The sequence below is a fragment of the Taurulus bubalis genome (genome assembly GCF_910589615.1).
Source record: "Taurulus bubalis genome assembly, chromosome: 11".
In the NCBI taxonomy this organism is placed as follows: Eukaryota; Metazoa; Chordata; class Actinopteri; order Perciformes; family Cottidae; genus Taurulus; species Taurulus bubalis.
Window position 1 is genome coordinate 11825560 of NC_136599.1, and position 144179 is coordinate 11969738.

At 39.6% G+C, this 144179-nt stretch overlaps 1 protein-coding gene across 1 annotated transcript; it reads right to left on the reverse strand.

Moving 5' to 3' along the window:
* Window positions 1-14654: 14654 nt before the first annotated feature.
* Window positions 14655-81913, reverse strand: oprl1 (opiate receptor-like 1; the record flags this gene model as incomplete). Its single annotated transcript, XM_079226111.1, is given in 6 exon segments — window positions 14655-14693; window positions 14695-15203; window positions 29927-30017; window positions 31320-31502; window positions 32135-32222; window positions 81798-81913. Coding segments are annotated over 6 exon segments (969 nt in total). The 5' UTR covers window positions 81857-81913.
* Between the last annotated feature and the right edge of the window lie 62266 nt (window positions 81914-144179).

Here is a 144179-nt window from a genome sequence, read left to right on the forward strand (position 1 = left end):
TTACATATGTTTGCAACTGATGTCACAGGAGGTGGTAAGGCTGTGTGCACCAATGAAATATGTATTACAATTCTTTTCCCCTTTATTATTAGCCAAAATGATAATAATAAAGTGGTTTAAAAAAATTCAGTTAACAGACCTTTTTCAATATTTTTAATGATATATGACTTTCACTCGAATAGTTAAAATACAACATAACAATTAGATTACAAATATTAATATTATCTTAACCAAAAAGGCCAGAGTAAGAATATTTAGCTCTTTTTTTTACTTACACATTTCGCTCCAGAGCCATTTTCTTTACTTTTTCTTTACAGTGGAGCAGGAGATGATCAGACATTCAACATGCATCTCATTTGATTCATGTGAATTTGTCCAACTGGATGCTGTCAAAAGAATCAGCATTCACAAATAAGACTGCAGCAAAGGTCAGTGGACAACACGAACAATTGTAGCAACAGAAAGAGCAAGGAGATGTCCTGAAACATAGCTGAAGAGGGTTCATCAGGACTCTCACTGTCGTTTGTCAGAAGGGGACAAATATATACCCTCCAAATGGACAAATGCTTTCTATATGTAGACTGGAGGGATGTTAAGTGTGTATAGTGTGGATGGAAATTGGTGTGGGGTGGGCAGAGAAAAAGAGTCCCATCCATCAATCCAGTTTACACCGCTTATCTGATTCTGGATCGTGGTGGTAGGAGGCTAGCAAGGTAGCCAGACGCATGTGTCAAACCCTGGCTGCTCTTCCCTCCTACACACGCAATATATTTGCAGCTCTTACTGAGGAGCGAACAATTACATTGTATGACTGGTTTTGCTGCTTCCGGGCAGAGGAAGGTCTCTGAGGCTGTTAGACAGACCTCTGCCATTTACATCCACCTCTCTCTGTCCTTGTGTTTGCCTGCCATATCTACCACTCACTGCCTCTCTGTCGTTTACTCTGCTCCTTCTCTGTCTGTGCTAGAGTAAAGCTTAACAAAGATAGTGTTTACCTGTAGGAAGGGGTATCAAAGGGAATAAAGTCATGCAAAACCATTTTAGAACCACACACTGGAAGTCATGTGTAGGTTTTGCTGCTGGCCTAGAACCATCATTCAAGGACAGTTACCACACTGATAGCATTAATCTGAGTCAGACAGAATTCAAGGAATTTAATCATTTCGAGGAAGTTATTTTTCAATTAGATTTATCAGAAAAGGCTCTGCTCTTTGATGAAGCTCCCAAAGAATTTGAATTTCCTGCAACAAGGATTTCCCCCATCATATTAAATCATATGGAATCATATTAAGCACATGTGCTTCAGTATTTTATATTGTTTAGTATTTTATAAATAGCAAAGGCTAAGCTGAGGCAGCAAACGAAGTGGGCACGAGAGTATCAGCAGAAAAAAAGGACTTTACACACCGGGGTTTTGACAAATGCTAAATTATCGCCTGCGAATATTTAGCATCCAAACTAATTATACAGCGATGTGAATTGGCAACAGTTGCAGCTCTTTATCGATTAAAGGTTCAAACAGATTTGCGCAGGCAGAGGACCAACTACTGGGATCCTATTAACCCAGAGCAGCGTTTGGCTTTGTCTGTCTGAGGTTAATTGTTGGATAGCCTCAGCCTCTGTCAGATCATTTATTGAGATTTCCGTGTAGCAAAATGCTCTGAGTGAATTTGCCGATTGTATGTCTCAGACTTTCATTGTGAAAGGCAAGAACGGAAGGAGTGGCGCTACCTTCTTCTGTGTTACAATAAATAATACAGTTACTGTTCGGACCATGTTCGGACTTCTCCGTGTAGTTAAACACTATAATATTGAACACTCATTCCTGAAAAACATGTAATCCTTGTTTTGCTGCGTTATGTGTGAAAATATTCATGATAAAAAAAATTATAATAATAAAAAAAATATATATATGAAAAGACGCATTCAAAAATAAGGTCCCCAGTGTGTAAAGGCCCTAAGAGAGAAAAGGTCAGGGTATAAAGCTCCGTATACACCTGTATGAATAGGAATATAATCAGCTTTAACAAGCAGGACTTCAGTGCTCACCAGAACTGAATGGACATGGATGTTATGCTACAGGATTAAATTGTGGTCATTTTGACCAGAGACACCTTTGGACCAAATATTTGGACAGTGAGACCTCCATTAACATCCTCAGGGATCAATGTCTAATATGCTTAAAAATCTGCACATTGTTTCATTCATTATTATTGGTGTTAAAGGGAGAGGAATTGTTTCACCATAAAGAAATGTTTTTATGAATGGGTCCCTTATTTTGCTGGAATCTGCAGGCTTTGTGACATATCATAATGTGTCTGGCTACACAATATTCTGCCGATCAAAAGTGAAGAAGACGACTAGCATGTTAATCTTGCATGTAAATCAAGAACTTGGACACCTTAAGTCTTGGGTGATAATTCCAACAGTGTTAACAGCTGTTCTGAATGGTCACACTCAAATATATAATATATACGGCAAATGTTGTATCATTTGAACACACACAACTTAAACATTTTCACCTTCACACACCTGGCCGCATACTTGTCAGTTTTATGAAGGCACACAATTGTTGAATGCTTTATATTATAATTACACTTACTGTTTTTGTTTTTGCTAATGGCTGTTCTGCTTGAGGCTACTCTGTTAATATGGCAAAAGTATTCCCTGGACAAATGCTATTTTAATAAAACAATAGTGATATTGAGACAACACAGTCTTCCTCTCCGTCTGTCTCTCTGCCTCCTCCCATTTTGTTTTCCATCATTAATTCTATCTCTTCTCCCTTCTGCCACTAATCATTGTTCATTAGTTATAGCAGCTTCTATTCCTAGGTCTGCTAATTGCATGGTTACTAATTAGTTACAAAAACATATGGAGATGTTTTTGACTGCATGTGAGTCAGATGTTTGCATCAGTTACCGTCATGCAAAACTCTGGTAATGATTTCTGTTTAAATGTAAAGGTTTGTGCGTGCTCCATAATGGTGATGATAGTGTTTGTGTATGCCTGTGCAGGGTTAGATGAATGAGTGCCCCTCCCCCTCTGCTGCCTGGAAATGATTTTGGTGTAATTGTATTGCTGTAATTGTGTCATGGCGTCAACTTGGATTTATCATTACCGTTCTCAAACAGAGCCAAGATCATGTGACGTAGGCAGTGATACATGTACACTCTTGCTGTGTTTGCTCTGTGGAAGCCAACATGCACAAAGAGAGTGAAAGCGGCCATCCTGCAGAGGATAAAACAGTCTCTGTAGTGCGAACACGTAGGTATAAAGACGTATCACTGTCTTGTCATAAAGATATAATGGCAAACTTTTCCCTGATACTATATATTGCTGTCACACTATGGCTGTGAAAGGATATCCTGCTGTGGTAATTGAATAACTGTATCATAAAGAGGACCCCGATATAATAGATCACATGTGGAGAAGAGAGAGTTGCTGTTGCTGCCTGTAAACAGCTGCTTCACCTTCTGTACTTCACTTGTGTCAGGTGGACAATATATGATGTTAACTCTTTAGGCCCAAGCCCTATTTTTTGCACACAAAAAAAATAAATAAATAACGTAACCTTAATTATATCCGCAACCACATGGTTGTTTAAAAAAAAAGAAAGTAACCGCTAAGTTGAACTAAGTTGAAGTACTTACGTAAACTCCGTAACTCGCCATGGCGACCGTGATGTTTCCCTAAACCCTTAATATGTACCCCTTACATCATCGGATTTCACTAACAGACACATCCCCGTAACTGTACGGGTTTGTGGGATTCTAACAAAGCAATAGAAAACATTAATTGTACCTGTAAAGTCACAAAACAGACAGAGTTTTTTATTTTATTTTTCCGGCGAACGTTTTGAGTCCTGAAGCCTTCCTCGTCCGCCCACATTTCTAAAACCACGTCATACAGCACATGCGGAAGCTGCTGAACATTTCGATACCCAGCATGCCTGAATTGGACACTGTTTTGGCATAAGTATTTTTACAACACAGTTTATTGACTGAATGTCCTTCCTAACATGCCAATACTTTGTTGGATTGTGATTGTTGCAGAACCATACAGTTTGAAAAACTCGAGGATCGCTCAAGGAGGCATTTTTGGGGAATGTTGCTCATATCATACTGGATGTTCATAGTATGATCAAAATATGGTATAAAAGTGATCTTTTTGAAAATAAGCATTTTTTTCGCAAAGAATTTCTGAAAAAAATCATATAAAATAACACAAGTATTATAATTCATTTGAGATTCATACGACTACTTGAACACAGGGAACAAGGCAAATACATTATCTGCAATTTTTCAAAAGGTGGAAATAGATCTATTTCATAGGTTAAAGCCAGAGTTGCGACAGTTAATGGCCCAAGTTTATAATTGCCCTTCGAAACTTACTTTCCAGCCCTCATACAAAAACAAATTGAATTGAATAACCTCAGCCAAAACGTCAATGGAATGATAACAAAGCTCAAATGTCATCCAAATTCATTTAAATAAATGCAGCAAAAGAGAAGTGACAGGAAAAAATCAAAAGGACAGATAGACAAAAGATATACATTTGTATTAACACATAACTGCTGTAAGTTATTTTGAAGGAATTGTTAGTAACAATGACATTTTGAAAATAAGTGATACTGGAAAGTATTGAGAGAAAGACTAACTGTTTTAATGGGCTTTGTTGACGATGCCAAAATATACTGTAGAATATCACCAGCCTGATGCTTTAATTAACATAATGAACTGAATTAATTAATGTCTTGCATGAAACCCCTTTTAGAACTGACTATGCGATACATCTGAGGCGTACATTCAGGTCATGTGACCTAGCTCCTGGGTTTAAGATTGGACAATCTTTGTCTCAATTAAGTGAGTTTATTTGGTAATTTCTGCAACACAATTCTGTATGATTCTGGGGTTGTACAGAATATGTATAGAAAACCGCAGTGGACTGGAGAGAATAGCAAAACAACACATGGGCTTTCTTTTATTCAGTAGATTTTTGTAGAAGTGAGACTTGAGAACAAAGCGATGACATGTACTCAACCAGCTGAAACCTTCCTTTGTACTGCTTTGCTGGCGAAGGTCCTTCTGCTGCTCTTGAGCCTCCTCGAGCACTTTGTTATGCTGTCTAAAGCCGATGATTAAAATAATCAATTAGAGAGCACTAAGTCATATCTAGCTCTCAGGCTGCATAGCAGGAATTGTCTGCAGTGAACTGGCCTGGACTCTTTTCTCTAAATGTCCCAGAATGTGCTTGACATGACTGAGCAGCGTTTGAGGATGTTTGGGTGAAAATCTTCTGCCAAATGGCAAGCCAAGAAAGTGTTCTTATTTTCAGAAGAATACAATATTCATAAAGTATAACCTCCAAATAGGCCCATTGGATGAAAGTGGCTGCTGAATGCACAGGTACAGGTAGATGAAAAGCAGAGTGGAAAGTTAAAATCGGGCTCTAGAGAGCCAAGAGTGCACACAAATGTGTTGTCATTTAATGAAAGAGTAAAAAAAAGGAGACGAAAGCTCTTCCAAGTGAGAGAAGGAGCAGATAAAACAAACAAAGAAAAGAGAACGAAATGGAAAGGGAAGAAGTTTGTGGGAGTTGTGAGGGCAGGTTGCTGGGTGGAGAGAGGTTAAAAAGGACAGAGCAGCAGTATTATGTAATAAAAGGGGAGGAGAGGACACAAAATCAGAGATAGATGCTGAGAAAGATAAAAGGGGAGATTAATAGATGCAAATCCTTTTACTGCTAAATTAAGAAAGCCCTTGTCTTCACATGACACTTCAGAGAGCTATTGTACTTATTTGTCGTCCAAATTCATTTCAATAAGGGCAACTTACGATAAATGAAGAGGGCCACAATGAATCAAAGGACAATCAGACAAGAGGTAAGTTTGTATTAAAACATATCTGTCATAAGATCCGTGCTTGAAATATAATTTATTTTCCATTGTTCATGTTGTATGATGAACAATGTCATTTGTCGACCTGTCCTAATGCAAATTAATTTCATAGCAATCAGCCATTTGGGTTTGATATCTCTCAATTACAAATGGGACATTTTTACTAACGGTGATGTCAGAGGAAATATCCCCTCACTAGGATCAGCCTGTGGGGAGCATTAGGATCCAAATGTAGTACAAATCTGACCAATTTTTTCAGGGTATTGTAAAAGACCAAAGTGTTTGTCAAGGAGTTGTCCTTTCAGAACCATACATATATAATACAAATCTTATGTCGATCTTGTACTTCTTTGACCAGTGTTCGGTAGATTGACAAAGCAACCAATTGACAATGACCTTTTTAGAATGCAAGTCAAAAACATTGGACATGAGAAACTCACTACACAAGAAGCAGCCGTCTATAGTATCCACTGTGCCACACATACAGGACACATCTAAAGCCTGAGAACAGATGACCCTCAGTGTTGAAAGGGCGACAATGGGAAATTGCTTTAACCTTTTTCCTCTCAGAACTACTTTGAAACCCGTGATCAGGAGCTTTGAAAAACAATTTCAAAAGGTCAACTGGTTGTTTATGAAAAACTCTCAATTGGCAATTGTTCATATTCTCCTTCTAGAGATGCTTCTCCCGCTTGCCCTTGAGTGTCCTAATAATGTGTCTTGGTGTGTTCCTTTTATATGATCAATCGTGTTTGCCTGATCAGTTTACATTGTAACTTTCCATAATGGCAGCTCAGCATCACTTGCCCTGCGTGTTGCTCACTGTAATATGTCACCTGCTCTTACACAATGCAAAAATATCACATACAAAAATAAAATCCGTGGTTTGCAGAAATGTAAAAGGCCAACACATTTGCCTGTTAGCTGGGCTGACTTTATTTAGTTAGATTCATGGAAGGCCAAATCCCCCATCTTTTTTTGTTTGAATTCAGTTGACGTCAGTTGTCATATTTTGACATGTTGGGCTGCCAAATGCGTGACACCAAGGGTCCTGACTAGATGTCAGTATGTGACGTGTTGGGATGAGAATGTGTTGAGTACATTGTTTAATCACTAAACAATGTCATTGTTAAAGTTACATATTAAAGACGGGATCATTTGTGGATTATTACATAAATCTTCCTCTGAACCTGCACATTAGGAAGATGATTAACTATGAGTTATGAGAGTGAGGAAGCAAACTAGTTTAGCTTGTGTTTGTGGCTAAATAAGATGCAGAATGTTGTCAATCAAGCTCTTTACACATATGATCTCTTATTAATTATTAATTAAGCTTTTTCTTCTTCAAAATAATTGTATATAAATTTTGTAAAAGTAGTTGATCAGAGAGGCTGTTTCTAACAACAAAAACTATACAAAATATATCTGTCATTATTGAGTGCATTGATTGTGATCCGTACTGAATGAGCTGACTGACCCCATTTGGACTCAGTCAGTCAAACAGTTAAAAGAATGAGTCATGCATGGCCATCATTTATTTATTCATTTCATATGCAGAGAAAAATATACAATTTAAAATTCAAGCTTCAGCAAAAAGTCTATGCTTTAACGACAAGCCAGCTAGCATGGTAGTTCAGTCTGCCATCTGCAGAACAGGAACGTTAAGTTTATGTCGCTACAGCCAGAGTGATGTGATATAAACAGCTCTGTCACCTGACTCCAACCAATCACAACCAATACCCAAATCCCACTAATAGCAAATTGTGACCGGATAGCATCAGCCAATATTTAAACCAATATAATGATATCACATTTTAGCATTTGGCTGATGCTCTGACCTAGTCCCAACCCTAGAATGAGATAAGAACTGTAAAAACGACTTAAACTTTTGTGATCAAAGTCAAATTGTGTGAGCAGATTTGTGGTTGAAAAAAGGTGAGGAGTGGGGCCTTGACAGCAACAACAGCCCTACAAACTGTTTAATTTCATAACTCAGGCAGTGAGCGAAATGCAGTCCACAAGTAATACATAGATACATACTGGACAGTCTCCCGCACAGCAAAAAAACACTAAGGCGACACTGTTTTTCTCTTTTGATAGCAATAATAGTAATAACAACAACATCAACATTGTATGTTTTTGTCTTCCTCGATTTGGATTTTCAACAGTTTTTTTAATTTGACATTCATGTGGTCTGTAAAATGTAAACAAATGAAAGGAATCTCCCTGCGTTCAAATGCACGGAGGTAACAATACGTTCCATTACGGTTAGCAAGAAATAGTTTGTATTTATACACCAATAATAACAAGGGAAAGAGGTCAGACGTTAAACCATTTTCATATTTTTACACAAGTGTAATATTAAAACAGAATTTTTATACAGAGCTAACATAGAGTATAATTATGCTCACTCTGCATTGCTAAGCGGAAGGATTTTGCCCTCTTTGAAGCCTTTTTATGTAATTTTGTGCTACAAAAAAACACCAAACAGTATTACAAAATATTGTAGCGTCTTCCGTTTGAACATAAACAGTTAAGCACAAAGAGCCTAACAGCTAGGTTATAGCTTCGCCTTGATAAAGGTGATTCATGTCGAAGCGAGTGTCATTGATGCTCTGGACATTTTTACTACACAAAGTCTGCTAGGTTGTACAAAAGATGACCAGTATTCATAAAACTATCTTAAGAAAAGAAGAGACAGACTTGATCATCAAGGATACCAGAGGTGTGGAAACACTGTAGAGCTTCCCTTTTGTCTTTCAACAGTGAGGCTTAGTATATGATAATGTGTGGTGAATTTGGATATCAGAAAATGGTACAATGTAGAGTCAAAGCTGGGTCCATTATTTTCTATATCCGAACATTTTGGAGTGTATTACCGTGCTTATGGCAGGTTAACTTAAATATAGTAAAAAGGAACTTTTTAAAGTCATAAAAGAATTTTCAAAGTTTGTTGCTGGGCAGTGGTTACACCTTGAGCACAGACTTAGAATGATGCTTAAACTGTTGACTCAAACTCCATGAACCAAATGTCGGAAAAGCAAAAACACTGTCTTAGGCCATATACAAAATAAGTTATCAGGGATATGTTGAATTTACTGAACACGGGAATATAATAATGAAGCAATGTTGTCTTTTTATATGGCCTATTTTAGATTTTTCTTTTCAGAAAGGGATTTATATGGATATTTTAGGAAATTTGACAACCAACAATAGTGAGTGGTGTTGATCAAATCAGTCATCTAATGAGGCATCTATTTGAAATAATGGCATAAAATTAACATTTTACTAGTTTTGTGTCACTAGAAAAAGAAAAGGCTTGCATTTGCAGTCATTGTGGAGTTTAATATGTATGTTACCTCTACATGATGAAGTGAGACCAATACTATGCAATTCGGTAGGAAGTAATTCATGGTATAATGAAATATATATAGCAATATATGCAGTATCTATAACATTCTGAGCTGGAGCCAAACCATATCATCATATTCTACAGAAGCCACCAAGGGCTCCCAAATGTTAAGCTACTCGCTGCAGTGAAGCCAATGCGAGGGGCTCGTCAGAGAATTACGTAATCATGACCTTGTCATGTGTGAAGGGATCTTGACTTGGCCGTGCACCTCGAAATTGTTGCTGCAAGCACAATCAAAGCTTCTCAGACATGAGACTGATAAAAGCACTATTTACTTGTCTAAGGATTTTACAAAAAACGGCAATTTGTTTTAAAATGCCATAGAAGCCCAAAGTCTGAACAATATTTATGTGAGTATATAAAGTATTTTATGAATATGAGAAATGTGTTTAAAGTTAAGTACAATTTCTTTCTCATCATTGAGGAGGTTGGTTTATGGTGTTTTGCCTGTTACACTCATACATAGTATTTTGTTCGTACACCCTCTGGAGTTTTACAGAATACTGCAACAAACAACGCACTGAGCACAAACGACATATGTTCAAATTGTTGGTGTGCGCTACCTTCACACACATGAACCGAAAGTGACAGCATGCAGTTCTATTTTTTAAAGTTCAAGGAAGAAGAACAAAAAAAATAATATACTCTCCTCAAATGCCAAAAGGGTCAATGACACTACATTTACCACTGATATTTTAGCAGTTGGAAATAAAGTAGTTAGTGTTAGGGTGTAAATGTATGGGTACCCATGTATGGGTAAAAACAGATATTCTAAGAAATACAAACTCAAAATTTAATTGTTCTCTGGCTTGATGGCTCTTGTCTTCAGAGGCTTTATGAATACAGGTCCTGACTAGTATAAACTAACAGCGAAGCACCAGTAAAAACTAGAACACATTGGATCCAGCCAGAGAGCAGGCTTCAGTTTGCAGACTTCACTTGATATTTAAGGCAATGTAAGTTCATAGAATGGTTCCTCTCAAATACTATTTAAGATGTATATATTCTGCAAAGAGTAACTGCAGAAAATAAATTGGTTGCACAGACATAACTTAAACAATACAATTGACAGCGAAATCCACAACCCTTCATGACAGCAAATGGTGTCAACTTGCCATCCTGAAATTCATCAGAATATTTCAATGTTTTGAAATCAAAGTAAGGACATTTTAATAACCAATTCAAAATTACCAAATTATATAAAGAGATACACATTTAAAATGAAAGTGGACACCAACCCTAAAACAGAATCCACATGTTAATTCTTAAGGTCTGGGCAGTTTAACCGCGATCTGGCTCACTAAAACTGCAGCCAGAAATTTGAATATCCAAAAGTGTGTAACTCCAAAAATGTGAAATAAAAAATCCATTTGTTTAACTCTTTAAAGCAAACATTAAGCTTAACAAACACAGAATTCAAATGAATACCAAAATTGGCCACAGACATTGATTCAGACATTGAAAAATAACCAGTTTCTGGATTGGAACTAATGACTGCTCATGATCATCTGATTTTATTTAAGGACTGATAACAAAAACTGATTTATAAATGTTGAGATTAAGCTATGAATAAAAAAATGCAACAACATTTTAAATTGGTTTTAATCTAAATGTAAGTGTCTAAGGGTGAGATAATTTGCTTCATTAACAGGAAAATGTGAAAAGACTTTGTCCTAACATTTTGCAAACATTTAGTAAAAAATGTAATGTACATGTTTTTGTTCATCACAATAGGGCTCATATAAAAACTGCTCCAAATAGAACTACGAAAAAGCATTGAAATTGTCACAGTTAGATCTATGTGAGAAACACATTTCCAGTAAAGAACAGATAAAGGTAAATCAAAATATATTCATCATTCCATCAGAATGGTTCATATTTTTCATAATTGTCTATTTCTGTCAGTCAATTAAGTGTCCCGGAAGATGTCCAACAGTCGGAATACTGCATCTAGTCTAATGCGGTCAGTATTATTTCCAAAACTGCACAGGAAAATAAAAATACCTGATGTGGTTTCTGTTTCAGAGTGGATTTCCACTTTAAGTCACGAAGAAGAGAGAGAGCCCCTTTGTCCCTTGGAGTGGGGTCAAAGCACTGTGACCCCGATGGTCTGCTTTGCGACTGTGGTGCTGGGAGTCAAAATGACTAACTCATAGCACTCCTTCCCAACCCCGCCCAATGTAATTGTCCCCATCTCGAAATATCTCAAACCCAGAGTTCGCCACCAACACTCCCGATCCCTACCTTGACTCGGAACCCCATCAGTTTCACCTCTGATTCCCCAAACCCGACAGCAGCTACAGACCTGGGGGAAAAATAGCATACCCATATTTATGATTTTCTAAGCAAAGATGATTATATCCCCTTTATATGTTCAGTTTGCTTTTCTCCAAATGCTGAAATAACATGGTCGGTGTCATGGGAAATTAAAATGTGAGCTGCGAGCATGCTTATAGTATTTAAAAGGATGTTTCAAATTGTATCATAACAGTTTTTACAGAAATAAAGACATTTTCTTTCTACAGTGGGTCAGATTACCAAATAAGTCCCTAATAGATCATAAGGGCTGGATATCAACATATGGTTTGGAATTTGAACTATGCACACATTTAAAAGAACCAACTCATTCCTATAACAATAACCCAACAATTCCTGCTTCCTAAAAGCAAACTTTGGTTTCTTTATGCTAATAAACTTCTATATCACCAGTTTTGAATGCATTAATGCTTATGTATAGTTAATACAGTATGGCAGGTCAGAGGTAGTGCTAAAAAGTGTGACTAAGCTTTGCAGAAGACAGTTATGATACAGACAAATAAAATCAAGTGGTATTTTTCTGCAACAGATACAAGAATATAAGAATACAATGGTTTTTCATGAACACATCCACGGTCCTAATGCTTCAGAATCAGCTAATGTTACAGTTGGAAGTTCAGCTCAGAGAATTTTTTTTTCTGAAATCACAAACATTCAACTTGGTTATTTCAGCTATTAATCAGATACAAATAATATAATTCTCAAAAACAACCTCATAATTCATGAAAACGCACTCTTTAAGGAAGCCAAAATTGTGAAAAAGTGTATATTTTCATCTTTAGCAATATATATTAATAGTTCATTAGATGAAAGAGCTGTAGGCAATAGGTTGCAGAGTGAGGTAACCAACTACTTTCACTTTTTCGGTTCACAGAATCATGCCGTGTGCACCATACAATCTGATCATGGTTACTCACAGAACAATGGAACAGATCAATTATTGCCTGACTTCTTTTTTAAAACGACAATGGTTTGTTTTGCAGCCTCCAATCTTCTGGGATTGTTGTATGAACAGCATTTGCTGTTGCCTCCAGTACGCAGTGTGCCGCCAAAGCACCCAGCAATGAAATCTTAATGATTGCAACATTACGTTGGTTTCTGTTTGTGTTTAAACTAAATACAAAGATTCAAAATTAAGATATAATAAGAGCTATAATCGGTAAGCAGAATCCAAACATATCAAGTATAAATGATAGACAGATCTACTCATCATCATTAATTTTTGTTTAACTAATTGTGTCAATGTTAGCTCAACTGGCCAACTGCAGTGTAGTGTATGACTCAGGTAGTGTGCTTTCAGGTAATGTTGATTTCCTTGTATTCATTTTTAAATGTATTGCCTAGAAAAGTTTCACAAGAGATATTTGGTTCAATTGTAAATATCATCTTGTAAGCGTATTTCAAAAATATGAGGATTGTTTTTCAATTATCATTACAATTAAGAAACCAGGACCACGAATCACTTAATTGTTATTTGAAAACTTCTGCATTTCAGATGTGCTTTAAACAAATATTTAAAACTACTTTTCTGAATACATTTTTTGCCCAGGTCATGTAGCTAAATTAAGAAAGGTGATGTTTGTGGTGAGAAATTCTCAAGTTCTAGGTGCAAAATTGATTGACAGGCTAATTGACCTTTCATGTGTGGACACACCACAAAGAGGCACTGTCATTCATCTTGTGGAGAAAGAACAAGAAGAATAATTAATACCCAGGCCCAGCTTGTCCCAAACACAGATTATGTCATTCACTTTTTGCTGTTTTTTTCAGATTACAATACCACCAGTTTTCCCTCGGCCCCAAACTCCTAAATTCCCCCCACCCCCCAGTTGATCATAGAACTTTACAAAAAACACAACAACTCTCAAACACTTGTTTGACAGGGTTTCCCAGGCTTAATTTTCTTCAGAACACATTGAGAAATGTTGCCCTGAAAAGAAATAACATTCATGTGACCCATTCAGGGTCCATACACAGTTTAAGAAATATTGTTCAAGAGCAGCTTGCAGCACATTGTTATTTTCCTTATGCCAGCTATTGTTTTACATCCAACTTCATGTCTAAAGGCTGAAATATCACATTATACTTTGATTGCCCAGTCCTTACAAGGGCTCATATTACAGCAGCATATTACCGTTATGTCCACCTTTAGAGACGCCAATATAGACCCCATACTGGGGTGAGTGTGGGACACAGGAAGTCATTAATTCGGAAACATCAACTGATAAAGATACAATAAATTGTAATAAAAGTGCTTATTCTCTATTTCACACTTCCAGAAAGCTTAACTATTCATTGGCTGGTCTTCAGTACGTGGTCCTTACCGCCAGAAAGCCACCGTCCGTGCTTCCAATATTGTTTATATTATTTCTACAAGCACCTAGTAGTGCATGGTATTTTTTTTTATTTTGGTATATGTACCCACTCTATTAAATCTATTATATGATCTGTACAAATGTCTCTCTCCAACCCCTGCCTTCTCATACTCAAGTACAGAGCTAGGCATCTTTCTAGAGATGTAGCATCTGATACCAGACTCAGTTGATACATGCCGTTTCTGTGAGGCTTTTGTTTTGGGACCTGAAGTGTCAAATAATGACGCTACCTCTTTTGTGTTTACGTCCACCAAGATAGTTGGATGAAAGTTTTACATTCCAAAATATCTGACTGCCTCAGTGGAGTTAGGAACTCCAGGATCAAGGAATGACTCCCATATCTGGCACCCTCTTCTTCCTAGCTGTCCACACCCATCCCATTCAAGCTTTTAACATATTCCATTTCCCTCCATCCATACACTGTAAGTACCCTTTGTTTGCCATCATTCTCCGTGTTCCTAAATTCTTTTTGTTTCAACCCCATCCTCCTCATCTCCCTCCCCCCCACCCCAAGCCAGTCTTCTAGTTGGAGGGCGGGGGGGCTCGTGCCGCTAGAGAGCTGTAATCTGAGTCAATTCTGTATTGGAGTTCCCTGTCCCCTGGTTCTCTTCCCTCTGTTTGGGGTCTATCCCCACCAAGGGGAGCTCCACGCCTAGTCATGCTGGATTCGGTGTCCCTCCTCCTGACCCCCTGCCATCAGCCTTGTAGCTGTAAGCAGCCGCCACCTCCCTAGCAATGCTCCTCATCCTGCCCGACTGCTGGGTGTCGAGGCGGAATGGCGAGGGTTTGCAGAACTCCCGGAAGCAGCGCTTGAAGTTCTCATCCAGGAAGGCATAGAGCACAGGATTCAAGCTGCTGTTGACATAGCCCAGCGCAATACAGAAGTGCATCAGGCCCAGCGTGAAGAAACCGGTCAGGATGAAGCCTAGAAACTGAGCCAGGACCATTATCTGGATGGGTGTCCAACAGACGACAAATGCTGCTACCACAACCAGGACCATCCTGGTGATGCGCCGCAGGTTGCGGTCCTTTTCCTTGGAGCCGGACAAGATGCGAACGTTGCGCAGGCGCTTGACCATCAGGCTGTAGCAGATGCTGATGATAGCAACGGGGATGAGAAAGGAGAAGAGGAAGGTACAGGTACCGAAGACAGAATCCCAGCGATTCTTTGATCCAGGTAAAACCATCATGCAATCAACGGCTAGATGCATTGGAGAAGAGGAAGAGAAGAGGAAGAGAAGAAAAGAGATTAAAGACAAAAGTTGAATAAGTGGCGAGACATTTTTTTTAAATTGCAGACAGAGTAAGTCCAGGATGTCTTTACACTAAGTCGGCATGAAGACTGGAAGAAGGGAGAGACTGATCGTATTGCTCTCTAAAAAGTTAAACAAATACTTTAAATTATATAATCAGTTCCAATGGAGCTATTTCTTGAGCAGCCACTATTCAATAAAGCTGTGGTGACTCCTGGATTGTCTGGTGACTTGCTAGTTATCAAAACAGCTGTAACAAATCCGTTCCCCAGGCTTCTTGTCTTTGTGCTAAGCTAGACAAAGTCTTAAATGCATACAGAGACAAAATTAATATCTGTTTTCTAATGTGATTGACGAGTATTTCCAAAAATAAACAATTATTCACACACTATGCAATTAAACCAGGATTAAAGCCTGCTTTGTTTTTAGGAACAATGTGGATGACGTCTGAATAATAATTGTTCATTCAAAATACAAATTACTAACGTAGAGATTAGGCAGTGATACTAATAATAGAAGACAGGCACGCATAATTGAGGAAAGAACAAAAACAAATCTGCATCTATCGTAGGTTATGATTATATAGGTACATAGAAGCAAATGTGTGGCAGTATAATTTAACTATGATAGGAGAGTCAGTTTTCACAAAGTTTAATCAGTTTACTCACCATCATCATCATCCTCAATAATTCAGTTAATGATGATGGGAGAATATATTTGACAACATTTGTAGAAAAATACATCTGTGCTTTCAGCCTAAATCACAACAGAGAACAGCGTCCCAGTCCTCCTGATAAGACTGAATAAATGCACCTCATTTACCCAGATTAAACTCAGCTGTTGGGTTTGGACACTGCAGGAAGCAATGGATCCCAAATTTAAGAGAAAATATAAAAGTTGGCTCAGCAGTGAGCGAAAACCAAAAAATTAACAGTAAGCCCTTTTCATTTTCAACTAATAAGAAGAGATTTGCTGCAGATCCAAGGGAGGCAGTGTTTACAAATTAGCTCATTAGCTCTCTGGGATATGATGAACCTGAAAAATACACGTATGTTCACAACTGGAAATTCTGACCAGATGATGGTGCTAGATAGACAGTTAAGGTTTCACCATAGGAGTTCATCCCATGGAGAGCATGAATGTAACAAATATGATGGCAATCCATTGAAAAACAGACAATGCCATCTCTCGAGGGATCTTGCATTGCTTCTTTCATGGGAAAATGTTTCACATTGGTTACATTTTACATTATTCAAATTTAAGTATTAAACTGGCATTGCTGAATAAAATTCTGTAAAACATATTTGACGCTCTGAGACTGGCAAAGAAAAATGTCCATACTTTTATTTTAACAATCCATTTGTCAAAAAAAACAAATAGTCCAAACAACTATTTATTACATAGAAGCATTTTGTGTTTCAATCACAACAATTTGTTTTAATCCTGAGGCTGTTTGCAAGGCCAAGAAATCACCCACCAAAAGCATTTAAGCAATTAGGCTTTAAGCGTAAGTGGATGTTGGAGAACTGTTCAACCACTCTCTGTGTGACTCCTAGTTACTATCATTATAATAATTATCTGACACGAACAAGTGTTTTTTTTACATGAATTAGGGGAATTTAAAAATCCCTCATGAGCAAAACTTGCAATAAATCATTGTCCCACTGGAAGCGACGCCACTTGAATATAAAAGCTTTAATGTTTTAAACTTCATGGTTAATGTTTTAAGCTTTAAACCTCTCTTCTACTATAACTACAATTGACAGTGATGGTTTCCATTTTTTGAAGTATCAAAGCTGCAAAATTCCAAAGTTAGAGCACATCTAACCAATGATAGCATTGAAGGATTGCCTCCACAAGGCTCTCAACATGGTGACAGCTGAGCCGACAGCTAGCAGTTAATTGTGCTAACAGCGCTAACAGTGTAAACATCGGCAACAGTGCTGACAGAGCCAACAGTGTGAGGGGGAAACAGAGGGTCGCTGTTATGCTTCTGCTAGAAGAGCTACGTCAACAAAGTATGGAGAAGTTTGATTTACAACACACACACACACAGGGAAAGGGACTTCATTGTCTGCTCAGGATGCAATTATTATATCTTAAATATTTGTTTGCTGCTTTATTAATGCTCTGAATTGACCGGAATTTAGCATATTTAATAAACCAATGAATCAATACGTTAAGTGCTATTTTTGTCTTATTTTTCCTCCACCAAAGTCACAAGTAACTTCTCATACTTATGATGTAGTGATTCTGGCAATAAAATAAAAATAAAAGTATGTTTTGAGTTAATTCCTTAAACTGTGTTTGCACCGGTAAGATAACACGGTACCTACACAATAGAATACAAGAATAGACTGCATAAATACTCGAGGGAGCTAGATTAAACAAATAGGAATAGGAACTGTTGAAAGAAAAAGTTGATATATTATTCCAATTGGTGGATGCTTTTATCCACTGCATCTCGCGGGGCCATGAGTGTGCATGATTTATAGTGTGTGGGTGTTCCCAGCCGTAGCCTCCACTCCATTACTGCCACGTTCCAGCCATTGATCAAAAGCACAGTAAAAGTCTGTGTGAAAGGACAGGAATAGTAATAACTTGCTTGGCGGTGAAGTTTGTGTGTTTAAAAAATGCTGCAAATGGCTATCTCATCTAAAACCTAAAAGAAAGCAGCACCAACAAATGTAATAACAGTAATGATCCCTGTGGGTAAATAATTCTTCCTCATGAAAGGTCAGAGGGCATGTCGACATGTTAGAATATAAGAAAAGAAAAGCATTTTTTTTTAATCCCTTCAACAGTTTTTTTTTCTGGTGTGTAATACACATGGGTCTTCTAATGTGACCAGATCATCTTCTTATTTCTACCTTAATTTCATCTTCTCCTTCTCACCTGTCTTGATCTTCAGGAAACTGCTTCCTCTTTAAGTATATCCCCCTCCATTCTACAGACTTTGCTAGTATTTCTGACAGCGAACCTTTGCGGACATTTTGATTTATTTTCTATAATTCCATTCTCATTCTGCTGCAAAGACAGGCTGACAGCTTGTCAGTACACTGATACACACAACAACATGAAGACCTAAATAACTACAGATTCCCATAAGATCTACATCATAATCATAAAACAAGTTGCAAGGGACTTTTAAATCTCTGTGGAGGTTTTAGGCACAGAAAAGGGCTCAGGATTAACCTTGACCAATCCAGGCATATTTCTCTCAGGCTTTCTACTTGTATTGGTTACCCAGTCTGCCCAATGTGTTAAGCACACTTAAAACCACACATAAACATGTTATTTCATGAAAATATGTTGATAAATCCACAGCAAATACGTGCAGTTTTAAGTAGTTTGAGACATCCAATATCTCAGCTCTCATGTCTCTCGGGAGCTGGTACAGTAAAAATAAATCTCATGGATTTATTGCTGTCCCATTAAAGCTTCTCTGCAGCGCTAGGCACTTTTAACAGTAGTCACTCAACGGCTGTTTGGGAATATCATGGTTGATGGTTAGTAGTCATGTGACTACAGAGTGACTTATGTGACTGACTTGACAAAATCTGTGATTTTTCATCAACTAATGATAAGATAAAATCTTATATGAAATAACTATTAGAAAATACCTTCAGTTTAGCCGTACAAAAGATGATTTTACAGACAGTTTGCACCTCAATGAAACTTAAAATCCCAGCCAACCAGAGGGAGTTGCTAATTCTGCATAAAAAGGACATGATCCCTCACTGGCTTCCCACGTAGGAGTCGATTGGATTGCTTGACCAAGCCGGAAGTACCACTCCCAGGAACCAAACATCTCTTTGGAGCGGTTTGTAGGTACTCTTTTGATAGACATTCAGTTTCAAGGTTATGAACAGATTTTGGCTATGGTTTATCAAAAAGCAAACCCAACAGGTCAATGACAGGTTGCAAACTTCGGTCTCCAGCTTGGAGGTCAGGCATTCTACATTCCTATCCATCACGCATATTTCCATACCCATATCAAGGACCCACCACATCCTTAATGTTGTCTCTGGACACACATAATGTGTTGTAGATGAATTCCTCGGATACTGGGCTGTGCTAAAAGAATGTGCATTGCATTTGGTGTGTTAGAAACATCTCTGAAAATACTTTTTGGTTGCTGATTCCACCAACTGCTAGTACACCCAATGCCATAATTTCTTATGAAGAAATCAACGCATTAGGACATACTATATTGTAACCGGCCACATGACTTTAACAGCTAACTGTAGGCCTGCTTTGTCTCCAGAGAATAACAGACATATTGGAGAATTACAAAAAAAGATTCATATCAAAACCCCAAACTTTCAATGAAAACATTAGTCTTCTGTCTTTTTTCATATATAACCATGGATGTGTGTCCCATCCTGATTTCACAGTTGGTGATTCTCCACCTCTGCTTTCGTTATTCTCATTTATACCTTCTTTTCTCTCTTTTGCGTTTAGTCTTCCTTTTCTTTTCCTCCATCTTGGATGGTCTGTCTTTTTCTCTCGCTGCTCTTCTCATCTATTTCTTTGTAATTGTGTCTTGCTTTTGTCACGTCCTGTTATATTTCTCGTTTAGTTAATTTTGCTTAAATCTCTTGCTGCAACAGTTTTTTATTTGGCCTTGTATTTCCCCTTGCACACCTGCTCCATGTATTCTCTTTTTTTATATGTTCCTTTCATCTTTTGGACTTCCTTTCTTGCCTTCTCTTCTCTTTATTGATTTCTCTTCCTTTCTTTACCTTTATTCTCTTTAGAAAATATCTTCATCCAATTCTCTGATCTCTGGCTTTTTTATTATCCCTCTCTCTTTTTGCGAATCCCTTCTGTCCTTTCCCTCTTTCATTTTTAATCAGAGTTTAACAGCATAATGCTATCTTTTTCCCTTCATACTTTAATTTTTTCTCACTTTCTCCCTCATCATTCTTCCTTTCCTTTCCTCTACTCCCCCTTTATCTTCCATTTTCTATCTGAGGACAATAGCTTTGGTCTGGTGGGCGTCTTGTGATTGGATCCTGCTGCCCTCCCACCTGAATACACGGACGCCTGCTACCTCAATGAAGCAGCTGCCTCAGTAACTCAGTCCTTCTGATATTCTGATGCAATTTTTGATATTTTACCACAAGGAAATATCAAGGTCTTCATAACTCAGTTTCCACACGGAAACAAACTTTCAGCATGAGAAATTATGAAGAAAATACAGTGGTCATGATTATACAATCTTACTGCCAATCAACTGCAAGCTAAGCCTTTACAAAAGTTAAACCAAAAATAGCAACCATATAAAACTTCTTAAATCTGCTTTCTTGTTGAGATATTTTTCTCAGAAACAAAAATGTTAATTTAGTTGCAGTGTATTAAGAGTCAGGGGATTATCATTATAACTGGTAATCCCTATTGGAAGCGAGACGTAGCCGAGACATGAGGGCCGTGTACATTTGTGTGATTCAAATAGATTTGTGCAGAAAAACGCAATTAAAATAGACTTGAAGCATTACAGCATGGGGTTTAGTATAGATTGAAAAATGTATCAAAATATGTACGTAATTGTTCCATGAGACGCGAATGTGAGGACCTCTAAAATGCTTCCAAAAGCGCCTCATTTAAGGATTGGCTAAAAGTAATTAGTATTCATCCTCTGAGGACCATGAATATCTGAATGAGATGCACAAACAAGGCATCAATTTAGGCTCTGGAAATATGTGATGCGCATTAGTGATACCAGTTTTCCATTGCTCAAAAGTGCAACCACTATCAGCTACTTTCCTGGGTTACATAGCGCTGTGGCCCTGTTCTCAGACAGGTATTTGGAGTCAACTATTCATATTTCCTCCTCTTGCTTCTCCCCTCCCCCTGCTCTTTAAAGAGATGGACATATTATGTTGCCATGAGTTATGACGAGAGCAATGGTGAATGAAGCTGCTGTTTTTCAGACAAGAGATAAAAGACAAAGATTTCAGGGCCACATCTTTTGTTGTTGAGATAAATAGAAAGAACATTCATATAAGCTGTGTTCATAAGTCTCAGGCATGTTCACAATACAGCTTGAAGCCAGTTATATGTGAACCTATCCACATATGAAGTGTATCTCTGAGGCTTCCAGCTGTGTCCGCTCCTTAAGCTCCTGCCTGACAAATGGCACTGACAGTTGCTGAGCTGGGTTTACAGTATATATGAGCCATGTTGGCTCTTGTTGACCTGCTCTTGCATGCAAACCTTACAGCTCGAGATGGATCTTTACAGGCACTGCCCTGTTGAATAGGGTCCCCATTCAAGGATGATCCATACAACCACATCTTTCTAGTTAACCACAGGTTTCATAAAGATACATTGAAAACATGGTCATGTCACCTGGACTTGAATTTGCCCCACAGCATCAGCTCTCTCTCACAGTTCTAAATATGTTTGTGAGAAGAAGAACAGTGTTGATTGGCTGTTACTATATGTACTTTGACACTGATCCAAATAAAAATAAAAAAATTCTATGATTTCTCATGTAGAGGTTTATGCAGCCTTGCTTTTCCCCCCTTTGATTTCTAGTTCACTCATAAGTTGAACAGCTCTGGGCTTGACAATCAATGACAATCTTGATCAACAATTCGTAAAAGCAGAGCCTTGACGGTATTATAACCAAAGTTAATGAGACAATTGGAAAATATAAGCTGTGTTGATGTGGTCTGGCCTTAACCTGTTAATGCGTGTATGGGAGGAGTATATTATCATGTGTTGTCCTGTGCACGACATTTGCATGTTTACAGGTCATCACACCGTAGTTTCAGGCAAAACATATGGGTCTGATGTATGCCTGTCAGAAAGCTGTGTGTGTGTGTGTGTGTGTGTGTGTGTGTGTGTGTGTGTGTGTGTGTGTGTGTGTGTGTGTGTGTGTAATAGAGTTATGTGCCCCCTCCACTGCTGACGCAACCTGATAAAACTTTTATGACAAGTTCTGTATCGCCCAACGATGGAAAAAAACCTACACACCAACTTGTAGAAGTGTCTGAAACAAACTCACACACACAGAGACACACACACACACACACACACACACAGACACATACACACACACACACACACACACACACACACACACACACACACACACACACACACACACATGCATGCACAGTATTTTTCAATTACTCTTTTGTTACAGTTCTCTTCCATCACACTTTATTGCTGGATTTTCTATTTCGACAATTTAACTTCCATGTCTCATCCCCCTTCACACAGAACTATGAGACACAGAACTTTACTCTAGTTACTTTCCCCCTCTTATTCATAAAGGAAGGAAGGAACCAAATCTGGAGTCTTGTATTCAGACTTCTGATTGAATGATTCCTTTTCAATATCCAAACATCTGGAGCCGACCACAGCTGCCATTGGGTGAAGGCAGAGTTCACCCTGGACAGGTTGCCAGTTTATTGCAGGGCACATATAGAGACAGACAGCCAATCACACGGGCAATGCTAGAGTCTCCAATTAACCTGAGCTGCATGTCTTTGGACTGTCGGAGGAAGCTGGAGAGAACCCACACTGCCATGGAGAGAACGTGCAAACTCCACACAGAAAGACTGCTCGGGATCGGGGATCAAACCCGGCCCGTCTTGCTGTGAGGTGACGGTGCAGCCCAAATTTAATGATATTACATACATGGTTACAAAAACAGACGAAAGTTTGTTCGTGTTGAGAGTTGCTACTCCAACAAAATCGGTCAATTATTATTCCTTAATAGAATAATTTTTGTAAAGAAAAGCATTTCTCTGTTAATGTTGCTGATGCAGATGACACAACTCTAGTTCAATCAGAAGAGATTTGTTCCGAACAATACCTACAACGATACATTTATTACATGGTATAACAATGAATAGTGCAAAGTCTTTGGCGATCGGACTCGATCCTGAACCAGTATAAACAAGGGGCAGTGGCTCCGAGTTCTGATCCGGCAGAATGAATCACTGGGAGAAATAGACTGAGATGTGAGTGACCCGTAGTGTATGGTCTTCCTTCCTGAACTACCGCTTAAGCTCCATTTCTATCTCACTCACATTTCAATTCACTGATTATGGAAGCTAATGCTGGTTTAATTGCCTAAGGTACATGGTTCAGATTAAATAAACTTAAATAATAAATCAAATAACGAAGAAATAATACATCAATTAAATAAAAAAATACATATTTAAAAATAATATAATCCAATTTTATTATTTTCAGTGGCAAACAATTCATACTATATTGAAATGTAATCTGTTGAGATGCCTCAAATGGCATCTATTAAATTGTAGAGTAGAACTATAAATACATCTACTGGAATAATAAGGATGATTAGACACCTTGTCTCTGCAAACTGTCTCATTATTCTTGTATTGTAATGTATTTGTACTTTTCCTACAATTTTGCAAAAAATGTTGGTCCTCCATGGGTGCAGTGCACACTTTTATGAATATGACTGGATGAAACTGAATATCTGATAGTTAAACAACAACCTGTGATTGTGAAGCATGAATAAAACAGCTGATGCCAATCAGCTAGCTAGTAGAAGCTGCTCTGCTCCATGTGACGTCTACTATAAAGCAAGGAATATCTGTCAATCTGCATGGCCTTCTTATAGCAATCAACTTCTTATATAGCAATCAACTTCACACTTGGCAGGTATCTTGCTCAGGACCCAAGGGAGTTCAGTGACACATGTGGTGCAATTCATCCAGATGGTGGCGCTATAAGTGTTTGTCTGTAACAACGTCACTAGCTCTATGCGAGCACGTCAACATCAAACTTATCTGTCGTTTGCAGAAACGTACAATGCTAAACATGTTCCTGTTTGCAGGGCTGGAAAAAATAGAGATTACCACTTTAAAATGTAAACAAAACCGACCCCCCCTTTATGTTGGAGCAGAACCAAGACTTTGTAAACCAAGTTTTATATAGACACTTGATAATAATACTTTACATAGAATTTATACAGCGCTTTTCTGAATACTCAAAGACACTTTACATAGGAATCATTCACCCACTGATGATAGGAGCTACCATGCAAGGTGCCACATCAGGACTATCTTACATTCATACACCGTAGGCGCAGCTACGGGAGCAATTTAGGGTTAAGTGTCTTGCTCAAGGACACATCGACATAGGCTAGCGGAGCCGGGGATCCAACCGCCGATCCTCTGATTGGAGGACGACCCTGCTCACCACAGTCACACTTAAACTGTGTAAGCGGCTCAAAACTACAGCACGGACTGACACTTCTGTGCTGCCAGGAAACACTTTGACACATACCCTACAAGTCTTTTGGATGGATTACTAAGAGCATCTATTAGTGACAGCAGGGCAGCTGCTGATTATAGCCTCCTTCCTGCCACCGTGTCCTTGGGCAAGGCTTTTGACCGCAATTACTGAGAGAGTCATGCAGTGACTTTTCCTGCAGCAGTCAGGTTATGAAGCTGCTTGCTTTGTTGAGAGGAGACAGCGAGATGAAGGGAGGATGGGTGAATGTTACTTATCCCTGAGTGTTTCCCCAAAATGTGTTGTTCCCTGAATAGCAGTAGCAGTCACAAAGCAATATAGATTATAAACAAACAGCTACAGGGCAAGATCAACAATGTGTCATATACATAGGAAGCAGAGGAGAGGAAAGGTGGGAGGGGAAAAGAAAGGAGATGATAGTGGTGATACATGGATGAGAAGAATGGTGAGAGTATGCAAGAGAGGTGTGGTAAAGAGATGAGGATAACTGAGAGAATAGAAAGGGAGAGGAGAATGAGATGTGAATGGAAAGAATGTAATGACAAATTAATAACAATTAAATAATAGTTATGAGATGAGGATGAGAATAAAGTAAAAGTAGTGACAGGAGAGATACGAGAGAGACTGATATGAGAATACAATTTAATGGATGGAATAAGATGAGAATAAAATGAGAAATAAATGCCAAGGATGAACGAAATTCAAATGAAATTGACTTGAGATTGGAATGAAGAAGACAAGACTGAAATGGATGAGGTGAAAATTAAATGAGGGAAATTCATAAAATGAGAATGGAATTGAGATGATAATGGCAGACATAACATCACAGAGATCAGAATGAGATGAGAATATCATGAATTGTATGACATTAAGATATACATTTAAAAAAAGGAGCAATACAATAAAAAGAACAAATGAGTGATGAATGAGCCTCAACAGGAGATGCATAAATTAAATAGGAGAGCAGAGATGTAGCTCACCTGTCGAGGAGACTAATAAGAATGATTATAGGATTAGGCTGTAGCTGCAGGCTTATGCTGGATCGATATCTAACCACTAGGCCTCCCATTCCCCTGCTAGCTGCAGCATATTACTTGATTTAACTGCAAAATAGCCCTGATTATAGCCGTGCAATGTGTAGGCATGTGGAAAATCACTGGCGTTTCAGTTAGTGATTTCTTTATGTTTAGTGATAACACATATTAATAGCAATATTGTTGTTTTTCCCCTCTTTGTACCAAACAGTCAGCACTTACTTTGTATGTGTAATGATTATCAAGAAACAGATTAACATTACACAGAACAGAAATTGTAAATTAGTATTAGAAAGCATTCCTTAAGTGTTAAAAGAGCTCACTAACTGGGGAATTCCGATAGTTCACACGTCGAGGTGTCCCTGAGTAAGACACCTAACTCCTAGCTGCTCCCCGGCGCCTCACAGGGCAGCCCACTGCTCCTTAACCAAGGGTGGGTCAAATGCAGAGAAGAACTTCACCAAGGGGATTAATAAAGGACAATTCCTTTCTTTCTCATTGAAAGTAGAGCGAAGAACAACATGGAGGCTTTTTTATTGCTCTTCTCCTGATTCGCTTCGGTAAAAGTTTGATTGACAGATGGTTCATCCAATCACCTGCGAGATATATATTTTTTGTTCCTGGTCGTTTTAAAATAGTTTCCAATGACCACTTCTTAATACATTTAAACTATGTTAGGTGAACTATATTTTGACATGAAGTTAACAATTGTACCTGCTCTACAATTCGGCACACTTGTGTATGCCCAGTCATTTATAAAAAGCTGTCAGATTGATGTTTAAACTTCAACAATTAAAAGTCATATATATTAGGATCTTTCTCTGGACTATTGACATATTTTGGCCATTGAAAGCAAACAATAAAATACATTTGTATTAATAAAATATAATGCTTTATGATATCCTAAGAATTACTCTTCATCTTATTCTCCATTCTAACTTTAACTAAACACGTTATAAACAGTTAGGTCCCACTGTCATAACACAAATGAGTAATCAAGCTAAACAAGTAGTGTGTTAAAACTGCAGTGGGCAGGATTTCCTTTGTTCCAAAACAGAATAGAGGCAAGAAATGTAGTTTTACAAGCCAAAAATCTCAGCAGCTGCTGAAGAGATGTCGATCAACCAGCAATCAATTAACAACCCTGTTTAACAACTGACAACATTTGTTCACTTTCTGCTTCTTTTTATAAACCCTATATATTGCCCCTTTGAGGTCATATGACATTCTTTGTGCACCTGTTACCATATAAACTGAGCAGAATAATTTGAATTGTTTGGCCTTTTTAGGAGAAGAGCTGCCATCTGTGAGCTGTAAACTCCAACAATAAGTGTGTCATGATATCCACGGCTGCCAGCACGATCAGATCACACACACACACACACACACACACACACACACACACACACACACACACACACACACACATACACACAAATGCTCATCATCACTCTCACACAACCCTATAAGGCAAATGCCCTGCTTTGAAACACACGCACACACACACACACACACACACACACACACAGAGAGAGAAAGAGAGAGAGAGAGAGAGAGAGAGACGCAGCATATCATGTGAATAGAAGAAGGACCCAGCTGGATGCACTCAGCAGAAACTGATAAGCAGCTATAGGAGGAGAAATGAAATAAGTCTATCTCAAACTGAGAATGAAACTACTGTTGTCCATCAGGTGTTAGGTATCAAAGAGAGTAAGGTACACAACCAAAACAAAGCATTTTGTGGCATATTTGTTCAAACCATAAATATAGATAACAACCACCCATACAAAACATTATTATATTACAATGAAAGCGTAAAGTCAAGGTTTTCTTTTGAATTTACACACGACAGCAATCGCAGCACTACATACCTTTCAATAACGCTTGCTCAAAATAGTCACGTGTTCTGCACTTTACTCGTTATAATACATTACTGGCTCTGACCGAATGCAGAAACATCCACATTCAACATATCAATGGTTTGCATAAATAATAACTTTCTTTTCTGGGCTAGTGATTATAAGTCAAACTTCCCAGCAGTTACAAACTAATTTAAACTTAAGTATTTGCAAAGAATGCAGCAGAAAGTTGCAGCAGCCTTTCTTTAGTTCAAAGGCAGTTGTAGCTTTTTTTTATGTATGAAATATGTATCAAATTCCAATATACAAATCTTTATTGTGCCTCTATTCAGACTTGGCCAGACATTTATAGAAGGAGCCTCAATGCTTGCAGAATACTTGGCATCTGGTGCAGAGGGAGGACAGTGAGTTGAATAGTATGAAAGCAGAATAACGTTCTCAGTTCTCTCACGGGTTTAAAAAAATATTTTGCAAATGAAACACTGACACTTAATTAATATTATGTGATTAATGCTATTTTTTTAATTTTTTTTAGATCTTATCACTTTTAAATTATTTTTCTGTGAGTGTTTTTGATGTTTTAGGCTTGTGTGAAACGTGTATGCTGCCATCTTAGCCAGGACCTCCTTGTTAGAGAGATTGTATATCTCAATGTGATTATTCTGGCGAAATAAAGGTTAAATAAAAGTAAATCAAATGTAAATGGATGACAGATTATCCACATGTCCATGCTCTCAAGCCTTTGAGGCCTTGTTTTTCCCCCTTCAACAATCAAAACAGGAAGGATGAACCAACGATGAAAGGCAGACTTCATAAAGGCTTTTTACAGTCATTAAATTGAGCGTACGGTTGATTTCCTTAAACAGTTGCTCCCAGCTCCTATTCATGTCAAGCATGGACAGATTTGGCGTTACCATGAGGGTTTGGTGTTAAGATGGCTGAAGAAGTGGTCGATTTAATACAATCTGTTCAATCATCAGTAACATTAAACCAACTTAAACGCTGCCTTAAATACACAATACAGTGGGACATTTAGACAAGAGCAGCAATAAGTCTTTCATTCTGCAGGAGCCCAGCATCCTTCTTTCTACTCTCAAAGGGTGGAAACAAAGACAGGCATAATGTACACATTAAAACCCAGAAGCCGGTTAGAGCAAATTATCTATAAGATAAGTAAATACCCAGTTAATGTTACTTCTTGTAAGTTTTGTAAGATCGCATGCTCTCTGGGATTTGTTTGGTACAATGGAAACATTGCGAGCAGTCTGAAGTCAGATAAATTACTAATCAAATTTGTGGCTCCGAAATTTACATTCAGAACAACAATATATTGCACAAGAGTTCAAATTACACATCGCATGCACATTATTGAAAGAGGCATGCATGTCTGAATTACCAAACCTGTCTCCTCCAAAATTATATTCCCATACAATTTTGAGGGAAAACTATTTCCTCTTGGATTATGGGTAGCAGATTTAAACCACATTATACATTAACACATTGTTAACATAAAATGAAACAAAACAAAAACGCAACAGGTCTAGTAAAAAAAAAACACATCATGGTCTGACTATAAATCTGCAACTCTGTAGGGAGACGTACAATGTCTCTGTTTCAAGCTGAATTCCCACTTTATTGCATTATGGTTCTTCTTTATTGGTATAATAATGTGGAAATGAGGATAGTTTTGGGTTTCTGCTGATTTCTGAATCCAGTTGTATTTTCCTCATTCAGTTTATCTCAGTCATGCATATGTATATGATGTAAATGATAATGTTACCACGTTGCACGTGTTTTTTTACTTTCACTAAATTTAGTCTCCAATCCGACCCACTCAAAGTCATCAAGTTTGTAATAATCAAAACACAAAAGCGAGTGAGTCATGTTGTTATCTCATTGGCCTGTCAACGTCACCTCTGCTGAATGTTTCAACAAAAGAGATCAAGAGCTGAAAATCTCTATATAGTTTTTGTAGACATAAATGTGCACCTGCTGTGTGAAAGTTCATAACAGGAAGCACCATGTGGAGTATCATTTGTCACATCGCAGGGACACGGTTTGATATCTCTGTACGTGTTTGATAGGAAATGAAGAGGAAAAGACGCATCACGCAACAATGTGTGTTGAGCCTATTAGTCAGATACTGTGCGATTAAAAGCTATAAAAACTGGAATAGCAACCCTTGTAAATGGGTTCACTCACACTCAAAACTCTCTTGAAATACAGCTTGGATATATATGCAGAAACTGTCTTGCACTGTTCGACAGCTGTGCATGATTTTGCACATTGATTATACATTCAAATGTACACAATCGCAGAACAAATGCATGCAAGGTACAGCTTGTAAGGTGATATATGGCTGTTTGTTTCAAATGCACATGTGGTGAAGGTGCATGCATATGTATTTGCCCAGGTCAGTATGTGTTTGTGCGTGTGTGCGTGTGTGCGTGTGTGTGTGTGTGTGTGTGTGTGTGTGTGTGTGTGTGTGTGTGTAAAACTGTGTAACTGTATGTGTAACTGTGAATTACTTACCGTTGTGTTCTGGATCCTCCTCGACATTTCCCAGGATCATGGCCGGCACGCCAAAGGCTGAAGCCAACACCCACACACAGATATTCACCACCTTGGGACAAGATAACATGCTGGTAATGGTAAAACACATTTTGTACATTTGAGCTTAAACATTTTAGAAGTAGTATCTTTTGTTTTACTTTGCTGAGCAATTAAAATCACTGTTCAAATGCCCATCAGTGAGCCATCACAACACTATCATAGCAGGAAAAGCTCAGTGACAACTTAAACAATTTTTCTGTTACACTAAGATTTTCAAGTAAGTCAGAAGAGTTAGCCTCCATACACAATACCAGGACCCTATAACTGGTAAAAGCTAAATGGAATGATGCTATTTTTTTGTTTAATTACACACAATTATGACATTGTCAGACTCATGAGAAACAAAAACAACCTGGCTTACATTTTCCACAATGTTCCCCCGGCCTCTGACTGTGTAGTAGAGATGAGGAGCAGGCTATAGTGGTCTGGTAAGTGTACTCAAGTGTTTCCAGCTTATTTTCCGACCCTAATAGAAGTCACGTTATGCCATGCGACCCGAAAATACTTTTTCCCATACACCTACATTGGTAAAGTTAAAATAGTTTTTGAGGGTCAACAGCTTCCCAATATGAAACACTAAAATATCCCATATTTAAATCATTGGGTACTAAACGTTGTAAAATGCACTGATAGCCAAAACCATATATATTTCTTAAAATAAACTGCCATTCATGTGAGCATATGCAGTATTAATCCCCAACACTTAACAGACTTTGTTGTGTAAATACAATTGAGTTATCCCTTCTTTTATATGTTTACATCTGAAAGGATTAGATCTGCAATCTGCTGTTGTGTTTTAGTGTTTTCAAGTCTTCATCAGTACTTGAAAAGGCACAATTCTTGAGTTTGAAACTGCTGATATAGCTTACACTCTTTCTTTATATGCCATCATATACAGATATATCCATACAGAGTACAGTGAATGGCAATAGATAGATGTATAAATAGACCACAAACTTGAGGGTCATGTAACACAGTGCAACTCCAGATTTACCGTCTTCATTTACCGCAATTAATCAATTATTTGATGTGCAGTAATTGTATTAGACAATGCTATATTGAAAATCTGCTTATTGGTGATGTCTGAATGTGAAGACAGTGAATGTGCTAAAACACATGCAACATAAAAAATAAAAAAAACTGACAGGCTCTGTATCTGTTTATCTTTTTTCAGTTTCCCATCATGACATCAGCACACATAGTCAGGTTAAAGGACTGGTGAGCTGAAGTGACTGAAATCTGACTGGACATCAGCGGTCATTTCAGGGACAATAAAGGTAAATATCGCACTTTGAAATGAAAACGCTTTTACCTTGGCCTTGTGAGGAGTCCTCATGTCCAGCGCTTTGACAGGGTGGCAGACTGCCACATACCTGTCCATACTCATCACTGTCAGGGTGAAGGTGCTGGTGAACATGTTGTAGTAGTCGATAGATATCATCACCTTGCACAGAGCGTTCCCGAATGGCCAGAAGTCCAGGACCAAATCGGCACCCTGGAATTATCCGGATATCAAAGAATGAGCATATGGATACAGCTGGAAGCCAGAACAACTCCTCTGTCATATGACTTTGGACCGTCAGCAGTTTTTGATATATACATACATACACATATGTCTCCACAACCACATTTTGCCATGATGACTCAAATGTTGTGACTAGTAAAGGAGGGTCTTATGAACATGTTGATGCTCTGAAGTGATACATTACCAGACAATATACTGACCAGTATATTGCATGACAAGACAAAAAGCGATGAATCCCTCAAATGATGATAATGTAAACATAGAAGGATTTTAGAGGAGCACAGCATGCTAACCTAACCTCACTTGAGTTGGAAAGAAGTGTGCACGAACAGTTTTTTGTCTTGGAGTACAGAAAGTGTAGCTTCGTATTATCTCAAATGTATTCTATGTCATGGTTAAGGATTAAGCACCTCTTGAGATTGGAGAAAGAGACTTCTCTTTCAGCAAGACACACAATAACAAACAAGATCAAGCAATTTAAGACATCGCCTTTAATGCCATTTTAAGTTGAAGCAAAAATAATAGTTCAGGAAACAGTGTACAAAGTCAAGGGCGATCCTTTGGTCTCCTTGTGTTATATGTGTAACAGTAGTAAGTCATACCTGGAAAGGTAAAGTAGCCAGGAACAAAGAGTCCGCCAGAGCCAGGTTAAAGATGTAGATGTTAGTGGCCGTTTTCATCTTTGTGTATCTGAGGAGAGAGAAAGCACAACAACACAGAAGCTCAGTCAAATGATGAAGCTTGAACCATGCAGCTCATTTCACTGTAGGTCACACACACAAGTTGATAGACAGACAGTCTGTGGGGCAGCAGGCGCTGACTTCCATTAGATCGCACAGTGACTTTGTGAGGTGCTGCTGCTAAAATTGCCACTTTTCTGTGTGCAGGTTTTGAGACTAAATGAACAACATAGCCTTCAAAAAGGCGATGAGTGTGTTAGCTAGACATATTGGACTGATTTTGACAATGCTGGTTGATCTATGATCGCCCTCTCTTGAGCCCTCTGTGGCTTTTAATATTCATCAGTCTTTCCCCTCGGGGTGAGAGGGTCTTGCTCAGGTAGTTTGTGTTGCTACTTTGGGTGGTCTTGTTACTTTTTGCCTTTGTTTAGACAATGTTTTAATTATATAACTAACACAGTGGTAAGAGGTAATATCATTGAAAAATATCAGAATTCAGTCTCTGAAGCCAATGAATATCCTCATAACATTTTACGTGGATCTTAAATAATAGTATACATTAAAATTAAAATTGATTTATAGTCCACTGCAAAAAAAAAAACGTAATAAAAGAGTCACTCATTTTATGAATGTGTCTGTTGCTGTAAATCTGCTGATTTTTGCTTCTGCTCGCCTGGATAAAACTTTTACAAAAACGCATTGCAGTCAATGCGTTCATCTCCCCCTCCTCTGCCCTCCCCCTTCATTCAGTTTGGCCTCAAGCTCTTTTGCACTTTCCCTTTTCTCCTCAAAACATCTACGTTCTTTCATCCTTTCTCTCCGCCTCCTCTTCCTCGTTTTTTTCCTCCACATAACCTCACCCCTCTCCCAACATTTCCAATTTTAGATAACGCTGTACACAACACCCCACTCTTTATTTAGATCTTTCACTCATCTATTCCCTTGCATCTCAACATCTGTGTCTTTCAGTCTTCTATCCTTTCATCATTCTCATTACCTTCCTCTAACTTTCAGGTCTCTGTATCTTTCCTCCTCTTCACTTGTAATCCATCTCAAAGTCCTCGGCTCTTTCTGATTCCTTCCATCCATCCTGCATCGGTCTTTGTTGCATCTCAAGTTTCACAATGCTGAATTTAAGTTATCCTCAATACTTGTATGATACTGTAAGCCTAAAAATAAATATCGTTACTGTTGCATCTTCATGTTGATAATATTGTCATAGATTAATGCTTTGTCAGTGGTTTGTATGAATGAAAAGTATTAAAAAGAGTGTGTCACTAAATCTCAATTCTCCACCTCCTTCTTGGGTAAAATGCCGCTCAGAGTAGAGCTGAAAGTAAACAGTGACACGGTTATTTTGTATTTCCTTATATGGACACTAGCGTAGCTAGCTAGCTAACACAATGTGATGCACTTAGTACACCAAAAGCAGCTGTTTGATGAATGACAGACAAAACACGTTTAATGACATGCATTGGTCAAAAACCTTTTAACTCCATTTGAGCTTGATTTTTGTAAAATATTACTTATGCAATTATCTGTCCACATAAAAACAAAAGTGTTCAATATGTTTTTTTAAACAGGCTTTTCTCATTTTCTGAAAATGTACGATGGCGGCAATGGACAAAACAAATGGACTCAAAGGAATAGTCAAGAACAGCTGCAAATTTAACTCAAGTAATCAAAGTTGCAAAATGGGCAGCATAGAAAAAAGGACAAAAGGAAATCAGTTGCTGAAGGGCTGTCGAAAGCATTTTCCATAATATTAAACCAGATAATCTTAATATATACAGAGAAAAACATTTTATTAGAGTCTCTAGATTGAGTCTATTGTCTCTTCATGCATTTATCACTTTGTTGTATTCCTCCCTTTGTCTCCTTCTTTCTATGCATCTTTCCATCCTGTCTTCCAGACCCCTGCATCTGTTCTGTCATTCCTCCTCCTCCTCTCTCTCCATCCACCTTCCCACCACATTAAATCGTCCCATCCTTGCTCTTTGAATATATTTCATCTCCTTTCAGTCTCTCTGTTCATCTTGCATCCCGTTATTCCCCCTTTCTTACCCCTCTTTCCACACCTTTTCTCCCTACATCACCATCTTTATTCTCTCCTTTATCCATTCTGTTTCTCACCTCATCGCCTCTAATCCTACTCTTCTCTCTCTGCCTGTTTGTCCTCCTCCTTTACATTCTGTCTTTCTTCCATTCCTCCCCTACTTCTCTCTGCGTACTGAATACTTGCTGGCAGGCGAGTCTTCAGAGAGAATATTTCATGGCTGTTCAGCTTTCCTCTCCCCTCCTCACATCAGGGATCAAATCAACCCAGCCAAATTCTCCATATATGTCTGTTTCTCTTCTCCAGAACAACTTTTCTTCTCTCTCGCTCTAGGTTTCACTTGTCTTCTGGCCTTCTGTCTCTCTGGGTCGAGAACTATTCTCACTTTTTTTTATTTCGACATTAGCTGTCTCCTGATATTCAGCCCGGTTCCCGACACTATCTCATTTTCTCTTTCTCCCTTCCTTTCTCTCTCTCTCTCTCTCTCTCTCTCTCTCTGTCAGTCAGTAAAAGTATAATTGCATTCCAGTTATGAGTGAAAAGGCTCCTGGCAGCAACAGAGAAGAGAGAGAGTTGAATAAAGAGGACAAGACGAGAAAAGAAAGGTCAGCGAGGTGAGCCCATGAGCAAAGAGAAGCTACATTCTGTAACATACAGATTAACACAGATGTATTCACCGATATTCTTTTGATGATAGGAACATCCTGTTTTGTTCATGTACAAAAGAAGGAAGAAAAAGAAGTGTCCAAATATGAAGGTAATAGATTATTTATTCATACATAACAAACGTCTTCGGAATATAAGTCACTTTACAAAGAAGACCGTGTGGTTTGATCAAATATCATGCAAGGTTGTGTCCGTTCACTTCAGCTGTTCATATTGTGTACAATTACTATATTAGCCATCAGGACAGTTGTACAATGATGACATTTGCAGATTATGTTATCAGCCTTTTAACTGTTATAGAACTCGGATCAACCTCTTCTACAACTGGTGATAAGATAACTCATTGATTTTAAACATAACAAACACGACAGAAATTATCATTGATTTGAGGAGAAACTCCTCTCTGTCCCTGCACTTCTGAATGACATAACCATTGCAAGTGTATAGGAGTACAAGTATCTAGGCACTAGTATTAAGAGCAAACTGACTGAAATGCTTACAACAGGGGTCACTAGTAGGCGGACTGCGGTCCGGGTCCGGACACCGTGGTATCTGGACCCAGACTTAAAACCGATAGATAATTGAGAATTATAACATTTTGACATATTGACATATTGCTTATATTTTAACAGCTTGAGTTAGAAGTTATTTCTTATGTCGTTCTCCAAAAAGAGAAAAGTGGACAGCTTAACCAGAGCCTTTAACCAAGAATAGACTCTTATATGTTAATTCTTCCCAAAGGAAGTTCAAAACCAGTATGTTTCATATGTTCATGGGCCTTGGGGATTACTAAAAGCGGCGATGTGAAGCACCACTACGAGACAAAGCACACATCTCTTGAGCAAATGTACTCACTCACTTCTGAAATAAAAGCACAGAAAAATAAACCCACAAGCCCATTACGATCAGAATCCTAACACATTAATTCACTGCCCAGCAATAATGTTAATAGAGAGGAGAATGAAGCTGAAAAAAGTGGTTTTAATAACCACAGACAACTGCATACAAATTCCTCTTTTTAGAAGATGATAAGAATATAATATAGTGGCTTTTTTGGGTGACATCACTTCACACCTGACGTACTTTATTTTAAGATGCAATTTTTTTTAAAGCTTGCTGTTATTAGATACTTAAAATGAGATAAGATAATTTATTTCTTAATAGAGTGTATTATTTATAATTCATCCAGTTCAATTTGAAATCTGACAATAAATGTTGTTCAGATATTGTTCAATAACTGTTAAGCTACTTCAATAAATATAGGAATGAATCATAGCAAGGAGTCCCTGTGACAGGGCCATGACGTCACTGAGACTGTAAACATCAGCGCATACCCTGCGCCGTCCAAAAACAATATTCGTGCCCTAAAAGAGAATATAGTCAAACAACTTAGCGGTCGGTAAAACACACAATAACATGCTAATTAGTACAGTTAACCCAAAACAAAATAAACATGGATAAAAAACAAACTATGACTTATCTCTGCCCAGACAAAGCCTCTTTCTTGACATCGCTCAGTGGTAATTAATGCGTTCTTCTGACTTTTCGTCTGGCGGCGGAGGAAACAGCGAATGCCGACTTCGGGAATATCGTGATCTTCCTTCTTGCAGGTTAAAGTGGTGGAGCACGGGGCAAGTTATCTAGTCCCCTTCGGGATCCAAAAACAACACACGTCTATTGTTCGACCAGCGAAGTTAGGGCTGTCCCCTCACACCAACGTAGTTTCGACTTCCTTTCATACAAATCGAATTGTATGGGATGGCGCAGAGTGAAGGTATGAGCTGATGTATATCGTCTCAGTGACGTTCCTGAAAATGCAGTTGAAAGACACTATTCTGTTTGACAATTAAAGGTTAGAAAACCAAAATCACACTTAAAAAAAGTTGGATTGTGATGGGACAGTCTAGTCTCCCATATAAAAGTCAGACTTGATTGTGAAAACTTGTTTGTTAGTCCCCCAACCCCAACTCCGCAACAGCTCATGACAGGTTTGGAATGTTGTGATTATATCACAGATAAAGTGTGTTTTTGGGCCGTTACATGAAGTGGACAATTCTTCATTTTAAGAATCAAGAATTGCTTGATGTCACCCAATAAATCATGATGTGTAGCCTTTTTTGCTTTAAATACCACCCTAATAATACTGTCAATGAAAAATTGAATGAATGAAAATTTAATGAAAATAACGCTAGTGCTTTTTAATCAATCTCAGTGTGGTTGAAAAAATCACCATGTAAGCACAAATTTGCCAGGCGATCAGGGCAGTATCTTGGCAAAAGCCCCATAAAGGCTAAATAACAGCAACATAAACCTACTGTTTCAATATCAAAGAATACATTTTACTTTTGTTGACTCCCTTCACTTCCTTGTCTTGTCCCTTCTGTCTGTGGATCGCCTTTATGGGGGTAAATGGAAAGTTCTACCACAAAAAGCAAGCAGGCTAGAAACTGTCTAGTCTGTCCATCGCTGTCCATTATTCTGAAACAACAGCTAAGCATTAGTTGTATGTATCTCAGCCAATCATTAAGTTGTTTTTACTATTTTTTTATATAAAGCTTGAACAGAGAGAAAAGAAACATAATTCGACAATCGGTAAACAATTGGGAAGACTTGCCCAATCGGATATGACGCGACAAAAAAAAAGAAAAGTACCACAAATGACACAAGAAATAGTTGTTGGTCTTAAACTGGCTCTTTTGCCTGCAACAGACATACTCCAGTTAATGTAATTCCAGCTAAACATTAATTATACTTTTCTCTTTGCCATGATTTTTCTTTTAATGTGTTCTGTTCTCTTGATGAATTAATTCATATCCACATCTGGGTAAATCAACAGCTAGGCGGGGAGCAGAGAGCTCTTCTGCCAGTTTATGGAGGGACGCACACATTCCAAACATCTGAATGTCAGCATGTCCAACCTCGTATGCACATCGGGATAAACCCAACAGTGACCGCTATTAGAACACAATGTAATATAGAATGAACAAGGTCACTCACTCACTTATATTCATGGTCAGGCATATTATGGACCTAACACCGAACAGCACATTACTTATTACTAATACGCTGTCAGAAGTATACAGCCACATGCCATCACTCAAACATGCAATATTAATATTGATGATCACATTCAAGGCAATATCAGTGAGATTAGTTTATTTTTTGTGTTTTTTTAAATGCTGCTGCATATGACTCTTCACATTCAAATCTTTGTTTTGGCTCATTTCCTGCATTTTAATGGGTTTCCTTTGTTCACACAATAACAAAGGAACTAAAAAATCGCATTACCAGGCAAAACGAGTTCATCACTGCAGCCACCGGAGACAGATAGCTCAGTCAAACAAACCGAAACAAAGACGGAAACGCTCACTTCACTAATTCAGTTTCCAAAATGACTGACTTGAATCTTATAGCTCTCATGTACAGTAAAACAAACATATGCCTCTTTACTTAGAAAACAACAAAAAAGATATGAATAAAAATAAACCTTGCTATATTCGTCCTTTCTTTCTCTCGAGCAATAACAGCAGCTAGCTTTCTTCACGATATTAACATTGAGTTTGATGTCAAAGTGAAACCAATTCATTCTATTTCTCCCTCTTTTTTGCAGCTGTTTTTTTGCCACACAGCATCAGCTCTCTTTTCTCTGTGCCCTTTGATCCCATTTCTGTTTTTTCATCTCCGTCTTTCAACTTTATTTGCATGCGACTATGATTTTTTTGTTAATATATGCAGTTAATGGATTACGCCTGTGAACCTTTCAGGAAACACATTTGTAGCAGATAATGAAATTTGCTGAATTTGGTGGTGCATGATGAATAATTGAGAGCTATAAGGTCAACATTGCAATTAATCGAACAGTAATTCCATATTTTTATCTCAGGAAGGAGATTAACATTGAACATCTACGAGAAGGATCAGAAGCTGAGTGAAAAATACTAATTATGGTTGAAAATGATCAGTCATTGCTTGGGATGGACTTTAGTTGTACACAACTTCAAATGCAGATCAATCGTTGACTTGTAACTTTTTGTATTACTGGACTCAGACCTTAAGTTTCCTTGTTGACAAGCAAATGTCATGTTTCCATCCAGTGTTACTCAAAACTCAGGTGCTCATGGAATGTTAACATAATTACTTTTTGAGGGCCTTGCTTGTCAAGGTATTTCATTCACCGAATTACCTCATTTTAGTGTTTGGATGAATAATTCATGGTAGTTGTAATGATTTATTATGACTTACACGTGTGAATAAAGATTGTCTATGTGTAAATTGCAATGCATAAGAAGGATATAATAATGAATAAGGGATATTAATGAAGCCGTATGAAATGTGTATTAGTAACAGTAGAAAGTCACTGTTGTTTTTTGTCACTGGGAGGTGTTTCAGATGTGCATGGAATGTGTAAAACAAGAACGATGCTGCATGTTATAGGACTGTGTAACTGTTCCTTTAAGGGGTTGTCAACACATTTTTGCCTTTAGGGGGCACTATTTTGGCACCCTAAGTCGAGAATTGTATGCTCTATCACCATCAACTTTTTATTAAATTCGGTTTATTATAACTCATCAAATTTGGACCTCTTCTCTCCGGCCGCGACCACCCAAAGTTTTTTTTAACTTAACAAGAGGGAGGGAGGAGGAGGATGAAATGAATCTATGGGATGACTCTTTCATCTGCCATGCTGTTCCGTTTCAAATATTAATAATCGCTTTGAATTATTCACAAACAGTCTGCACTGTCGACTTCAATGAGCTATCCCACGCGCGTGCACCTGATCTTGACTTGGTATGGAATAGGCGCCTGTGTGTGTGTGTATTGTGTGTGTGCCTAATTCTAGTTAATAGATCGCTTAGTCATGGAACAAATGGATGAAAGTGTCGAACTACCACAGTGTAAATTACACAATTAAGTAATCATCCGTGACATTTGAAATAAAATAAGTGCTGTATGAATTTTCCTCAACGGCAAACATTCTGTTCATTCATTATTCTGTATCTCCTGTTTTAAACACTTGTGGTCCACAGACGTATGCTACATTTTTGGTTTGATGTTACCACTGGGTAGCGTTAGCTGACAACCAGTGACAAAACATGTTTGCAACCTGATGTAACTAATAACTGAAATTATGCTTTTTCTTTAATTCAAATGTTTTTTGTCAATTGTTGAGCACATTTAGATAACAAATAACTGACTATTTCCTTTTGAATTTAATCAAACCATTCAGAAGTACCTCGGTGACCCTCCAGTGGGCTCCAGCCCAGTGGCGGAGATTAGCTGGCCTAAAGCACAATCCCTGCGATCTAATCTTTCATACATCCTTTGTTTTGTGATTTTCCCGTATTCCGAACTGTTTTGCAACCAGCTGCCAAAACCTTATCTTCAAATAGAAAGGTGTATTCAGATAGAGAGCAGATTTCCACCAGGTGTGTCTGCAACTGGGTAACCCACCGTCAAGGCCACAAGAGTATCAGACGTGTTTTTCATTCTCACGCCTGACAAAACAGATCCACCCAGCTGTATGTGTGGTTATAGTTCTGTTAGCTGTTAGACAAACACACGGTGTTTGTTCCCCACTGTGAATCTGTTCGCAGAGCAGCAATTGGGGGTCGGCGACGCACAGAGGTGTTGAGGCAGTCAGTCACTCAACGACGTACACACACATGCAAGTATCACATCATTCTCCTGCCGGAGATAAAAATCATGCATCTTTGTAATTTTTTACTTAAAGTGCTTTTTGCTGGGAGACTAAGTGTATGCTTATCAGAAGCCATTTAGGATAATGACGTTTGCAAGGAGTCTGGCCTGTTTCTAAAAGGTAATGAAGGATGAAAGCTTCGGAGTCATTGTGTAAATTTGATGAAAACAAATGTGAGGATGTATTGATTTTTAGACATGCAACAATTTCTGATGAAAAATATGGAAATAGTGTGCAAAGGCTTTTAAAACCATAGATAATATATTTTTAAAATGAGAATCCAAAATATATTTTACATTAAGTGCAGCAGACGGGTCATATTTAGCCACAGTGGGCGACGTACACATTCTAAATATTGCTAAATTCAAGAGCAGCTGGAAAAGAGCTTGGCCCTATTTGCATCACACAAACAGGACTTCCTGTGTGCACACATATATTTTATTGAATGGTCTCCCAGGGACAACCAGGTAAGATTGAGAAGTTTGCTACCTTGACATGTCTTCAAAATGGAGGTGGACGGGGTTAGCACTCTTGCTTTCCATCAAGGCTCATCGAAAAAAATCAAAAGAAAAGCCCACTGCTTTTCACTGACGACAACTTAAATAAATGCTCACTGCATGACATCTTTAATGAAAGGGTATTGTTCATCCATTGTGCGGTGTTTCTTTGACGAAGACCAAAACTCTCCCCAGGTTTCATTGTCTTCATTTACTGCACAAATGTTTCCAAAGTTAAAACTATTTTTCTACTCTCAGAGCTCTGCAAGTCCGTAACCCTTTGCTGCCAGTATAAGCCTGTGGATCTAAAACCAAAGGATCACAATGAATCACTCTAAATGAATGTGTTACTCAACACAAGAACACACAAGTAAAACAAATGGAACATGCCCTTCAGTCTTTCAGGCTTTTCATTGCAGATGAATGCGTCTTCAAAGCAGGAATAACACTTAAGGCTGCAACTTACAGCATGAAGGCTGGTCATGTGTAGCAGACCTGACCTTACACACACAGCGATACAAAGATGGCATTAATGGGATCAGAGTGAAAGGAGTAAGCCCACACTTCTCTTCATAGATGGAGTAGCTTTTAGAATTACGTAAACACAGCTGTACATGTTTGTGATGTATTATTTAAACTGGGGTTTAATTAAGTTATGTATGTATGGATGATTCATGTATCAGATTTAGTAAGTAGACCTTGGTATTTTACACTGTTTGGACTGTTAGCACAGTTAGTTAGCTGCGAGCTGCTGGCTCAGCCGTCACCATGTTGTGAGCCGTTGAGAGGCAATCAAAATGCTCCCAGTCTTGTATTTAAAATCTCCAAGGGCAGTTGAAGTAGCACCAGGTAACACATTCTCCCAAAAGCATATTTAGATATCAGAACCTTCTGCCAAATTTACTAAATAAACAGCTCTTTGACAAAGATTTCTTTTCTTTCTCCTTTATCTCTTTTTTCTCATCCACTGCTTCAATGGCACAGATGTATGAGGAACCTTTGTATCTGTATCCTTGTTCAGTATGTGTGTCTTCAGAGAGAAGAGCTCCTGGAGGAAATCCTTTCTCGATGACACACAATCCAATGCCCAGCCGCCAGCTGCTGCAGAGATGCTGAAACTGTGTTATTATCACAGCTCTTCTCTGGCGACATCAGCTCTATTCTTTAAGGTCTATACACGTCTCTATCAGCAACTCAACAAATGTATGATTATCTCTGCCTTGCCGAGAGATTATTCAAGTGAGCAGCAAGGGGGAATATGAAACATGTATGCCGATGTTTAAAAGTAGAGTCAGGTGTTGGTATGTATTGTGAGGATTACAATTATTACAGTATAAACACTTTAGGAATTGATTCATGAACACTTACAGAGCCGCTATGTCGTATAAAGCATCCCTGTTGTCACATAAAAGCACTCCACTCACACAGTCGCGTGCATAAAACCTGTTCATGTTTCTTCATGGTCGGTGTTGTATGGATGGCGTGCATTGTCCTCACGCGTGAAGAAGCATGAAACTTGTTTAATGTAGATAATAAGCAGTTACTTCAGCTCGCCTCTTTCAGGTGAGTAAACACTGACTGAAAAAAACAAAAACTCCAATGATTATATTTGTTTGAACAGAGAGAGACAAAACAAATGTTCAATCTGACCACACCATACATGTACATACATTTAGTATTGCACATACAATTGTGTGAAAAATAATTGTCAAAGCAAATGTAACAGCAGCCGGAGTGAGATATTTACGTGAGACCTTCCTTCAACCAGTAATATCAAGGTATCCAAGTAGAGTGTTCTCAGGGTTGACAACAGTGGCAGAGCCACAGAAGCCAGTATGCAACTGTTTAAAAGCTGAACAGCACTCATCATGACGAGTAAATTGACAAAGCACAATTTCCTGAGAATCTCCGGGAAATGACTTTCTTTCTAAGGTACAACTTCAGCGAAAGTGAAAACGCATCGAGCATATTTAAGGCAACACTAAATGCCACAATGAGAAATATAAACCTAAGGCGAAATAGCACTATTTATGTTCGTCATCCAGGCGTTCAACCAAGTGACTCTTTTTCTGTGAAATACTCTGGTAATAATGCATACATTTTACGGAGGAAACAGAACCACATCATTTAAAATAATCAATGCAGTTACAGCTTCTCTCAGCTGCAGTTCTGCAGCTTGCTCTCTGCTTTGTTCACATTTGAGAGAATGTCCCGTAATTCATATATTTCCTCATTAAAAATGTATTTCCGAGGTGTTTATTCCATATTCTGTTGAGAGGATATCATGTTCAGAGGAGTCCTGGTAACCTGAACCTTTCTGACCTTTGTTATTGTGTGTCAAGCAGGTGGAGATTTTGGCTTAAGTCCTTCACACTACACAAAAGAATACCCTTCCATCAACATGCGCAACAATCAACAGATGCACAGGTGTACCTTGTCTTAATCCCAGTATGACAAGTATATACTTGTAAAGACGCTGACGAACAACAAAACCCTTCAATAAATGGCAACAAATACCCAATAGACTTTGCAGTTTCAAAATGCTCGATGAAGAAGTGAAATAAGAGCTGAATAGTCGAGGAAAGAAAGATTTATTTTTCATCTTCGGGACAAGAGCACAAGTGGAGGGAGTCGATATTGAACAGTAGAATGTCAGAGAGATGAGGATTCGGGCTTTTCAAGCTATTCACTCCTGAAATAACACTTACAAGTACTGATCCAGGTGGGTCTTGTAGTGCCTGTAAAGCACTTTGGAAATCCAAACAAAGACTCGGAAGACCAGGTGTGTGAAATGGGCTTGAAAACCGTTACCCTCTCTCTCATTTACAACGGTGCTGCATGTCTTGACACAGGAGAGGTTCTTTCATATCCTGACTGAACACTGATGCAAGATCACATCAAGAAGAGCCTTCAGAATATCAATCATGTCCTTAGTGTGAGCTACATTTTGATTTAAAGTTAAAGTTATTTAACGTTAAAAGAAAAAACACAGAAATGGGAGACAGTGTTCACAAAAAAATGGAAGTACCAATCACAATCAGAAAGGAGGCTTTAATTCATCTGTAATTGTTATAGTCCATATTCTGCCAATAAAATGTCAGCAACAACAATAGGCATATTAAAATGTAATCAAACCCCATGATAATTAATTTCCACAATTATCTTTGACAATGCAAACATCCATCTACCTTCCACTTTGAATCCCAAAGAGCCTGATTTCTGAATGGTCTAACTGGCTAAAAACCATTGAGATGTATTTTTAATTAATGACCAAAACGGTAAAGTTGCTCAGTGAGCGTCAACTCCCATACTTTGCTTATTATTCCCACTCACTGCAGTCTCACTGAAAATGAACATACACACACATGTGCTTTTTATTCAGATGCCAAATTCAAAGTCCACTTCATTAAGACAATAGTAAATCAATCTGGAGAAAAATATACTTGAGATAACTGACAAATTATTAAAGGACTAGCCAGGTTTCTTTTTAAATTACAACCAATTTTGGTAATTTCATTGTTATCATGATACGTTTTTCCACCTCAACCAAGTGTACAAAAAATGTAAACCTGTACATAAATACAGGTTTACCGCAACACGTTTCGCACAAAACGGCTGGTGCCCTAATTGGCGGTGATCGAAAACAAGACCTTTTTTTTCATAACGAAATATTCTCTCTTTTCTTCATGACACAAACAACAATTAGGAAAAATGTATATTGATGTGCAAATTAGGCGAGGTTAATCTTGACACAACCAAATACTTTTTTCATGATTGTTGTTAAACCAACTAAACTGAACTACTACTTTGAAATACTTGAATGGATATTGTGTTTGTGACAAACGTTCAAACTGCTAAACCTGAGAGAAGGCTGTTGCTGTGAGTGATCAAGGTTGGCCCCACCAAGCAGCGAGAGACCTGTTTTTAAAAATATGTATTAGCAATTGCTCTGTTACTGTAATTCTGCTTTTCTCATACGACTATCCTACTAATCCTACAATTTCTACTAAAATTATCTTTTGGTCCTGGACACTGGATGTAGATATACAAAAAAAAGTTGTTTCTCACTGAGCACAGGAAAACACGTCTGCTATACGTAAGGTCAACAGTTACTTATGTTTTTGTCTCGGTTTATCTGTTCATTTGTTTGTACATGCATTACCTTACTTTCATTTACATTACAAAATTGGGCATTTGTGCTGCATTAATGTAGTTTCAGAATAAAATCAAGCAAAAAAAAAATCACATTTTAAACGCTCACACTAATAGCTCCAGGATCTGTCAGAGACCGGCCTGCAGCCAACAGGCCTGGTAAATCAACAACTATTTGTACCTGACACATTAACACAACAAATGTAATGCCACATCAAAAACACAACAAAATGTGCAGATGTTTTTAATGCATACTTTTTAATCCATACCACAGATACATGTCTTTAGGTGTATGTTACACTTTTTGTATTTTTGTATAGATTGGTGCTGAAGATTACCACAACGTTTCTCCTCAAACATACAATAGCTTTTTGGCTTGTTTTAATTTTTTGTATGTGCATTTTCTGCCTGGCAATTGACTCATTGATTGTAAAAATCCCCGCCCAAAAAGCCTTTTGTGTACCAACAATTCCAAAAGGATTCTTTCTGCCAATATTCCATGGTACAATGTCAGGTTGGACAGTACTGATTTCCTTTGTATTTATTTCTTTAATACACACACAGACATTACATATCAACTGGTAACTGGTAATAATAAACTGACAGCGAGAGAGACATATTCTTCTCCGAGTACATTCTATAAAAGCAGCTGCTGAAAGTAATTTCCCCTGATGCTGTTAGCTAAGGCTGCGAGAGGAGATCTGAGAGCAGGGGGAAAGAAGACTGATTCTTTCTACTGCTGGACATAAAGCAAGACATTTTTTAAATACTGAAAAATGTCTTTTCATTCCTGAGGTTTGATACAATCTCACATTATAATTAAAATCAGGGTCACAGGATAGCGAACACTCACTGCTATGCACATGGACTTTCACAAATAGCACATACACACACACAACACACACACACACACACACACACACACACACACACACACACACACACACACACACACACACACACACACACACACACGATAAGAGCAAACTAAAAGGAATATGCCAACTATAGTAAAAGATGCACTGAATGGAATTTACCAAAATATATCAAATCTTGTTTGTTTGCTCTTACTGGAACTTTTCCTGGATTTCGGCCTTGGAATTTTTTCTCAAACTGATGGATTTGGCTGCAGCTCCACAGAGGCTATGAGCTGAGCAGACAGTCATTAAAAGCAGCTTGTACTCAGATTCTGCTACCGGCTTCAGTAATACCTTGCCACCAACATTTGAAGTACTTAAACTATAAAATCAAGCTGCTTAAAACCTTGATTCGTGGTGCCTTTTATTTTTGTCTTTTGTTCTGAAGTGAACATCGCTGGAGAGAAAGCCATAGCTGCAAAAAGTAACACTTTGGATCTTATCTATTTCAATCACCAAGGATGGCTGTGAGGAGAGGAGCTTACTCTCATCCTCACAGGCTGAGATGTGGAAGATTAGCCCGGCTGGTTACACTATTTTGATGTCGGGTAAGGACGCAGATGAGACATTTTCTTTCCAAGCAGAAGGTGAAACTCGAAGGACAACCGGACTGGACTTGCCAGTGTTAGATCTTTTCCCGCTCTTCTTTCTTTGATGTAAAAGATCACACACTGGCAGATTGAAAACACACTGACATTGATTTACAGTTGTCCTAGATTTTGAAGACCTTTTATGAAGTTTCCCTTTCTACAGTTTATATAGTGACTTGTGCTGTTTTTAGTTGAGTTGAACTGCAAATATGTTCAGATTTTCAGAACAACATTACGATTGAGATTTAGGTGTGGGGCATATTCACTTAGCAAATCAGAAAGATGGGCTGCAATTAAGAAGTCTGGAAATAGGCTACATGAGAGTCAGGTAATAACCAGCTAGTTATCCATCAAAATAAATGTCTAAAATATGCTAACATGTTTAGTAAGAATTATGTAACTATTATGGAGTATATTGGCCATATGTTTGTAGAGCAAAGCATGAATTATGCCAGAGAAGGGCGTCATATAAAACTATAGGTCCTGTAGACTCAAATAATAACAAGGTGTTAACACAACATTGATTTATCATCACCAGTTCAGCAAGTGTATCATCACCTTGCAAACTTGTTAGCAATTAGTTGTTTGAGAGTAAGAGTAGGGTTGGGTTTGGGGGGGCGGTAGATCATTTAAATGACATGGGGTTTAGGGCCTGAGAGTTTTAATGTCAGCTGTTCAAATAAGGATGGAGTTTGGATGGTAGTCAGGCTGTTTTTTATGTGTTGGCGGTAAAGTGTGGAGACTGAGGACTCTGTTGAACCGCTGCGATCCACGGCCGAATGTGGGGGTTGGACCACTGATGGAAACAGAGAGTCCACAGCTGTTTAAGACGTGTAGAAAATCAATCTTGGTCAGCTCAGACTGTTAGAGGGCGGTGTCGTTGATTCCCACATGAACAATAATTCACTGAACAGTGGTTGGGAGTGCATGCAGCAGGCGTGGTAGTTTCAGAAGGATGTTGAGGACCAATCGTTCCAGGTGTGTGGCTGCGTTGAAGAAACTGATATTTCTGATTATGGAGTCTCCAACTATCAGTGGGGACAAGGAGGTAGCACTGTGCGCTTAGATGGAACGTGTGGATGGATGAGGCGAAGATTTGGCCAGTGATGGCGGAGAGGACAGAGGAGAACTATATATATATATATATATATATATATATATATATATATATATATATATATATATATATATATATATATATATATATTTATATTTATATATATATATATATATATATATATATATATATATAGTATTAATGCCATAACATGTAAACAAAATAATTGTTCACATGCCACACTGGTTGGGCATCATTGCGTTAAGACGTAGTGAAAATGAATCCCTTTATAGTTGGAATTTTTAATTGAAAAAAAAATTATATTCTTATATTTTTATGAGCCCTTGAAGAAAATATATTCACCAGTATAAAAATCAACTGATTGTTTAAACTGCAAAAATAAAAAGGTGACAATTAAATTCATTCTCATGCTTGTTAACCTTCAGAATCACAGCTGTCAATGTGTGTCTTGTTTGAGACATTAGTCTCTTTTGCTACATCCTAGGGCTGGGCGATATGGACCAAAAGTCATATCCCGATATATTTAGGCTGAATATCGATATACGATATATATCCCGATATTTATTCTGCAAAGTGAGAGCAAATATTCAGTCAAAGTCAAAGCCAAATATGACATGTCACAAGTAGTTTTATTGAAACCGGCTATTTCAGTGAACAGTTGCAAAATCAAATGAATAAATAATAAACAGGTTTCTTCATCTGGTACATGAATAAATGCTCAGCTGTTCAAATAACATTAAAATGTAAACATAAACACTGTATAACAACAGGAGTACCATGTTTTAAATCAAAGCTCCGTAAGGTGCACATTTAAATAAAAAAATATCTTAAATAAAAATAGCCTATAAAATAAAATAGGCCAATCTTTTTCTGAAATAAATATATTTATTATTTAAACATCAGCTTGAGATTACCTTTTCGTTAACTCAATTTCTTATCTGAACAGTCTCAACCAGTTGCACAAAAAACAGACTATCTATAGGCTCACACGTCCTGCTCGACCACATATCACTGGTCAATGCAAAATGGGTCACGTTAGCGAGCCGGTCAGCAAGGCTCTGCCTGACTTCGGTATACATTTGTGGCAGTGCTTCTCGTGCAAAGTAGTTGCGACTGGGAAGCTCATATCTCGGGTCCATAGTTTTCAGTAGCTTTCTGAATCCGACTTGTTCCACAGTTGCAACAGGGACCATATCTTTAGCAATGTGATAGGACACCTCTTTAGTTATAGTACACCACTTGCCACTTTTCTTTTCATAAGGCACACTGCGGGAAAATGAAGCTTGCAGTGAGCTTTGTTTCGGGGCTGGAGCTTTTTCGGGTTGTGGATGGCTCGCGGCTGGGGCTTGTGCAGCGCGCAGTTTCACACTCTCTTCGTACTGCAGTTTGTGCCACTGTTTTAGGTGGTGAAAAAGATTTGTAGTGCTTCCACCCCTGGCTGTAACTTCTTTATGGCACTCCCTACATATAACGTGATTCTGTTGGTCATCTGATACTTTGTATCCGAACCATCTCCAAATTACTGAGCCACTGCTTTTTCTTTTGCTAACCAATTCCTCCTTCGCACGCTCCGCAGACGTTGTTGCTTCCTCCATGTTTGTTGAAGAGTGCCGGAGTGTCTGTTCCTGTTCCTGCCCTTCCCCCCTCTGTGATGAAAGAGGAGGGGCGGGGGCGCAGGGAGCAGTGCAGAGAGCTCTGGGTCAGCAGCTTGCCTGGAGCAAGGATCACAGCGCAAATTTGAACTATATCGATATATGCAATATGGTCTAATTCCATATCACATTTAAAAATATATCGATATATTTTTTATATCGATATATCGCCCAGCCCTACTACATGCTTTCTCTTGTCTCAAAACATTGACACAAACATTCTCTTGTCTATTCTCTTTGCTAGGAAATCCTCTTCTATGTGAATAAACCATGGAACAGGAGGAGGAAGCTATGAAAGGCGGACACTCAAGTGTTAGTCACTTTCAGCAGATATGAACGAAGTGTCCTTCATTACTTTAAGATGTTAACTGTACACTTTGTGAGAAGAAAATAAATAAATAAATAAACAAACCTATCTGGAACATTGGAAAATGTCCAACATATTTTATTGTGATGATATCAGCATTACGCCACCAGCCTTGATTTATTCAAACCACAGACCATATCTCACTGTTGCTAATTGATAACTTTACATAATGACAAAATGATCAATCAATAAACGAGTGCTCTACAGCTGCGTCATTGAAGTTGGCCTTCTCCAAATGTGAACAGCTGCTTTGAAGGTCTTGTTCACAGTAAAACAACCTCTTAGCTGAATTTAGTTTTATGACAGAGTGACTAAGCCACCATAAGGGGGTTTGGGATACTTGCTTTGGAATCCATGTTAAGTCTTCCAAAGAAAAGCTTCACGACCCTGTGTTGAAAAATAATCAAATATGTTCAACCTTCAAATTAAATCACAAAATATTTGAGCTAATCTCAGTTCATCTTACAATGCTAAATGGATATTACTTGGAAATATTTATAACATTTGCTGTCTGACCTTACTTACTCAGGAGTACAATGTTTCAAAGCCAATAATGAGAACAGGTGCTTTCCTCAGTATGGACATGTAAACACATTGGAATGGATGAACCTGCTTTTGTAAAGGTTGTTTATCTGCAATCATCAGCTAAGTAATTCAGCAACCCATTAGCCACACAGCTTTTCAAATAGTTTGCTTTAAAGAAGCTTGGCATCTTTTGATCTTTAAATTCATCCTATGCTCATATGAATGTCATTTTGTGAATTGCGGCAGCACTTCATTTCATTGCTGCCCTTTATCCACAATCCATGCCTCCTTAATGCAAGTTTCCACCGAGCTACACAGTAAATAAAACTCTGATCCTTCACATTGTTCAGCAACCTTGAGGATTGTGTTTAGGAAGTGTTTTACAGCTCATCACGACCAAATACATTCTTACTCAATTAATAATCATATCATTTTGCCGACTAATCGATCAGTTAATTCAATTGACATATCTGTAAAACTGAGTTTACCTACAAAGAGTCACACAAAATCACATTCAATCTTGTGATGTTCACATACATTTTTGGGAAATAAATAATTTTTAATGAAAAATGCAGAAAGGGAAGGCTCAACAGACCAACTATCCATCTGAGTTACCCTTCAATTGAACAGTTTCTCATCCAAGAAATATGTATAGCATATCATCATATGCCTGTGTCAATCAAATACAGGAGAAAATAGCTTGTGAGTGTTGAAATTGCACACACTTTTGCGTCAGTAGAAATACTTCACAGGGAGGTCTGTGGATTATCAAGTAGCAGTGAAATTGTTTCTTGAAAGGCAAATTTGTTTTGAGTACTCATATTGATTATATGAATTCATTGAAAACAATAAATCAAACGTCACTCTGCAATGTTTTGTGGGATTGTGGGAGATCAAATGAACCCATAACCAGTACCACTACATGCCTAAACCACAACCCCTAATGCTGACACATTCATATATCACATATTCCTATATCATAAATTGATCCAAAAACAAAAATTCAACAACAAAAACAACGGGTATCCCATAGGAAACAGACTTAGGTCCCCACATGGGACATGAGTCCCCATGATGTAACTCTGTGAACAGGTTTTTCTTTAGTCTGCACCAGAATATGATTACAACTGCCCAAACAAACCGTAGAGCAAGAACACCAATACTGGCAGCAGTTGGATGCGCCACCCCTTAACCAGCAGTTGTGGTCTTAAAGAGTACCAAAATACTGAATGTCCTTTTTCTTGCCTTTGACAGTTCACACTCACCATCTCTTGTGATGTTTAAGAGCTGCTAATTCACTTGGATTTACTAAACTACGAAAAGCAGCAACACACAAAGACCTGATTATAATTTGAACCCTCAGTAAATAGAAACTGAGAGGGCCTGTGTAGACATTTACACTGATACATGAAGAATGTCTTCGAACACACACACACACACACACACACACACGCACACACACACACACACACACCACCCTGCATAGAGAAGGTACAACACTGCCCTTATCAACTTGAAAAGAGAGTCACAAACTGAGATCTGAGGAGGTGAAAGGCAGAAGAAGAAGACTGTACCCTGGGATAAGATGTTCATTAGAGCCACATTTTCTGCCACTGTCAGCATCTGCATGTGTGTGAATGTCATGCAACACCTCCCTCCCACACACCGGTGCAGCGTGCATAAAGCGGCAGTGGCAGCCCTTAGCAACTGGTAAATAATGAATGATTTTTCTATGAATCCTGATGCGGGTTGTGGAAGCACTGAGCATGCTTGGTCAGCCGGCATATCCTCATTTGACAGCCTTTCGTTGCTGCTGCCAGCCGGCCAGCTTTGCTCACTTCTCTGCCAAAAGCATTAGAATGCCGGCTTCATGATGGCTGACGGCTGTCTCCTGGCAAATATTATGCATTATCACAAAACCTTTCAACTCCTGTGAACCTCACAGCCGAGACTTTTGTAAGCCCAGAAAAGGGAAAGGGCCTCATCGGGGTTGTTGATGGAGACCCGGCAGAAGCAGGGAGAAAAACCTATAACCTTTTTGTTTCAGGATCGAATATGGAGCCACTAACACCCTCTCACCTCATGCCTTCCCTTTCAGCTACACACATTTTGTTCTTCATCTGCGTTGTCTCAGCTCTAGCGGATCACTGTGGCTGAGCTGAGCAAGCTATTAAACATGTTTATGAAGTCAAAAGTATCTGTCAAAAAAAATCTGTCAAAGCAATTCAGTCAATTAATCCACCAACAAGTGATACATGTTTATTTTCTAAGCTTGTTTTTATTAAAATTGTGCCGGTGGAAGTGAGATAATTGACCTGACCATCTATATTATGTTTTATTAGTAATCTTTCTATTTGCAACACTCATCTAGAATTTTATTCGAACGAGGTAAGCTGGAAACAACTCGAACCATCCCCTCCATGTAAAATGGCGACTGTGGCTCAGTGGTTACCATGCCCGTCTTTCAATCAGAGGATCGGTGGTTTGACCCCCGCCTCTGCTGGTCGATGTGTCCTTGAGCAAGACACTTAACTCCTAATTGCTCCTGTTGCTGTGTCTACGGTGTGTAGAGCAAAAATGTAAGTTGCTTTGGATAAAAGCATCCTCTAAATGTAATGTAAAATGACTGCTGTGCACCACACAGCTGTTGAGTTGTGACATAAAGTATTTGTTTCAACTTAAATGCATTGGAAAGCATATTGGTCCTCTTGGATGGGAGACGTGCAGCAGCAGGAAATAAATCAATTTGCCTTATAAAAAACATTTCATAGTTAATTAGCATCGGACAACAAAAGGTTGTAAATACTACTTTATGGTATTTTGATAATTTCTCATTATTTCTAGTAATTTCACCATGCTCGATGTGCTTGTAAATTGCAAGGTCTGGTAGACTTTTGCAACGGGGGTGCTACAATCCTGGCATAATAAATGCATATAGAGGAGAAAGTATAGTAGCCACTAAATGCTTCTTCTCGTCTCAGCTGGAGAGGCATGTCGCAGAGTGGCATTATATGTCAATCGGATATTGATTGTACAAATCCTCTCTCCAGAAAACAGCTCACAGAAACGTAATACAGGCACTGTGAAAAGCATTAACATATCTGGAAAAAGGGTTTTACAGCTAATCAGTTTATGCAAGTTCAGTACCTTTAATTTATTTATATGTTTGACACTATAAGTGTGGGTTGTTTTTTTTGGAGCGCAGGGTAAAATAAGGATTTTTGCTGTTTTTCTAAAAGGTTTGGGGGGCAAAAGTCGGGAACGGTTTTAAAGTTTTCCTCAGATGTTTTCACAAGAGTTTAATGGTAGCTATTTTATTTATTTATACATGTATTCATGATGACACCAGGTAAAGTAAGGTAATGAAGGGGATGTGATAACTACCAGGCTGGGCTTGATGCTCCTAATTTCACACTGTGGAGGTTGATTTACCGAGTCAGACGAGTGAAGCAGGTCAGAAAGCATTTGTGATCATTTACTATGGGACCTCACTGAAGTTTAAGGCTTACACAGTGAGATGTGGGTTAATGCATTTTAGGGTATAATGAAAGACTACAAAAGATGGATGAAGGAAATGGAAATGTATACACTTGAGACCTGAAAGTAATTCTCATTGCAGACTGAGAACCACAGCAGAAGGAGTTGCATCAGTGATTAAGGATCTGGGACAGGCAGGTGAAAACATTTGCAGCACCGTTGTCAGCATGGTGGATGAATCGTTAATTTCCGAAGGTATTGTTTGTCTGGCAGAGAACTTTTGACAAAAAAAGAGAGGAAGAAAAATGTCATTGAGCAAGATTTTAATTCATGCAATACATCCATTTTTTCTTATTCTTATTTCTAGTCACTGAACTATTTGTAGAGCTCACAGCATTCCTTTAAGATCTGAAATGTGCGTCAGTGTTTCACCGATCATTGCTTTGGGGAAACAAAGACAGAAAGAAAATATTTGATATAGCTAGTTTATGTGCACTTTGTTTAATTTCAGCTCAGTGTAAACATCTTTGTGGGTTTGTGCTGCATTCACAGGGTGTCGAAATTATCAAAATAAATCAGTTCCCAACTGAGAAAATGACAACCACTCATGTCAGAACAACTAAACATTTATCCATCAGCTAATTTATTGTATACTCTATGGGCTGGATTTTGCTGTACATGTACAGTGGGCTGTACAACCATGAATGCAAACAAAACAAAAAGCAATTGATTCTACTCTGATCTTCTTTGTTTGTTTTTGTGCAACAAGCTGACCTGTCTTTGAGCAAATATTTAAAGAAGCCAGTACAAACTGAAATATCCCCAGTTATCTCCTCTTTGAGTCCTCATTCCCTCTAAACCATAATTGTTCTAAGGGCACAGGTGTATTTATGTGTGAGATAAGTCTGGATAGGTTTTGGTGGTGGTCTGTGTCTTCATGGATAAATGCAAAGGCCATCTAATTACATCCTGGAGAAGCAGGGGGAGAGACCAACAATGCAGGAAAAGTGTGACTTTCATCAGTAAGTGGCACCGTATATTGGAACTTCAGGTTTACGGCTGTTCACAGGAATTCATAAGCAGCACAGAAAACTCCCGGCAACTGCCGGGAATTGACACAGAGTTTCAATTTCAAGCAATTTTACAAGCATGAGAAGCTACACAATTACCAATCATGATTGTAGAAGTTACACATTTTATTACTGTTGCACTAATTGATCAGGTTTTATATCAGAATAAGAATCTGAACCATTTATTCCCATGCATGTTTTCACATAAAAGGAATTTGTCCTGGCGAGAGATGCTTGACATTTAACAATGGGATGTGCAGGGGAGTGACCAGTAGGAAATTGTCTGGGGGTGACAGGGTCAGTCAGTGGGGGACCCGGGCTCTGTTGATGAGCCCGACTGCCAACGGGAAAAAACTGTTAGTGTGGCGTGAGGTCTTGGTCCTGATGGACCGCAGCCTCCTGCCACAGGGAAGGGACTTGAACAAGTTATGTATAAAAACTCGCAAGCATTGCATGGCCCATAAAGACAAATCCCCAATCAGGTATTTGGTGAGGACCCAGATTTTACATCCCAGATACCAGCTGTCAGTGAAAAGAGCGGTGCATGTTTGTAAATAATGACTGAAAATCCCAGAGGCAGAGGAAGAACATAGCTGAATTCTTAAATGAGTAAAATACCACACATTTTGTTAACTGAAACAACTGCAAGAAGATGGTTCATTATTAATACCATACCTTTATGAAAGGAAAATGTAACAATATAGCTGATATATGTAGGAACTATTATGACTAAATAAAGTATATATTAATTACGAGTAATATATGCTATAACCGTTCTCACCAAAATAAAGTAGATATTATTAGTGACCTACTATATTTCTGAAACGTTTAAAGCCTTTTAAACAATTCATGTAAGTTGATGGTGTATTTTTGTCAGAAATGGTAATGTTGTACTGGTACCATTAGCCATCGTTAACTGTAATAAATATGCTAGCCTTTCTGACAGAAATACAACATTAGTTAAGATTACTTCGTGAAAAACAACATTCAACCCCAACAAGTATCCACTTAGTGAGTATGCCCCTTCACTCATAAGTCCCCTAATGTGTTCTCTCCATCTCATCTCTTTGTTCTCTGCCTGGTCTTTCCTTCCTCACCTCTTCAGTTTTCCATCCTACAGCTTGTTGTTCCACCTGTCTCCACTCACCCACCTCCTCCTCCTGCTTCAACAATACATTCATGCCCCTTCGCCTGCTCTTTCTCCTTCTTAGTTATGTTTTTTTTCTACACAGGAAGTGTATGTTTTGCAACTCTCCTTAACACAAAGATTATTAAATTAGTTCAAGCTTTTTAAAGTTTTTTTTTGGTGTAGCACTTTCTAATAAGGTCTTTACTTAAATTGAATCTGCTGATTTACTTTTTTGTGATTCAGAACAATAATATGCGGAAGTGTTTTTTTTTTGCTTCTAATTTGATAGTGTAGACAATATTCACAACAAAGTAGTATCTCTATTCGTTTAAAATCTGTGGAGGATCTCGCGTGGGGCTGGTAATACACATTTGTTAATAGATATAAGGCAGGTTGCTGTCTGATCTGCCTATGACAGACTGCAGAAATTACTGTTTTAAGCTTGATTTAATTTGGCTGTATCAAAATAAGGTCTCCTCACAGACTGAACTCAGCTTACTGTCGGCACTGAATGCAAGAAAAGATTGAGTAAATCTAGCCACAGGTGTCTAATAGCGCTTTGAAATCATCTTTTTCTTTACCAATTAATTTGTTTTTTTGGTCTCTTTTCTTTTCCTACATTGCTCTTTTTTATGATATAGGTTTTAAAAGTGTTTACATTTATAGTGGCAGCTGATGGGTTTCTTGGGGAACCCAATGACTTCACCAATTTGTTTCCCAGCCTATGGCTACTACTTCAAGTCGTACTACTGCTTTTTCAAATACGACTTTTACCGCTTCAACATTATCTGCCATATATCTTTAAAGTAACATTCCGAGGTAGCCAAATTTGGCAGAAGCGGCAGCGGTACCAGCAGCGGTACCAGCAGCGGTACCAGCAGCGGTACCAGCAGCGGTACCAGCAGCGGTACCAGCAGCGGTACCAGCAGCGGTAGCGAACAGCTTACAGCTCACATGCACATTTTCTTTTGAAGAAGCCTCCTCTACATAACCCTGTTGCCTTTCTGTTTCCTTCACGCTTTAATTTTTTTTAACATCACGCTTCTCATTTCAGTCCTCTCTTTGTGTCCACCAGAATTTAATTGGACCATTTGTTTGTTTGTCCTCCTTTTAATGACATGCAGCCACTTGTACGCCACTGATGAGATTTTAATGAATTCCAATATTCTAAATGTGAGACTCAGTGAGGAGGTTTGGAAACATCTTTGAAAGAGTCACAGCAAAAAACTCTGTGGAATGTTGCCAGGGTTAAACCTGTATATTCTAAAGGCAGAAAGATCATCAACACAATATCTATTCTTGTTCCTTTTCTGTTAAACAGTAATTATAATTCCAAATTATATTTTTTGATAATATAATAATTGTATTTTCACCTTTTTTTATCAGAGGACATTGTAGAAATTAAATTGATCTGAAATGCAAAAAAGTTCAGATGGAGTCGTCACGGTTGTATGGCATGTGCTGTAACCATCTGGCTACCCAGGCGGTCCCAACATTTTGAAAAATGAACAATGAAATCAGGGTGCCTGTGGCTCAGGAGCTACAGCTGGTTGTTATTTAATCACAAGGTCGTGAGTTCCACACACTCTGATGAGCAAGACATTGAACATAAAAATGGGATTGCTTCCCAGCAGTTCGCTGTGCCTAAATGCAGAGGTCAAATTCATGTATGTGTATGTATGTAAAGCAAGTTATGTAGACAGAGTCCGCTTCTGACAGAGTCTACATAACTCAAATAAACTGTTGAGCTTAACAGTTTATTTTTGACCTCCTGACATGATCCTCAGCATAGAAAAATAGCCTGCGTCATCGGCCTGTACCGACGCCATCAATGCATTAAATCCTACTTGTGATACATTCGTAATAAGTACTGGATAATTGTCCAATGATGACTCAAATTGCTGGATCAGATATCTGTGACAATAGATATCAATGTATTTATTTGTTCCATTTTGTTTGACAAAGTTAGGAAAGCCTGATATTGCCATAAGATGGAGATGCACCAAATCCGTTGACATAAGTAAAGTTGACAGATCCTATTAATTTTCTTTGTAGCGCAAGAGAGCCTGCTGCGAGGTGCCTGATGGATACGACAAGGTGAGTTGACAGACCATTTGCCATAAGTTGCATAGTCATGACTGGACCTCACCTTTTTGCCATTTAGTTCTGTCCATCCAAGGCAGCAGGCTCAGATCAGACTGTCAAACTAGGCAGTGTTTAGACTAAGTGATATCATGTTACTGTATCACCTATTTCCCTCCTCAAATGTTTTCAGACACGCCTTTTAGTATGCTGTTTAGCTGCAAAATGAGAACATTTGTGACCCGGCCGCCATATTGAAAAAAGTCGAGCCAGGCAGAACCAAGCCTCGCCCACATGCCGGAGCAAGCTGGGCGGTTTGGGGCTCTGTAGTGTTTTTCTATTTGTTGGCCGAATTTTGTGGATCTCCACCATCACACATACAATAATTCCACACATACATTTGTGCCCAGCTGTATGGCTCACTATAGCTTTGTAATTATTAAACGCTGATATTGGATCTGTACTATGTATCGGCCTGGTATCGGAGCCACGGTATCAGTATTGGGTCTGAAAAGCAATTAAATAATGATTAACATAATATTATAATATACAATTAATACAATATAATGTTTGTTTATAATCTGAGAAATACAATTACTAGTGTCTGACAGACCATGCGCAACTTCCTGCCAAGCTGGGGCTGGATATGGAGGAGATCACATTTCAGTAGAGGTGGGAGGGGGAAGATGCACATGGTGCACTGTTGTGCTTGCTTACTAATGATGATATGAGACGGGTTTCTGCCAGCCAGTGTATTACAAGCCCGGCGGCCCATAATGTTAGCAAGTGTGTGGCGGAGAGAGAGGGGGAGCTTTATCGCAAACCTGTACAATCATCTTTACACGGGCCCAATCCTTCATTCTACGTTCACTTCCAATCCATTCATTCACCCTAATCCCCTACTGTCAGACAAATGCAGCAATCACACAAATCACAAATCAAACTTCTGTCCACTGTTGAAAATCAAGTTGTCTTCAGAAGCTTACTGGTAAAAGGAGTGATCAGGTGGATCAAGTGGCGCTGTGATGATGCTACATGGCTTGGCTCTGTTTCACCACGTGAGGCCCTCATTAAGGGGAAATGGCTCACAGAGGCTTGCAGCAGGGATGATTGCACAAGACGAAACCCTACCACGGCTGAGTCCTGAGTGTGCGTGTCTATGACAAATCAGCCTCCCAGCCAAGTCCAATCTACCAAAACGATACGTCTCTGCCAAAACCACATGTTGCTCTGTCATATATACCTGGTGAAACACTTGTTTCTGGCCAAATGCAGACATCTGCTGTTTTGCCTGGTAATCGGTTCTGAAACTAATTCATCTTCTCATTCAGAAGATTTGTCAATGATGGTATTCATGCTGATATGTAGTACACTGATTCATTAACTATGTAATGAAGGTTAAATGCAAAGTATTGGGAGAAAGCCCTGGTTATGTCCTACAGATGTCGGTAGTCCATAGTTTTTATTAACTTACAGACAGTGAAAGAAATAATAGCAGAGAACAAAGAGAAGAGACGGAGAAAAAAGAGATGGAAAATTAAGATGACATTGAAGATCAAAGAATAAAAAGGGATGATGAGAGATTGAAGAAGCCTCTCCTCATTTTCCTATCTGCCATCTGATCTCTTTTTTTCTTCATCTTCTCTCCAATCTAATATGTCACAGGTCCTCTGATTGGGTCTTAACAAGCAATCAGCTGCACAGAGAGAATAGGCAAGATACAAATACAGACGTGCAGAGCACATATCAGACACGTTTCCTGGGATTTGAAGCAACAGTGCATAGCGTTTGTAAATTTTGTCTGTAGCTCCCGTCTCAAACGTATACGAAGAAAAACAGAAATGTATTAACGTTAAAGTATTAACCTCATAAAGTTATGTTATTATTTAACACAGACCATGATCCATTGCCTCAAACAATGTTAACTACATGACATTGTGCATTTCTGCAAGCATGACACAAGGCTGATTGGAAAACTATTTATGAAACGTATTTCTGATTCAGAAACATAGACATTCAACGCATCGCGTGGTTTGCAAAAACGTACAATATACATATACAGGAAGGCAGCCGAGTGACCAGTGTCTGTCGAGGCGATGATCACGTTGAATGTTTAGCAAAGTTGAACTCCTGAGTGAGGATGCAGATATACTTCGCCGCAGGCATGGCAAGAATTTTTTTCAACCATTGTGTGGAGGCAGTAGACAAATATTAGTTTCTTGAGTGACCGTGCCTTAAGGCTAGACAACTGAGGAATTTCATGCACAATACATTGAGCTCACAGTAGACCACAAACACTTTAATCACTTTTGGACACTTGGACACTTTATTCACTGGGGACACTTTAATTGCACTCACCTGGTGTAATATAAATACATGTAAGTACTTTTATATACTTTTTTATTCCGTCTGTATATTTAATTTAAAATTGCTAATGTATTCTCTTCTGTATTCTCTGCAATTTCCCCACTGTGGGACTAATAGAGGATTATCTTATCTTATTTTATATTCAGTCTAAGCCTGTGACTTTTGTCATCAAAACTGTTGATATTTTCAGAATTTTGTTTACATTTTAATATGGTAAAACACATGGGCTGAAGAAAAAAGGGGTTAGGGTTCAAATCTCTTACGCATGCCTGACTGTGTAGAACCACTTAAATAAAATGTAAAGTCGAAATTCACTTGAAGACAGATTCAGGTAATGGACCCAATCTCATTATATTACACTGTTAAACCAGCCGGAGATAAACATATGGTGAGAGAGGAGAGGCAGAGAGAGGGTCAGGGGTAGACTCAAAGAATAAAGGACAGAAAAAAAGATTTAGGCAATTATGGCAAATTACTCCTCCCTCCACTTGTCGGAGAGACCAAAAAGACAGATAAATGGAACGGATAGAAAAGAAATATATTCCCAGAATAAATGATAGATAGTAAGCCATTTAAACTAATGTTTTCACTTTGAATTAAATCAAATGACTGGATTTCAGACCATATGTCCATCATAAATCTTAACTATAACGCACAAGAGGAAAAGGAGACGGAGAAAAAAAAGATGCAATTTAAGTTGAATGTAAAGCATTACTGTACTTCTCCTCACAGCTGGCTCCTCATTAGCAGTTATAGTTTAATCATTTAATCATTAACTGCCCCCTCACTGAGGATGCGCAAATATCTTATTTAATTGTTACTTTTATGACATTTCAATACAAGAAGAGGACGTTTATAATAATTTGTGGCAGTCATTATTTGTTTATACTTAAAATGTTCTCTTAGGTACGAAACCAAATTCATGTGGGGTCCTCACCTCAGATAGTCTGCCACTTTAACCTATGAGTCATAAAGCCTTAATCTGAATGATTTAGAATTCATATATTATACCAAAAGTAACAAATTAAATGTGTAAGAGTAGTTTTTAAAATTTATTTCCAGCAGCAGCTTCAGGTCAGTGGTCTCTCTCTCGGCTGCCACTGTGTGTTTGCGCGGGTCTCTGTCTTGTATCGTACTCTGTTGCTGACAGTGTAACATCTCCTGCTGTGGGCTATAATATTATCTTGTTTTATACATCTTCTTAACCTTCGCTTTGCTTCAGAGAGCAATGTCAGAACATGCACTCTTCATATGTGCCAAAGGACAGCACTGCTCTGATGACACAACGTTGACGGTTGATTTCATATTTACATAGGTCCGTGCAGACGTTGATGAATGTTGTATCTTTTTTTCTGCTGATTTACGTCGACTAGGTTTGAAGCTAGACTGAAAATTCTTCTTTTTAAAACAAACCTTGGAACTTTTTTTGCCTTAAGTTTGCCTTGTAGATATATATATATATATATATATATATATATATATATATATATATATATATATATATATATATATATATATATATATATATATATATTAGTTAGATACCATTACCATTACTGTAGCCCAAAAAAAACCTCAACGTGTATCCAATAAAACAATATTAATGGGCCATCATTCTACTTGATTAACAAAATGAAGCTCAAGCGTAAGTTCAATAAGGGAGACCATAGTTACTCGCGGGTTCATTCAGGAGCCAGTCGGTAGTCTCACAGCGGTTACTCCATCAGCTGATTGGGGGCGTGAATGAACCAACTTGTCAGAGCGTTTCCCTAAGTCAATCACAGCCTTGTTGTCTAACTTTAAAAGGTTTCTCCGCAGGACTGTCATTTGTCATTGCAGCTCTAACCGATGCGAACATAGACGGTTGGTAGGAGTTAGAGTAGCTCACCGTTGGTAGTTTAGGTTGAGTAGGCTGTCGATGTCCGACTCAGACATGGATCCTTTTGCCTGCCCGCAGGGGGAGCGGCGCAAGAGCTCTCGTCGGGCGATGCGGAGCGATTCTCCCTCAGGTGAGCTGGAGATTCTCGTGGCACAGCTCGAAGACTGAGGGGTTGTGCCAGCGCCAGGTATTCCTCTCGCCCAGCTCCGGGAGCTGGTGAGCTTGACGAGCGGCAGCGCGCCAGTCGGTCCTTCCCCGGCGGTGGAGCCTGCGCGAGCTACAGCGTCGAAAACGGCGAAAAGGGGCCGGAAGGCAGGCGCTTCCCGAGCGGAGCCTGCTAGGAAGAAGAGTGGGACAGAGCGTGGGTCTTCCCCTCCAGCGTCGGCGGGGCCGTCGTTGGCAGATAACGCAATTGTTTCCACTTTGCAGGCACTGGCAAACTCCATGCACACCATCGACGCGCACTTGCAGTCGCTGGAGAGAGCAGGCGAGCTGGCGGGGGCGACAGGTACCTGCAAGGCCGCCCTAGGCTTGGGGCGACCACGCAGCGCGGATCTACTGGTCGCAGCGGCTCCGGTGGAAGCCGCCCAACATTCGCTGGCGTCTGCTGTCCCAGTTCCGGCACAGGGTAGGACTTATCTTCCGCAGGTGGCAAATATTTCTTCACGGTTCAGGGCGAAAATTTTGCAAGGGAGTGACATTAATCTGATTAGCATTTTGTTGCCGTCCCCGGAGTGCGATAGGAGCATAGCCTCCGTAGGAGACGTATCTGTGGTGTTTAAAGCGGCAGACCCGCGGTTAGTTTGGGGGTTAACCATCGGGCAATTTGTGGTAGCTTTCGGAGTGTACCGGGACGTGATATGTGCGGTGCACCCAGAGAGGAGACAGGAATTGGAGAAGTACTTGGCACTGATCGGGGATCTTCATTTGAGATACGGGGGTAAGATATTCAGCATCATAGAGCGTTCTCCTGTAAAGCAGCGTTGTACATATCTCAGTATAACAGTCGGCTAGATTGGGGCACTTTGGACACCGAGATTCTGCTGATGGTTGCTGGCGGCTCACAAATGCTGGCGTGCGGGTCCTGCGGGGAGGTCGGGCACCAATTGGTGGTGTGTCCAGCTGCGGCGTTCCAGCCACCTCTCCCGGGCCACTCTAGGACTGGTCAGCTGGCTCCTTTCCGGCGCTATAAGGAGAATCTGGACCGTGAGGTGCATAGACTAAGAGAGACTCCAATTTGTTCCGAATTCAATGAAAGTGCGTGTTCGTTTCATGAGTGTCGTTTCTCCATGTCTGTAGTTTCTGCAGGGATGCACATCCCAGGTCAGTCTGCCCCCAGCGCGCGCCCAGCAGTCGCCTGAGGGGGCGGACACATCGTGGTTCAAAGAGATTTTGAAAGTGCATCCTTCTACTCCAATAAACCTGCAATCACTTGCTAGTGAACTGCGCTCTCATCCAGACTCAGTTTTCGTAGATTATCGACTGACAGGGTTGTCACAGGGGTTCGGGGCAGGAGTCCTCACGTTGCCGACTGAGACATTTGTGTCTAAAAACCTCCTGTCGGCAGTGAATGAAGCGGAAACAGTGAGGCAGCTGCTGGAGAAGGGAGTTTGCAAGAAGTATGTCGTCGGACCGGTTAAGTCCTCGGCGTTTCCTGTGTTGCGCACGAGTCCCGTCGGCATCGCAATGGGGAATTATTCAGGGCAGAAGAGGTGGCCTGCCTGGTATGACCTGGGCATAAATAGGAATGGCTGCATTTAGGCCCGGTAGCGAGCGCATTTGAGGAGGCTTCTGCTTTGGCGCAAGTACTTAGTAACGCGACTAAATGGGCAGTTGCGTCGTCCCTGAGGGACGCTCTTTCGTCGCCTGCTCTCGGGACAGTGTCTCTCTGGTCCAAATATGCCTGGTGTGGGCTATCTTGCTGGCAGAGCCGGAATGATTGGCAAGTCAGGTCTGTACGAGTACCGTAACGTTTTCGTCTAGACTCTTTGAAGTTTTCTGGGGTTCACTAAAGGTCTACACAAATGATGGGCATCCATAGGGTTTTGGGGGGTTATTGGCCTCCCTCTGGTGCACAGGGGATTCCATTGTGCCGAGTACTAAGAGCCCTCATCTGAGGACGCGTCTCTGCTGTAGTCCTCAGGCCCAGTTTCCAATGTGGCCTGTCCGCTGGTAAAATATTCCCCGTACCTAGGTGGTATTTGGGGGCCTCGGATCTACGATCAACTAGGCATTATTTCCGGGTACGGGGTAGCATAGGGGCTGCTACTTGGGCTACAATCAAGGCATCGCAGCTATAAGGCTACGGTAATGGGACGGTGGTTGTCCTCTACTTTCCCTCCTACCTTTACCCTGACCTCAACAGCATATTGGTTAATCATAGGTCCTTGAATTTTTACTCTACATGGTAGTTGTACATATAACTGGTGGTGATGGTGTGCGTTGCACTTCGTGACTGTCGTGATCGATGCATTGTTGTTAATTGGTGTACGGGTGTATCTCGTCCGGCTAAGGGACCTGAGGCTCGTTAACCTGTCTCGTTGAGTTTGTGAGTCCACAGTGTCCGCATTTAAGATAAGCTTTCTCTTTTCCTGCTTCTCTGTTGCCTGACTTAAACGGTTCTCCCTGCCTTCTCTGGTTTACATTGCCCGGCTTAACGTAAAGTTTCTACTTCTCTGGTTAACGTTGCCTGTTTTAACGTAATAGTTTCTGGTCAATACAGGCGTAATGGATCTGTTCTTAGTTTCCTGGGTTAAACGTTGCCTGGCTTAACGTTAATTTCTCAGTTTCCTAGGTCGCCGCTGCCTGGCTTAACGGGATCTTCCAATTTCCTATCCATACCAAAGAGGTAAGAAAACTACCCACTCTCGTTTCACGGGGCTTGAACGGGACTGTCATGCCCAGATCTCCTGGGTAGTTCTGTGTTCACTGTCTGTGTATGTTGTGTTGTCTGTCACTCACCTTGTCTCTCGTTCCAGACTCCTCCCTCCTCGTGTGCCGCCCTCCTGTGTGATTGCAAGCCCCGCCCTCATTATTTCTACCTGTGTCTCGTTCCCCTGTGTATTTAGTCTGTGTCAACTCCCTGACCTGTGCCGGTTTGTCTCTTGATGTTTGCCTAGTAAACCTTGTCCTGAAAGCATTTACCTTGTCTGTGTCTGCTTGTGGGTCCTGCTCTCCGTGGATCGTATCAGGGACCCGGCAGAGGAGGACGGTCCTAGTCCTGACCCGTCATAGGGTGTAATGTTGTTGAGCTTGGTTTGTCACATTTGGACTGGCACGTCTAGGTAAAATGAGTTGTTTATGTGTAATTACAATGCATGTACTATGATAATTAAAGGGATATTTATGAAGGATTTGTGATTGTATGCATATTAAGGTCATTTTTATTACTGTGTAATGATGTCAATGGGTACATTGCAATGCTTAGATGAATTATTGTTTATCCGGTCACAGAGTCACTAGTTTGCTGAGGGTCACATGGACTCTGTACTGGGCTCGGAGACCCTCAGCTGAGTATATGTACACTGTATCACCATTTGAACTTTAATTAAACCGTTAATTATAACTCTTTGATTTTCCTGTATTTCTCTTCTGCCATGAGCACCGAGGTTCTACGAATACTTGTCAGTTGACAGGCGCTGGACCTGGTCGTGACCTGTCAGAGGGACAGGCGCTGGTCCTGGTCGTGCCCCGTCAGAACGACAGGCGGATCCGTGACGTGACACGTCAAAGACATGCGTCAGAGAATGACAGGCTTGGGTCCTGGTTGTGATCCTTCAAGTACGGTAGGGCCGGTCTGTTTGACCCGCTAAAGTTTGACACTCGCCGGTCTAGCATGACCCGCCATAGTGTGACCCTTGCCGGCCTTATCGTGTCCCGTCTTCGTAGGTCACCTTCTCTTTCCCGGCATTTCTGGTTTCGCGGTCCGTCTGTGACCGGTCATACTGTAAATGACACCTCTCGTTTCCCGGACAGACTTCCCCGGCTTGGAGTGTCATGTGTGGCGGTGTGCCCCGGCTCAGCTGTCCTGCGGTCTAAGCTTGACCCCCCCTGTTCTGCGGTCTCTTAATGGTAGTCAGTTGTAATGATAGGCAATATGGTTCTTATAATTCGGTAAGTATATCGCTGCTCAATGTTGCAGCAGAGACCCTCCGTTAGTCTATTCTGCGGTCTACACCGGACCCTACCTATACTTGTCTACAGTCTCCCTTGACTCAACCTATCCTTCCTTGGGTGCGACGAGACCCCCCGCTATCAATTCCGGATCTTAATATCCCCCTGTACTTTACTGTGGTAGTTCTGATCCACCCTGTCCCTTTCTGCGGTCTACACGGGACCCTAATCTATTCTTGTCTGCGGTCCGTCTTGACCCCCAAGTCTAGCTGCCTGCGGTTTCCGGACTCCGGTGTCACTCTTCGGGATCTGTTTGGATCAACGCAGGATATCTAGATCGGCACTATTAGCTGCTGCGGTCATTGGGGACCCCCATATCCTGTTCTGCGGTCCCTTGAGATCCTTTTCCTGTCTTTTACTTTGTTTAATTAGACCCTCTTCACTCGGGTATGTGTACATGGGTTGCTCACCCTAACCCTGGCTACGCCCGAATGATGGGACGAGGGGTTGCTGTGTTGCTTAGGTAACCGCTGCGGCTGGAGGTCAAGTATTGATTTATTTTATCACTCTAAGAATAAATAATTTTTCTTTGGGGGATTCTGCGGGCGCAGATGTCAGCATCACTACCCCATTGCTTATCCTGATTCAGGATAAATCCGCCAAAGACTTTGCACAATTCATTTGTAGGCAATTGTATTAGATTGTGTAATAAATTATGTTTCTCCGTAACTAGTCTCTCCTGATTGAAATGAAGCTCAAGCGTAAGTTCAGTAAGGAAGACCATAGTTACTCGCGGGTTCATTCAGGAGCCAGTCGGTAGTCTCACAGCGGTTACTCCATCAGCTGATTGGGGGCGTGAATGAACCAACCTGTCAGAGCATTTCCCTAAGCCAATCACAGCGTAACTTTAAATGGTTTCTCCGCAGGGCTGTCAGTTGTCATTGCAGCTCTAACCGATGCGACCCTCCTCCACCCCGGGCACCACCAGTCAGCAGTCAGTCCTGCTTGATTCCTCAGCGGGGTTACAGCAACTCTCAGCTTCTTTTTCTTCTTCACCATCACCAGTGTCTGGACTCCAGGGGGGATTCTGCGGGCGCAGATGTCAGCATCACTACTCTATTGCTTATCCTGATTCAGGATGGAGTCCAATCGCCAAAGACTTTGCACAATTCATTTGTAGGCAATTGTATTAGATTGTGTAATAAATTATGTTTCTCTGTAACTAGTCTCTCCTGATTGAAACGTGTTTAACTCAGCTCAGGACAGTTTCCAATCGATAATTTAAGTGTGAAGCATTAAATATATAGAAGAAATAATTTGCCTAATCCGTGTAATATAAAATAAGTAGAAAGGGAAGAGAATATGTATTAAAGTATTGAGATCAGACATCTGTGACACTTTAAAGCTCCTTTCTAATGATTTTGGTTGGTGTATACACAAGGAACTTTCTTTTTGTGTCGGTTTTGGCAGTCCATGTGTAAGAAAGTCTTTCCAAGCACCAGAAAACTTTGGACTATTAAAACCAGTAGAATGTGAAGGTGTTTGCTTCATCACTGACACCACATGGAGACATTAATCTCAACAAGTTAAGTTATGGTTTCATTAACCTTAACGTCTGAGTGACATATCAGTGAGGATGAAGTCTTATCGGCAGATAAACTTCCTCATTGACACCAGTGTCATGGACTCTGCTGGTTGTCGGCCATCTTCATTACTCATGAGGTGATACTTTTTGGCTACAATTGGTGTCAAAGTCGATCTCATTTTGGAATCTTTCATCATCAAGTGACGGTTATGAATAAATGGGACAACCATTAACTACCTGGTGCTTTCCGGAGCTCACAGAACAGAATCGGATTGCGATGCCAAACTCTATACTTTGATTGAGCACCATCTTGCTTTGGACAAATCTGCAAGACCTTCTCTGTAAAGACGCCTGCATCAAGTCACTTGGCTTTTATTTCAATTACACAGCGGTGTATTATGATTGGAAAATGGTCCCACATGTCAAATGCCATGGGCTTAGACTTTATCGGCAACCCTCTTTGACTGTATTACCTGGCTTAGACGTTATTACTAGATTACCATACCGTCTGAAAGTCTAAAAGTCTTGTTTTCCACCCTCCACTGCCACCAATGAAATTACATTCACTGTAATACAAAGTGAACTAACTGCTGAGGACACAAAATCGTGCTGCAGTACCTGCAACTAGAGTACCTGAAAGAGGGAATAGACCCAGTCGTTGTCCCTCTAAAAACCATGTGTCACTTAAGAGCAAACTATATTTCACTCAATCAAGTCTCCTTTGAAAGAATGGTCTCACCTTGTTTCTGAGGGTAGTTTTGGCCACATGGCCTATCACCTTACTTCAGACCTTACTGCAGGACACTGTGTATCATGCTAAATGGTCGATGGACTTGTACTTGTAAAGCGCTTTGCTAGTCTTCCGACCACTCAAAGCGCCTTATTGCTACATCACTATAATTTTGTGTGTCATTTTGACGCCATTTAGTCTGTACTGACATATATGTAAAGGCATCCATGTACATGATACTGTCTCTACGAATTCAGTAGTAAAAAATGCTATGCTCGTGTTGGGCGAGTGGGGAGATGGATGGGACAAACAAACAGGATTTGCAACCACAAGAAAGTGTTGTTCTTTTTTTAAGTTACGTTTGTGGCATGTGCCATGTGTTTAATAATTTACTCTGCGCAATGTCATCAAAGTGACAAAGATGTAATGTATACATATAATGGCCTTATTATGTCTGTCGGCAAATTGATGAGGCTGTTTATTTGAACATTAACTACAATGAAGTGGATTGGAATTAAATATGAATAAAGAAAGAGGGCTAAATGGGGGAAAGACAGAAAAACAGAAAGAAGAGCGACAGGGAGAGCTAAAGAGTGTGCATGCCCTCACAATATGCAGATGAGAGTGTGTCTGTGTCATAAAGACAGAGAAGTCATGTGATAACCAGCTATATTGGGGTGTCTATCACACACACACACACACACACACACACACACACACACACACACACACACACACACACACACACACACACACAACTAACACACACACACAGTCGACAGATTAATTTGCAGTGCAGAGTAATGGCCTCATAATTCACTGTGGTCATTATGAAGGAGGAAGGCACAGTCATTAGCCTATGGCACACACACACACAAACGCATACACACACACACGCACACACACACACACACACACACACACACACACACACACACACACACACACACACACACACACACAACCCTGTACTCCGATGCTTGTGAGGACAACCTCAACGGTAACCAAAACCTAGTTTTAACCTAAACCTTAAAACCAAGATTGAACCCTCAAACAGGCTCTGATTATACGTCCAAAGGCGAGGACAGGCTGAATTGGCTCAATCTCCATATTAAGTTCTCACTCTCAAGGTCTGATTGGTTTTCACAAAGATGGGCTATATATTCAAGTACGCACAAACACACACATAGTATCAATCCAGCTGCAGAGTTTTCAGGTCACAGGAACAAGGACTTGCAGATAATACAACATAATAGGCTTCCCTATCTCTCTCTGCTGGTTCGCAGAGTCAAAGATCCCATACAGATGAGATGACGGCTTTTCTTTCTTTTTGTGATATCTTTCTAACACACATGCACAATCTATCCAGCAGTGACACTTACGTTGTGCATTGGTACATAAAGGGTACACTACCTCCTGCATTAGCACTGAATGTTGCCATCGGATTTAAATACTTAACTAGTTGCGAAATTGGGAAATATGGACATCATTATATTTGGCTGCATTAGAGTCTTCTAGGTAGTTTAACAATTCTAAAAATAGGGTTCATACTATGGCCACAGATTTGAATTATTCAGACATTTTTTCGAAGAAATCAGTTCCAGTCGTTGTTGCTATGGAGATGAAGCAGGCCATAAGATCAGAGCTGTAAGAAGTACAGAATGCTGCATAGCCGCTGAATTCACACAGACATACACAAGACTGCAGTCCTCATCCAACCCCTCTGGCTCGCAACTAACTCTAATGTAAACCCATCTTGCAACTTTCATTTGATTTTTGTTTTGTTCCCAAAGGGCAATTGGTTTGACAACAAGGCATACAACAAAACAACAATGAACATACACCTGCAGTAAAGTAAGGGAGGAAAGGTGACCTGAATAAAAGTGGGCTAGAAATCCAACAACAGTACTCATTGGTGAAAACATATTTCAAAAGAAGAAGAAAAGGTCAAAAAGAAAAACAGATAAAGTAAATAGTGGTCATATAAATACACATTGGAAAATAAAGTGCGTAGAGACCTGACATGTTGTATAAAGCAATTAACAATGTTAACCTTGTGTTAACTAAGGACATGGTGGAGCGTCATAGTTTGACAGGCTACCCAATGTGAAAGTCAAGCCAAGTGTTGTAATGCAAACGTGTTGGTATGCAGTAGCGGGAAGAGGGAGCAGCAGCAGCTGCTTGTCAAAACCCACATACAACAACGTGTCGTGATCGCATTTCAAACACGGAAACGTCGTGAAAATAAAGCTCATGAACACATCAGAGTCGGAAGAACGACTTCCCAACGTGGGAGTTGAGACCATCCAAGGTGGACATGAATGCACCATTGTCTGCACTCTCCTAGTGTAAATTGCTTTATTGTTGTTCCGAGCACAAACCGGCAGGTTTTTATGTGCCAGCTGCTTTTCAAAAAATATTTCGTCAGCCTACTGACAGGAAAAACATTCACTTCTGCTGCAGCTGACTCGGATGCTGGGTGTTCTTGGCAATCGTTTCTTGCAAAAATCTTCCAAGTACATAATACAATTAGATCATGATTTTCATGATATTTAGTTTCATTCCAGCAACAGAGACAGCAGGTCAAATAAGCTATGTCACTTGTTAATCTTTACTTCCTAAACACACACAGCACTTGTAAACTGTTGATGTTGACACATATAGTTGTAATTTTCTTCTAATTTAAAATAAAACAAACTATTTGGAACATTTTGTCAATATTTGTAAATTATTCTGTGACACTTAAACTATTTAAGTAAATAGTGATGTGTGATGTGTTATTTATTTCGACATCATACAGGCTTCTAAAACATGTAATGTATGTGTTCAGGGATGCATGAACAGTGGCGGTGCGTCAATAGAGGGCGCTAGGGCGCCGCCCCTCTTAAAAAAATATAATATATGTCAAAAAACATACACCAAATAATTTAAATAAGAAATATACCGTTTTGACGCGCTAAATGTGTGTGGGAGACCATAAGCCCCTGTCAACAACCACTTAAGTTAAAGGTGACCAAATATAATATATTTCATCATCACTGGGAAAAGCCCCTCCCCCCTGTCAGGGCGCTGGCCAAATGTGAATCTATGGCAGAGAGCAAACATTTCACGGTCGTTACGGCAAGGACAGCTTCTCATTGGCAGATGGAACTGGAATCTTCGGGCGCACAAATGTGCCTAGCCAATGACATTGTTTCTTATTTCAACGTGATTGGACTATTCGTCGAATCAGAGACCTTTATCATTCCCTCACAGCCCATATAGCTCCCACGTAACTACGCGAGCAACATAGCTAGCAGAGACTTTGATTATGTTAGTATGGCGACTGAAAACTCTGTGGTATCTCTACGCGAAACACCTTTCAACCGACGTTCAGATGTTGACAAGAAGAGGCTGAAAGAGTTGGGACCCGAACGTCCAGATTTAAAAATTCAGCAGCAAAGCACTGGTCGCAGGAGGACGTACACCCGGAGCTTCTCCTTAAGCCTATATGCTAACCGGAGCTGGTTAGCTTGATACTCAGTTTGGAGCAAAGCAGTGGCTCTGAGCAGCCGAGAAAGCGCCGGGCTATGAAGGAAGATGAGCTTGGAAGGATTGCTGCAGAGGTGAGTGTCAAAATCAGCAGATGCTTTTCTAAATCTCTTTCATGTGAGGGTGTGGGCACCTCTTTTATTCTGTAAACCTCTGAAACCCAACCCAATGTTTTGTTAAACCATTCTGCTCTGAACCTCTCATGCACAAAGTTACAGTTTGTTGATAGTTGTTATTGGACAGTGTTGAGCACTGTGTTTTCTTGAAATAAAGCTTTGTTTTTTAGAATATTCTACTCAAAACCTCTTTTCTTCTCATTGTGGAGTGCTATTTACACCGCCCCGCCCAACTGCGCCCCCCCCCAAAAAAACACCAGCCACCACTGTGCGTGAAGCTGGTTACGGTCAGGGTGGTAGTACCAGCAAGAACTTTAACTTCTACCTTCACCCCTAAGAACACACAATGTAGAATAATAACCAATTCACCTTATTTGCTTTATTCTTCTTTTTTTTAACTACACCTGAAAATCTATCACCAAGTGACATGTACATGTCCAAAAGCAGCATTCACCAATTTGATCAGAATAAAGAAGGGATGTTGCAGAGAAACCCATGCAACGAATGAAGGAACAAACTAATGAATAAACAGATTTCATCAGAAGGATCATAATGGCTCTCAGTGAATGCAGATTTTATATATATATATACACACACACACACACACACACACACACACACACACACACACACACACACACACACACACACACACACACACATTCTGATGTAAAGTAAACTATAGAAGAGATACAAATATGAGAGGATACCAGACGATGTGACACTGGATGCTCCCACTCTATTTCATATCAATTTATCTTTGCCCTTTATTTGTCTCTCCTTCTCTCTGTTTATTGAACTCTGTATGTTTGCCTCTGTTCCCATCTGCATCAATACATTTTTACATAAAAAAACTCAAAATAAAACCCTCAAGCTCAATTGTGTCACACACACACACACACACACACACACACACACACACACACACACACACACACGTAATTGGTTTGAAGTTTGAAGAGATAATGAGAGTTTTTTTTGTGTGATTCCATACACGAACACTCACACCATCTGTAAGTAATTGGCTATTCATTCAGCTTCACATGTCTCTGAGCCAAAGTATGAATGTTTGATGCAGCTCACTACAAGGGGCTGATGTGGCGTTGCAAAAGGAGAGCCTGGAAAATGTAGCACTAGGACCTTTTTAACAGTGAACTTATTTTTGGGGTAATACAAAATCCAAGTCTTGTTTGTTAAAAAGCACGACCGTTTAAGTGAGTTGTAACCATGCACCCAATCAGCATTACACTTTTCCATCAAATGCACAGATAATTTGGTAGAATCCTATGTAATAGGAATTCAGTCAAATTACAGCCCTCTGCATGCATGTGCAACCCACAACTGCTAACACTACAGCACTGGCTGAGCAAAATTGTCAATTTTCTATAGGTAACTTTTGATTATATTACTGGAGTGAATATATGTTTTTATATTTCAGTTAACCAGCAGAGAGTAGCATGAAGGAAAGTATGCAATTTCTGACACTTTCTGCTTGATTTTACTTGCTAGCTGTTACCATGTGACCAAGTAGGCGATAAGATCATCATAATCATCATAATCATATTGCATCAGATCATTTTTAGGTTGGTCTGCACTCGCCAAAAGGCTCAACAGATTGGGCACGATAACAGAACTGAGGAGGATTAATTAGTTTCACTGAGGTGTCTGTGGTTGGCCTTGGGTTAGAATATATTTTATACAAAAATAAATATATTAGGAATCTAATTTTAAATTTTGATTTCGGCGTACCCAAAGAGCACCTGAGTCCCTTTATGTCTACAACGTCTGCTTCAACCCTCCAACAATGCAGCTCCAGTAGCACTGCAAATGTGTCATACCAGTTTAAAAAACATATTATTTCAGCATTTCTCCAGCAGAATGCAAATTATCTGGTTGCACAAATTGGTCAAATCGTATGGAAGTTTATGAGAAAATGACCCTACTTCTCACTTGATTTATTGTCTCCGTGAAGAGTTATGGTCTCAAACTCTAGTTTAAAGTCTTCTTCAATACAGAATGATGTTGATTTAGTAAATGGTTGATTTTCTAAAAATGAACGATTACCATAGAGGCTGATGTTCGAATCCAACCCCTCCTGACTATAGCACTATCAAATAAAGGCAAAAAAATTAAAACAATATAAAAGACAAAAATATTGAGAATCCGATAACTGAACCACTCAATGCAGCTCAGAGCACGCTCACTACCTAACTGTGGTACCTACAACTCAATCTGACACCAACTGACCTCCATTTTGTTACTGAAAAGTCTGGTCATCTTTCCATGATCTTAATCCAACAGCTAAGATTGAAAATACTTTTCACCACAACCACAAATACATACACAAGACCCTGTTGACATGCATATAAACAATGTATTAACATTATTTAATTCATGATATTTTCTGATAATGAGCAAACCAGGAAGAAAAGAAAAGATCTACATTGTACCTTAAATAATTTCCTTCTTTATCTCCTTATACTCCCTCTCTTTTCCTGAAAACAGTTTACAGTATGTTCACTTCCTTTGCACTTCTGTTGCCCTTCTCTTTATGTGGACCCTTTCCAACCTCTGCTTCCCTCCTCCCCTCTTCTTGAATCCTTAATTCTCTTTTAACCACATTCAAAGTCAGATGAGTCAAGAAGAAACATGGCATTCTTATTACGTGTTGTGTCACAATGTTTTTGATGGACATGATGGACATGACAGACCTTTTTGACATCCAGTGTCCCCCTGATTTGTATGTTGTCCTCACACCCACTAAATTAAAGCTCTCAGAAAAATAATGCACACACAATTCCATTCAGAGCACTGTCATAGTTAGACACTTGTTAATTGTAAAAACACAACATGCTTGTCAAAACACTCCTCCACAGCTTGAAGGAAATATTTAAATAAGTCTCTCTGACAATTTAACAATACTATGAAGAAGGTTCATGTTCTGGCCAGGTGTGTTTTCTAAGTATGTCTACCAGCAGAGGGAAAGCCGGCCAGATCAAAGCTGTACAGAATAAGAAGCTGCTTCGTTGTCAGAGTTCAGCTTTCATACTCCCGTTGTACAGTTGTACGACACCTTAGATTTCACAATTTGTGTTCCTTTTTTTTCACTGCCAGATTTGTATTTTTTGCTCCAAGGAATGATGACATCATCAGACCTTAGCATGTCCTAAAATGTACAACGTGGATTGGTCTGTTGTTATGGAAACAGACCCTTACAAAAATCCTTCCAGGCAGTTTTTTTGCTCCGTGTGAAAACAGCTTCGTCCTGCCACACTCTCTCCTCTCTGTCTCTAGGCGGCTCTGTGCTCGATTCAGCATGATGTTTATCTCTCCCTGTGGTCCACCTGCTCTTTTTTTGGGGCCTGTAGCACTAAACAGATGCTCGTAGAAATCCCTGCTCTTGGCTCTTGTTGTTGCTACGAGCCAAAAACCGCGCCTGCACTGCAGTGCTCTGTTGCTGGAAGTTAAAACTCTTCTTCCTCTACTGTCCTCTGACAGAACTCGCAGCTGGAAACACGCTCAGCTTGCAGCGCTGTCAGGAAAAGCACGAGGGCATGTCTGGAAAAACAAAAAGCAAAAAGACGCTGAGAGAGAAGTTTCCCGACAGACATGCAACCGCAATTAATGCTGCCTCGACGGCTTTTCCTCCGTGCCTTTTATCGCTCGTTATTGTTTACAAGTAAGAGGTGGATTGGACAGCTGCTGTCAGCCACAATTGGTTACCATCTGTCGCCAACCCTGCTATTTAAACAATGATTTGTGGCTGCTCCATGAAAAATAGCACTTTTTCGTTCTTCTCCTTCCCTTAAAAAAGTCACCGTAACTTTGATCTGAATTTTTTTGCTGAAGAAAAACTCAAGCCGTACAGTTTGTGTGTACTAAATCTACATCTGCATATCTTGGTTGAAAATGTTTTTTTTACTGAGTTTCGTTGCTAAATTGTTGCTGATTTTGTTAATGAGTGACCTGATTTAAATTGTGTTACCGTGCATCAAAAAGTGGCTGGTGCCAGAGGACGGTGTTCAGGTTCATTTTACAGTAAACAAGATCCTCTGTTGAGAAATGCTAAATAGCTGCTGACAATGCTGTATGAATGAGCTAGAATCACTAGATCTCTAGATAGTTATAGATGGATGTTTAACCCACAAGACAAATGTACCTTGAGAGTTATCGGCTGCTGTTATTATTCCGCTAGTCCATTCTGGCCCTGAAGTCATCCCTTCTTCACATGAATCTTTCAGATTAGGAACAAAAATCCACAAAATGTATTAAAAAGTTCAGACGAGCTCAACATTAAGCTTCAGCGGTTGTAATCCCATTTCGATCCATCTTCATCTCTGTTTGGGGCCACATATCAAAGTGAACCACCAATAGTTCCTCCGTGTCTCTTTCAAACTTTATTTCTCTCTTTCTTCTGCCTCCCTCTGTCACACTTAACACATGAACAGCACAAGCCTGTGTTTGTCTTTTATTCTCTCCTCCATCTGAGGGAAACGTTTTACAATAATTTATTAATCATAGTGTGAGTTTGTTTTGTGGGTTGAATGTCACATAATTCCATCTGGGTTAAAGAGTGACTAAGTTATCTCAGCTGTAACTGTGAGGAATTGCAGAGGTAAAGGACAAAGGACAGTTTGGGAGATATAAACTGATAATCAATATTTCCAATACATACACAAAAAGTGTAGGAAAGCATGTAGAATTACATCATCTGGATTTCCAAAGCTGCTTCATTTCAGGGCTAATGACTTTCGGAGCTATGCAGCTCTCACAGAGAAATCACCAAAACAGTCCAACATGTTTTTACAACACTCATTCCTTTTACTTGTCAAAAACCTGGGGCCTTCATTATCCCCAATGCAACCCAACCACCAACAGTCCGGTTGGAAATTCTGGTGTGTTCTGCAAGCTCACTTCTTCCTATATCTACACCCAATTCTTCCCTAAAATTACATCACTTTAAGACTTTGTGCAGCTTTGTATAACTGTTTTCACATAAACAGCAGGGCCCTGATCAGACGCCGCATTTTTAACAGGTGGAAAACGCAAGAACTGCCTTGTTGCCCAATTCGTTTTTTCAGAATCCCCATGATGATAAAATGGGCAATGGCCATATTATTTCTGGAGATTACCCCCAAAAAGGTGAGTTAAAGGGTTAATACTTCAATAAGAAACAAAAGAGGCTTTAGAAGGGGTATACTTTGTGGCACATTTGAACAACAGGGCCCTATTTCTCGTACCTGGCTTACTGATTTAGCGGGCTGATTGTCATCTTAGGTCAGACGTAGGTCAGGCTTTCTCGGTTTCTCGAAGCAAGCTTAGATAAATCGCCATAGCGACACATCCAAAAATTTAAACCTGCTCCCGGGCAGGTTTACTGAAATTCACTGGATAAGCTGGACACTCCCACCAGACAAAAAAGGCAGCTCCCTTCCTCATTGATGAAGGAGCGATATTAGTTATATTAGTTTTATAGGGAGAGAGTTCTTCCAGATCGCCAGGATCCATCCTTTACATCATCATGACTTCCTGTACGCAGCGATATAGATTTTGCCGGCAAGAAATACTTTATTTACGAGAGCTTCTCGAGCCGCGGACATTGATCACCACAGGCGCAGCTGATCGCCCGTCTCAGACACAGACTATCAGCCGCTGCATGCCGCTGTTCTTAAGTTTATTTAGTTCTTAAGAAACTTATGGATGTGTTGAAAGCACTCATAATTATATGACAGTGCTATTAGTACACCATACATATCATTATTGTAGAACATGATAAAGGTGATCGTGATGAGAATACAGAGAATCACACACAATTTCTTTTCACTGCTTCAATTGATTGAATTTCTGATTATGAATAAAACATACATACTGATCCGCCCATGCACATATTCAAACTCCTAGTTATATGGTAATCTACACATACATGTATATACACATATATAGTACATGATTCATACGCGCATACAGTACATATATCCTCATAAGTATATATTTATTCGTAAATATAATCTGATTGATTTGGGTGATGAAGCACTTCAAATTAGCCGATACATTTTCTCAACACTGACGCATTTAACTTGTCTGATATATTTGCGACGCTTATGTCTCACAGCGGGGGCGGTGTTAAAGTTGCGTTCACGGCAACAATGTTGCAAAAACGTTGGAATATTCGCAACGCGTTTGCTGTGAATGACTACGGTATTGACTTCCTCATATGCCTTCATGATGATCTCCTACTTCTCATTAGAGAAATAAAAAGAGGTTCCTCTGAGTTTATTTGCCATTGTACTGTTAGAACATCGTGGTGTCAGTGCTCGATTATTATCCCTTCTGAAGAGGAGCGGGCGCGCGCATTTATCCAGATGACTGACGTCTGGCTAGAATTAACGAGACCGTTTCAGCGCGGATCAGCCGTGAAGAAACTCAGATAGCCTTATGTCAATCATCTCGCTAATTTAAGATGGAGATTAGGACATTTGCTTGACTTTGTTTAGCCAGGTACGAGATATAGGGCCCTGGTCTCTTGGATTATCCCAGTAAGCCTGTGAGTTTCCCTTTGCTTGACCATGCTCAGGTTCACCCTGCTGGCCAAATTAGTATAGCTTTATTAATTGACAAAGATGATGGCAGTAAACGGGATGCCCAGGACCCAAACTCATAACGCCACATCGGACGTCTTATATTTTTTAATGGTCTCTGCAGGAGACAGTAACTCGTAGAGGTGTACGGTTTTGCCTATTTATACAAAAAAAAAAGTTGTTGATCACAGAAGTAGTAGATTCTGAGTGTGGGGGCATGTGTTTGTCTAGGTTAAATTTCACCTCTTCCCATCTGCCTCAAAAGAATGACTCAGACTTTTCTTCGCTGTGATTTAGTTTTTTTAAACTACATCCAAATGGTGCATCTGATGCACAGTGAAAGTAGACTTAATTTATATTATCTTTTTCTTTCTTTCAGCTGGAAGCCTAGTGTTTGTTTTCTGAACCTGCGACATCCCTCCTGGACAAGATGCAAGTGCATCCACAGTATTAACCCACATCCTTTTAATGATGAAGCAGAGTCCCATTGAGTCCAATTATTTAAGTCTTTGTGATAATTGAATAAGTTTAAATTCAGAGCACTCTGTTGATGCTCAGACCTGCTCTAAGATAATTATTTCAGGCCTTCTAGCACTTAAAGGTGCCTCTGAAAACCAGTATGACTTACTTCGGGAGAGATGTTTACATAATGTACATCTGATGGAGCTCTTTCAGAAATGACAAACTAGACCTTGATGAAGAAACCATTATTTATTTATTTTTTCCAGTGCCGCGGATTCTGCATATTTGTATTTCAGATGATGGAGCTAAAAGCTTATTACTTTACTTATTGAATTACAGCCATCTTTACTGTGGGCAATGGCTGAGAACGGATTTTGTAAAGCAGGAAAGCCAGTTGACTACAGCATTAAGTTAAATCCTGTGAGTGTGTGTGAGTTTTCAGAAGGATTTCAATGTTTCATTTTGTTTTCGTTAGTTCTGGTTTGAAGATGATTGTTTAGGGCTTTTATTGCCTTAATGCAAGCAGCTGGCAAATGACAAATGGAGGGAGAGAAAGAGGGGATAATGTGCAGAAAAGGGCTGTGGGTTTTAATTGAAACTTGGTCGCTGCTAAGGTCGCCCTGGTGAGTGAAATGCTGTGTGTGAGTATGTGGGTGGGAATGCCAAAAAGGTGGAGTCGGATGGAATAATTCCTATTATGTGTATGTCTTTGTGTGACTCATATCTACAGAACTCCACGCAGATGTCCGAGAGAGAACAGGTCGAACAAGGACAGTAATTATCGTCAACGATTGAAGTAATATGGAGACAGCTTTCTAACACACACACACACACACACACACACACACACACACACACACACACACACACACACACACACTCGCAAGGTCCCAGTGCTTGCTACGGCTTCTTAAGCACAAACACACACGGATGGTAAATGGAAATCTAACCATTATTAGGAAGACATTTTACAACACTTCTAAAGCAACGCTATTGTTCTCCAGTTTGAAAACAAGAAGCAAGGACACAGCTGTCAGCTGTCTGTCTCACACAAACAAATATTGAGCTTAATAACAGAGCAACAACAACAACATCACACACACATACACACACATTCAGTGTGCGCTTTGTTTTGGTTTAACATGATGTATGTAAGAAATTTCCCCTTGGGGATTAATAAAGTATATATCTATCTAGACAGTAGCTGTCCACCAGGCCAACATGACCGCACACAAATACACTGGCTCATACAACACACAGATGTTCATCTACGCTTGTTTCAAATCGTGTACACAGAGAATATGTGCAAACACCTACACACACACACACACACACACACACACACACACACACACACACACACACACACACACACACACACACACACACACACAGAGACAAAAGACACTTTCCCAAAGAATATCCACGCAATAGGGCATGTGTAGACACATGCTGAGGGTGGAGCCAGATACCTTCTCATGCTGCAACTTCTGATAATGAACTAATGTTTTGTCTTAATCAATGGTTTTGGCTTTTGACCCTTAAAGAGCGAGTGTGTATGATTTCGGATGATCTATAAGAAAAAAATGGAAGACAATAATCATAACCATGTGTTAAATATTGTATATTAACCAGGAACTAAATCTTTTTGTGTTTTAGTTTAAAATGAGCCTTTCATGTTTACACACAGATTGGGTCCACAGTTTTGCACCACCATGTTTTATTTAAGTATTTTTTTTAGGGTTGTAATTGCTTTTATTAGAATAACTGAAGAAAGACAAGAAAGGGGGGTTGATTCAGTTGGTTGCTACATGGAACTACACCGACAAATGCCATTAAATCCTACACACTGTCCCTTTAAAACAAAGCAAGGCTTCAGAAGGCAATCCTTATGCAATCCTTTTTTTGTGAGTGTGCATGTTAAAATGTCATGTGCTCGCATTCATGTAAGTGCATGATGATGTTTATCATTAGTGCCCCCCCTCTTTTCAGCATGCATTGCTACAGCAACAGTGATCATATCATCATCCCTTACTTCAAATCCTTGGATTTAGAGGAACGGCTGTCACAAAACTGGAAGTCTGGACTGTAGTGGTTTCTCAACTACTGAAGTGTTTAACCCGTAGAATCTCACATGAAGCATTTTCAAGAGTGGGCTAAAAAAGCATTGTGGGATCATTTCTTCGTGTTAGTTTGGCTGTCTCTTGAAGCATCTCTATCAGAAACAGGTTGGATTTTTGTGGATGTATAAATGCATGTTCTTCCTACCTTATGATGACGTACATGACCAGGAAGTTTCCCACCAGGCCGATGACACAGACAATCATGTAGACGACCACAATGGTAACCTTCACCCCTGTTGGCAGAAAGGATTCATTGTAGGTGCCGTTGTCATTGTAGGTGTCGTTGTCATTGTAGGTGTCGTTGATATTGTAGATGCCGTTCTCATTGTAGGTGCCGTTGGAGTCGTTCTGGAAGAGCGAGGAGTTGCGCGAGTAGTCCTCCTGGAACTCCATCTCTGACCGAGAACCGGGAGGTTTTAAATCCACCTGGTGGAAGGAAGAAGTGCGATGTCACATGTAATATCGTAATAAAACTACTGTAAACAATGAGGCCGTAAGGACTCACTTTGTATTGCAAATTAGAACCAGCATTTAATTGTGGGTACAAATTAAAGAGTAACTTAACACTCCCTGATATCTAGTGGTTTAACTTATCACATTACTGCAGTGATGTGCAGGTGTGCAAGTATGTGGTTAGAACAGTACAGAGGATTGTGGGAGTTACCCTCCCTGACCTGGACACTGTGTATGCTGGCCGCCTCCAAAAGAAAGCCAGCAACATCTACAAGGACATCAGACACCCGTGTCGCTCTCTGTTTGTTCCACTGCCATCAGGGAGAAAATTCAGGAATATTAAAACACGGACTAACAGGCTGAGGAACAGCACACACCGGACAGTGCTGCGGGGGAACAAAAATAGACAATAAGACAACACTTTTTTCATTTTTAAGCCATTGATACCTGTGTTTTATGATTTATTTATTTTTAAATGTTTTGTTTTAAATTAGAATGTCCTGTCTTAATGTTTTTTATACATGTTTTTAGATGGTTTTACCTGTTACTGCTGTACTGACTGATGAGTCGCCAACTTAATTTTGTTGTATGTTTTTATAATGACAATAAACTCCCTTACATTACCTTACCTATGGTTAGGACGGCCATGGTCCACACAAAAAAGTGATAATGGGTGTTGTCAGAGGTCGAAACAGTCTTGGAATTTTCAACACTGTACTTTGTTCAAATGCAGTTGCTAGACTTTTAACTGGAACAAAGAAAAAACAACACATCACTCCAATTCTTGCCCACCTGCATTGGTTGCTATGAAGGACAGGAGGATACTGGTTGATGTCTGTGTTCCTTACAGACTTAACTCAGGAATGTGTATTATTTTATTGACATTTTAGATGATTCCAGTGAGACATTTTTATAGACTTTTTAAAGTGATTTTGCTGCTGTAAACATTGTTGCTGCAATAGAAACATAATTATTATTATTTTTAATATATATATACATTCTAATCCTGTTCTCAAATTATTTATTTTTATATTAAAAATCAATTATTTACTAATGAAAAAAAAACGATAATAGTATCGATAAATAACTAGACTCATAAGGAGTATCGATAGGAGGAGTAGTATCAATAAAAACCTAAAGACACCCATGGCGAGACAAGACGCAGGGTGTCTGAAGTTTTCATTGGGACTGGTGAGCTTTTCACAATACTCGCCAACAAATTAGATTGTGAATGTATCTCTGAAATGGATACTGTAGTGCTTTCTGTCTACTTCTCTCTGATATGTCAGAACTATTATTTATTTGGAATTTATCCTACAGATATTGTTAAAAACGCCATACTGACAAGCCAGATGTGAAGGTTTGACAGGCCTAACAACAGTAACCTTGGGGGGGCGGGGCTTACTGAAGGATCAATTGTTATGGTTGCTCGAACTTCTAACCTTGCGCAGTATACTATACGACCCTGTGACATCACCATTGAGAGTGCTGCTCTCTTTAAAAACATGCAGTGGAGGAAACTAACGAGCCATGCTGCAATGCCATGAATCAAAGTGTTATTTATATGATACAACATAATTATTGATAAAGCTAAATCTCCAACATTTTACTATTTGTTTGTAATATTTTTTTTGTTAGTTGGCTTAGGTCATAGAAAGATCATCTTCTTGGTTTAGAGAAACCAATGTTAACTTCACTGCTTCCTGCTTTGCTAAATGTAAACAAAGGGCAAAGGACAGACAAAAGGGAGAGGAGGGGATAAAGAGAATACATTGAAGAAGAGAGGGTAAAAAGGGTGTGAAATATAAAAAGGTAAAACATGGATGATGTAGAAAAAGCACAAAGAATAGAGGACCAAAAGACAGGAAGGGAGGAAGGAAGACGCTTGAGAAGCACATAAATAAAGTAAAAGAGTGATTATATAGATGCTAGATGGTAAGGTAGATAAGAAGTCAAGAGATTTGGGAAGTTGAAAGAAAGAGTACGACAGCAAAAAATAAGGAGTGGAGCTGGCAGTATCACATTTGCTATTAATGCTCTGCCCCTTGAGGAATATGTTAATGCAAAGATGTAAGAGAGAGACTTAAGGAAAGAATGAAGGAGAGAGAGGGGGAGTAACATCAATATGTATGGGTGTTAAAGCAGGAGGGGGGGAGAAAGAGAGAGAGAGATTTTTATCAGCAATTATTCTAAAGCAGAACAAAAGATGATCTGCCAGCATTTAAAGGAGAGGGCTGTGTTATACATGTTTTTTACACAACCTCAACCAACAACACTATTCAGATGTCTGACCTTTGTGTGCAGCCTGAGGCCCACAAGCCCATTGGTTCCTAAAACGGATGACAAACAAATGTATACAAATGTATCCGATTCACACCTATTAGGCTCTGAATGGTCGACTGTTTCTACCAAACAGAGTGAATTGGGAGTTATCCATCAATGGGCACAACATCTATTCAAATTACTGAACAAATCTAATATGTGGGCGGCAATTCCTGTGATCTGGACCACATTGTGCAAGTCAGTATTCACTGCACGGGTTTGAAGTGAGTTGCTGCCCCATATGATGGAGTTGGAGTATCTTGGGGTCTTGTTGACACAGATACAGGACTGGACTGGCCAAGGCCGTCTTGGAAAATCCTTCCAACCATCCCAAAGTCAGCGTAAACCGTAAAAAATTCTAAATGTTACCATTGTACTTTGTGCTTAATTTGCATCATTCGCTTCATTCGCGCTGGAAAGGGGGCGTGGCTTATCTCTGTGGTTTACCTCCGTAACAGTTACTATTTCCACCATTCACCATTTAAATAACTACTAGTTCTGCTTTATACTTGTTGTGGAAGTCCCACAAACGTCGGAACATCAGACGCCCCCAGGTCTGGGTTCATAATATTATCCGTAGTCGCACACAGCTCCGACTCCTCCAGGAATGAAGCCGCTTCCAGCGCTACTTCAGGCGGACCAGCAGAAGTTTGATTCAGCAACGACAGGATGGCAGTGATGACGGGCGGAGCTTCTCAATGCTGATTGGCTTTCTCAGCGTCACGCACATTTTTCACAAGAGTTGGAAAATTTCAACTCGCGCGGACAAGGCAATTTTTTCGTAACGCACCATTCGCAACATTCGCGCCGCGTTATTCGCGTCATTCGTTGTTCATTGCATTACAAAGTAAAACAGATCATAATTCCCTTTTTTTATAAAATAAGATTTTTATAAAAATCTCCTCTGAACAACTGTGTTTATTAGATTACAGCCAAATAAAAACACTGCAACATTGGATTTGAACACAACATGATAACGTTGTAATTTACCTTTGCCCAATACTCATTTTTACTGAATAGAGCATGAACACATCATGATGCAATTCAATGGAGCCTCCGTTTGCTAGCTGACAGCAAGTAACACATCAAAACGCTGCCATGAACCAGGCTGCCTCCTTCTCTCTCTCTGCATGATCATGAATATTCATCAAATTAAAAAAGCAAAGTAACTCTGCTGTGTGGCTAAATTTCCCTGGGGTTACTGCCAGGCTCAATACCCATGGGTTACATATGTTCTAATATCTCTTTCATTCCTTCCTCATCCTTCCATCTCTTTCTCATCTCTCCCTCACCATTGATGGCTCTTTTTCCTTTCCTCCTTTTCTTCTCACATCCTCTCTCCACATCGAAGGCACAGTGTGCTTTGTTTTTACGGGTGTCATCTCTGCGGCAGCAGCAGCAGTGTGTGTGTGTGTGTGTGTGTGTGTGTGTGTGTGTGTGTGTGTGTGTGTGTGTGTTTGTGTGTGTTTTAGCTGTCTAAGCTTTGATGAATAAGCAGTTAAACTTGAGCCTGAAGTGTGTGTCCATGTAAGGCTGCAGTTGCAATTTGGGTGGGCCAGTGTAGCACTTCTATCATGTGTGAGAGGACAAAGAAGCACTAATGAGACTGGCGTTGTGTTACTGCACAAGGTGCATGTAGGAGAATAAAGCTACAGCTGGTTTGGAGTGTATGGTTATGAAGTACTAAAGATTATTATTTGTCCATCTAAATGTTGAGTTACAAACGGTAAAACAATAAAATAATTTGATGTGCTTATTGGCACAAAATCCTCAAACAGAAATATGAACATTGGATAAAGTCAGCTTCAAAATCCTTATGTTATTTTGTCAAGTCAAGTTTTAACAAAGTTCAATTTTGATATCTCTTTATTGATCCATGAATCAGAAAGTACTCTCAACAGCCATTGAAATCTATTTAGTGGGAAGTTTGGTGTATGTAAATGCTGCAGTGTGAGATGACTTTTACTTTTACAGATTAAACATTATCTTGTGCAAAACTTTGGTGAATTTAGGAGAAATCTAAAAAGGCAAACAGACAAACACCTGTAACACCTGGATGTTTTATTTCCTTTTAAATACATGTTATGGAAGCCAAGGTTTCTGCTAAATATAAAGCCTCCTGCTGCCTGGGCGGTAAACTAGCAGGTGACTTTTGTTGTTGTAGAGTAAGAGAGCTGCTTTTTGTCAAGTTGTCAAACAGCAATATATTTTGCTATTAATTTGGCAGTCTACGGTTTTGAGCCTTAAAATACATCTACACTAGGGATGTCCCAAGAACCAAATGTCACAATGCTCATTTTTCTCCAGTACCACAGGTACCCCGTAGGTACCAGGGATTAGGGCTTGAGTCGAACCACAAATCATCGTTCAGAGAACAATAGAACAATTATCTGATAATGCTACATTGTAAACAACAAATACATCTTGAAATTGACAGGATGAGGAGAACGATAACAGTCTTGCTTGGCAAAATAACAGAGCCAACCGAGGTTGCATTGAGTTACATTATGCTACCTTCAAGCTCTATTCAGTAAAAACATATATAATATATATATATATATATACAAATATATATATATACAAATATATATAATCAAATTATTACATTATCATGAAGTGTTCAAATGGAATCTTGTAAAATTGAGTTTTAAGCAAGAAACTTGAATCAGATCATCACTTATTAATAATAAATTAGCAAAACCTTTTGCAAATGGCATTAAAGGAGTGTATGTTGAAGTACATGGGATTTATTGTTTTATCTTTTTTATTTCACTGATACTGGTATCACCTACCAAATGTCTGGTACTGTGACACCATAATCACTGCCCCGCAGTGTCCAGATTATCCAGTCAGCTTGATTGCCCACCACAGCAGAACATTTTGAGCCATGGGTTTAACTCTTTTGCAGGATGACTGATGTTTTATTTCCGTACTAGTCTCTTCAAAATAAATGAGGAGGCTGTTTTATTTTCAACCAATGTGATCTGAATATAGCCAAAGACTCTGAATGAGACTTGATGAGGAAGAATACCCACAATGAGGTCGGAAGGAACACAAAACTGTAAATATATTGTGAGAGTCCACCGAGAGGGACTGTTAGAATGGAATAATTGCTACAATCATTAAATATTACTTAATAAACACACACGCAAGAGTCCACAATCCTTGGTGATAAATACCTGCAGGCTCCTCAACCCCCTCAGAGGAAACCTAGAATATAAACAGCTGTTGTAAGCTTCAGTTCAGGTAAACTTTGGAGGAAGATATGGTCTCTGCTTGTTTTCAGCCTTCAGCCTATGCTTGGTTGTCTAAATGGTTAGTTACATAAATAAGACACAGTCCTGGTCCAATTTTCCTCTGTCGCAGCAAATGGTTGGACTACACTGATAACAAATGTCCGCCACTGCTTCTGTTTGTATTGTTGCAAAAATAAGCTTGTTTTGCACTGATTTTAACACTGCATGGTGCACAGATTACAATCGTCTCACAATGTGTAGCTGATACAACACTCTGGATGCAGAAAAGGTATTATTGAGTATCCCAACACATCGGTGTAGAAAATACAAATATAGTGTTGGGCATACCTGACTGAGACAAGGACACGTGCAGTTAGGATGATTATCTGGCTTTATCAGCAAACTTTCTGCCCTTAAGTTAAGCAGCAGGTTACTGCCTTGTAAAGTGCAGGCTGACCAACATCTCTATTGAAGACACACATACACCTAGATGACAGATGTACAGCACCTTGATTTTTATTGATTGTTGTTCAAGTACAGTTTAATGTGGATATACCAGTTGTATTCACTGGCTTCTCTAATGTTAAACGTATTAGTGTTGTTTCTAACATATTAGTAGTGGTAGTAGTAGTAGTCTCGAAGCAGATCAGTTGACTGCTTTGTTGTAAGGATCGTATTGTATGGGATTAGCAGCAAGCCATTGGCCATTACTGGATGTCACATCTCTGTCAGTACTATTCACTAATATCCTTTCATCTTTATAAAGCAGCGAGAGACTATGCTTCATGACTTAATTGATCTGCAGAGAGACAACAACACTGGAGACGTTAGACTTAGAAAACTTGAATGTCCCAGAAGGGGAAATCTGTGGTACGGCACAGTAACTAGTAAACTTTAAACATAATATATATACAGACTTAAAGCAAAGAATAAAGACAATAACAAAAGTCTATGATTGTGATGTATTAATAAATGAGACTTGTTTTGCACATCCCTATTGCATCCTCCAGTCTATGAAAAGATGAAACAACACAATCAAACTGAGCTATTTGCTGGTGAGAATTTCACAATTTTTTCATCATGCCCTTTATATGTATCTATCTACAGGTTGATGAAAATTAGTAAAGGCAGTGTGGTACCGAAGTAAGCTAAGCCGGGCGATACATACATTTTATGATTGCTTTTGCACAATAACATGGGTTTTATCTTGTTTACAAAAGTTATTTTTCCTTTGATAATTCCTTTGTCTTTTCTAGGCCTAGTTTGTTTTAAGGAGGGGCTTGTTTTGTATGTTTAAGTCATATCGCCTAGGCCCATTTGGTAGTTTCGTAACAAGCAGGTAGGCCGAAGTAGACGTTGTGTTGGGATAGTTTGGTCAAATATCTATCAATATTTAATTTTAGTAAAACAAACTCAGTGACAAAAACGGTGACTTAATTTACATCCCTCACAAGCAAAATTCACCTGATGGTAAAACGCCACTGGGTTTGACGTGGATGTCAATCGTCATTCTGTTCGACTCCACCTTCTAAGTCAGGTCAAGTGATTTGTTCTGAGTGGATATATGTTAACTGTAAAATACATTCTGTAGATTACTTAGATAGAGTATATCTGATCGAAACTTGGAAACCTCCCCCCCCAAAAAAAATGCACCTACTATTCAAGTTCTCCAAATCTGTTAAAAACACAAACACTGATCTTTGTGAGCGCTCATAGACCTGGTCTTGGATCTGTTTTCTTCAGTTGTGTCATTAAAACACTTCCATACATTCTGCTGCAACGTCTTTCAGTAGTAACATCTCACACACACACACACACACACACACACACACACACACACACACACACACACACACACACACACACACACACACACACACACACACACACACACACAGTAACATCACAATGAGAAAGTGTTGCAAGAAAATGCATGAATAAAGCCTCCACTCACATCAGACCCCAACACTCACCACGCACACACACGCACATACACACACACACACACGCATGCATCTCAATCAGAGCAAGTGTTCGAATCTTACAGGCTTGAATGCAACAAACTTCCCATTTCTTCGCAATGCAACCTGCTAGAATACGCAAGATGAAACGAGCTGCTACAAGTATAAACACCTTGAAAACGTACCACCCGCACGGCGAACGCATAAATGCACCATGAATGCGCAGATCCAATACTTCGCAAATACACGTACGTCACGCACGCGCCGCGCCAAACGCCATCTATACAGTGTGTTATGGCAGCCTTTCAGCTCAACATAAACACAGTGACGGAGTGCAGATGGACACGGGCGCGTTTTCGCACGCAGTGCGCACTGTTGTGATCCAGGGCAGAGACGCATATATGTACATATATGCGCATGTAGGCTGCGTGCACGTGCTTGCGTCTTTATGGAGGGCTGTGCATTATCTTACCTCTCTGGTGACAACAGCTCCTGAGCTCCCCGCAGACCGCCCAGAGGACACAAGCGTTTGGAAGTTGTTTGTTTCGCCCTGCGTTACTGGGCACAGTCTGATCCAGCCCTCTCTCTCTCTCTTGGTTTGGGTTTGTGTCTCTTGAAATTCGCAGTTTCCTCACCAAGCAGTAGGTTAGTCAGTGTCAAAATCCCAAATCTCCGTCAATCCGTCCAGGTTTTCACCGGGATGAGGAGGGGAGAGAGGAACCGCTTCACCTCCAGTCAGCATCAGCTGGCAGGCAGGCAGAGATCGAGAGGGGAAGAGAGGGAGCGAGAAAGAGAGGGAGGGGGAGAGAGAGAGGAGGGGTCTGCTGGGATGAAGATGCAGCCAGGCACTGCGCTTTGCTTTCTTCTTTTCTTGACTGATCCCCCCCCCTCTGTCTCTCCCTTTCCTTTGGGCAGATCGATGAGGGCTTTCTCAACACCCCCTTTCTTTTCTCAATTTCTGCACTAGCATCCCATCTTGTAAGTGCATTTGGGTAGGTAAGGATTACTGCTATTTGTGTGTGTGTGTGTGTGTGTGTGTGTGTGTGTGTGTGTGTGTGTGTGTGTGTGTGTGTGTGTGTGAGAGAGAGAGAGAGAGAGAGTGAGAGAGATTGCATTCTGACATTTGTATATATTCAGCATGTGTGTGTAATAACACTGTTTGATCCTGCTGTTTGAAGCAGAACCCAAAGAGGAACACACGCACACATAATCAGAGTAATAGCCTACAACCTCTTACTGTAATCACATTACCTTTCACAGTCTTCAATGAAACACTTTGGACAAAATGTGTGATGTCATGAATACAGTGAGCATACAGTGATACATGATACAGTTTGCAGTCTGGTCATGTGTAGATTAATTAATGAAAACATTTTTTTACCATATTACTCTGACCTGCAATTCTTCTGGAGAAACCAGTTCTCACTCCCAACACGTCAAATACTGCCACTCAGTCAGTACCCCAACAAACGGGACTTTCATTTTTTTATTTTATTTGGAAGATACTGTGCATGGAACAAGTTTATATTGCCGTCCCTGCCACGTTCAAAACTGATGCTCGAAATTCTAAAAAAGGTGTTTCAGTGCTTCCTCTCTTATCTCCATTCGCATAGGGTACACTGGACCAGCCTTTCATGAAAGTCAAGGAGATCCATCATGGCAAAGTGGTTAGTGAAAGACATAATACTTTAGATTAAAGTGTGAATAAATCGCCCCGATGCGTAAAGGCCTCTGGACTCATCACTTACCGGGGCAACTGTCTGTATATGAGTGTGCACAGATTACTTTTCTCCTACACCAGTGTCAGATTGGCAGATGAGGCTGGATGCAACAATAAGTTTTTTTTTTAAACATCCATTATGTAAAGATAAGAATATCAGTCTCAAATATGAATTGCTTCCAGGGGCCCATATCACATGCTGCTCTATTTCCTCATGCATTCATTGTGACATGTTTCACTGCTCTGAACTAATTATGTCATGCTTGAAACAAATGAATCCAATTGCAACAACAAGTATATATGACTGAGAGCAATGGTTACCTTCTCTGAGTTATCTCCCAGATACTGAAATACAATAAAGGATGTTTGACCGACCACGTGATTAAAACCTGGTGTCACTCCAAACTGAATGCCAGATCTTTTATTACAGGATCAGAGACAACGGCTAAATCTAACACTATTTTTCTAACTTTTAAGAGCATCAGAAAACATGAATGACTTAAGTTATCAGTGTAAATAATACAAAGATATATATATATATATATATATATATATATATATATATATATATATATATATATATATATATATATATATATATATATATTCAAACGTCCCCTATTTATATTGCGTTTAGTTTTAAGTCTTACACTTTAAAAGGATGTGCCTCGACTTGCATTCTGCTGTATGTTTGACATGAAAACCACAATGCCTGACATACAGAACCTTGTGGTAAAAAAAACACATTCTAAATAATATTTTAGAGAATAAGGCTTTCATAATGTAGGCATGATGAAAATATTAACTCGTATCATTTATTGTACCAAAGGAACACTAAAACAAACATTTTATTTGAGTTGTCTCTATAAAACTTTACTGAAGGTGGCGGAAAATAAGTTAGCATCACATTACATGTTTTGTTAGTCACTACTTACTCACAGGACAAAGAGAAACTACCAAACGAGAAAGTGAACCCGGGATGATGTCAGCCATATTTTAACACTGTCACAGTGATTCAAAGTGGACTTCTCATATAGTCATATGTTGTTTTCCTGACCTAAACTGACCCAATCTGCAAATTGCTGGTAATGAACTATTGTGTGTATACGTGTATACCTAAGTGTGTGTGTGTGCGTGCGTGCGTGCGTGCGTGTGTGTGTGCGTGCGTGTGTGCGTGTGTGTGTGTGTGCGTGTGCGTGTGTGTGTGAGAGAGTCTTAACTGTGTCAGTTTGATTTCTGGTCAAGCAGTAATCTCAGGACTCCGTGCTGGGTTCACTTCCTGGCATCAGATTAAGTCATTTGAGTCCTTCAGTTCACAAAAACAAGCAGGTTTTGGCTGAGAAAAATTGTCCCTTCGCTCCTCTTCAACGCAATCATATAGTGTAGCATTTGGCTAGCTGCGACCACGGTCCAACAGCTATCCGACTCTGCTTCATAGACTCTAATGCAATAGTTTCAGATCTTTTTTCCGAGGGGATAAGTAAAAGGGATTACCTTGGTCGTTGCTTGGAGTCGTTGGAAGGGGATATACGTTTCTAAAACATTATGTTTCTGCGTAAAAAACAGTGAAGCTAACATGAGCAAAGTACATTAGCACACCATTATTAGCGTTTTATGCACATGTATTTTACGCATACTACTGAAGGTATACTGAATGTTTATACATGTTTTACTTTTTAATGATTGTAACAATGAATGGTTTCGTAAAGTGTCAAGTCTATATAATTAAACAACAATTATCTAACATACTGTGAATTTACTGTGTTTTGCTGCCCAACCATTTCCCTGTTTGATTTTAAGCAAAATAACCACACATAACAATACATAACAATCAGCTTACACCTTCCATTAGTGCCAGGTATTTCTCAAAGCATGCAGCCATATTTTAAGCTTTTGTTATATGGGCGCTTGTTCATTTTGAAAATATTCTGAGACATACCCAACAGTAATCAAGGGGTGTCTGCAGCAGCAAAATATAATTCCCCCAAAAAGTAAAAAATAAATCACAGTCTCATATTTCCCCCAAAATAATGTTTACTTTCCATAAAGATGGCATAAGCTGATGAGAGATGAGGCATAACAAGGAGCATGACACAAGTTAAGATATTAGAATCAATCACGTTCTACTTTAAAATAAAGAAATATAACATATTGGCATATTCCTTACAACCACCTTTCACATATGAAGCAGATATACATTAATTAATTAAGCTTGACCTCAAATCACATTCACTAAAATGCATAAAATAACAGACTAAATGTATTTCATGCAGAAAAGGATAAAACGCTATATTCAAATGAGGTGATAAAATAATACATAACTCACCAATTTAGTGAGCCGAAGACAACATCAATATCTCAGCGGTCAGCGCGGTGGAAAAAATGAGCTGCTCAAGTTGAGAAGATTACTGCATGCCACAGCACATTTCTTCTTCTTGCTAAATATTTTCAAATGCTTTGGTTCTGGACAATGAAACTCTAAGCTTTTAACTGGACTAGAGATTTTCCATGGACATTTATGATTTGTCGAAGGATATTCCTGAAATGTATGGTGAACCTCTAACCTTTCTTCTAGTAGTTCCAGCATGGTTGGAACCATGACATGCTTTTTCCCTCAGGTTCCACCAGAGAGAGTCCGTTAGATTCTCTTCCTGCATGTGCACTAAAAGTCAAAAGAGGAAGTGAGGGTATGTGTAAAAAGGAGTTCTGGACCACGGTTGTTGAGAGAGAAGGCATTCACTCCTAGTGAAGCGTGCATGGAGAGCTAAAGTGCGTATTGTGCATTATTTCGTGAGGCGAACAGATCCACCTCTTTAAGTCTGCCACACGGTTCTGTACCCAAGGGAGAGTAAGTATGTGAGACCACACCACAGCAGAAGGGTCACGATTGATGTCCACTTCCATTATCATGTTCTCACCATCCTGTCTGTTCGTTGGATACGGCACGGCAAGTTGATTGACATTTGCCGGGTCTGAATTTCCATAATCACAAATTTATGCTAATTAAATATGTACATTGCATCACATGTGTGAAACTCAACTAGGTTGATCACATATGAATCCAGATTCTGCAACTTCATTGTTTCTTTCTAGCCTCAAATGTTTTCAGAAAGTTTGTGACCCGGCTGTTACGTTGAAAACCATCAAGCCAAATCTTTCTGCCACATCTTTCTATTTATTTTGCGAATTTGTTGTGTGTTGCATTTCTTAACACGCGGCCAACAATGCAGTCCCCCAAGCTGTTGTAATGCAGGACTTCTTTGGGATCGAAATCCCTGCAAAAAGCTAACCTCAGTTCCAAACTATAAATGTAAAATCTGCACACCAGAAATGTTCCTGAAGACAGAGCTAATTCCTACTCTGACTTAACTCTGTGACCTCGCCTCAGCCCTTCAGCACAAACACTGCGATTCACTTAGGGCTCTGAAAAACAGTGGAATAATAAGTATGTTGTTTATTCTGTCTGACATCATACTGTGATGTGTGATAAACACTGTAACCCCTCGAGGCTATTAACATGGTATTACGCTGTTTGTTATGAGTCATTTCACATCCCTTCAGTGGTGAAGTCATTTATATGCATTTCTTACATGCATTTGAGACGCGTTAAAGTGCAGAGTGGGAGGAGCCACATATGCAGTGTCTTGCTAAAGGAAGGAGGTCCTCTCTTTGGGTTAAAGGTAACCTAAACAATTATTTTGGTAAAGCCTAAAGTTAACAAAAACATAAATCACAATGGAAAGAAAGAGAAACATTCAAAACCAACATCACGGACATTTTATTTAGGCTGCAGATCAGCTGCTCTCTGAACGCCCACAGAGGCTTCACAGATGCATGTTTCCTCAATATGGTCAATATGAGTGACACGTGTTGGGAGGGGAACGGGACCAAGGGGACTAAGGAAGGAGAAAATTGTTTTTTTGACACTGGTTGATAAGATGCAAAATGCCAAGAGAATTTACTGAACAAATGTCACATTTCATAACCGTCACACCATGATTGTGTGTATTTGTTATTAGTCTAATACCGGAGCAAAATTGGCAGCAAAACTGGCAGCATATCTCTTAATTTATATAGTAAAAATATGACAACTGAAGGTGTACTATATGCAAATCAATGTTTACCATACAATAAAAATAAAACGTGCAGGCCACAGGCAGCAAGGTAGAGTGAATTAATTCAAATTGTATCCACTGATCAGATTAGTGATTATTTAATTAATAATAATGTACTAGCTTCCTCAGCTTCCAGTACACTGCTGCTAAGAACCAACTGTAGCCTTGACTCCTTTTATAATGTATTGCAGTAACTTGTGATTGCATAACTGCGTAAATTATTCATGACAGAGAAAGGGGGAAAAAGTGAGATACTGTGGTGAATGTTCTGATAACTGGGTAGTAGAAAGTTATGGTGTTGTTTTAAAATCTGATCACTCTGGTAGTGTAGTCAAAGGAGTGATAATGCATGGCGATAAGAGGAAAACAAGAAACTGAACTATATATTCGTATTCCCTGTCACAACTTAGACAGGGAAGCCAGAACGCCAGTCTTTTATGATTTTTTTTTTTACTTATTTTCGTGTGTCACAGCAGAGTGTATTCACGCAACACTGTCTCCTAAAAATTACGTTCCCCCAGAACTAATACGTATTCCCAATTACGTTTGATCAGAAACGTGAATGCAGCCCAAAGTGTGTGATAAACTCCATCTAAACCACTGCGATCATCAGCAGACACTCGGATCTATGTGGTCACATCAAGTGCAGAATCTTCCGTGAAAAATATTCAAACGGGTGGAAGGAGTCACGGGACCCAACGTCCGGTTTTCAAAATACTAACTGATATGAATGTGTTCAGAACATTTCTGACCACATCCACACATCTTAACTGTACTGGTCTTACAGAAATATTGTAATATGCCAAACACAACGTACTGTTACAGTTAAGATGTTTGGATGTTGAAGAAGACGGCGCGAAGGAGGCTGTTACCGACGGCCTGACGGCGACGCCAAGCGTCTGAAGACCGAGCCCCGGTGCAAGCAGTCTGAAGACTGGCCTAACAACGGCGGGCAAACGGTCTTCGCCTCCCGGTGCGGCCGACTCTCGGGCTCCCGGTGCGGCCGGCCGGCTCTCACTGGCCAGCTGTCACTGGCCTCACCCCGCCCCTCTTTTCTTTTTTCTCCGCAGAGTTTAAAAATTAAAATATGCTTAAATAAAGCAAGAAAACAATAACACAAACACACGATTATAAACATATTTGTAATACGTCAAACACAAATATAAAAACAATAAAACAAAAATACGTGTATAATCAACATACGTGTTCAATCAACCTATACGTCTATAATCAACGTATGTGTAATACGTCAAACACAAACATAATCAGGGAGGAGATACGTTTCTGATCAAACGTAATTGGGAATGCGTATTAGTTCTGGGGAAACGCAATTTTTAGGAGACAGGGTTGATTCACGAGATCCAGCTCTGGTCTCAGAAAGAGAACCATGCATTCACTGAATGTTTGTCTGATAACCATTGGCATCTCTAACATAGGTCATCCCTTTAGTCGACATCAGCCTCCTCGGTGTTTGAGGTTAAATGGACAGTGTGTAGGATTTAGTGGCATCTAGTGGCGTGTTTACAGATTGCCAACAACTGACTTCTCCGCTCACTGCTCCCTTTCCAAGACTGCAGTGACTTGAGTGCAAACCGTGTTACTGTCAGGTGGCTCAAGTTACTTCACTCCTGTGTTGGATAACTAGTGGACTTCAGATAACTTGAAAAAGGCTATTGCAAGAGCCTGTGTTTGGTTTTCCCGTTGTGGGCTACTGTAGAAACATGACGGTGCAATATGGCGGACCCAGGAGGAGGACCCACTCCCTATATGAAGGGATCAACGAAAACACAATTCTTAGTTTCAAGTTTCCAATAATGAAAACATAGTTATAAATATTAGATTCCATTTATTTTAATATATCCCCCAAAATGGTACACACTGGCCCATATACATTAAATTGGTCTTGCGGGAACACAGTTCCCAGACATAAACAATAATAACATATAGTGAATTGAAGATAAAGACTATATTACAAAATGATGGTTATAAAGGTAATGGACCTCGAAGCACAGTGGAGAAAATCAATCAAAATATGGTTAAAAATCCAACAAGCACTGATCTAGGAAAGCAGTTCAGATGATAGATGGATGAAGGCAAAAATGCCACAGCTGGTCTTCCTTCTGTCAAAGTGAAGAAGTGAACACACCTGTATTTAATAGGTTATTAATTATGAAACATCAGTCATCCCTGACTCTTTTAGTGTTAAATGTGCTAGAAGGCAGCTGAAGTGTTGCCTGTTGCATCATCCTGGATTAGTGAGCTGTAGCAAAGTATGATCTTGTTTGTGTACGATGACAGTAATAAAATCAGGCATTAAGATTGACAAATAAAGAAACAAAAGATTATCACGTCTGCAGGTTAGAAACATGCTCCGGGAAAAGGCACTGAATAGATGAAATAGGAGCAAAAGACGAGGGAGGTGGAGACAGGATCAGAGAGAATGAAGGAAGAGCAGAGCGATGTGATTATCAGAACGCCCGCAGCCTGGAGATGGAGCTTGTTTTTTTCTGCGTTGGTGCTACATTTGTCTGAGATACTTCAACATTAAAACAGATTACCATATTAGGGCACAGACGCACATATGGCAAAATGTTATCAGTTTGCCATGTTGATACCTTGATGATGTTAACTTTAACGATTTCCTTCAACAAGAAAATAGATTATTAAAGATAAAGGAAAATAAAAGACTTTCCATATATGAAGTTAAGGACACTGGACACAACTGTTTTTGTTGCTTTTGCTGTTCAGAAAGAAAACATAATGCTGCAGTGAATGATGGGTCAAGAGACTATTTGTCAGAGACAGAGAGTAAACCAGTAGACCATTTTATTGCTGAGTGGATAATGAAGAGGGAATCAGATAGCAGGAGTGTTTTACTGAAAGAGGACAGTAGAAAGACAGGACAACAGGGGAGTGTATTATTTTTATTGCATCGTGGATTTCTTTGATAGCAGAGAGAGGCTTGTGTGTTTTGCTGCTCCTAAAAATCAAAGTGTTAAAGAAAATGGTTTCATGTTGCCAAACCCGGAATAAGATTCTGTTGCAAAGATACAAATAGCAAAGAGAAAGAAAACAATTGTTGTCTGGTAGCTGATATCCCAATAAAAACTAACAGACCCCTTTTACACTTTGTCACTTCACACATCTTGGAATCCTGCGAGACACATTCAATCCAATTGTTGAAGAGGTGTAAATGCATACGTAATCTTTTGTCCTCCCAGATGTGACTATGCCATTCGGTAATAACTACTCAGTCTGTCCCTTGTGACAATGGCAGCCAAAGTAACAATGAAGCTATTCTGAAAGTAGGCATTGTTCTCAGTGTCACAATAATAGGAAAAATATTTACATCGATGTTTTTGATATCTTACGAGCGGTTACTACTCATTTTTCGTGCAACATGTGTCAATGTCCGTGCATTACATGCATATAGTCTTTAAAATAAACCTTCGTCTTAACAGGAAACAACTTAAGTTAGTTTTAGGCATCTAACTACTTGTTGAGGTTTTGGAAAAGATCGTTGTTTGGCTTTAATCAATTAAATAACAATGGAAATGCCGTTATTGAAGTGCGCTAGTTATGCATGGACTTCAGGCTTTTGGACCCATCCGCCTCCAAGCCTGCCCGGCCTTTGTGTGCTTTTGTGGTCTTAATACTTCCTTGTATATGATTACGAGCATAACAAACACAAATATTTTGTGGGATAGTTAGGAATTATAGCTCAGGTTTTTTTTTAGCTATGAATTTTGAATGAGAACAACCCATTGTTCCTTCAGTGCATTGTTGTCTGCATTTCTATCGTGGTCTTAAGAACAGCAGTTCTTAAGACTAGTTCTTTTGCCTTACTGGACTGCATACTGCAGTCCAATGTGCCGCAACAAGGTAGTCCAAATGTATTAGTTCCAATTCTAAGATGGTTTCTTTTAAGCAAAGCAATAAAACAACTTCTGATTCGTTCAATTAGTTGTTGCCTCCAGCACATCTAAGAAGAAAAGATTAAATGAAGCCAGACACAATTTGGCAAAAATGACAAGAGCAACATGAGCCTCCAGAGAGACGTAGAGAGAGAGGGAGACACATTTGAGAGAAGGAGAAGCAATGAGGTGAACGCTGACCCGGGACAGTTTGGCGGATTGTTTTGGACAGCTACCAGACAGGTGTAAACAAGTTGTCGGTTCTAAATGTCTGCCGGTCACTTTTCATTCGGTCTGATAAGATTTGGATTGATGCTGACAAGCAGGGTTATTAAAACACAACACCAACATATCCCCACATGTCCATAATACTCCTGCAAATAGACACAACCAGCCATTCATATGCGAGGCCTGGAGGCTATGTTGTGTTGCAGAGGATGCGGACTAGGACGAGAGAGAAGAGAGCTGTTTAGGATAAAGACAAATAATAAACTACATGTTCCATTCAAACTATGCTTGTCTATTGTCACTGTTGTATCACAATTTCACAACAACTCTCCAAAGAATAGAAGCTGTGACTGTTGAATTACCAGGATTTAGAAAACATGATGGGAGGAGAAGTGAGTCCATAGACAAGACTCGGTTGACAGTAGAGTAATAGTGAGAAAGACAATTACATCCACGACTGCAGTGTCAATGTTGTAAGTTGTACTTAAAAAATCACTGATTCCAAATGAGTTGAGAATACGCATGCTGAATGAGAATGAACACAAAGGCCGATTTGTGGAGAAAGAACTCACACAAAAGCATTCAAACAATAGATGCCAAGTGTTACTCACTGAATGTAAACCGGAGGTCAAAGAGAATGTGTGAGTTAATAATAAGAATACTGGGGACTAATTGCATTAAAGTGTGCCAGTGTGTGGATCCCAATAATGGTGCATGTCACAATGGTTTTACTGACAGTTCATCTTTTCCTGCTATGATAACACAGAAGTCCAATGCTTTTCTTGGGAGGCATTTCCGATTGGTACAGTCGTACCAGGGCAAACAGATGCTTGTGATAGCAGACCAAACAGAATGCAGCCAGTATCAAGGCCAATTGTTGGAACTGGATTTATTTCATCATGTATTATCAAGCAGTTGTCAAGGATTTTTAATAAATAAACTACTTTTAAGTATTTTTAGAACCTTGGGTGCTCATGCGAAGAGAAGTACAGATGTCAATGAGTTATAATAAACAGTTTATTTAAAGTTCAAATGGTGATACAGTGTACATTACTCAGCTGAGGGTCTCCAAGCCTCCGCTCCACAGACCGTTCCGGTCTTGGTTCAGCTTTGAAGAACCCCGCACAGGCATCTAGTCTGGGGTTTTAAATCCAGCACATTGGGCTCATTCGCCGCTCATTGGCTCACTTCTATGGCATGTGATTGGCTAATAGTTTCACAGGGGCGGAGTCTCTCTCTGATTTAGGTTTTGAAGATGGCTCCTCAACATTCCTGTTTTCCGGTACCTGAAGTCCTCACTCCGCCCTACTGTTGTTTACTAACAAAATATTTTACCTAGAAGGAATTGTTATTCAGTTCTACAGGTTACAGTGTAATTGGAATTTATATTCTTAGTTAGAGTCTGTCTCCCACAGCCCTTCTTCACCTCTGCAGCTTGTTCAAATGCAAATCGAATCCCTCTCCCTTCCCTGATCTCAAGCAATCAATGACTTGTTTAGACAGGTCATAAACCAGGAACAGGATGAACCAGTCTCTTTGTTCCAAAGACCAAATGCTCCCTTGTAAACCCTCAACCACGATCTGTGTGGAAATGACTTCTGCACTCTCCAGTACAGAGTCCAAGTGACCCTGAACAATACTATATAATTCATCTTATTTTCTACATCCAATTTAAAATCCTTTCACATCTGAATCATTATACATTAATAAAAACATAGTGAGCTTCATATGCATACAATTACACACTCTTCATAATAATATGCCTTATTATTTATCATATCCCTCTTATGCATTGTAATGTACACAATAAACATGTCTTTATTATACATTTGCAAGTCCAATTATGACAAACTAAACTATTAAAAACCCGACACTACCTACAAGAGATACTGTAAATATGACAATGACAATTTGTACAGTTGTTTCCCATGTATTTGGAGCCAATTGTTGAGAGCAATTAAGTGTGTTGCAGAGTTCCATTGCAATACACCCAGATGCACGTGTAATACCAGCACGAAAACAAATGAATGAGTCAATCACTTTTGGTGTAACTGAAGTCAAGGGAGACTTATAAACAATTAGCTTTCCATAGCCTGAGCCAAGCTCTTCATATAGTGGAGTACTGTACTGTATTTCATTTAGGAAATTACAACCAGACCTAATGAAACAGACTGCGTGACACTATACTGTAACATTATAGCTCTTTAAAAGTCTTCACACATTGTTTTTTATTAGCATATGATGAAACGGTCGGTTTAAAGCGCTCTCGGCTTTTAATTTGTAACACTTTTATGAATATTTAACTTCACATAAGCAGTCTCCATAAATTCTATCCACAAGAAAAGACAAGTTATTAATTACATTTTACTTTTAGATTTGAGTGTTCTTCATTTGTCTGATTAATCTGTGTTGTGTTCTTTTATTTTTATAATAATAAGATATGTATTATTATTCATGTCGCTTAAGCTTCAAAGGAGTATTTCCTGTAATTTATAGGCAGAGCATATCTTTATTCTACCAACAGACATATAATTATGTTCATGTTCCAATCTCACCTATTTGGTTTGATTAATCTCTAAACTGAAACATTTAAATGTAGTTTTCAGGAAGGAAATGGAACACAGGAACTGTGGGAAATGGTGAATGGACTTTGGACCCTACGTTGGCACTTTTGGATCCAGGAAATGATGAAAGGGGATATACTTAATTAAATGCAATAGCCAATTTGAATCTTCCTTGAGTCCAGGAACCTGAAGACATTGCATAATTCCCCTCAGACAACCATGGGACTTCATCTTCCTCTTTCTCTATGTTAGATTCCTCCTCCATTGCAAACACTTTTAGGGCAATGTGAACATTTCAAAGTTTCAAGTCAAAAAGTCCAGAGGAGAAGATTCTTGGACAATAATTTAACGACACTACCTTTGAATCAATCTAATCTGATTTGTTGAATCTGCAGATTAAAAAAAATGATTTTAAGTATTTGAAAAATGTCAACCCCTGTCAGATAAGTTAAGCAAAGCTGATATTGTTTAGTTTAATTTGAAAGGTATTTAAAAGTCACTCTCTGTTGGTTGCTACTGGACATTTTCTACATTAATTTTCTGAAACAGAAATATCTCCAACAAAGGAGGATCAGGTCGCAGAGGACCTGATCCTCCACCAGTCCATGCTTAATATATTTTAAAGCTTGAGGGAACTACAGATGGGTAATTACAGAGAAGGCCACTTAAATCCTCAGCAGCAAAGCTTCTCTTTCTAGTTTCCATTCTCTGACTTCAACTATAAAACGTTTCCTTTGCCTTAAGTTGACACAATGCACTCTGGCAGCCATGTTGACCTTCAGCGCTTTGTCACCAGTGGTTGTAAACAGCTGATTAAGGTTGTGCAGATACCTTTTCAGTGTATTACTGAATGGACTGTTTACAATGGAGACGTGAGTATTTCCAAGCTGACATATCAGAATTATTTCATGTTTACATCCAGGGCTGCCCTGAACTTTTTTATGGCAGTTTGAATCATTGTTTATTTTATGGTTGTGCTAATGTGGTGTTTTCAATTTTGTCACCCACTAAAAACTGAATAAGGTGTCAACACAGCCCTTTCAATACATTGGCAATGCATAGATGAAAATGACAGCAGAAGAGCAAAGTTTACAGAAGCTGTTTTTAATCCTTTGCAGCCCATAACACGAAGTACGCGAAAACTATTTTTTCATTTGATTCCATTTCACATAGTTTATGTTTACTGCCTGCCTTTTCACTACACACCAGCACATAGTGAGGGCAGTCTACAGTACTATGCATCATTTAAAGTGTTTACTTCTTAAAGGAGTTATTGATAGATATTGTGTGAGTCACTCTGTGCAAGTGTTTATGAGCTTTTGGCAGCACATAACAGAGCTTGTGGATGTTTCTGGAAGTAGGAGGTTCTGGTGTTTAACAGCATAAACAGTACTTCATCACAAAGTTGACTGCTGAGGTTGTGAGGTGAAAACTTGAGCAAATCCATCTACTGCAGGAGCCAGGCAATATTTAGGCTCACATTGTGGTTCCTACAATAATACCTCTTCTTCATTTGGAGATCTTATCGACTTCCTCAATGATTCATTTCATGTTGGAAATCAGACTATTACATGCATGTGCAGACATAGCTGGGTTATGATTGGCTGAACAGAGATTAGACGTTCTAAATAATTTGAAATCGTCTTTTGAATGATTGATTAAACCAAGGGACTCGTTACCAGAGTTGCATCTGTTGAACAGGATGTCCTTTTCAAGCCAAGTTTTGATTGATCGTGGACGCGTTGCTGCCGAAGCCAAAGCAACAGAGTGGTCCTAATTCCTAAAGCAGCATTAATAGATTTTTGGATACTCAGGGAAAGTAAGGCTCCAAAACAAACTCAGTTTAACAGAACAATGATTTGATGACTGCTAATGGCTAATGTGTTCACAGTCAACTGGCCTTCACAGAACAACATGGGCACTTAAGACATTTTTTACTGCCTGATACTTGGGAGTACAACAATCACACTTTTTTATTTGTTGTTTGATCTCCATCAATGAATAAGATACATATCTGTCTCTTAAGCTAAACATTGCACATCATTCACTGTTCACTAGGTTTATATTTGCACTTTCTCTGTTGTTGTCAGATATACCCTTTATACTGAAAGTGGCTGTATTGGCTATGTGTTAAATGACAATGTAAAAGGGGTCACTCATAGCAAAGAGACACTGGTTTTCATTTAGATAGACAACACACTACCCACCTAAAAACCAGTGTTTTCATGCAGTGTACTAAAAAACAACACTTGCCACAGAGAGTGACGGCAGCTCTGCTCAGCCGTTCAGTTTTACTCTGCGCAACACGACACACGACCATGCGCTGGTAAACAGTCCATAGTACATACACGTTCCTCGTACCTGGTTTACTGAGTTAGCTGGATAATTTTCAGGATAAGATGACGCAGGTCAGGCTTTTCGGTTCCACGAAGCAAAAGGAAGGAAGGAAAATCACCATAGTAACACATCCAAATCCCTTAACTGAAATTCAATGGATAAGCTGGCCACTCCCACCGGACAAAAAAGGCAGCTCCCTTCCTCATTGATGAAGGAGCGATATTAGTTAGATTAGTTTTATAGGGAGAGAGTTCTTCCAGATTCGAGCGCCATTGATCCTGCCGAAAAGGAATCATTTATTTACAAGACCTTCTCGAGCAGTACATTGAACACCACACGCCCAGCCGAGCATTGACCGTCTCACATACTGTATGCAGACTGGATCACATACTGTATGCAGACTGGATCACAGAGTTGAGCTTTTTTGCGAGTGGTAGATGTTTGTACAGTGTTGGTGATGTGGAGAACATCGGGAAAGCTGCTGCATGCCGTGCTGTTCGAAACGTTTATTTAGCGCTTAAGAAACTTATGGATGTGTTGAAAGCTCATAATTATGACAGTGTTATTAGTACACCATGCATATCATTATTGTAGAAAATGATTAAGGTGAACTCATGATAAGAATATAGAGAATCACACACAATTTAGTTTCACTGCTTCAATTAATTGAATTTGTGATAATGAATAATACAGACATACTGATCCGCCCATACATATATTCAAACTCCAGGTTATATGGTAATCTATACATACATTTATATACACATAGTACATGATACATACGCGCATACAGTACATATATCCTCATAAGTATATATTAATTTGTATACTACTGCCAGCAGGCACATTTAAATACATATAGTCTGATATGCGTTCATGATCATCTCCTGCTTGTCAGCAGAGAAAAAAGAGGCTCTTCCTCTGAGTTTATTTGCCATTGTACTGTTTCAACATCACAGTGGCAGTGCTCGACTCTTTTCCCTTCTGAAGAGGAGCGTGCACGCGCAATTATCCAGGTGACTGACGTCTGGTTTGAATTAACGAGATTGTTTGAGGGGGAGATCAGCCTTTGACAAACCGACATAGCCTGACGTCAATCATCGGGGTAAATTTAAGATGTATAATAGGACAGTTGATCGACTTTGTTGAAACACGTACGAAGGATGGGGCCCTGTTCTTGAAAAAACAAAACTGAAACTGAAACATGCACATTGTGTAAATTGTGAATAGTTCGTTTTTCTTTTTAGTACATATTTTGACTCAAATATATGGTAAATATTGTGTTTGAAAACAATGACGCTTGGTCTATAGTATGAAGTAATTTGTCAGTCCCATGTTATCTCAGTCCCTCTCTCATTTTGATGAAAGTAGTGACAGACAACACTTCTACTCAAAAAAACAGTAATACAAAATTTGGTATTAGACATTTATTTACATGCATCTACCGTTGTATTCATATATTCCACTGCTTTTGTGAACCTAAGACCTTTGGTAAACCAATTTCAAACACCAAAACAGTTCATCCACATGACTAAAGGTATGTTTTCACAAGAGATATGAAGAATTTAAAAAATCAAGCTTCAATTGTTCAGCTTTATGGCCATATTATCACTTTACACTTGTGCCTTTGGACAATGGTGCCTCATTATATAGAGAGCTAAGATTGTTCTGCAATGTTTCATGTAACACATTGGGTATATATCTCATATGCAAGTCCCTTTAAAAGGTGAATTCAAGAAATTATGTAAAATCGAGAAAAAGGCCTAAGACCCTAAAGGATTAAGGCAATTCTGCATTGGCTTTACTTTTCTGTTTCTTACTGTAATTTCATCTGTATTTTGTATATTATTGTTGCTTCTACTCTTTGTTTTTACCATGTAATGTGCCTATGAGTACCTTGTAAAGCGCTATACAAATAACATATTATTATTAATACATGTAACAGATTTGTATTTTTCTGGTCATGTCAGCGAGCTAGGGCTTCGCTGTGTCGCTGTGTGTCGGCTCAGAGCTGTCGGTGTGTGATATAGTGTGTGTGCGTGTGTGGAGAGTCAATTTGCTGCTAACTGGCACTGTCTCGTGGGACTAGTGTGTCACTATGGCAACAATTGGAGACAAAGATCAGGGTGGGAGTGATAAGACAGAGGAGAGGAGAGCAGGGGAATCTATCAGGATGAATGCTGCATGGTGGTTGCATGGTGTCTCCATCTATTTCTTCTTCCAACTTCTTTCCAGTGAAAATAACAAGAATGGGGCCCTCAGTTGTCAGGGTTTCATATTTTGACTTTTTAATTTGTATATGGTTCAACATTTAATTTGTCTTTATTAATTCTTCAACAACTATTTTAGAAAAAAACAATGTTCTTGTCACTGTTGTAAAGAGTAAAGAGACCCATGGACGAGGGGAAGAACAGTTGGAAGAAAGATGGAAGGAGAAGAGGTGAGAAAAGTGTTTTGTTAAACAGAAACAGGTAAGGAACGAGGAGTAGATTGAAGAACAAGCATGTGGAGGAGATGTGTAGTCAAGGAGAGGAGGATCAAGGGAATGGAGGACAATTCGGGGGGAGGGAGGGGCGGGGACAAGGAGGAAGGAAGTGAAGATAACAGCAACTTTCATCCGTCACACCTTTCTGACATGGTGGGCTGTGTGTGTGAGACAGTGCAGACGTACAGAATGTGTCAGCTCAAGGTCATATGTCTCTCTCTCTCTCTCTCTCTCTCTCTCTCTCTCTCTCTCTCTCTCTCTCTCTCTCTCTCTCTCTCTCTCTCTCTCTCTCTCTCTCTCTCTCTCTCTTCCATTCAACAACGTAAATACACTTTGGCACCACATGTTTATTCAAAGACTTCCATAATGGGCTGATGGGCAGAGTGGAGAATGTCTGTCTGGTGGGGGTGCACTGATTAACACAGTTATGTTTTTATATTTTAGAGGTGTGTTTTATGTATGTTGACTTCAGATTGGACATCTTCTAAGGGGTCTAGAGAAATATTTCTGGTGTGTTTTTTTTTAGATTTTTAGACATTTTGTCTGAGGGAGGTCCTTTTTTTTAAACAACAGATTTAACCTATTAAACAGGAGCCGTGTTTTCGCAAAAAATGACTGACGGAAAAGTTATTGTGGAGGATGAGTTGTTTAACTTTCTCGCAGTGTTTAATTATGTCACTGTAAATGCTGATGGTAAAAACTGCAACTGTCTTTGACCTGGAGCAGTTGACTGCATCCTGGCTTAACTAAAAGAAGAAGATAAAGTTAGGCACATTTGGCATCTCGAAGACAATTCTAAAGTGCTTTGAAAAGAGGCTCTGATGGATTTATTAAACCTCATGCCGTGTTCACACTGGACCACCACCGCGGCAGTTTACTCGCGTGAGTGTAACGAGGGTGTTCACACCAAACGCGAAAGGGGGCGGGGCTTTGCTTCGTTGCTTGTCTCTGTGAGAGACAAGCGACGAAGCTTTCATTTCCGCTATCGACCATGGAATAAATAACCACTAGTTCTGCTTTATTCTTGTTGTGGAAGTCCCAAACATGTCAGAACATGAAACGCCCTCGTATTTGGGTTCATAACATCAGCCGTAGCCGCATACTTTTTGTGTAAATTCCACATATGTCGGAACATCAAACTCCATGGTGTCTGGGTTCATAATATTATCCGTAGTCCCACAACAGCGTCTCAATGAAGCCGCTGTCAGCGCTGGTTCTGGCAGCGCAACAGCAGTTTCATTCAGGAACGTCAGGACGGAGGTGACGACGGGCACAGTGGACCAGCTCCCTGCCCTTGCAGGGCTGTTAGTGCTCATGGGAGTTTGCCCATCCAGTCTACATGTGTTTTATCGACTTGAAGAAGGCTTACCTTCTTCAAGTCGACTACGGCCCCCGGAGTCCTGTTGGGGGTACCGTGTACAAAACCCTTGCTCTGACTTCAATAGTGTTTGCGCTTTATATCAGGATTAGATTGCTATTCTTTATTTCATGTCTTCTCCAGATAACATGTTGGATCTAATGGAGAACCCGAGTGGATCTTTGATTTTCTAACAATACAATTGAAGAAAAGTACTTGTGAAGTATCAGTATTAACAGTAACAGTTCGGATCAAAACATCTCAACCTTTTCTAAAGGATCTTTATCTTTGTATCTTCAGCTCTCCCTGTCAGGCCATTTTCTGTGGCGATGAGAAAATGATCAGAGCACTAAAGCTCTGACACTTGACATTTTAAACAGTGGTTGCTTGTCATTTTGCAATTTAAGAAGGGTTTTCGCTCTCACATCACCCAGGATAAAACCTTTATTAGACAGATGCAAAGAGAGGTGTCTAAGGAGTTTGAACTGACACATTGGCACGTAGTCGCTTGTCTGTGTTTGTGTGAAACAAAAGGAGTAACACCTCCAACTGACAGCAATCCTACTATAAATGTGTGCTGTGCACCTTTTCTAAGTAATGGGGTCTGTTAACATGACAGGCTGTACACTCTCTTTTATTTCTGAAAAAAGAAAAATCTCAGTTTTTTTCCAGCTGTCAGGGGATGTTGTATACAAATAATATATATAATATATAAAACGCTTAGGTCAAGATAACACAACTATAACCCAGGAGACAGCTGTTTGTGTTTGTGTCAAACCAAAAGTTAACCATTGACTTATTTATGTTGACTACTTAACTTGCATATGCAGCTTAATTTATGGAGGAAAAAAAACATAACCAAAACCTAGCTAAGAAGTTTTGTTTCCTAACCATTGTGTTTAAATCCACAAGGTTAACCATTTGTTTAAAACTGTGAGGTTGCATCCATATGTGATGAGTTGGGAATTAGAATGTGGTCTAAAATGATTGTGTCATTTCACAGTAGTATTTTACATTCTTTTTTTACATTTTAAAGTGCTTTTATTGGTTGGAAGAATAGAAAAGCACTAGAATACCTAATATTCACATGTACACAATTATGAGGCAAATACACACACCGTAATGACGTAAGTGTTTTATCGAGTAAGATTTTGATTTTTTGATACATAAGGAGGGCCATGTTGCTAGCTGTGTGTGTGTGTGTGTGTGTGTGTGTGTGTGTGTGTGTGTGTGTGTGTGTGTGTGTGTGTGTGTGTGTGTGTGTGTGTGTGAGTGTTTGTGTGTTTAAGATGTCAAGGGGAATAGAAGGTGGAAGGTAATTGATACATACATGCAGGCTCACATATGACCATTTATTTTATTTAGTAGCAGTTTATGCATTACTTTTTTGGGGGTGGAGAATTTGGACCAAGTATCAAATGCTGTCATGGCTTGTATTTTAAGTAGGCCATATGAGCCAGACCAGATATTCAACAGATTCCCATGTCATTAAGAACCAGTGGTGGGCCGTTAGGGCCTTCTAATCCTTCTCTGCTGGCCTAAACAGAATCACAAAGTTATAGCTATTTTATAATTTAATTGTTTTTCACAAATACACTACATGTATTATAATTATTTTCCCTATCAGGTTATTTTCTCATTGTACAGCTCTGTTGCTCAGCCTGCAGTCTTCAGCCATCAGACTGCAGCTGGTTTGAAGGAGAAGCTTTCATCCAATCAGATGTTTTCTCTCCAGTGTCTCTAGGCCAGCAAGGCAGTTTAAGCAGGCCTTTGCAGATTAAAGTACACGGGGAGTGGACGTTGTGGTTGATTGTCATGGACTTCAACCAATCAGATCGTTAGTTTGACAAGCTGGGCGGGTTCTTTGACGTGCAGGGCCTGTGAGGTGGTGTGGACGTGTGATTGGTCAGTGGCCCAGCGTGACCATTAACATGCGCTTTGATTGGCCTGTGTGTCAACAGGGCGGAGCTCAGTGGGAGCTGGAATGATTCAGGCAGAAGCTAGAGAAGTTTTGGCGCTTGATGGAAGATAAGCGGACTTGGTGGTGGATTTGGGGCGTCGACTGCTGCTGTCGAGCGGATATGTTCTGCCCTAGAATGCGTGGAGGTTTCCGGGGGCGTGGTTGGGAGGCATGGCTGTCCTCACCGGTCCATGGCCACCCGTTGCTGAACTTGTTGTTAATAAGGATAGGCGGATGGACTTTGTCTTTAAGTGAACAGCATCAGGTGAGTTGCTTTTTGTGTTTTATCTGCGGTGGCATTGCGTTGTGTGCTGTTTTATCATGGATTGTTTTGTCATGTTATAACGAAGTGTGGTTCTTGTTGATGCGGGGAAAGCCCGGGTCAGAGAGGCGCTGCGTGAGCTCTCCCCGACTCAGAAACGTCCGCTGAAAAAAGAAAAAAAAAAATCCTTCTTCACTACTTTTTCTTTTTTTCGAGAATAGGCGCGGGGGGCTTGGCGCTTAAACGGTGAAAATAGCTCCGCGGGTTGGTCCACACCGTGTAACCTCCATGCCCGTAATAGTGCAAAGAAATCGGCCGTATCGCAGAGTGATCGTGAGCGTCTGCTGTCCACACATGACGCCATGTAGTGGGCATCGCGCCGTGTTCAATACACGCAAGGGTCAGACAGGAACTCCCAGGACACTTTTCTTTTTCCCCAGTCCGCACCTGATGTGGACACACGTCATTGAAGGCCTTGGTCTAAAACCCATAGCCCGCCACTGTTAAGAACCCTTTCAAATTAAGTGACCTGATGCCATTTCCAAAATGTCCCACTTTACAAGTGATATCACTAAATCTAAACAGTGACTTGCATGTGTTAAATCTACGTGGATACTAGGACTGCTGCTATCTATCAAATCGATACATCACTGTCAGTCGGGTTCTGTCTCACTCACTCTCTGTCCTTCTTGTCCTTTCTTACCAGCATATCATATTCCCTTCCCTTTCAAACTCTTTACCTCTCTCTCTCTCTCTCTCTATATATATATATATATATATATATATATATATATATATATATATATATATATATATATATTTAGTATGTGTGTGTGTGTGTCTTTATGCCTCTCTTCCGCTCTCGCTCTCATCTTTAGATGATTACTCAACCATCAACATAAATTACGGAACAGCAGAAGCCAAAGGATAAACATGCATTTGCTCGCTCATCATTAAATCTGTGTGTGTGTGTGTGTGTGTGTGTGTGTGTGTGTGTGTGTGTGTGTGTGTGTGTGTGTGTGTGTGTGTGTGTGTGTGTGTGTGTTTGTTTTAGTTGTAATTCCCCTCATACAATATTGAGTTTGTTGGCATCTCAAGGCTGGCAATAACACAAATACACACACACACACACACACATGCGTACATAAATGGGATTTACTACATGCCTCTTCATATGATGGATCACCTCTCACCTAAATTAGCAATAAAAGCCATGGCTGCCTAAATTAAATCCAGACACACACAACACAAATGCTTGTCTCTCTACTTATCTTGAAACGTGAGCTAAAGAGAGCGAGGGTGAGTAAAAGAGTTGGGGGTAGAGAAATGAAGTCAATTGGGGGATCAAATGGCGTGCGAGACAAACAGGAGCTTCTGTTCTACAATTTGACCCTCGACGTAGTCGAACACAGACTGGCCAATCATTGCGTAGCTCCGGTCAGCTCCGAACAGGATCTGACAACTGACCAACTCCGCTCCATAGACTCTCATGCAATTGTTTTAAGTTCAAGATTTTCTCCATTTACTTTTTTAAAATTTTTTTAATTTAAGCTGTATTGATACTAGTTACCTTGAGAGGTTAGTAGGAGATTCGTTGGAGAACATTATGTTGCTTTGAAAAATCCTGTGGAGCTAGCATTAGCTAAAAATAGGTTGGTTTTCTATTGGTTAAATTCATCCTGTCTTGATTGGATAACACTTCCACTCTAATTGGCTTTACCTTCTATTTTTATCTTTTTTTAACCAGTGTTCAAACCTCCTGGATATATCCTACAAACATAACATATACGTTCTGTCTGCTTCTCTCTGAAATCCTTTTTTTGAATAGAATACAATGCTGCTGCAGATCATGTGTCAGTTTGAGATTATTCAAAAGACACCTACAGTTCAGCTACACATCAACCTCATGTACAGTTTTTTGTTTTATAGCTTTGCTCATCACTCACACACATCTAATTAGATATCCCTCACTGTGAGTGTAGAGTACATCCAATCAAGCAATCATGTGACAAATGCAAAGATGAGACAGAAGGGAGCACAAAAGCCATGAATCATAACCTAATTTTTCAAGAATTAATACAACTAATTTATATTCTTATGAATGTTTCACGTTCCATCTGGACACTGAGCTCTGCTTCTCTTAACTCACTTTGTCTTCCTGCAGTGCGCTCTCTCTCTCTCTCTCTCTCTCTCTCTCTCTCTCTCTCTCTCTCTCTCTCTCTCTCTCTCTCTCTCTCTCTCTCTCTCTCTCTCTCTCTCTAAAGCAGTAGCTCACTTCAGAGCATGTTATGTTGTGATTATAACACAGCTCAAGGGTGTTGTTCGGCCCAATGCAAAGCATATGACATACCACCATGGACGTATTGAGAGAACTGGATTTAGCGTAGGAGGCGGCTCCCCATGCATTCCTAAGAAAAGTTGCTCAGCAATTTATCAAGCAAAAAAAATTCGACTTCAGAGTATAGAATATATACAACGCTACCTGGATCTTCCGCATTATGGGCCCAGCATGTGCACAAGTTTATTATTTAATTCCCCAACCCAGCTCTCAGCACAGACATGTTTTTGGGCTCATTCACATGAACATAAGAAGGAACATTACTCTAGATTCAACTATTAGTGCATTGTACTACTTTTATGATCGCATGATTTAAATAAGGGTTGTCCATGTGTTTGTATTGGGAAGTTGATTTACCTAAAAAATATTATTTTAGCTGAGTTAGACTTTCTGAATGTACATAAGTCTATGGGGAAAGTATTTTTGGGCCCCAAGGCATCAAGTGACGGCCCCGATGTATAAAATATAGATCACAGCTGTATTCCAAGATGATTCAGTCGTGAAATACCTTAAATGATTGTATTTGTAGCATATCAAATTGATGAAATAGTTTTGTTTGCTAGATAATACTTGTCCTGTTCAGATTGTGGCTGTTAACACAAACAACTGTCCAAGGGGGTCAAGGCTGCTCTGATGGGGTTAATTTGAGGCCTGTTGGCTTTGTGCAAACCACAACAATAAACCAAACTGGAGAAGTTTGTTGGAAACCAAATATTGGCTTTATTATCTCAGGGGAAAATGTGTTTCCTCCATGTTATAAGAAAAAATTGAATGCTATATCGATACCAAACACAAAATGAGATAAACTCAGAAAAAGCTTTGCGTTGTATGCTTATTTATGCATTCCAATCATCCCAATGATGATTGTGATCCTGATGCCGTATAGCAAGTCAAGTCAAGTTGAGCCGTGCCCTACTTATAAGCCTGTGGAAATGAAGCATAAGTGGTCCCTAAATTGTCTGTAGTCGTTAAGTCTTGTTCACATCATGGATAACTGGTTGTCAAGAAACGTTTCCAGACGATTACGTCAACATATTGGATTGGAACACAATTGGGTCGAATGGATTTTCGATTTCAGTAGTTTAGATCAGTTTTGTTCCAACAGAGCAGAACACCACTGGATCAATAGTCTTCAATCTGCTTGACCATAAACATTCAAACACAAATTCACTCCAACATGACATACATATGTGGTACAGAACACTTGCACTTCCACGAACACACACAGGCAGACACTCACAAACTGCTTGACAGTATTGCTGTAAGATATTGAGCTTGTTGTCCAGATGTACACACACACACATGCACACATCTCCGCTAGAAGGATGACGGGCAGACAAGCTCAATCTTATCGACTTCACTGGTGGAAATCCTTTTCAAAAATAAATCTTTTGTGACTTACACTTACAATTTGAGCAGAAAATTCCATCATCAGATATTCTTACTTGTGCAATAATGGGAGGAATATTTACATTTAAGTCTACAGAATATACAATTAAAATAAACAATCTTTCTTGCCCTCTTCAGAGTCCTGGAAGCAAACAAGTCCTGGAGGGACGGAAGATTGCAGCCAATCACCCTCTCGGCAGAGCGGATGATGCACTGCAGCCTGCCCTTGTCCTTGGCAGTGACTGCAGCGTGCCAGATGGTGATGGAGGCGCAGAGGATGGACTCAATGATGGCAGTGTAGAAGTGCACCATCATTGTCTTTGGCAGGTTGAATTTCTTCAGCTGCCTCAGGAAGAACATCCTCTGCTAGGCCTTCTTGGTGATGGAGCTGATGTTCAGCTCCCACATGAGGTCCTGGGTAATGGTGGAGCCCAGGAAGTGAAAGGACTCCACAGCGTTGACGGGGGAGTCACACAGGGTGAGAGGGGCGGGTGGAGCTGCATTCTTTCTGAAATACACAACCATTTCCACTGTCTTCAGAGCGTTGAGCTCCAGGCTGTTTTGGCTGCACCAGGTCACCAGGTGGTCAGACTCCCACCTGTAGGCGAACTCGTCCCCACCAGAGATGAGTCCGCGAACTTCAGGAGCTTGACGGACTGGTGACTGGAGGTGCAGCTGTTGGTGTACAGGGAGAAGAGCAGAAGGGAAAGCTTCCCAGCTTCGAATGTTGCTTCCTGTCAGATAGGAAGTATGTGATCCACTTGCAGGTGGAGTCGGGCACATGCAGCTGAGAGAGGTTGTCATGCAGCAGAGTCGGGATGATGGTATTAAAAGCAGAGCTGAAGTTCACAAAGAGGATCCTGGCGTAGGTTCCTGGGGAGTCCAGATGCTGGAGGATGAAGTGAAGGGTCATGTTGACTGCATAATCTACAGATCTGTTGGCTCTGTAGGCGAACTGCAGGGGGTCCAGCAGTGGGTCAGTGAGGGTTTTGAGGTGGGACAGGGCTAGGCGCTCAAAAGACTTCATGACCACAGAGGTCAGGGCGACGGGCCTGTCGTCATTAAGTCCTGTGATCCTAGGTTTTTGGGGGAGGGGGATGATGGTGGAGGCCTTGAAGCAGGCTGGTAAATGGCATGTCTCCAGGGAGGTGTTGAAGATGTCTGTGAACACCGGAGACAACTGATCAGCACAATGCTTCACTTTCATGTCTGGGATCACCAATACAATCTAGAACCCAGGAGTTGTTTTGGTATGCACTACTGTAATGGTGTTTCTCTTTTAACAGTGCTTCCTCAGTTTCTCTCACTCTTGGGTTAGTTCCAACAGTACATTCTCCAGAGTGCCCTTTTAATAAGCTGATGCTTGATGCATCAATCAGCTACTTGGTGCACATGAAGGTAGACAGCGAATTGATACAGATCAAATAAAGCCAAGCAGAGAGACTTACTCGTCAATTAGATGGTCTGTTTAAACTCAAAACGGCATCTTGTATCTGCAGTGACTGCTGGTCTACGAGATGACTATCAGAGCACAAACTATATATATATATATATATATATATATATATATATATATATATATATATATATATATATATATATATATATATATGTATATGTATGTATATGTATGTATATATATATATATATATATATATATATATATATATATATATATATATATATATATATATATATATATATATGTGTGTGTATATTAGCACAGGATTTAATTGTTAAACTATGCGACTTGTCAATCACTCGGCTCGCACAGGGAGAGATATTAATTGAAAAAAATAAACAAGCAATCTTTATAGTTACTTCCATGTCTTGTTATTAAAGATGTCTTTATCAGCCAGCACATCAGATCATTTTAAGGCAGCTTAAATAAATGCAACATAAAGGACAAACTATAAAGTGAATGGGATCAATGTTACTTCTTGGGATTGAAAACTGGTATACAACTAGAACTTGTAGGAATAGTTTTGTTGAAACTCTTATTCTCCATATTTGCATAGAACGAATCAGCAAAATTAAACAGGATGTGATTATTTTTGCACGAAGCTCTTTAGCATTTGGTGCAGCCTCCAGAAACATGTCCTCTTGTCTCTTAAAGCTTTACTAAATGGATCACAAAAGATGCTTTGTGTGTGATCTGGTTTAGCTGAACATCCTCTGAGTGCCTTGCGTCGTCTTGGGATATTTTGAGTTGTCGGGGCACACTACAGTGAAAAGGTTGTTTTTAGGTGGTTGTGATTAGGTGTTGGATCGGTGACTTGATTCTAAAGAAATTACAGAATCATTCAAAGCCTTAAGGCTGGGTTGCACCAACAAGGATTAACTCTTAAACTAGGTTTAAAGCAGGTTTGTCTTTTAATCCAGTTGCACCAAACTTTATACCTAGTTTAACCTTAGTTTACATTTAATCCTGGGTCAATCTAACCCTTTGGCAATCTCAGTTTAATTTCCATTTAAATCTAGATTAAAATCAAATGTGTTGCACCAGTTATTTTAAACCTAGACTAAACCTGGATTAGCAGTTATATTTAACCCACCCCTGGAGGAGGTTTATCTCCGTTTTATTGACAACATGGCTGCATATCTTCGCTGGATGGGGTTAGAAGAAAGAGTTCCTCGCAGGAAAATTAGAGATAGGTTAAACCCAATTTAGTTGTATGACAACAGCGAGTTTTCACAGCGGTATAGATTTACAAAGGAGTCTGTCATATACCTCAATGGGAAGGTTGGACCAGCAATCAAGCATGGAAGTGAGAGGAATTTTGCTGTGCCACCACTTCTCCGGCTCGTAGTAGCTGAAGTTAAACTCCTCCATTAACTTGCTCAGCAACATCTTTTCAAATGTTGAAAAGTTTGACCCTCTTTGACGTGCCATGATAGCTAGCTAGAGTGACAGAGTTTATTAGCTATAGCCGCTGTAGTGGTAGGCTATAAACGGTAACTAACGGTATCAATTACGGAATGTTTCCACGGCAACATAAACTAATCCTGTTTTAACCCTTGTTTAAACTAGTTTAACTAATCCAGGGTTAAAATTAAGATGTGCAACACATCTCTAATTAATTATTAACCAGTTTAAACCTAGATTTACTAACCCTAGATTAACTCTAAACCAGGATTAATTTAATCCATGTTGGTGCAACCCAGCCTTAATGGGTGCCATCCATAGTGCTGATAGTGACCGTGACACAAACTTAGCAGTTGTCACTCACCAACACAACACAAAGATGAGCCTATACAAACAACTACATTTTAAGCAATATTAGAACATCCGTATTTGAAGAGCATGTTTATTCTGTGTACACACAGCCACGGAGGTCTATTTTTCTTTCTGTAATAATACTCTTTTTTTTCACAGCTGACAGCTGAAGCTACAGATTCAGCTGAGTCTCTTTACCTTCATCACTACGAGCGACTCCTTTCAACTTGTTTTCATACTGTCATTCGTATTGATCATATCAATGCATAAAAACCAAACAAACTCTGCTAGATTTGTCACGTTATTCATCAGCAAGATGAAAAATGTATTTTTAAATAGCAATAATAGAGAGAGATTGAAAACACTGCAAAGAGACATTGATTGAAAGGAGAAGCAATAGATTTAGCAGAAGGAAAAGTCAGCGAGGACAGCTGATGAATCTATTCTCAGGCTCCTGAGATTGTGATTGCCATTTAAATGTGTCAACACAGAGTGACAGCTCACACCGATATGCAGGCTGATCACCCCTGCCGACATACGGCACTCTCTCGGCGTGAATGGATTGGGACACACACACACACACACACACACACACACACACACACACACACACACACACACACACACACACACACACCCTCTCTGTATACACATAATTTGCATTTACACGCACTAACTGGCAGTTTTGTCCACATGTCAGTGTCCATACATGCTTTGAGACCCACATTTTGACCTGAAGACACATTGCATCATGCATGAACACATTTAGTGACTTACATATGCATGAGAGCACACACACACACAGACTCACAGACCGACTGTTTCAACAGGCGACGATTAATCCAGGGTGAAGTACAACGAAGGTCGGACCTATTTGTGGATCAGAATAAATTACCGTTTCATAATGATTTGTCTTTCTCTGACTTTCCTCCTCCTGCACTCATCCCTGTACCTCTTCCTCTTCCTCACTTGAATTTCATCTGATTCATTATGCCAATTCAATTTGTGGTGAGGCATGATACAGAAGCGTTGTTGTGGATATTGCTGTTTTTCCTCCATCATTTGTTCTTTCCTATCTTTACCTCCTCCCTCCTCTTTCATCTGTGCTTCTTTGTGTTGTATATTTGCTTTATTTTTCCCGACCCCTTTCTACTGAGTAGATCTGTCATTCCTTCTCAAAAAAAAGAGTTTTAATACATTTTCATTTACTTGAATTATGTCAAATTATTTTAAAACTCCTTTTATTTTTCCACTACTTTTTTCTTCCGACTATTTCCTCTTTGACATGTCATTTTTTTCCTTGTTGTTCCTCCGTACATCTCTCTCTGTTTTTTACGTGCATAATACAAATATTCGTATCTCTTATCTCTTCTTCAACCCCACGTTGCACTGCCTCCCATACCTCTTCTTCTTCTTTCGGTCTTCCTCACAACCCCCTCCCTGCGTCTGCTGTCCCATATCGGTCTATAACTAATCCCTTCGTGATGGATTAAGACCCCGTTTCACACTGCCCGGGGTGTTCAACGTCACAAGGGGTGTGTGTGAGAGAAAGAGAGTGTGTGGGTGTGTGTGTGGGTGTGCGTGAGAAAGACATAAATGGAGATAGAGAGCCGCATAAAAATACATAAATATATGAAACATTTATCTGTGTGCATGAATGCATGTGTGTGGATGTTATGTGTCAGAAAATACAAAGTGCTATTAACTTGAGTCAATGTAATAAAGTGTTCAGACTAATCACCATAGATGTCTAGACCAAGATGTGTAGCAGTAGATTGGTCTTTCACACGCATTTCGTCTGATTGAGACTGGAGATAATTGGGGCAATTAGTGGCTGATGAAAGTATCTTTCAATGTCTGAAATCTTCAAATAAACTTATTCCAACTCAATGCACTCAAAGCAATCTAAAAAGTTTAGTTCCAAAACTTAAAAAACACAGTTATACTCAGGAGTAGAATCATATTTTGGTTATTAAATTTAGATGTTGACAGATGTTGAATTAAAGTTAATTGAATAACATTTTCACAGTGCTAGATCCTGATTGACCAACAGCAGCAGCGCCCCCACTTTACTAAATACTTAATACTGAAAAACTCACAGTGGCATACTATTTATTTAAGTCTTCACAGGATGAGAACCAGTAACAGCTGATGGAATGTGAAACTGGTATCCCCATTTATGTTGAATCGCTTTTTCTCTGGACACAAGTAAACTAAAAACAGTATTTTCAAAAATGTCTTAAAAATAAAAAAAATGCTGTCTTATGGCCAGTTGGGTGGTCGAGGGTAATCCACAATATCCATAGTAGTTGATGTTCAGAAGAGGCCCTCTCCTTCCTGATGGTAGCGATGGGCCATACTGTCGAAATGATGTGGAAAGCTCAGACTGTGGCCACTCTGAGCCCACGCAGGCAGGTTTTTAGCACACCAAAGGTAAATTCTATCCTCACCGTGGGCATGTTGTATATTGTTTGTGGCCTTGTTAATGGTCTAACAGGCTACTTTGCCTAACGTTTGTTATAGGTCTCCTGCAAAAGCCTTTTTGACCCTTAATTGCCATGGCTGCTGCAATTTCTGAAACCCCTTCGTGTCCAAACAGGCAAGTGCCGGAATGACCATACAAGGTGTATCCTTGAGATAGATAGTGGAGGCTACTTGTTTTTTTTTTTTCAACGGGAAGGTTTGTGTACAGCGATTAACGCATACATGACAAATGGATATGCAGCTTTGAAAAATACACGCACACAACTGGGTGTTCACATTCACTCTTTTTCTGACAAACACTAAAATAAATCCTGATCATAAAGCACATTTATAGGGAATATCCACCTTATTTGTTTTGGAGGAATAAGGCCTGAAAAATAGTAAATCCCGACTGAATAGGAGGGTGAACACAGAGGTCTGGTGGGATTTGATGGCTGACCCAGGAAATCATTGTGGACTGGGGGTGTCAACAAGAAAATCCTCTCAGATTGGATCTTATGAGTTTGAAAATCTTCAGGAACTAAAGTTATTGAAGTCAGTCTGCCTCATGCTAAATCAGGTTGCAATAAGGTTATACGTTTGGCTTGAGAATACCTTGTTAACCAGTTAAGATTTACTTTACTGCTATAAACTCTAAAAGGGAGAGAAAGAGAGAGAGATAGCTGCAGGAAGACAGGGGATAATGAAATATATTTCACTCTGATCCAACACTGTCATAGGTATCAGACAAAGCATTATGATCACACTCATAATTTAAATGGCCTCAACAGTCATAACATTTGAAGTTGTTTATAATATGCTCTTAATTAAAATGACAGAAACGGAATCAGCAACCCAGGAGGAAACACTATTGGATGATTTTGCAAACCAAGGATTTTCTGTTTTCCTTACTTCTGTTGCCACATTTCCATTATACCTTGTTTCCATACTTATTTTAAGCCCAACCATGATGTTTGTTTGCCTAAACCTAGGCACAAGTTTTGTTCAGCTAGAAGTAGGATAAACATAACATGTAAAGAGAACTCTTTCTTCACACATTGAGGAGCTCCTCCAAAGTGCCAGCTGTTTTCCCTCAGAGTTAATTTCATTTGTTGAAGTGTGAAATCTGTCATTACATACAACATCAATATAACACATATCACCACAGGTTATGTTCTATCTTCATGTCTGCATAAAGCACATATCAGATGTGATATTGACGCTCTACAGTGTTGCCATGGATGCATGGCATGCAATACTCCAAGAGGTAATGGCTGTAATGATTTACCTGACCAATTGTGTTGAATCAATTCTGTCTAATTGATTGGTAATTATTCACAGTTGAATGTTATTTTGAGAGTCATTCAACAAGTTTTCTTTCCTGGTTGCCCTTTTGTCTGTTTTTTTTTTGCAAATGACAGACTGTAAATGCATCCTCCTATTTTTCTCCTCCATTGACCTTTTCAGTTTTTTATCTCACGTCTCACCTCTCAGAAAGCAGAAACAAACCTTGAGGTTGCCAGTGGGAAGTCAGATAAAGAACAGTGAAATGGAGGGAGCTGAGTCAGCGGACTTCTCATCCCGAATGTCCGGGATAGTCGCTGGTGGACACATCCAGCTCATCCATCGGCAAGTCAGTGGTCGGCCCAACTGCCGTCCCGCCACCTTCCACACTTCCCCTGCAAAGTCCTCCATGACGGCAAGCAGCCTGTGGGAGTAGCTGCTAGCTGACCCGGCATGGACAGCGCCGAGGCAGCTTTGCTGATGGTGTGGTCTGACAGAAAGAAGGTGCCAATCTGTCAGTTAACACTTAACAGACACTGCTGAACATCTTCATTGTCTTAACTTCTTCACTTGTTGACTGTTTGACTCTGAAGAAAAAAAGCAGAAATGAAGCTCAAGCCTAAGTTCAGTAAGGAAGACACTCTTTACTCTCCGGTTCATTCATAAGCTCAGTCATTAAGTCTCACAGCGATTACTCCATCAGCTGATTGGGGGCGTGTATGTTGAATGAACCAACCAGTCGGAGTCGGTGCAGTTTCCCTGAGCCAATCACAGTGTTGTCAAACTTTGAAATAGTTTCCCCGCTCTACTTGCTTATCTGAATTCAGGATGGAGTCCAATCGCCAAAGACTTTGCACTTTTCAAATATATGCAAGTATGATGTTGAACTCTAAAACAAGTCTCTCCTGATTGAACTCACAAGCGCAGTTATAAAAAAATATACCCAGATTTGGTTCTATTCTACTCAGAGTTGGAATCATTCTACCCAGATCTGCTCCTACTCAGATCTGGCCTGTTTCTTCCGATGTATGTTCCCATTCTACCTCGATATCCTCCTATTATACCAGGATCTGGTTTGATTCTACCCAGATCTGGCCTGTTTCTTCTCAGGTTTTGTCATACTCTCCCAGGATATGGTCTGCTTTTACCTAAAGCTGGTATTATTCTAACCAGGTCTGGTCCTCGCAACACTGGCCTGTTTTTTTTTTTCTCTTGCTATTTTCTCAAATCTATTGACCCTAGTTTTTTTGCGTAAGGGTTATTCTAATATTCAAAAGAGGATTTGTTTGTGTACATATACCTCTCACCCGCACAACATAAACTCAGTGTTTAGGCAGCTCTCTTTGGCCAGTAATTCCATTACATATTTAAAGGGTGAATAAATGACATTTACATGTGTTCGTCCTTCGCTTTACTGCTGATTATAGCATGTCCCCCAGTCCAAATGTGCCACAGAGGCTTGATTGATGCTGATATTTACATTGTATTGCACACAAAAACAATTTTCAGTTAGACATTTTAATAAAAACAAAACAAAATTAGTCACTTTCTTTTAAAGAAGTCCTGGAGCTCTGGGCACCAGCAAAACAGATGCTACTTTTGTATAAAATGATCTGCTTTGGTTTGAAATGAGGTGACTACCTGCCTTGACTACATTTTTTTGCAGAGGGAAGGGGCCTGCATCAGCTGTGCTGTGGCGCCCTGGGCTCTTTCAGGCCACAGGCCCCAGTGCAGTTGCATTATATTCATGCCACTGACCACTGGTGTTAGCCCTGTAAGATACTGCAGAGCTGTCAGCTCTGCCCTCCTGCATTTTACTCAATGATGAGTAAAAGCTTTAGATCCTCAGAGCAGGAATAAGCAGGCATAGAAGCTATGCATAACCTGTTTTTGATGAGGCAGAGAAGGGGCCATGATGCCCTTTCACCATGCTGGCATACCTGTTCTGGGTCAACTTTATATAGCTGGAAAAGATTAAAGCACATCTCCTTACCAACACAAGGATAGTAGGAATTCTACACACACACACACGCACGCACACATGCACACGCACACTCATACATTTGTAGAGACAAAACTTGTTCATGCCTAAGGAGAGTTAGTGAGTTATTGAGTTATTGAGTTATGTGAGTTGAACTGCATTTTTTAAATGTACTTTGAGTCATTGTATGCAGTAATGTTTAGGATTTTATTGTTTGTGAATATAATGTCTATTGATTTTGGGGACATGGCAGCCTGCAGTGTTCACTCATAATAACCTAAATGCAATACCAGCTGAATCTGTACAGCCGCTCATAAAGCTAATACAATCATGTTCTATTCTTTCAAGTTAACTGAGGACTACATATCAATCACATTTGAGACAACAGTAATAACATTAACGGGAGAAAGTATTACACGTAATAAGTAATATACTCTGACAAATGGCAGTCACCAGGTCTCAGTAGATCAGTGGTAGCAACCGATGTGATAGTCTCAATCAGCATTTTATGATTGTTTTCCCTTTTAGCATTGGGACATATAGAAGTCACTATTAACACTTATAGTTCCTGTAAAAAACTATAAAACAACCCAAAATTAACTGTCTCATTCTGCAGCCAAAAACACCTTTAAAATCAGCCAATTTGGATTAGTAATTGGGTTTTTGTCTCAATGCAAATTGTTGTTGCTGCTTAGATTATCTGAACGGTCCTTCAAAGAGAAGAGCTTTTTTTGTTGTATTATACCTAGCTGTATCATATGTGAGTTATTGTCTCCTAGATGTACATGTAGGGGCGAACCTGTCATGTAGAGATAATTAGGGAGCATAACATAAATAGTGCAAATGAGTGGAGACAGTGTGCTGTTAAGTGTGTACTGAATGCACTCAGTCTGCCAGCAATAGCTCTGTTGATGTTGAGATGTAAGCAGGAGGAAGCCATATTATTTTTAGAAGTGCTATGATTTAGTTTGTCCTTGTCATCAACAGTTTGAATGTTAGAGAAGCAGAGGAAGGACATGTACTGAATAATCCTTTTTTGGAGCAACAGCAAAGGATTGAAGTCAGTAGTGCATTTCTGGAAAGTGATTTCTTTGTCCAGAGTGAGTCAGAAACTCGCAGCCAGTCTGACATTAAATGTATTCAAATATTATCATAATTTTGCAGGCATCTGCTGTAGATTTAGATCAGAATGTTTCACACAGTAGTGTCACTTGTTTGTTTGATACTTGTGATGTTACACGTCATTTTCAGTAAATTCCGTAAACACCAATAACGATTTATAGCTGTGTGATTTGATTACAAAGTCACCCACACTTTGAGCACTGAGCATTCATTAGTTCTAAAATGGGATTGCATATGTATTAGAGAGGGCACACAGCAGAGCGGGGAGTGAAAGAGAGGAAAACAACAACACAACATGCAGTCAGGACTGACCGGAGTTCAGAGCCTTTTATCTTCACGACAGACGATTCATTGAAATTCATTTAAGGTGTGATTTTTAGCTGTTCATCAAGGGATACTTTGAGTGGGTTGCCAATGAAGTCATTTTTGTATATTATAATGTTAGCATTGTAATTGTGAGCATGACAAGGCTAAGGAATGAATGCCATCAGCAAAGAGCTATAGTTGCTATATAGTTATTGTCAGACAAAAGTATTTAAGAGGGTGTGTAAACATGATTGACACAATGCACAATCCTCCTCCCTTTGTTGATCAGTATTTATGCACTGTAGTCTCACTGGCAGCAGAGATCTGATGGAGGTGACATCTGTAAAGGTCCTGGGAGACCGGGACTAACTGTGGGAGTGATGGAATAAAGGGAATGCATGATGAATGGAGACTGGCAGAAAATTAGGATGGCAGAAATAGGAAAAGCGGGAAAAGACAAGGTGAGGGAAATGAAGTATATTTTGAAAACACACTGCATATAACAAGTGAAAGTGTCTCTGGCACTTTCCAAACTGAGGGCTACATAGAGCATCATAGTATGAAGCTCATGGCAACTGCCCAGCATCATCAGCATTGGACGAGTTCAGAGTGAGAACGTGTTGCATTGTTGAGGATGATAATCAGACGGCGCGTTGTCTGTTGAGCCACCTGAGGCTCCATAAGAATGTTCTGTCGTGCTCTCTGAGACCTCGAACACAACGTCGTCTCTTCACTCTACTGGGCCATGTGAGAGAAAATCATTAATCCCTTTAGTGGACATGGCTGCCATGGCTAGAGGCTGTAGCCTGAACATAGATCAATATAGAGTAACGGTAAGATAGATAGATGAGGAAAGGAACAGAAAGAAGGTAAGTCAATATTATTTATTTAGCAAAATTTCACAAATCACAACGTTGCCTTAAAGGGCAACCTTGATTGACATAAAGGAAAGTACGAGTAAAGTAATAAAACTAAGATATAGATACTTCACAATCTTCCCCAGTGATTCTAAACTTGTCTACTGTCAAATATTTTGAACAATATTTAATTATTTGAGTGGCTTACAGGCACAAGGCAAACACTGACAATAAGGCAAGGCAAGGCCGATCCTCACAGCCGCATACAGCAACTGTCACTTCATCACCCACTGTGGCATTGTTCCCAACCCGACTCGCGGTGACTGAAACGGGTCGTAAAGCGTGTCCTTCTCTTCCTCTGAAGAACGAGATTCTCCCTCCTTCAGGTTAAAAAGAGAGTTGTGATGTCTGTTTGGAAACATCTTTAAAAGCAGAGGTTGATGTTGAAGAGGAGCAGGAGGAAGAGAGGCATATTGCTCTGCCTTAGTCAGACTTCTTGGAGATTTATCATCACTTATAACCACAGGAACAGAGAAATGTCCTTGATTTCATGAAACATATGAACAATGTTGACTAAGTGGGATCAGCCACTCTTACTCGTGTCTTTCAGGAGGACAAATCATCTTCTTTCTTTTCACCAGATATGCGTTTTAATTATTTCTTTTTCTTTTTCTTTCAGACAGTTAGTCAATACAGGAGATTGACTAGCAAAGAGATATTGAGGCAGAGCTGAGGGAAGGAAGAATGAATGATTTGTACGTGTCTCCTATTTTACTCAATAATTGGTTTTCTTTCTTTTTCTTTTACAAACAGTTGATACATGTTGTTTGTTAAACCAAAGTTTGTAACTAAGCTTTATATCTTTTAGTTTTGATAGCCTGTAGTGACATTAAATACAATCTTATAGTATGCAGAAATCAATTAGTCAAAATTGTTATTGTTAATATTAGAATGTTCTGTTTTCTGTCTTGATTTGCAGGTTTAAACTGGACTAAATTGGTGAAGAAAAGTTCATAATAATAACCCTTCCTAATGTAATTGACTATATTTGAGCGTAAAGAAGATTCTAACAACGCAACTAAAGGTTAAATGTTTACATGTCCTTATTTGGGGGACTAATTAAACAACACATCACATACTTTAAACATATTAGACATATTTTAAGCTTGGGATAGCTGTATGTATTGGTTGACTTACAGGAAGCCAGAGAGGGATGACATCACAGTAGATGGATGCTCGGAAGTTGCGATTGGAAGTAAACAGACCAACAAAGGGACTTTGAATTTTTGTACATCTGTGGGTCATCCGGTTACTTCAGCCTCGCTTCCTCACAAGCAAAAGCAGACTCAAGAGTCAGTCTCAGACATAAGAGTCAGTCTCAGACCCAAGTCAAGAGTCACGGATACAGACAACATCAACAGATATCATTTTTCAGAAAAACAACAATCATATTTGCTCCATGGATCAGCACATCCCAGAAACTGTACCTTGCATCTCCTTGTGCTGTTTAAATAGTAGGAACAGGAAAAGTGGGTGCTTTTGTAAAAATGAGCCCATTTGCTGTCTTGCAGAGAGTTGGGTTTTTCTGAAGGCATTTGCTTGCCAGCACCTATGAAGCTCAATAATTAACGTATCATATATTGTTTGTTGAAGCCATGAGAAAAACAAAGTGTAATAATAAATACAGCATAAATAGTAAAAAATAAAATTGTAGTAGTATTGTAGTTTAACTAGGTTTCTGAAGGAAATGTAATTTGTATTATGTGTAGCCCTTTCAGTAGTCCTCACTGCAGGGTTTCATTTGTAGATTTTCATTTCATTATTTTCAGCCCTTTGGATCTTCGAAACCAAATTAAAACATTCAGACTGAAACATAAAAACCTTGTATTGGATTTTATAGATAGAAACTACAGGGACCAGCTGATTGACCTTGTCGCTATGGAGATGTGGGAGTCCTTTTAATCAACTGGATGAAAAGGACTGTCACTCCATTTGGGTCATAATAAGAACAAACAATGCTTCCTGCCTTTTTTACCACTGAACCTTTAACTCAGCCTGTATCCTGTTTTCATGCAGGTATTCATCGGAGCTGCACTCTGCTGGGGGTTTCAATTATGAGAGACAAGGACAAAGCTGTGACTCGTATGTTAAAAGAAACGGAGAAAGGAGTTAATGCACACACATGCAGCAGGAACACACCATGGCTTATATCGCCAGAGACACACAAGCATAAAGAAAGTCTCAGAGTCCACCAGCTATCGATCAGACGATGAATATGACTCTCGGGGCAGAGGGGCAATGTTTCTGGGGTTCTGGTGTTGTCATCATATCACGACTTCCTTTTGTCCATGTGCTGCTCATTGTTTACGGCCCACTGGCAACTTGAGTTGAAAGACTGGAGTTGTAGTTGAGAGATAATGTGTACAACCGGATTGTTCACAAGTAGACAGTTCAGCTCATTTTAAACCATTTAAAATCTAAATCATTGGCAGACGATAGTTGGTGTATTCCAAGATTGCATTTCTGCCAATGAGTTGAATGATTTTATCATTCAGTGAAAATCGAATGATAAAATCTCAGTTCTCAGTCTTGTACAAAGATATCACGATGAAATTTCCCTCGTTAATTAATCACATTAATGCAATTTATTTGTTGTATCACAAGCGTTCTAAAAAAATGTACTTTAAAATATGAAAATGAGGCATTGCCTTTTCAAAAATGTACTAATTAGCATACGTTTCCTACTGAAATGCTGTCAAGAGCCATATGAAATCCATTTCCACCATGTTTTCAGAAATAAAATATTCCGTAAATCAGGCAATGAATGATCATAAACTCACCTCCTTTGTTGTTGTTGGTGGAGGAACTGAGTGTAGTTTTACATTCACCAACTTTATGAGAAATGCTGCAGGAAACCAGCAACTGTGCTGAGGCAACTTCCAGGGTTCTATCAAAAGTAATGTTGTTCTGTCTTCGAACATCTTATGATATTGACCATATGTCATCCCTGATGTATTCTATATATGTTTGGTCTTCAGACCAGCATATGAATGGGGCTGTATTCACTTGGTTTTGAATACATTGACATGTAGATGTTAAATGACCATTTAAAACACGTTCTTAGCTTATGATTATGTTATCAGTCAGCGTGTCAGAATTGAAAAAAATAATAATCACATGTGGATTCTGTGGTGGATTCCTTTGGTGGACCACCATAATGAGAACATTACCACGACTGCTAGATAAAATGGGAAATGTAGCATAATCTAGATAACAACAAAAACATACAAACAAGTATAAGGACTAGTGCGTAGAAGTAGCTCTTTAATCATGATCAATAACAAAATATCATCGATATTAGTGCTACAGCGATTCACAGCACTTGAAACTCACAGAAATGGATTTGGAACAAATACCACAAAGTACCCCCAGCCACTTCTGCTATTAAAGAATGAACCCATATGTTTGTTTTTGTGTATGTTTGATTGTACATTTCTGCTCTATGATGAGACAAACATATAGATTTTTCCTATTAATGAATACTCAATGTTCAATGTTGAGCTCACAACATATGCATTGCTTTCTTGAGATTATCATGGATTCTTTTTTCTCTTTACATCACAGATTGTTTTGTATTCCTTTGCTTTCTAGGTTTTGCCCAAAACTACTTGCAAGAGTTCATGTTCTGGAAAAAGGATTCTGCGGTTTAATGAATTATGAAAGATAGGTTCACCACAATAATACATCCAAAGAAGCTAACTTTAAGTGAATTTTGCAAATCAGCAAATTTGAATTTCCTTTAAATATGAAAATATTGAATCGAATATGTTTGAATTACTTGTGTTATTTGTGTCCCAAAGTGTTTTGATTTATGATGAAATTAGTTTATTTATGTTTTTCACATGTATTCCATACTTATGTTAAGTTCATATGTTTTGCTTAAAGTAGTTATTTTAAGCCCAACTATGATGTTTTTCCAAAATCAAATTAATTTGTGTGGCCTATATTTGAATAGGCCACACAACCCTCACCAAATATTTCCCAAATGATCTAACCGTTCCACTTTAACTACTTTTAAATAGTACTCATGGTGTGGGTATGTTAGTGAATTCACATTGAGTGTTTTTACTTTGATGTTTTGAGTCTGCACTGGGAGCAAATAACAATATTAGTCTGTGTTGTTACCATAGAAAATGGAGTTTCTTTGAGGAGTTGCAATACTTAGGCAATGCCATTGCATCAGGGTCATAATTTCAAATGGCACGTACTAGGTTTTCACTGTGGAAAGAATTACAAACCCCAGGAAAAAAAGCAGAAGCTGAGACAAACTTAGAATGCACAAAGAGACCATATACTTTTTATCCAAGACAGGGGTTTCATTTTAAATTCATTGTGATTCATCTTGAATCTGCAACACTTTACCACCTTTGGTGGCACTGAAAAACAAGGAAATATATGAGTGAAATTATGCTTTTCTTGGTAGATGTATTACACTGGAAAATCACAGCCCACATATGATTGTCAATGCAGCCAAATTGCATGCACTTTATTGAAGAAATTGTACTTTCTGGATTCTTGTTGTTCTGAGTTTGTACTCATGGTTGAATTGCACTTATTGTAAGTCGCTTTGGATAAAAGCATCAGCTAAATGAAATGTAATGTAATGTAATGCTTTATTCTCAATTTATTTATTTTTGTTGACAAAATGTCCACCTTTAGTGTCTGCTAAGGAAACCCACATTCATTCTGTTCAGGACCGTTGGTTTTTCAGTCATTACATCCAAAAGATAAGCCAGTTCTCATACAAAGTTTTATTTGTATCTGGGCCAACACCACACATCTTCAATATCCCACTTGTGTATGATAGTCTTAACAAACAGGATTGTGTCGGGAAGTTCAAGTGTTATGTTGCCTTAGTGCACCCGTGTCCAGACCTAAATAGATCAAACTTCAGGATATTTAGAATATCCCATCTCAGGCCTAGAGAGTGCAGGGCACACTAGAGGTTTCATTGAATATTGACTATCAACCACGAGTTGACACTGTGCATAGTTGTAGACGAATCGTTCATCTGAAAAATCAGCCTCAAAACGCTGCCATTTATGTAGAGAGGGTTGGCAAAAAAGAGTTTGAAGTTCCATAACTCTTCACTTGCACACATACAGTGATGAGGAAACAAGACGCTGAGCGCAGACAGAGGGTGGCCGTCTGCATAACGCAAAAAAACATGATGAGTTCACAACCCTGTGAACTCATCATGACTCTGAATCTCTTCAGGTTTTTGAATGAAGCTTAGAATACGTGTTAATATAGGTACTTACCTCCCTTTGTGTGTGCCGCTGCAAGTGGGAGAGCAAACAGTTTTTTGGAGGGCAGTAAAATGTTGTTTATGAAAAGGCCAAACGCCAACAGATATATATTTTTGTTCGATAAAATCCTGGGAATTTTGTAAATGAATACATCTATCTTTTTACAACACATTTTGACTTTTGGACTACAGACAATTACAGAGACGAGGATGCACCGCAGAGAGAGAGAGAGAGAGAGAGAGAGAGAGAGAGAGAGAGAGAGAGAGAGAGAGAGCAAATGAAGGTGAAAGTAGCATGCAATGTTTCTGTAGGCTGAGTGTCGACATTGTGTATGTCTATTTTTTCTTTCAGTAAAGCACTCGCTGACACTAAATTGAAATGAGAGGGGTCTGAGAGCGTCATAGTTAGAGGCATAGGGCCCATGACCCAGCTTTGATAGACGACATGTTGTGATGGTAAAACAGCTCACGTGTAGTGTTGGCATAGATACATGTCACACAATTGATCCAGAGATTGAAGAAATGATTGAGTGAAAAGAAATCACAGGAATGTCTCAACCTCCCAAACAACTAAAGCAGGGAACGAGGGTCTTGCGTTTCTGGACCAAATGTGAAATATTTTTATCCATTTCTCTTTTATTTCTTGCTGTGATGCTGTAAAAACAACATCGTTCTCTGTAAAGATTGGATAGATTTTAACTTCTATGGCTGTTAAATAACACCAGTATGTATTTTTATCATGTGACTGTCGGCTGTCGACTGTCATATGTACTACTTTTTAGATAGCCGTGAATAATAACGCTATTAAAACTGTAAATTAGGAAAGGTAAGGACAACAAGAGAGCACTCTGTAAAAATAGAATGTTGGTCAACAATTCCTAATCTGTGAAAGTCTGTAATGGTAAAGAGGCAGCCTGTTGGAAAGAAAGCAACAGATGGATGCCAATTCTTCTCCAGATGATGAAGAGTCCTTGGTCAAAGTCATTTGCCTGAAATCATTATTTGGATCCCAGCATCGCTCAGACAGGTACTCTGTCGAGTTTTATTGGTCTCGAAAACAGCCAGACAGAGGGGAGAGGCAAATAGCTTCACCTCTGGTTTATGAGGGGGGCGTCTGAAATAGAGGACGCTTCAGCACAGCATGCAAAATGATGATGGCGTGTTCTTTCTCTCTGTCCTCTCCGATTCTTCCTCCCCATTCCCCCCTTCTATGAGAAGCTTAGAACAATGAAATGCAGTATAATTGCAAGCCTACATGAATAAGATGAAAGTTCAAATAATGCTTCCAGACATTTAGCTGCTGTCTGCAGTAAAGCTTCACCATTGGTTTGTGTGATAATTCATGACACAGGAAGTCCTCTGCAAACTGCATCATATCAGAACAGGTGCTATCACAAGCTCTCCTCTCTAGTGAAGTCAATGAGAGGTGGTTGAAAGATCTGGAAAAAGCTAGTGGGAGAATCCTGAGAAAAGATAACTTATTGTGATGTCAAATCGAACTTTACATTTAGAAGATCACTAGCAGTTATGTAAATAAGAAAAACAAACATATGTCAGAGGCATATACACATATACACTACATTCAAAGAAAGACATAGTCCCCTCCTCGTGATCACCAAGTATGGTGCCTTACACTCTTATGTTTCAGGCCTTCAGGAAGCTACATTTAAAGTCAGAATCAGGTTTTTTTCATCAACATCAATGGGCAAGATAATAATCATATAGTTTCTACTGTATGCTTACCAACTGTCTTTCCAAATAGAAAGTTTAAGCCGTCTTTCTGTAACATGACTCTCTGCTGCAGAGAGAAAAAATAACTCATAAAATAACCCATACAATGGATTCAGTCTTGTATAGAGACATTTTCATCTGAACTGGATGTTCTGAAGCTTTATTAAAGAGATGTTAAGCTCTAGAGAGATAGTGCCGGGAATTTTTCTTCACTACTTTACTACTTTTATTTGTCATCTGAAAAAAAAGAAATGGTAGACAGAAATGGTAGACAAAAAAATTAAACATTGACTTCCACTTTTTTTGTTTGTGGCCCACGGAAACAAACAATGTTGTTGTTGCACAAATACAATTATTCTTTCCAAATAGACCTCCTGAAGTAAGATGATCGACTGTTGGCAGGCGAGCTTATGAGATGCAAACACCAGCTGCAGCAGTTGCAAGTGAGTAGCAAGAATAGTTTCTGTTTGGACATTTCACTTGTTTAATGATGGCTTCTTTCAAAAGGAAAAACAAATCTTTGCAGGCAACAGATGTTTTTGTTAAATGTCTGTGCAAAAGTGCTTTACAATTTATGTAATCATTATGTTTATATAGAAGAGTATATTTGGGTGTTGAAACAGAGAAAGGGGAATTAGGCTCCATCAATGCTGGACACAGGAGGTCCTCTGCACTGATTGAGACACAGGAGGTCCTCTGCAAACTGCATCATATCAGAACAGGTGCTATAACAAGCTCTCCTCTCTAGTGAAGTCAATGAGAGGTGGTTGAAAGATCTGGAAAAAGCTAGTGGGAGAATCCTGAGAAAAGATAACTTATTGTGATGTCAAATCGAACTTTACATTTAGAAGATCACTAGCAGTTATGTAAATAAGTATTCTTAGAAGCAAAGGTGGCAGCATTGCGATGGGTGCAAATCCATGGTGGCTGGTGGTTGAGGCTCTGACTTCCAGGTGACCTTTGTTGTATGTCATTCCCCATCCTCAGTCATATGCGTAGTTTGGAGCGCACTGACCAGCAACATAAGGTGTTTTTTAGGCAGCAGACTTTTTTAGATTACCTTCTGATATAAGTTCACACAAAACTGCTTCGATATAAATCTTGCAATTTGAATTTATCATAATTTCTCCATCTCTTTCTCTCTGTCTCTGTCACTCTAGAGGGAATATTTACCCCACCTAATCCCTCAGACACTAACATAAAACACAGTCTGACAGAACAATATCCATGAGAAAAACAAACATATGTCAGAGGCATATACACATATACACGACATTCAAAGAAAGACATAGTCCCCTCCTCGTGATCACCAAGTATGGTGCCTTACACTCTTATGTTTCAGGCCTTCAGGAAGCTACATTTAAAGTCAGAATCAGGTTTTTTTCATCAACATCAATGGGCAAGATAATAATCATATAGTTTCTACTGTATGCTTACCAACTGTCTTTCCAAATAGAAAGTTTAAGCCGTCTTTCTGTAACATGACTCTCTGCTGCAGAGAGAAAAAATAACTCATAAAATAACCCATACAATGGATTCAGTCTTGTATAGAGACATTTTCATCTGAACTGGATGTTCTGAAGCTTTATTAAAGAGATGTTAAGCTCTAGAGAGATAATGCCGGGAATTTTTCTTCACTACTTTACTGCTATTATTTGTCATCTGAAAAAAAAGAAATGGTAGACAGAAATGGTAGACAAAAAAATTAAACATTGACTTCCACTTTTTTTGTTTGTGGCCCACGAAAACAAACAATGTTGTTGTTGCACAAATACAATTATTCTTTCCAAATAGACCTCCTGAAGTAAGATGATCGACTGTTGGCAGGCGAGCTTATGAGATGCAAACACCAGCTGCAGCAGTTGCAAGTGAGTAGCAAGAATAGTTTCTGTTTGGACATTTCACTTGTTTAATGATGGCTTCTTTCAAAAGGAAAAACACATCTTTGCAGGCATCAGATGTTTTTGTTAAATATCTGTGCAAAAGTGCTTTACAATTTATGTAATCATTATGTTTATATGGAAGAGTATATTTGGGTGTTGAAACAGAGAAAGGGGAATTAGGCTCAATCAATGCTGGATTGATTCCCAACAGCTCAGAGAAGGTAGAGATTGACAGGTCAGATATCAGTGTGTCCATCTGTGTGTAGTTGCAAAGTGAGAATATGTATGTGACACGTTCATGTCACCTTTAGTTAAGCATTTCTGAGCTTATAACATATGTGTGTGTGTGTGTCTGTCTGTCGGTCAGTGTCAGTACCCATTCAACATTTATTTGAGTCTGTTGTTTATTGACAAATTCCATTTCCACTGAGTGAAAAATCGTGGTCTTGGTCGTCATGGTGCTATGCAGTAAGAAATATGGAAATCATGGCATGTTTTCCCCAACATGTGATTTGATAGTTGCAGTTTTCCATGAATATTGTTTCTGAGACATGTGAGTGTAGTGTTATGTGTATAATAAGATCGGAGACCGTTGAATCTTCGGCTAACTTTATTAGCTCAACATTAGCACAACACCGAGACTGTGACTGACAGGTTCGTATGACTCCGACAGCGGACTGCAGACTGAACACCCCCCCCCCTCCGATATCACACACTGATCACTCCGCTCTGTATGTCTATTAAATAGTACCATTACATTACATCACCCTTCCTTTGAGTCATTTAAGACATGCTGCAAAAGGGCACAATGTCATCGGTTAACAACTTCTGCATGACTAACTGTTCTTTGTAAAACTCAGAATACATGTTATATTAGGTAACAGTTTTATAACAACATACATTTACTTTCAGGATTTAAACTTAACAGTGCTATATATTGTTATTATTAACTAAACAGTTATTCAACATAAACCTGAACTATTGGGACCTGTGTGGGCTACCAGTCACCAACATAGCTGCAGTGGATTATTCTGCCACATGATGCAGGCTACGTCCTAACTACTGAACATACTCTCCGTATCGGTCTGGTGGTTTTACAACTCTGCCACTGGAGGTTGTGCGTGTTGAAGTCTGTGTCATAGTAACTGGAGATGTTACTGGAGATGTTTCTGCATATGTTTCTGCATCAGAACCAGATGAGTTCAAGTCTCCATCGTTCACTAGACATCCGTCCCTTCCCTCCTGGAAAGTCTCTGAAGGGCTGTGGAGAGGTCTTAGATGGCGACGGTTCCGGCGCAGTACTCCTTTATCCGTCTGGACTAGGTATGACCTTGGTGTGTCACCTTGCTTTAGGACCGAAGCAGACTTTGTCCAGCCTCTTTCATTATCCAGCTTTGCAGCAACACTGGTTCCAGGCTGAAGGTCTGGTAGAGTTCTGACGTTATTCTTGTCGTTGTAGGCCCGTCTGTAGCTCTGTTTCATCCTCTCATCGCTCTGTCTCACTTTGTGGAGGTCTGGCCATCCGGTTGTAGATTAGCCTCCAGTGTAGGTACTGTGGTACGGATTTGCCTTCCGAGCATCAGCTGAGCTGGGCTCACACCTGTGACTTGAAGTGGGGTCGCTCTGTAGACCAAAAGAGCTAAGAACGGGTCAGTTTGTTTCAAGATCCGTTTGGCTGTCTGCACAGCTCTTTCTGCCTCACCGTTTGCTTGAGGGTAGTGAGGGCTGGAAGTGATATGTCTGAAATCATAGTCCTTAGAGAACTGCACGAAAGCTCCGCCTGAAAATTGGGGACCATTGTCTGTGACGAGTTCATTTGGATATCCCCATCTAGCAAAGATGTTCTTCAGCTTAGCTCTCGTGGTTTCACCTGACATGTCATTGAGGTAGGCTATTTCTATATATCGTGAAAACGATATAGGTAGTCTACAACTACCAAGTAGTTCTGTTTATTCAGCTCACATATGTCGGCTGCTACTCTTTCCCATGGACGACTGGGTAGCGGGGTAGTGATCAGGGGTTCTTTCTTCTGGGTCGGCTTGGACTCCTGACAGTCCTTACATGTACTGACAGCATCCTGGATGTGCTTGCTTACTCCAGGCCACCACACACTACACCTAGCCCGCTCCCGGCACTTCACTATGCCTTGATGTCCATCATGTATGCGCTGTAATATCTCAGACCGCATCATTCGTGGCACTACTATTCTATCATTAAACAGCACCAGTCCTTCTGAAACTGTTAAGTGATGTCTGGAAGTATAGTAGTCTTTTACCTTGTTGGGCACCTTAACAGCATACTTGGGCCATCCCGACGTCACATAGTGTTGAACCATCTGCAGTTCTGCGTCCTGTAAGGTCTGCTGTTTGACCATGTCGAGCTTGGTGGGTGAAATGGGCCATGACTCGTCGATTGCTTTCTCATAGGCTTCTATTTCACTGGTCAGCTCCGCGATTTCCTGTATTACAGCAGCCTGGGGATGTATAGACAGTGTATCTGCTATGATAAGTTCTTTCCCCGGCACATACATGGCTGTAGGGTTGTAACGCATCATACGTAGTAAAAGTCTCTGACACCTCATAGGAACCGTGTCAAGATCTTTACAGTTTATCAAGGGAATAAGTGGCTTGTGATCACTCTGTAGAGTAAAGGAATCTAATCCATAGAGGTACCTGGAAAACTTCTCACAGGCCCACACTGCAGCGAGACACTCTTTTTTAATTTGTGCATAGCGCTGCTCGGCATCAGTGAGTGTTCTCGAACAAAACGCTACTGGTTTTAACTGTTGTTGATGTTTCTGAAGTAGGACTCCACCTAAGCCATAGTTACTAGCATCTGCACTGATAATTGTAGGCTTATTCACATCGTAGAATGCTAGGACAGGTGACTCTGTGATGAGTTGTTTTACCTTCTCGAAGGCCTCCTCCTGCACTGCACTCCATGCCCATGTCACATCGTTTTTGAGTAGGTCGTTGAGGGGTTTGGTGACCTCAGACAGGTTTGGCAGGTACCTGCCTAGGTGGTGTATCATACCCAGGAGCCTTCTCAGATCAGTGACATTATTTGGTGGCTCAAGCTGAGTGATAGCCTTGACCTTAGCCTCATCTGGCCGAATGCCATGCTCATCAATGTAGTGTCCAAGGTATTTGAGTTGTCGCTGACGCAGGACACATTTGTCGTGGTTTAGCTTCAAACCGGCCTTCTCCAGTGTGTCCAGAGTCTTTTGGAGTCTCACTTCATGGACTTCTTCTGAGTCTGCATAAATAAGGATGTCGTCCATGTAAACCGCCAGGCCTTCTTCATCCTTCAAGAGCTCAGTCATTTCACGTTGAAAGATTTCTGGTGCACTTGTGATTCCAAATGGCAGTCTATTAAAGAAATACCTTCCAAAGGGAGTTATGAAGGTAGTGAGTTTGGCACTCTCTTTGTCTAGCGGTATCTGCCAGAAACCACTTGCTGCATCTAAAAGGGAAAACACTTTTGCGCCTGTTAGTTTAGGTAGAATGTCATCTATTGTGGGCAGAATGAACTTCTCCCTCTTCACTGCTTTATTCAGGCGTTTTAGATCAACACAAATCCTTGGCTGCTCTTTGTTCTTCTTCGGTACAGCAACCATTGGAGCACACCACTCTGTGGGCTCCTTGATTGGCTCTATCACACCACTGGCTACCATGTGGTCCAGCTCTTTTTTTACTTTAGAGAGCATAGGCACTGACACACGCCTTGATGTAGTCACACTGTAGGGTACAGCGTCCTCCTGCAGTCTGATTTTGATGGGCTTTATCTTCAGTCTGCCTATGTCTGCTCGGCTAGCATCACTTAAATGCTCTGTGCTTTTAATTTCTTCTATTCGCTTGACTAAACCCATAGCGATAGCTACATTACGGCTCAGCAAGTTGCTTCCATGTTGCCCCTTGATCACGTTTATTTTAAACCTAAACGTTTGCTTTTTCCACTCTGTGGTAGCTGTGAAGTAACCCTTGCAGTCCACTCTACCTCCTGGGCTGCCTAATTTGGTTACACCAGTTTTCAGTCGTGGCTTATTTCTCATCAGGTTAAAAGTCTTTTCTGAAATGACAGTTAAATCAGCCCCTGTGTCGATTTTAAATTCCATTTTAATATCTTGCACCGGCAGTTTTACCGTCCATGCCTTGTTTGAGTCGTCCACGTCTGTAATTTCCCCCAGGAAATGAACGTGTCTTCCGTCTCCTCCCTCGTAGGGTGCAGTGACCTCGTTGATTACGCGGGAACGGCATGCTGCTGCAAAATGTCCTAGCTTCTTACACTTGTGGCATTCAGCATCACGTGCGGCACATGTATCTTCTTTAGCATGCACTCTGCCACATCTAGAACATTTGTGTCCCCTATTGTTAACACCTGGTTTCTCTCTGGTCCCTTTTGTCTGCCAATTTCCGTTGATCCATTTCCCATTATATTGCGCACGCTGCTTGTAAGCTACTTCACTCACTTGAGAACAGTTAGCATTAGCTCCCTGCTGGCTAATATGCCCTTTTACTTGCTCAGACTGCCTCACTAGCTCTACGGCTTTATTGAGCGTCAAGTCTGGCAATAGCTGTAGCTTCGCTTATAGCTCTTTATCGAATATCCCTATGACTAACCTGTCCCGAATATTTTCATCTTTTACGTCTGCAAATGCACAGGTATCAGCTAGCTCATACAGGCTTCTGATGTACTCCTCCACGGTTTCTCCGTGCTTTTGAGTTCGCTGATGGAAACATGCTCTTTCATGAATCGTATTCACCTTCGGTACGAAATAACTGTCCAGTTTCGCCATTACAGTCCCATAATCATCTTCATCTTCCTCGAGCTCTTCCATAAACGTAAACGTTTTGAAAACATTTTCGGCTTCCTTCCCCAACGAGTAGAGAAGCGTACAGACCTGTACTTCTCCCGGTTCTTTATTGAGTTTCGTTGCTATCCTGAAGCGATGAAACCTCTGGCGCCACTCCGGCCACCGATCCGGACGAGAGAAGTCGAAGTTTTCTGGAGGTGGGATTTTTGCCATCTTCTGACACCATGTAGTGTTATGTGTATAATAAGATCGGAGACCGTTGAATCTCTGGCTAACTTTATTAGCTCAACATTAGCACAACACCGAGACTGTGACTGACAGGTTCGTATGACTCCGACAGCGGACTGCGGACTGAACACCCCCTCCCTCCGATATCACACATTGATCACTCCGCTCTGTATGTCTATTAAATAGTACCATTACATTACAGTGAGCGAGATGGACAATCTGTGTTGTGTAGTGTGTGTGTGTGTGTGTGTGTGTGTGTGTGTGTGTGTGTGTGTGTACACATGATGATGGGAGCCCTTGCACATGAACCCATGGACACATCCCATCTACAGCCACACACTTCCTATACAGTTGTTGTTCTCTACTTAACTACATCTGGATGTTTTAAAGATTGGAACATATGTTATCATGGAAACACTCTTATGGAGTCATTGAACCTAAATGTTACGCTAGTTATATGTAGTGTGGACATTTCAACTGTTTAAGTAGAAACAAGGGAAATTAGGTATGTCTCTCGCTCACACACAAACACACACACACACACACACACACACACACACACACACACACACACACACACACACACACACACACACACACACACAGGAAAAGCTACATGGACCACTACTGCCCTCTAGTGGCAATAATGGCTTGTCACAAACACTGAAATGAGCATATCTCTTTATCAAATTGACCGCATGCTCGTCTGTATCTGTTTAGGGTTAATGCACACACCACACTTGTATGCATGTGTGCATAAATGTACATTAAGAGGGGGCTGTAAGGATATACAACAGGTACATCTCTGTCCTACTTCCACATCGACAAAACTTTGATGACCTTATTTTATCGTGCTTTTATTGAATCAATTTTATCTTTTTCTTTGGTGTCATGGTTTGGAAACTCTCTGTATCAGATTGTGAAATGGTCTAGCAGGCTGATTGGTGAGTCACAACTCAGCCCAGAGTCCCTGTATACCAGAAAATTACAACGGATAACCGGCTCCATTTTAAAGGAAGACTCCCACCCTTTCCACAGGAAATTTCAGCTTCTCCCCTCTAGACGGAGGTATTTAGTACCACGGTGCAGAACAAAGCGTTATAAAAACAGCTTTGTTCCAGCAGCCATCATGCAGGTGAACAAATCATAATTATAAGTGATCTGGAGCTTTGAGTACTTTTATCATGTTTGTCTGGTTGTCTGTGTTGATTGTTGTAATGTATGTCGAGACGGATGCCTCATTTTCTACTGTTAATTACTGCAAACCAAGTATACCTACGGGTACTAATGAAGTAACCAAACCAAACCAACCAATAGCATTTCTTGAAAACATTTTCATTCAAACAGCCCCGCAAAAAAATAATTTGCATCAAACATTTGTCTGATCTCCTGAAACACGTTGGTCTCTTTTAATTTAAACATTAAAGTGGAATAGAGTTGAGTGTTGCAGTTTACACCACACTGACAGAGAGAAAGGGATACAGTCAGAGATTTTAAAAAGACGGTAGAGTCGATAATGAGACAAGAAGTTGACACGATACATTATGTAGACAAAAGAAAAGAGAGAGCAATTTATTCTGGCAGTGTTTTCTGGAGGAGCTAAAAAAGAGATATTTTTGTTTTTCTATCCTCTCAGTACTGGTACAGTCATACTGTCATATACTGCTCCTACTGTATACAGTATAACTCTTTTTCCATTGATAAAATCAGGGTAAGTTGTTTCTATATGGGTCCATTTTCACAAATTAGAACATTTTAACAGATGTGAACTGAATATATGAATACAAAGTGTACTTATCATGACATGGTGTCATAAACCCAAAGGCCTTTTTAATTAGTTGAAAACATTCACTATCAACATAATTTGAAGAGGGTACAGAATTGACATTATGTCAATGACATCTATGTATTTCGTTGTCGAGTTAACTACTGAAATGGGCTATCAGCTCATCCTGTCTTGTGATACCACGTGTACATTGAGAGGTGACTTACTGTAGCTTCCAGACTGCCCTTGGTCAAAACAGTGCTCACCAACAACCACTAGATAGCACTTATGAGCAGTCCAGACTGCAACAGCTCATGATTATTGCTTGTGTGTGTGTGTGTGTGTGTGTGTGTGTGTGTGTGTGTGTGTGTGTGTGTGTGTGTGTGTGTGTGTGTGTGTGTGTGTGTGTGTGTGTGTGTGTGTGTGTGTGTTTAGGACAAAAAGATGTAAGATTATGGAATAATCAGACGGAAACCAGAAATATTTTTGGGCTCCTATGCTAGTATTGCAGGGTACAGTGCAACCAAAACATAAATGAGGCTTTTGTTTTATACTTTGAAATGATTCAGTGTGGACAATGAATGAAATCAACATTTCTCCGGTTTCATGACCAAGTAAAGTACAACTCAAGAGTACATATGTCTGTATCAATTATTTTCAGATTCATCCTATAAAGTTACTGCAAGGAATTATACATTTTTGTCGATTTTGGCGCTCCCTGTTCATGAATCCCCTTGACAGACCTCTCAATCGGGCTGGTTGCTGGAGGAAGGACCGGCTGAGCCTGAGCTGAATGAGTTTCTGGAGATGAACATGCAGGATTTCATCTGATTTTGCACAGAATCTGACCCAGAATTTTTCTTCACTAGCCACTGTTGTACTCAGCACATTGGTTCATAGACATGTTTTAATTGTATTTTTCTAAAGGTAGACAGAGAAATAGTTTATATTAAAAAAATACATGTGCAGTTGAGGTATAAAGTCACTACAGGCTCATCTAAAACACTTCACCTAAAACAAGAAAACTAGAACAGATACATTTAAGAAAATAAATAATCAATGGTGCTGTGGTTTATTAATATTATACAATTGATTTTGACGCATTCCATCTCACTGTAAACTGCAGTGCCGTTGTGGCTCAGCAGTACATCACCGACACAACCGGCTGTTGTTGAGATAGAATGTGTGACCTTTCGCTGTCAAGAAGCTCAAACCACTTATCCACCCTGCTGATGTCAGCTAATGCAGTTGCCCATGTGAAGAATCTGACCCAAACCACTAATGACACTGACATTAACAATAATAAGTCTTCATCGGTATTTTTTCCCTTTTTGTATGTACATCAGCACTGTAAAAATGTGTGAGCAAAGATATCAAGAAAACATACCATTAAAATGTAAAAAAAATACAGCATTATCAGCAGGAAAATAAACGCACTGATCATTTTACAGTACCGTGGTAATTTAATGCTACTAAACGCTTGTGTTTGTCGTGGCCAGTATAAAACTCAATAAACTCAAAACTCTGACTCTATTTGACCTTCTGTAAATGACCACAAATAGTTGTAAGCATCACTAGTGACTTGTATGCTCGCAATTTATGGCTGGTGTAACGTTACGAGCTCGGTTCCACCACCAAATACATGCCAACATCTGGCCACTAAATGAGCCATGACCGACTCACTTATAGCACACACAGATGTGGTTTAGGTTGCACTCACGATCTTTGGTGGTTCATGCCTTTCACAGCTTGACAAACTATCGCACACCGCTGTACTTCCAGTGCCAAACGTACGTACCTCATTTACAAACTATTCAAGGGTCTATATTTCTTTATTTATTCATTACCAGACTGACATGAACGATTTGTAACATACACAAATAAATGAAAGGCATGTCATACTTCCTAATCACAGGCTGCATAAATGACAATGATTCTGAATCTTCAATTCAAATTGTATATTGTTTTTCATTTGAATCACACAATTGTTATCATGAAGAATGTTTGACCATACACTGCTATGACTGTACAAAAAAGAACAATTCACAGCACAACATAAAATAGTTTCTGTCGTTGCAGTCAGAGCCGTACAAACAAAGCCTTTTTTAGAAGTGGATTTTTGTCACTCACTTGTTAAGCTGCTGTTATAGCCACCAGAGGGTGAACATAGTTACATGGGCGTTGTGAGCCATGCTTTACAACAATAACAGATCATAGCGATACAATTCTAAAACATTCAAAGAAGTAAACTCTGTGTTGTCACACTAAAATATTCTGCACTGTTAAGTCATGCACCATTTGGTCAAGCTTCCGAATGCTTCGTTTCAATCAAGTAGAGATCTGAAATGACCAAATGAACCAAATGTATAGGCTACTATTTTGTAGTAGTGTTTTGGACTTGAGTGTTTTGAGGCCCTAAACACATTTAGGGCCTTCCACTGTAGAGATCAACAGTGGAAAAAGTGATTGACTTATTTATTATTACTTCTTTGTAGGTCAAATCTTAAATACATCTTGGGCAAGGGCTCAAAATCTTGACCAGAACCAATTTTTACCTCTCGGATAATTTTTGTAACCCTCCTGTAAATTTGAGCATGACATTCTTTAGTGTGCAACTTTATAACAACTAAACACATTAAGCATAATGACAGATACAAATGTCTTGCAAGCCACCAAATGTAGGTGTTATGTATACCTCATCAAATAATAATATTTAAATTGTTACACAAGACATTAAACAAGTTCATTTTACTTTCATGTATCTCCTCCTTTGATTGATATTTGTACACAATGAAGCCTAAAAAAAGGCACTATCTGTTTTCAACATCTTCCTGATTTTAGGAGCAAAACAAACTCTGAATTGTCATTTAAGAACGCAATATGGAGATGATTGATATGGTATGATTGATGATCTCATTGGGTTGCATA